We start from the raw sequence: 144,179 nt of genomic DNA, 5'->3' as shown, positions 1-144,179 counted from the left end.
ATAAACAACGCACCCTTTCCTCTTTGTCTTTTATTTCCTTCATTTCCTTATTTTTCAATTCCAATGCTTTTTGATATATCATTTTACGCTGCTCTTTTTCTGCTATGGCTTCTTCTTTCCTCACTTTCTCTTGCACTTCTTTCTCCCACATTCGTACACAATCAAACATATCTTGTCGACTCCTACGTTTAAATAAAACACTGCTCTACATACGTAATCTTTTTAAAGTCAAATGACCCATTCACAGGCCATCGTAAATCAGGATCCTTTTTCGTATATTTGTTCCACAGTGTACTATACATTATGGAAGAAATACCGTATTTAATGTACACATGCCTATTATGTGTCCCCTCTGGGGGAGCCGGCTGACTTCTTTCTAAATCCATTTTGGTACCTCCAAGACGGCAACACAGCCTATGGAGTGTGCCAAATTTTTGTAAAATATTATATTCCTAAAATATTCAAAAGTAGAGAAAAAGCTCCAGATTACCTGCCTTTATTTTCTGCAAAAAATAATTCAAACAAACAAAACCAGAATCTAGGCCAAGCAAATCAAGAGTGCCGCTTCAGCGACCTTACCAAACAAGAGTCTCCAACTTCCAACTGCCAATCTCCTGGTCGACCTAATGGTCACTGCAAATACTTGCGCCAAAGGAAACCTCAGTCGGGAACGGCCACCACCTGGCGGGTCAGATCAAGAAAACCTGAAAAATCACTTTGGCTGCAAAGACAAGGGTCTCCACATGCAGGACGTCTCCTCAGTAGAATTCCAATCTTCTGTCAATACCACTCCTTTGGGCAGCCGCGTCTCCGATGAATACCCATGTTGGGCACCAAACTGTGGAAATGTTCTTTTTAATGAGCACACCAGTGCAGGGCTCACCCTTCTCTGTCCACGGGTCCTTAGACTAACAAAATAGAGATTGAAAGTGAAGCTGGAATTCAAAATAACAAGTTTATCCACTCATGATTTTTCTGCACTGGTAAGCATGTAGTTACATATAGAAGGTACACGCAAACACAGGAATAACTACCGACAAACATGGGCAGATGGAGATCACTAAGCCAGCAAAGTCGGAGGGGGAACAGAACTCAAGTTTCAAGTTTATTTTATTTTGTGTGATTAATTAAAATCTTACAAAAAAAATAGCTAATATATCATCAAAGTTAAAAAAAAAGTTATAAAACAATCAATCATTTAGGTTTATATCCAAAAACATGATTATATAAAATACATATTAGCACAATCCAATAGGAAATCAAATAAAAACCTCCAACTTTTTCCCTACAGTACATAGAAATTTCACAAATGCAGAATTCATTAATAAGTCTTCAGAATTTAAACATGCTATCAGGGCTTGCCTACATGTCCTCACTCCACGGTTATTGAACAGTCTCTTAAGTGTAAGTTTTCTTTCACATTCCAGTTCCGGGCAAAGACACAATAAATGTATAATGTTTTCTTGTCCGCATTTACAGAGCCTGCATAATTTGTCATTTTCTGTTCTCTTCCATGGTGGTAAGTGACATAATCCTGGCAAACAACCAAATCTAGCATTGATAAAGATGTGTTTATTTTTCTTAGACCATGATGTTTCCAGTTATTCTTGCACCTTTTTTCTTTTAAAGCCATTTATAATTGGCCATGCATGATTTCTTTTTACAAGCATATCTTTATCCTTTATCAAGGAGAGATGATTAGTAAGTTTATTAATTGTTTTTTTAAACTTTTCTGTGCGATTGTGGTGTTCCAAATCGATGTTATGCCGAATTCTTCTATCGCTGTGTTTAGATAGGACCAGACATGTAATTTTCTGTTATATTTTACTTCTTGCCACAATAGCCGAGACATTTGGTTATCTTGATCATTTTTTATTCTATTCCATACTTTAAGTGCTTGCCCTTTCCATGCATGTAGGTGATTTATTAGCCCAAATTCCAACCTCACCTGTACTTGTGAGGCATTCTTTGGCAGGGAGAATAACATTTTGTAAGTTTTAGCCACCGCACTATTAATGATCTCTGCATCCTTACCGTTTATTGCCTCGCTACCATACGTTAAAGTTGGTAGTAATTTTGCAGCAATTACTTTTAAAAAAGGGCGATAAAACAAATCACTTATATTTTTCTGAATAGTCCTAAATGCCGCAGCAAGGGTATTTGCTTTCCTTGTGATATCCAATTTTTGTGGAAGGAAGTTTCCATTGGGCCCGATTCACAGAATGAACTTAAGACTCAATCCTAAACTTACTAGTATTTTGGTATTCACAGAATGCACTTACTACTTTTGACATTCACAGAATGAACTTACTACTTTTGGTATTCACAGAAGTTAGGATTTTGTCTTAAGTTTGTCTTAAGACAGACTTAAGACAGACTTAAGTTAGCTTAGTATTTTGGTATTCACAGAATGCACTTACTACTTTTGACATTCACAGAATGAACTTACTACTTTTGGTATTCACGGAAGTTAGGATTTTGTCTTAAGTTTGTCTTAAGACAGACTTAAGACAGACTTAAGTTAGCTTAAGTCTGTCTTAAGTCTGTCTTAAGACAAACTTAAGACAAAATCCTAACTTCTGTGAATACCAAAAGTAGTAAGTTCATTCTGTGAATGCCAAAAGTAGTAAGTGCATTCTGTGAATACCAAAATAGTAGTAAGTTTAGGATTGAGTCTTAAGTTCATTCTGTGAATCGGGCCCTGTGTCATTAAAAATAACACCAAGATATTTATAGGAAACAACTTGTTCTAATTCATTGTCTTCCAAGAACAATTTATATTTATGTTTAAGTTGCGTGTTCTTTGTAATAATCATTACATTGCTCTTGGCTTCGTTTATTACCATGCCATTTGCCTTTGAATATTTTAAGACGCCGTCGATTAGTCGTTGCAATCCAATTTTGGTATGACTTAAGAGTATAACATCATCAGCATACAACAAGTTTGATATCTGTTTGTCTGCTAACTTTGGAGGATGTGCATTGATTTAATTCAAAACGGTAGAAAGATCAGCTAAAAATAAATTACAAAGTAAGGGGGCCAGGACGCATCCTTGCTTAAGTCCGCTAGACGTGGGGATTTTGTCTGTTATTGTGTGTCCATCGCCAATCCTCACCCTGACCCAGGTATCGGAGTGCAAAAGCTTAATCATTTTTAACAATGTGTCCGAAATTCTTTGTTTTTTAGTTTTACCCACAAAGGTTGTCTGTCATCACAATCAAAAGCAGATTTAAAATCAACAAAACAAAAATATAAAGGTTGTTTTGCTAAAATTGCCTTATCAATTAGTACAGATAATATTAGTATATTTGTAGATGTTCCAAGACCCTTAATGAAGCCTGTATGATTAGGGGGCAGTACCTGCTTCTCCTTTGCCCAATCAGTTAAAGTCATTAATAGGATCCCAGCAAATAGTTTTGCATCAGTATCTTGAAGGGTAATTAAATGATGGTTTTCCGGCAATTGCAAATCCCCTTTCTTAAAGATAGGAGAAATTAATGAGCCTCTCCATGATTTCAGAATTAATCCACTCTGAACCACTTCATTAAAGACATCAGTTAGATAGACAGAACTGCTTACAGTAGCAAAGAGTGATCGACAGTTACATCTTTAGCCAGGTGCATTCTAGCAGCTACAGGCCTTTTCTCATACATTGCTTTGGCTCAGCACAGGAGTTAACTAAAGCTGATGACACAAGCAGAATAGAAAGGCAAGCAACCGTGAAGAAGGAAGAATTACATAGCTGACAAAAAACGGATGCCACAAACAAGATGGCTTCATCTCATGCTAACGCCAATTATTTTCGATTTCCACAGGTCATCAGTGATGTCATTTGAGATGTCATCAGTGATCTCATGAGTGATGTCACTGACCATGTCATGAGTGATGTAATATGTGACGTCATCTGCAGTGCATTGCGGGCGCGCAAGTTATAGTTAGCTGAACTAACTATAACGGTGGAATTTCAATGGTTTTGTACAAGTAAAATGTCCAACTAACTATAACGCCCCTGAAACCTATGTTTTTTTCAGTGAATTTCTAAGGTTTTTTAAATGCTAATTTCTAAATATAACGATCCTGAAACCTATGGTTTTTTCAGTGAACTTCAAAGGTATTTTGAATGCTAATTTGCAACTATAACGTGCCTGAAACCTATGGTTTTTTCAGTTAATGTCAAAGGTTTTTAAAATGCTAGTTTTCAACTATGCCTACAGAGGTAGGACATGTGAAGAAATAAGAAAAAACATACAGAAAGAAGATAAATAAATGCAGAAAGAAGCAACAGAAGTCCTCAAAGACGAAGAAAAGTGCAGGAAGAAGGAAGACGTGCAGAAAGAACAAACAGAGAAGCAGAAAGAGGCCTTGTTGCAAAATCATCCTGTACCCTCAACTATATAAGATGGGTATTGGTGGTAAATGACTCTGACTAGCCTGTCGTAGAGCCAGTGCTATGCTAAAAGACACTTAGAATACAGTTAAAACACCTACATACACTAGGGAACATTATGCGTTGGGGTACTCCAGTGATTACCATGACCTCCTCTTTAAGACCCTAGTACATAATAGGGCAGGGGTATTAAAACTACCTTTTAAAACGCGCCACAGGGCACGTTTTCACACTGGTGAAGGGAGGGGGGCTGAGCTGACTTGTGCAAACACACCCTGTGGCCGTTTTAATTTGGGGGATCCTGAGTGTCCCTTGGGTCCAACTAGTCTACCAGGTATCTCCAGTTAGCGCCACAGAGCTGCGTTGCACAGAGGTGTAAAAAGGGGCATGGCCTGGACCACCTCTCTGCAACGAAGCACAGTGGCGCTTACACCTCTCTGCAAGGGTGCTTACTGGAAGCACCTAGTGGGCTAGTTGGTCCCCAGGGGCCCTCCTGATTGAAGGGGAATTATTTCCCCAACTTAAAACGCGCCACAGGGCATGTTTGTACACGTCACCTCAGGCCCCATCCCCTCCCTTCCCACTCTGTAAACGCACCCTGTGGGCATTTTAAGTTGGGAGATTAAGTCCCCTTGAATCCTGAGGGTCCCTAGGGTCAAACTAGCCCACTAGGTACCTCCAATAAGCACCCTTGCAGAGAGGTGTAAAAAGGGACACTGCCTGGACCACTCCTCTGCAACGCAGTGCAATGGCGCTTACTGGAAGCACCTGGTGGGCTAGTCAGCCCCCAGGGGCTCTCAGGATTGATGGGGAATTATTTCCCCAACTTAAAATACGTCACCTCAGGTCCCGTCCCCTCCCTTCACTAATGTGTAAACGAGCCCTCTTGCCGTTTTAATTTGGGAGATTAAGTCCCCTTGAATCCTGAGGGTCCCTAGGGTCAAACTAGCGCACTAGGTACCTCCAGTAAGCGCCACAGAGCTGCGTTGCAGAGAGGTGTAAAAAGGGGCGTGGCCTTTGAACACCTCTCTGCAACACAGTTCCCTGGTGCAAACTGGAGGTACCTGGAGGACTATTTGGCCCTCAGGGACCCTCACTATTGAAGGAGAATTAATTCCCCAACTCACAACTCGCCAGGGGGCGCATTTGCACAATGGTGAAGGAAGGTGTGGGGCCTGAGGTGACATGTCTGCAAACACGCCCTGTGGCGCGTTTTAAGTTGGGGAATTCATTCCTCTTCAATCCTGAGGGTCCCTGGGGGCCAACTATCCCACCAGGTACCTCCAGTATGCGCTAGAGAGCTGCGTTGCAGAGAGGTGTTCAGAGGCCACGCCCCCTTTTACGGCACTCTGCAACACAGCTCCGTGGCACTTACTGGAGGTACCTGGTGGGCTAGTTGGCTCCCAGGGACCCTCGGGATTGAAGATGAATTAATTCCCCAACTTAAAACGTACCACAGGGTGTGTTTGCACATATGTCAACTCAGGCCCCGCCGCCTCCCTTCACCACTGTGCAAACGAGCCCTGTGGGGCATTTTAAGTTGGGGGATTGGGGGATTAACTCCCCTTGAATCCTGAGAGTCCCTGGGGTGCAACCAGCCCACCTGGTACTTCCATTAAGCGCCACAGAGCTGCGTTGCAGAGAGGTGTAAAAAGGGGCGTGGCCTCAGAACACGTGTCTGCAACGCAGCTTCCTGGAGCATACTGGAGGTTCCTGGTGGGCTAGTTGGCCCCCAGGTACCTCCCAGTATTCAAGGGGAATTAGTTCCCTAACTGCAAACGCGCCAGAGTGCTGCAAGGAGGGGGCGTGGCCTCCGGCGCGATGCCGGTCTATTTTTTTTTTAACAAGGTTCGTCTTGTTCCCGGAAGTGATCTAAAGTCTTGGGGTCTGGGTCCCCATATTTATACTCATTTTCCCTTTGTTCTCTGAAGGCGGGGAGGCCTTTGCTTAGTCCAAACCGGTTCTGGTCAGTCCTGGAGCACTTTATTGACAAGACTCCTTCTTTCCTTTCACAGTGTAGGCCAGGGACATCAGACACACCACAGGAGGTGGAGCCAGCATTGTGGAGGAAAGTCACAGCCCTGTTTACATCCCAGGTGCAACTCCTCCCACCCATCTACATGCAGATCTCTCTATTCAGCCCTGTGCTGACTGACTCTGTCTCCTGGAATCCCCAGCCCCTGTCACTCAAACTCCAGACAAGGAATACACAACCTAACAGAGGCAGGCTTGGATAGTTAGGCAAGAAAATACCTACTTTCTAAAAGTGGTATTTTCAAACACAGAATGTTAAAATCAACTTCACTAAAAGATGTATTTTATCATTCTAAGTTCAGGCATACTAAACTCAAATTTCTACCTAGTTCCCTGAGTCAGTTGGGTTTATAAGATGTAATAATCAAACTGCCCATTCTGGCCTATGGGGAACAGGTAGCCTTGCAATACTGAAAACGAAAATGGCTGTAATTTACTATTAGGACATGCCACACACATCAGGGCATGTCCTACCTTACACTTACAATGCACCCTGCTTTTGGGCCTACCTTAGGGGAGTCTGATATGAAGAAAAGGGAAGGTTAAGGGCAGTGGTTCCCAAACTTTTTTGACCCGTGGCTCCCTTGACCTAATTGGCAGTTGGCCGTGGCTCCCCACCATTTTTTTACCCGCGCACCGGGGTGCCTCGGTGCACCCTTTGGGAACCACTGGTCTACATGAAGAATCAAGTCTAGACGTGATGAAGGATTCAGAGAGTAGCCATCACTGTCATAAAACTTTATTTGCAATCACAAAGATCTTATAAAGTACATCTCAATGCATTAAGCACTCCCACTAAAAGTAACCAGGCTAGAGAAAGGCTCAAGGAGCTCTGTGGCATTACAAGAAGTTTACATGAGGAAGTTTACGTGAGGTGGGCTCTGATCATGGGCATCCGCAGAAATGTTTTCGTGGGGGGGCACATTTTTTACTTCATCACCATCCCCCTTGCACCCTTTAACCCTCTGCCTTACACCCTTCTCCCCCTCCACCTTGCACCCTTCTCCCCCTCCCCCTTGTACCCTACTCCACCTCCGCCTTGCACCCTTTTCTGCCTTGCACCCTTCTCCCCTCTGTCTTGCACCCTTCCCCCCTCTGCCGTGCACCCTTCTCCCCTCTGCCTTGCACCCTTCTCCCCTCTGCCTTGCACCATTCTCCCCACTGCCTTGCACCCTTCTTTTCTCTGCCTTGCACCCTTCTCCTCTCTGCCTTGCACCCTTCTCCCCTCTGCCTTGCACCCTTCTCCCCTCTGCCTTGCACCCTTCTCCCCTCTGCCTTGCGCCCTTCTGCCCTCTGCCTTGCACCCTACTGCCCTCTGCCTTGCACCCTTCTGCCCTCTGCCTTGCACCCTTCTGCCCTCTGCCTTGCACCCTTCTGCCCTCTGCCTTGCACCCTTCTGCCCTCTGCCTTGCACCCTTCTCCTCTCTGCTTTGCACCCTTCTCTACCTTGCATCCTTCTCCCCTCTGACTTGAACCCTTTTCCCCTCTGCCTTGCACCCTTCTCGGCCACCCCCTTGCACCCTTCCCACCCAATGGAGGGGGCTGCCACCTGGAACAATGGCACCATTTCAAAAGCATGATGGACTCCCCGTGCCTAAAAATGAATGTGTCCGTCTGTAACGCAACTGGTGCTAATGTAAAGCGCTCTGATGCCTTCGGGTGGAGTTTGCGCCATATAAAATTGCAAAAATATACTTGGTAGGGGGGCCTTGTGCTGCTTTTGGGGAGCATTGAAACAGATGACGTAGTCAAATTACAAAGAGCACGGCGCAAGAGGCTTTTCACATCACCATAAATTCATAAACAGCCTCTGAAGACGTATAACCAGTAGGCGCTTTATACAGCGCTATATATGAAGCTGTGTGTGGTCCGCGGTGCGCAGTGTGCCTACATGAAACAGTGGAGATTTGGAGGGATTTATGAGACCAGATTGAGGCCCTCGCCCAGGACCATATATGTAGGACGACGAGGCCACACAAGGGATTCACAGGAGGATTTCCTCAAGGGAGCAGAGCAGGAACACAAAACTGAAAGACAACACACCACACCCTCCAACATGCAGCAGTCACGAGTGACGACCCATCAACGAGGAGTGAGGCAAAGACAGAAGCTGGCAGAGTGCGGCTGCATCAGGGCATAAGGCGCCCACCCAACGCTCTCCACCAGGCCCCTGAACCTGCACCCACCCAGCGCTCTGCACCAGGCCCCTGACCCTGCACCCACCCTGCACCCACCCACCCAACGCTCTCCACCAGGCCTCTCACCCTGCACGCACCCAATGCTCTCCACCAGGCCCCTGACCCTGCACCCACCCAACGCTCTCCACCAGGCCCCTGACCCTGCACCCACCCAACGCTCTCCACCAGGCCCCTGACCCTGCACCCACCCTGCACCCACCCACCCAAAGCTCTCCACCAGGCCCCCCACCCTGCACCCACCCACCCAACGCTCTCCACCAGGCCCCTGACCCCACACCCACCCGCTTAATGCTCTCCACCAGACCCCTGACCCTGCACTCACCCTACGCTCTCCACCAGGCCCGTAACCCTGCCCCTACCCACCCAACGCTCTCCACCAGGACCCTGACCATGCTCCCACCCAATACATCAAATACAACAGCAAGTCTCCAAAATAAATATCCAAAGCGATTAAGTTGAATGCACATAGCCGGAAAAAAAATGAAATACGTCCAATAATAACCTTACTAAACTTACTAGTCACTTACTAGTTAGAGTCCAGTTTCAAACAAGTTGCCACACAGAGTTAATCAGATAACAGTTAGTTCATTCAAAGAAATAATAATTCTCAACTCAGAATCTGAAGTATGATTCTGCACTGTAGGATGAAGCACCCAGGTCCCACATAGACATAATTGAATTGATGAGCATAACCATGAATTACCATGGAGTGGAGACTGACGCTATTGCAGCAACAATACATTCTATTTTACTGCTTAACACATGGCCCCATGCTCCTCCTACTGCATTCTTTAAGCATAAGGCGTCAGGTTTAATTTTGCCTCATGTTCTGATATGGCAAAAAATTAAAAAAGTGCAGTGCTGTAATGAAAACACTTACGGCTATTTCGCCTAGCAATAAAAACAGGTAATATTGTGTTAGGTTCCATGAACACTTAAACCATTATTTACAATACCTGCAACGGTCCCAGGCAAATACGAACTGCTAGAGAAAACATTAGTGCTTGTTCTATTTAAGGAATGACATATGCGTACCAACAAAATTAGGTTTGAAGAAGTTTACAGAAAATGATTAACTATTATAGTGAAGTTGTACTCAGCAGGAGTTCTGAGCTGAAAATCTCAAGTCATTTGCACAAAAGCTGACATTTCTTTTTTTATTTCCATGTTACTAGGAGGCCCGAAGAGCACCAGTCATGTTACACAAGGATACATTCATTTATTCTGTTTTGGTAGGCGCTGGGAGATTGGTGATTTGCCCAGAATGACACAGGATTCTGAGCTGACGTCAAAGGTCGAACCCGGTTCCCCAGCTCCAAAATTGTCAGCTCGCAGTTTCACTGCATTTTGAGGATAATTATATTTTTTTTCTCAGACCCACATCCTGCGCAGTGGCGCGGCGCCCCTGGCTTCCCTTCACGGCGCACCAGGGCGCCGCGGCGCACACTTTGGGAACCACAGGTTTAGGGACTGGCAGGCAGGTGGGTGCACTTACCAAGTCGACATGGCAGTACGAAACTACACACAGGCTCTGCAATGGCAGGCCTGAGACACACTTTACAAGCTGCTTCTGTGGGTGGCACAACCAGTGCTGCAAGCCCACTAGCAGCATTTCATCTACAAGCCCGTGGCACACATGGTGCACTGTACTAGGGTCTGACAAGTAAATCAAATAACCCAATCATGCAGTCACTAATCAATACATCAATTTAACATAGGGAGCACTCGCACTGTGGCACTGAATAGCAGTGCCACAGTGCCCAAAGCATCTAACCAGCAAAACAGATCATGCTCACGCCAATGATACCAGGTCTAACACTCCTTCTGAACTCCTGTTTGGTGTGAGAATGTGGGTATCTTACCTCGATAGGCCGCTCGCAGAGAGGTCCTGCCACCATTCTCCCTTCACCGACGCTACAGGAGTAGCCAACCTGCCTTTTTGTCCTGCCAGGAGGCCAGCGCGCAGAGGAGCCGACCAGCGAGGCCGCAGCGGAGGTGAGAGGCGCGGCCCCGGGACTGCGAGGACCAGCAATCAACACCATCAGCTGGTCCTCTTCCCGCGTGAGCCGCGCCCCCTCCCAGTGCCACGCCCCCTTTCACCAAACAAGTACTTTAGTGACTCCATTAACGCGCACCGCGGGACGCGCGCGGGTCGCAGCCCGGGGCTAAGCCCGGGCAAAGGGCGGGCCCTCTGTGGCCCTCCGAGGACCGAGGAGCCGGGCCGGGGCCATATCCCTTTCCATCACCGTCCCTCGTCAGATATTAGTATAAAAAACCTGTGAGTTGGAAACTACTGCTCATATTTTACTTTTGTTTTTTATTTGAGTCTGGAAGTATCATCCATTATGCCCTCCAAATTGGTAACTATGGACAACTTTTTAATTAAAAAGGTTGCACAAATTAACAGCAACAGAAGGGCGTCTCTGGGGTTGGAGCATTCTCCTACAATTATACAGGAGCTTCCATTTACTGTTACAGACACACCTTTGCCAGAGGAGCCCCCTCCCCCCGCCCCGGTAGGCAAAGTAACTACCGTAGTCGCCATGGTCCATGCGGGTCAGCACGATGTGTATTCTAACGTCCAAGCACTCGTGGGGACAGGTATAGGCTCTTCTGAAATATATGAGCCTGCAAAGGAACCCCCTAGAAGATTTAAGAAAGCCCGAGTGAGACGCAGGGGGAAGCAAAGGAAAATCAGCCATAATATTACACAAGGAGGGGGGGGTGAGTTTGGATCTTCATTACAAGTTACAGAAACGAGATCAGCTAAATTAGGAGAAATAGGGGATGCCATCACGCCCAAATGCCCTAGTGATTCTTTGCTTCTTATCGATTTATCACACTCAGGGGTCACAGATAATATTGAAAGCACTTCTGATGACCCCACCATGATAAGTAAGCATCCCTTGTCTAGTACACCTGCTAGTTCATCCATATTGGACCTACTTACTGGGAATGATAGTGTTAGGCTATCGGGCTCCCCAAAACTCCCTATTGAGCCATCGCCCAAGTCTCCTACATCCCCCCTTACTACGAGAAATAGCAAAAAAAGGGGGGGCGAGCCATTGGGAAATCGAGCACATAAAATAAGGAAAGGGGTTGTTCACTCCCCCCAGTCACAAACTGGCCAAACCCAAGTATGTGAGGCGGCTATGATGGCCAAAATTGTAGAACTTATCAGGGGTGTGACGCAACCAATCCTAGATAAGACTATCATGATCTGTGCACATCTAGATCAAATAGAGAAGAAGGTTGAACAGAATTCCCTCCTCTTATCTGACCTGGTAAAGGGGCTAGAAACATCGAAGACGAACTCTTTATTAAGAGCCAACCCACCGGTAAAAGCCATAGTAACAGCTCCCCCTCCAACATTAGTACCTATAACACCAGCATCAATAACACCGGTTCCCGTACAAAAACAGAAATCTGTGCAAGAGGGGGTAAGATCGGGTAGCCCTGCGATTAAGTTAATAACTCCAACCCTACAAATGGCCATACCCCAACTGGCGGCTCCTGTAACTAAGGAGCAAACACCTAAACCAGGGGGAATTCAAATTCAAAACCAAGGTGGTAGTAAGGACTTATTAACGACCAAGTCAAGTAAAGGGAAGGTTTTGGCCATTGCTCCCGAAAAAACTGGTCGTGTCATAGACTTAACCCCTGACTCTGCCCCTTATGTCATTGTAATGGCAGGGGTCCCAGAACTGCCAGCAGGTAAAAGGGAAGACCATGGAGCACTACGGAACAAGGTTGTCTTTTGGCTCCGTGATAATAGACCGTTACCTGCATCAATAAACGGTGAAATTTTAAGTTTAAGGCGTGCTAACTGGGTGGGAGCTAGGCCAAAGGACAGAAATGGCGATGTTATAATCATCAATTTTAAGGATCACAGGGCCGTGAGGCATATTGGGGATTGGTTCGATGCTAAAAGCAGTAACTCCATTTCTACACATCTCCTTTCCTATTTCTATACTTATGCACCCCCACAAAGTTTTAATAACTGGGGCAGGGACAGGCAGCTTATTAAGAAGCCAGTCCACCAACGTCGGGGGTTTGGAAATGTAAGACCATGGGATAGGGTAGGGCCTGGGGGAGTACCGCCTGCGCTGGGTAACTCTGGTTACGCAAGTGGTCAAGGCCCCTCTTTTTATACTCAGAGGCCGGAGGACTTTTATCTCAGAAATGAGCATCAGGTCTATCAATACCCCCCTCTCAGTAATCATTACCCACCATACTTGGGACCTAACCATACCCAAGGTAGACCATGGAACAATATAGGATTGCTTCCACATATGTATAATTTACCGATCCAAAACCGCTTCCAGGTCTTCTCCGGTCTGGATGGGGTAGATTGACAGCAAGTCCAGATTCCCATAGAAACTGTGGTGGGGAAAAACGCCTCTCCCCCAGTTTCTCAAGTTCTAACTAGGGGTGGGGTTCTCTCTAATAGCACTGAGTCCCCCATTGAGACATCTCAAGAACCCCCCACATTAGTTCCTCAAGTTCTTACTAGGGGTGGGGTTCTCTCTAATAGCATTGAGCCCCCCATTGAGCCATCTCTAGAACCCCCCACATTAAATAAGACCTTCACTCTTGATAGGCTGACACCTTGTGACAGTGATTTTTTGGAGCAGATGCAATCTATCGCAGGTGACAATAATGGGAGTAGAGAAAAGATAGGAAATGGCTCGATACAGGTGAAGAGTGACTTTTGTGCACTGCTTTTCTGGAATGTAGCTGGGTTGAGGCAAAAAATCATTAACCCAGCTTGGGAGTCTGTAATAAGCGGCCAGGATATAGTGGCCCTGCAAGAAACATGGATCCAGGACCCAATCCACGTAAATGGGTATAGAACCTTCTTCACCCCAGCAGTTGGAGGCCATTTTGGAAGGGCAAAGGGTGGTTTGACTACTTTTGTCTCAAATCAACTTAAAATTAAACAGGTTACATGTCATTTACATTCTAATTACTTCCAGCTCATAATTCTAAGAGATCTTAAAGGAGCAAAGGTGATCATTATTAATTTCTATAATAATGTCCCGAGGGAAGAAATTGTGGTTGCGATGAAGCAGCTCAAGGAGGAAGTTCAGTTAGAGGTAGATAAAAACGACAGAGAAGTAGTAATTTTATGGGGGGGGGGGGGGGGGGTTTAACTGTTCACTTTGTACCAAAGGGAGTCAGGGCCTATGCGGCTTAATGACAGAGAGAGATACGTACCTGACTCACTTTGAGCACACTTTGATGGGGGACTTGTTGAACGAATTACTATTCATGTTTGACTTGGGGTTTGCTAATGAGACAGCGCTAAAACCCACACCCTTTGTCCCGAACTTTGTTGGTAGAGGTTTGGCGTCAACCATTGACTTTATTATCTCCTCCAGCAATTTTAAGCATAGAGTTGTATCCCATTGCCTATAAGTGACCATCTCCCCCAATGCCTTAAAGTAGTAGACTTATTCCCAGACCCATCTTCGGCCGCGCCTCTCGCTGAGGCAGCGGTTGACGTGGTTCTTGGGAGACAAAATGGGTACACACTTAATTGGAGCAAAGTAATCCCCGCAACATTCTTCAAGGAACTCTGGGAGGCGTGCTCTACTAGCTTTATGACCTGTTTGGGAGATAATTCTAGTAGTGATCAGATAATTGAGCACTTTGGTATTATAGCTACAAACATAAAAAGTAGCTTAAGGGTGGAGTCAAAACGTAGAGGTAATGGATCCAAGAGTTTGTTTGACAACGCATGTACCAGGGCGCTGAAAAATTTAAAACATGCAGTGCACAGGAGTCCCAGGGACACAGGTGAAATAAGAGCATGTAGGTCTGCATATATCCAGGCCCTTAAAGTAAGGAAAACTGTGTTAAACAAGGAGGTAATAGACTCCCTTTGCGAGGCTTCAAAAACAAAAAATTCCGCCGCATTTTGGAAAGTAATTAACACCCCTTTCCCTTACGAAACCCATACGGCGCGAATTGAGATCGCAATAAATGAGGATAATTGGGTGGATCATTTTTCCAATCTTTACAAGGCTCAGAATGATACCCGTAGTGGAGGTCCTCAGACCAGCTTGGACTTACAACCAGGTCCTAATTTGGTTGTAACACTTGATGAGGTATTGCTCGCCTTAAGAGCTACCAAAGGAGTAAAGGCAGCTGGGCCTGACGGGATCCCTGCGGACCTATTCAAAGTTAACACTGAAATCTGGGGCCCGATGTTGGTACAACTTTTTAATGCGGCTTTATCGAGGGGCTTAAAAGATTCTTGGTTCACCTCTGTCATCGTCCCTATTTATAAGAAGGGGGACAGAAACAGCTGTGCCTGCTACAGGCCAATCTCCCTCCTCGATTCTTCAATAAAAATCTTGGGTCGAATAGTGTTGGCAAGACTCCAAAGCTGGGCGGAGGAAAATGAAGTCATGAGCGACTTGCAATTTGGTTTCCAAAAAGGGATTGGCACAATCGAGCAAGGCCTAAATTTAATGTTATTGCAACATAAATATATAAGGATTAAGTCGGAACGCTTGTATTTTACCTTTGTGGACCTTTCGTCAGCGTTCGACTGCGTGTCACACGCCAAATTGTGGGCAATAATGAAAAGTTTGGGAGTGGACAACACCATCATCTGTTTCCTGAGGGAACTTTATAGTGGAGCCACAGCTTCTGTTCGCTACGGTAGGGGGGGCGAATGCTCCAGACAATTCAGTGTGGGTCGTGGAGTGCGCCAAGGTTGTGTACTAGCACCTTTTCTTTTCCTCCTCTACATTAATGGGCTTGAGCATCATCTGCTGCAGGAGTGCAGAGATATGCCCAGGGTGGGGAGGAGGGCAATCCCTGCGCTCATGTATGCGGATGATGCCGTGCTTATGGCACGTACCACTCAGGCTCTGCAAAAACTAGTAGTAAGTTTTGAGAATTTCATGCTGAATCTAGACCTGCTAGTAAACTGTAGTAAAACTTTTACTATGAACTGTGGCCCAAAATCAGGTAAACCGATGAAACAGATGTTTTTAAATAATGTTCCATTAGATAACACTCCTACTTTTTCCTATTTGGGCATTTTATTCCATGAGTCAGGTTCTTGGACAAGCGCAATTAAGGCCAGAACACTTTTATTTATGAAAACGATCATGGCTCTAACGAATTTTGTTAGAAAATTGGGCAGGAAGCCGATAAAAGAAATGTTAACCATATATAAAGCAACATGCTTATCTGTGGCTATGTATGGCTCAGGCTTGTGGGGGTACGCAAATGTTGATCCAATCCAGGTGGTGGAAAACAAATTTATGAGGGAAGTCCTTGCAGTTCCACAGTGCGTTGCCACATTTAACTGTCACGCTGAACTTGCTCAACCCTACATAACAGACATTATTAAAATTCAACCTATCCTGTTGTGGCATAGGGTATGGACCACAAATGAATGCGTTATGAATCGGGCCTTATTACAGGATACCCTCACCCTGGATCACGTGGAAAGATCAAAATGGCTGGGATACGTTAAGTGCTTCCTGACTGAGATTGGGTGCTATTCCTATTACTCGGATCCATCTACAATGGATAGCATCTCAAGGAGTACATTGAAAACCCTCTGCCTGGACCATCTTGAGGATAAGAGGAGGAGAGCTGAAACCCTGAAACAGTCAGTACATTCCCACCTCCTTACTCTATGTGAGACTAAGTCTGTACAGCCATACCTATCCCTGCCCATGATAAACTATGATCGCTTTCTTTTAACTCGTTTTAGATTTTGCATTTTCTTTAGATTGGTGTCCTTCCCCAGAATGAATTCATGGATACGTATACTGCCCACTTGTCCGTGTGATGGCATTTCACATCAATCGGATATCCATATCCTTTTCTTTTGCAGATTTTATAGTGCCTCTCGTAGAAAAATTATCGTCCCTTTTTTAAAAGAAATGAATTTAACCAGATGCCGCCCAGCTTTTTTAGAAGTCCAGAGAATGGATACGGTTTTAACAGTAACAGTGGTTTTAAATTTTTTGAAAAGTGTTTCTAAATTCCGGAAACAAATGGTAGTGGAAATGGTGTAAACCTTTTCCTACCGATTAACTGCCTATTGATCCCCCTCACTGAACTTACATCAAGAGCTGTAATTATTGTAATTTGTTTTATGTTTGTTACTTTTATGGTTACTTGTTTTTAACCGAATAAAGTTCTTTTTGACTTTGACCTCGATAATGTCAGCACAGTGGCGGCAGAAATACAGTTTGACATCAATTAATATTTGCCTGTTTTACAGGAACTCAATGAATTTCGGGGCGCACAAAGCAACCTCCAAGTAAAATGCACCACCAATGGAGAAGTGAAGGTCGTACCGGCAAGAACAGCCTGGGTCCCGAAGATTGGGGACCTGGCCAGAGAAAAAATTGTGGACGAAAAAAGAAATTGGGCAATTTTAAAGAGCGCCTGTACCTGTCCTGGCTGTTGAAGGTACTAGAACTGTACTTCGTCCGCCCCTTGTTGGTCACAGAGACAAAGGCTTGTCTCCATTGATCTGATCAAACCACACTATGTGGCTGATTCTCAACAGTAGGCCGCATGGGATCCTGGGAAGCCACCGCACTTCTCTCGCTACTGTTCAGGAAGTTCAGATGGAAGATTTGATAACTACAAAAGAGTCCCCTTTCCAAAGAGAAGCTGTAAACAACAATGATGTATTACTCCTTCCTTTTGAAATAACAACCACTGTACAATCAACAAGTATAAAAACTCAAATTTTGATTTGAAAAATTCACGACGTCTATGTTGTGTGGTTGGTAGTGGAGTTGATGCGGGTGGTGATGGCTGCTTTCTTGTCTTCTTTTATGTCCCAGGGGTAGTTGCTGAGGGCTGTTTTGTGAGCTGCTCTGTCGGCGAAGTTTTTGGTGGCGTGCCATCATTTCTCCAGTTGGTGGCATTTGCGCTTGTTGGTCTTGAGTTCTGGAGTTAACCAGCTGGCCTATTTGCGGCTCTTGTTGTTTTTTGTACCTTTCAGTGGGGCAACTCCGTCGGCACACTTGGAGTTCCAGGCGGTGAAGTTCTGGACAGCATGATTGAGATCTGTTGAGTCCTTGGGTTGGAAGGTGGTGAGGGTCTGTTTCCACTGAGTTTCAGTGACCTTGCTTCAGCTGTGGTGGGAGGAAATGTGCTGCCTGGTGGTGGTGTGCTGGGCTTCAGTGATGGTGAAGTGTATGATGGTGTGGCGATTCTGCCCCTGGAGGTGAAGATAGGGTAGAGTGTGTGTCCGGATTTGTGCATGGGTTCAGTAACACTGATGTTATTCAGGTTCTCAAGGAGGGAAGTGGAGTTGGTGTCGTTGGGATCGTCGATGTGGAAGTTGAGGTCACCGAGGAGGACGTAGTGGTGTGAATCAATTGCTAGGGGTGTGATGAGTTTGGAGATGGTGTTGTAGAATATTTCTCTGGCTCCTGGTGGTCTGTAGGCGAAGGTGCCTCTTATCGTGGTCTTCGGGTCAGTTTCTAGTAGGAAGTTGGGGTGTTCCATGAGAGGCATGGGGTCGTCATTGGTGATAGTGCATCTGATGGCTTCCTTAAAGATGATGGCGATGCCTCCGCCTTGTTTCTTGGCGCTGTCACAGTGTATTATCTTGAAGCCTTCGGGAGTGGCGGTGGTGATGTTAAGGTTCGAGGACGAGTTGAGCCATGTTTCGTGATGAAGGCATTGTCCGTGGAGAAAGAGGTGGTTGTTTCCCAGATTTCTATGGCATGTTTGCAGAGTGAGTGTGCTTTGAGCAAGATACAGTGGAGCGGTTACAGGGTGTTTTTGGTCTTGTGGACACATTTACCTGTGGAATTTTCTTAATTTTCCTCACACATCCATGAAGCTGATTGTTCAATGGCCTTAGCATCAAGTGTGGGGTCTCTTATGGCCCACAACTTCTCTTGGATATACTTACTGTCGGTATTCCCCATTAACTGGTCAGGAATCATCTAATCTGCAAACATACCAAAGTTATACGTGGTGGACAATCACATAATGCTATTCTGAATTCATCAAAGGATTCCTCTTCTTTTCGCTTTCTAGTGTGAAATGATACCGTTCAAGTGTGATACTTAAATTAGTTTGAAACCTTCTATCAAGCCTCAATAATGCCCCTTGAAAGTCATCATATTCCTCATCATCTTCAGGTGCTTCAACCTTTGGTAAGGCCTGAAAATGTCTGGACACTAGACAAGGTATTAGAATGCCCTATCTCAGCTCTACAATCATTTTATTAGCATCAATCGCTATCAAGTACTTAGGAATTCCTCTTTCGATTATTTCCATGCAACTGGGGGCTCTCCATTATTTTGTAAGAACTTTAATGGAGGATCAAACTGCATGCTGACACAGTTTAACCAACTAGATTCAAATGTATAGTGAAAATTAGGAGTATTTGCTATACCCACATATTCGAGGACACTAGGGCAGAGAGAATGGTGCACCAGCAGAGAGTGTATAAAGAAAGGTTAAAGAAAGTGCTAACAAGCTCCGTTTACTCACAGATGTGAAGGGCTAACAGAGTAGAGTGAGTGACACATGAAGAAAAACTGAAGTAACATTTCACTCCATCAACTTTAGCTGCACATGACTAGCTCCCCCTTGGAAGGTCTGTCAGAGCAATCATGTCAGAAAATTGACAGCTAACAATGGTACACTGTTTATTCAGGGCATGTCAGGTTCAGAGAAGACTGTTGCAAAAGGCTCACCACTCGCGCTCCGTTCATAAGGCCGAGGCAACTGCTGCAATTACTTGGGAGGTGTGGTGGCAGTTTCAGTAAGGGCAGAGTCTTGTCACAGGATTGGCTTGCTGAAGGCGACTCACCAGTTCATCGTCGGTCAATGGACGATGTCGCTTCAGCATGGAGGCTCGCTGAAGGAAAGCCTAAGACCACTTTGATGAGTGCATAAGCAGACCTGCCAATTAAATAACAAGCATTTACAATGCAATGGTTTCGCCTTTGGAAAAGTTAGAGCTATTGGCATTGTAAATGACAAAATTTGTATTTATGTGTTGGTTTTGTCATTTACATTGCCATTAGCTTAATCTCTCGCAATGTGAGACCTATTGTACCCTATGGACGAGCTCAGCAGACAGCAATTACTACCACACACACACACCTAGAGCCACACACACACACACACACCCCCACCCAGAGCCCCCCCACACACACACACCCAGAGCCCCACACACACACCCACCCAGAGCCCCACACACACACACCCACCCAGAGCCCCACACACACACACCCACCCAGAGCCCCAAACACACACACCCACCCAGGGCCCCACACACACCCACCCAGAGCCCCACACACACACACACCCACCCAGAGCCCCACACACACACCCACCCAGAGCCCCACACACACACACACACCCAGAGCCACACACACCCACCCAGAGCCACACACCCAGAGCCCAAACACACACGCCAGGCGAAACCTAAAAAGTATAACAAATGAAAATGCAGAAGGAATAGGCAATATACAAAATGTACAACCTCTTTTTACAAACTACTGTAGCAGAACCACAACAGTGCTAACCTGGACATTACAAAAAAAGTGCAGTCTATTCTACGGACTGAAAATCACTTTAGATGCTTTCGACTGTCTCATGGAAAGAATATAAGAAGTGTGTACACAAAATCACAAATTGAAGGAAAGCAACGTTGGGCTGTTCTTTAAAAAAGTATGGGAGGCTCCATGCATGCATCTGTGTTGTCTGCGGCCAATGTGTGTTGTAATAGCAGGGGATCATCGCTAAAAATGTACCCATCACGCCATGAATAGGCCTACAAACTTCTAAAAAACAAGCATTGGAAATGCAATAGGTCTCGCAGCATTAGAGTTAGTGCTTTTAGAATTGTTTATGGGTTTTTTTTTTTAAATCTTTAGCATTTTTGTTTCCTGTAGGCAATGCTAAAGAATTACAAAGAAAAAAAGCCATAAACAAATCTAAAAGCTCTAACTCAAATGCTCCGAGACCTATTGCACTGTGTGAGGGTGAGGGGTTGAGGGTGAGTGAGGGTGAGGGTGAGTGAGGGTGAGTGAGAGTGAGGGTGAGTGAGGGTGAGGGTGGGTGAGGGTGGGTGAGGGTGAGTGAGGGTGAGTGAGTGAGGGTGAGTGAGGGGTTGAGGGTGAGTGAGAGTGAGGGTGAGTGAGGGTGAGTGAGAGTGAGGGTGAGTGAGGGTGAGTGAGGGTGAGGGTGAGTGAGGGTGAGTGTGAGTTAGGGCAATGCAATAGGTCTCGCATTAGGAAAGTTTGAGCTATTGGTCTTGTAAATGACAATTTTTTTATTTATGTGTTGTTTTTGAAAATAGCTAAATTATTAGCTTTGTCATTTACAATGCCAATAGTTATAACTTTCGCAAATGTGACACCTATAGAATTTGTAATGCAACATGTTTTGTATTTACGTGACTTAGATGTATTGATATTACAAATAACGATGGCTTTTAATTTTTTTAATAATTAATACTTAAATAAAAGTCATTGTAATTTATAATGGCAATAGCTTAAACTTTTGTAAATAACATTTGTGAAGATTATGCTCAGTGTATTTTATTGTGACGAAAATCCAAGAACATATGTCAAATATTAACATCTTTTTGTTACATTTGTAATAAAGCTTGAAACATTGAGATAACATATTTGAACCAGTTGTTGTTGAATGGTTGAACAGATTGATGCTGTGGTGGAGCTCAGTGATGTTGTGGTGCCACAGAGTGATGCTGTGTTGGTGCTGAGTGATGCTGTATGCTATGCTATGTTTTGTTTTGCTATCCTATGTTTTGTTTTGTTATGCTATGCTATGCTGTTTTGTTATTCTATGCTATGTTTTGTTATGCTATGCTATGTTTTGCTATGCTATGCTATGTTATGCTATGCTATGTTTTGTTATGCAATGCTATGCTTTGTTATGCTATGCTATGTTTTGCTCTGCTATGCTTTGTTATGCTATGCTATGCTTTGTTGTGTTTTATTATGCTATGCTTTGTTTTGCTATGCTATGTTTTGTTATGCTATGCTATGTTTTGTTGTGTTGGTATGCTATGCTGTGTTTTGCTATGCTATTATGTTTTGTTATGTTTTGTTCAGCCATGCTATGTTTTGTTTTGTTAAGCTATGCTGTTTTGTTGTGTTTTGTTATGCTATGTTTTGTTATGTTATGCTATGTTTTGTTATGCTATGCTATGTTTTGTTTTGCTATCCGAAGCTTTGTTTTGTTATGCTATGCTATGTTTAGTTTTGCTATCCTATGCTTTGTTTTGTTACGCTATGCTATGTTTTGTTATGCTATGTTTTGTTGTGTTTTGCTAGGCTATGCTTTGTTATGCTATGCTATGTTTTGTTATGCTATGCTATGTTTTGCTCTGCTATGCTTTGTTCTGCTATGCTTTGTTATGCTATGTTTTGTTATGCTATGCTATCTATGCTTTGTTGTGTTTTATGATGCTATGCTTTGTTTTGTTATGCTATGTTTTGTTATGCTATGCTATGTTTTGCTGTGTTTGGTATGCTATGCTGTGTTTTGCTATGCTATTATATGTTTTGTTATGTTTTGTTAAGCCATGCTATGTTTTGTTGTGTTTTGTTATGCTATGCTATGTTTTGTTGTGTTTTGCTAGGCTATGCTTTGTTATGAGATGTTTTGTTATGCTATGCTTTGTTATGCTCTGCTTTGTTTTGGTATGCTATGCTTTGTTATGCTATGCTTTGTTATGCTATGTTTTGTTATGCTATGTTTTGTTATGCTATTCTAAGCTTTGTTTTGTTATGCTATGCTGTGTTTTGTTATGCTATGCTATGCTTTGTTGTGTTTTGTTATGCTATGCTATGTTTTGTTATGTATGCTATGGTTTGTTGTGTTTTTCTATGTTTTGTTTTGCTATGTTTTGTTATGCTATGCTTTGTTATGGTATGCTTTGTTATGCTATGCTTTGTTGTGTTTTGCTATGTTTTGTTTTGCTATGCTATGCTTTGTTATACTATTCTATGTTTTGTTTTGCTATGCTTTGTTTTGTTATGCTATGTTTTGTTATGCTATGGTATGTTGTGTTGTGTTTTGTTATGCTATGCTTTGTTATGCTATGCTATGTTTTCCTATCATATGCTTTGTTTTGTTATGCTATGCTATGTTTTGTTATGCTATGCTGGTGAGGGTGAGTGAGGGTGGGTGAGTGAGGGTGGGTGAGTGAGGGTGGGTGAGGGTGGGTGGGTGAGTGAGTGAGGGTGAGTGTTAGAGCAAGGGTGAGGGTGAAAGGGTTGTGAGTTTGTGTATCCTATGCTTTTTTTGCTATACCATGCTATGTTTTGTTATGCTATGCTGATGAGGGTGTATGAGGGTGAGTGAGTGAGGGTGAGAGGGTGAGTGAGGGTGTGTGAGGGGGTGTGAGGGTGAGGGCGCCATGGGGCCAAACGGGGAACGCTGTGATTTGCAAACCTAGACCTAATAGCAAATGTTCACATTAAGTATACATTGAGTGGCAGACAACATCCATCGTACTCTAAGCCTTGCTAGTTTGCTTGGCAGCCTCTAGCAGATACATCTAAACACTTGTAGTAGGGAGGCTCAGCTCTTCCCTCCCCACAGTCACCGTGTGTGGGCAGGCGAGCCATTCCAGGTGCTCTTCAAACAGCTATAACATTGCTATCGTCTTCAATGAGCACGATTACTCAATGTCCTCACAGAACAACAAAGCCCCTAACAGGAAAGGTCTACACCACGGAAGAAATAAGTAATATTGCCTTAAGTAAAACAAAAACTAGCCATTGACTAGCAGTAGGAAATGCGAAGGAATCCGGCGCGTGACTTCTATGTGCAGTGTTTGCTAACAGAGCACGGCAGAGGCAGGGGCAAGCGAAAACTCCATTTCCTATTCTAAAACAAGTTTTCGTGTCAGGAAAAATAAACCGAGAACACAATGCGTTCTTCCCCGTGGAGGAGTTAAAATATTTCACTGCACCACTTGGAGTTACATACGCATTATATAGATCCATGTATGCACTTACCGGTCTCAGAGGAGCCTCTCTCAAACGTGAATGCAAAGAACGCTGGGAGAAGCAGTGTGAGAACAGTGGGCCCTTACATGAAAAAAAATTTGCAAACATTTCTTTTTAAAAAATTTACACCTTTAATTAACAAAATATGGGTTTAGGAAAATAAAAAGTCAAGAAAAGGCGGGTTTAGTATAATAGGGCTGCCTTAAGACGAACGTCACGGATGCATTGTTTGTGTCCATTAGTACGTGGCTCAGAATGGGCCCAGAGAGCTGCTCTGTGTGTACTCTCCCATCTGATCTTCATTAACTGTGGTAAACACTGTAGTGAGGTCAACCCTTCCCCTACCCACACAAAACGAGGCACTACAAGCTGCAGAGCCTGCAGCCTGTCCTTGGCATGTTTCAGAGAGAGACATACATGATGCCAGGAGAACCAGCACGGAGTGGCATTGGGCCCCAAACCTGAAGAGCTCCAAATATTCCCACGCTATCTTACTCTCTTGAAGGGGAACAAATGGCAGAAAGAGGGCCCTGGGGCCCCGCAGAACAGGAAGCACACAATCCAGGCATCGGGCACCTTCTGGGGATATGTAAATGGATTATGCAAAGGCACGGGATGACTTCCTCTCAAACGGGCAATTGATTAGCACGTCCACTCTAATCTGCAGCACCGAGGCCAGTCCCAAACACAGCGCAGCGGCGGCTGCATTTCAGACAAACATCATTATTTTTAATGCGCACACTGGTAAAAACTGCATGGGACAAAGTGAACAGCAGAAAGAGCATCAGATGAGAAAACCTGCCCGCAAACTAAAACTATGCCGTGCACTTTTAGCCAACGCACTTAAAATGCATGAAGGCAACTCTTCTGAAACAAGCTGGAGGAGCGGCGGCAGTTCAGCCGAACTACATAAAATGTGCTTCTGTCATACCAGAGAGTGCTCGGAGTCTAAACAGGCCGGGGCAGGAATTCCTGGAGTCAAATAATTTGAATGTTTACAGCGTGACAGAAAAGAGCTGCATGCGCCATTGTTGACTGGCCGCCGTGTTAAAAGTGAAAGCGGGTGCCGCGCTGAAACCTAAGCGGCGCCCGGGATAGGGAGGGGGCGGGCGCCCTTGTTGACTGCTATTAATGTAAAAGGGTGCATTTTCGTAGGTCTGCGCGTAATTTAAATTAAAAAAATAACCAACAGGCAAGCATAGGGTCAGATTGACAACATGCAATATTATCAAGTGTCAGAAAGACAGCTATTTCAAAAGAAAGAAAACAAGCTGGGAGGGGGGCGGGGGGATGACTTCCTCTCAAACGGGCAATTGATTAGCACGTCCACTCTAATCTGCAGCACCGAGGCCAGTCCCAAACACAGCGCAGCGGCGGCTGCATTTCAGACAAACATCATTATTTTTAATGCGCACACTGGTAAAAACTGCATGGGACAAAGTGAACAGCAGAAAGAGCATCAGATGAGAAAACCTGCCCGCAAACTAAAACTATGCCGTGCACTTTTAGCCAACGCACTTAAAATGCATGAAGGCAACTCTTCTGAAACAAGCTGGAGGAGCGGCGGCAGTTCAGCCGAACTACATAAAATGTGCTTCTGTCATACCAGAGAGTGCTCGGAGTCTAAACAGGCCGGGGCAGGAATTCCTGGAGTCAAATAATTTGAATGTTTACAGCGTGACAGAAAAGAGCTGCATGCGCCATTGTTGACTGGCCGCCGTGTTAAAAGTGAAAGCGGGTGCCGCGCTGAAACCTAAGCGGCGCCCGGGATAGGGAGGGGGCGGGCGCCCTTGTTGACTGCTATTAATGTAAAAGGGTGCATTTTCGTAGGTCTGCGCGTAATTTAAATTAAAAAAATAACCAACAGGCAAGCATAGGGTCAGATTGACAACATGCAATATTATCAAGTGTCAGAAAGACAGCTATTTCAAAAGAAAGAAAACAAGCTGGGAGGGGGGCGGGGGGAACGTCGAGGGCAGGCAGGATGACTCAGGGGAGGGGGCGGAGCGGGGCAGAGCGGCATGTGGGTGTGAAGAAGCCGGGCCTTTGAAGTGAAGCTAAGCTTCACTTCAAAGGTGTCGGAGGAATGCGGGCGGCTGTGCACGCGCTTTTAAGCTCAATGCACATGCGCATTGAGCTTAAAAGTCACGGGCACTGCAAGGAATCGCCACGATTCCTTGCAAGTTAGATAAAGAGTCGATGAGCCCCTATAGTCTCGCTTGCTCGATGCGCATGCGCATCGACAGGCGAGACCTAAAAATAAAAACGGCCCTTATACTGATCTGTCAGACCAGCCAATCGGGCCAGTCCGATCCTGGTGGTCTGTGTACAAGGATTGAGACTGGGCCATGTGGTCAGGTGGCACTTGAACCTGGAGCCTCTGTCTGCAGGGTCACTGTTCTACCCGGGCCCCTGGCTTGATGGAGGCATCATGGGCGGTGGGGCTTCCGAAATGGCAATCCATGAAATGGAAAGAAGGGCTGGCAGACTGTCAACAAGGGTGTGTGGGCAGTGATGTAGAAAGAGTTTCATGGGCACTAGTTTAAGGAAGAAAATGGGCCCCCTCACATACATTTGTAATAAAACATTGGCACTAATGGAGGTGAAGTTGACCACTCATGCCCACGGGTCCTGGCGTAAATAAGCCCCTGCTGGTGTGCTCGGCTGCTCTGATGTGCACCCTTCCTGAACCGTGCGCTATTGGATACTATTTGCAGGAGCCCCTTCGTATTGGCTGGTGGTCAGCTAATCAGCCGTGCCGAACTGAATCTAGGCACTGCTCGGCGAGGGAGGGAGACCAGCCAGGCAGAAAGATGCTATTGCGTCTGAGCGTCTTGTGAGCACCATCACTGTACCAAGCGAGGACCACCGGAAGAGATGCCCAGTGCCCCTTCGTCAACGGGTCTCACGCTTGCAACTGCAGCTCTGTGGGGCTGATGGTAGCCAGCAACTGCCACAACAGACACCAAGTCAAACAACTCCCTTTCTTCCCTGCTTCCCACTTCAATGCGAAGTGGACGCATTTGCTACCTTTTCATTGGAGTAGGACGGGCCCACGGACAGCGGAAGGGGGGCGGGTGAACGGGCTCACGGACATGAGGCATTTCGTACTAGACATCAAGAGAGGGGTTTATTATTCTAACATCCTAAAAAGTCCTAAAAGTATTGAGGGCAAGAAAATGCAAGAATAACAGCACAGTAACTCAAAAGGGAACTATTTTCTACCACTTCTCTAAAGCTTCCTTTGGGGATACTCTTTTTAAGTCCTAATAGGTTGAGGCAATTGGCCCAGTATGTTTGGAATGCATAATTTGTCATGGATTGATGTATATAGTAGAACCTGCCATTCTACATCATTCTATGTCTAATGTCCAATTATGTAACACAATTAGAACATTTGCCATTCAATGTGCTACAATCCATTGAAACTCCTAAAATCCCTAAAAACTGTATTAAACACTGTTATGTTAAAGGTAATTTTTCATACCCAGCGTGCTTTAAAATGTTTTCCTGCCACAAGTAGTCCAGAAGAATACCACTCCCCCCCTCCCCGTATTCTAGGTTGTCACACTACAGGAGTAAGCCCCACTGCTTGAAGTTTTAGCCCCTCCCCAAAGTTAGTCTAGTTGTGCTCCCGAGTTCGCTGCAAAAAATAAAAATAAATAAAAAAAGGGGGTGCAGAATGAAGGTTGCAGCTGTGGAGGCCGTGGTTTTGGCTTCGATTTACACAGCTCACTAATCCCAGATAGCCGGCACCCCGGCTCTGTATCCACCTGGCGGTCCACCGGATCACATATCCACCCCTCCCCTTAACACACGCTTCTGAGGTCTGCCAGAGCCTTGTGGTAACAAGACCTGCTTTGGTAATGTTTAATCCAGGAAGGCAGCTGGATGAAACCCTCTCGCCACACTTGAGGCTCCCTCGCCCCTAATCACCGCACACCCAGTGCCATACCTCACCGCTTCATGTGGTAACGGGACACTCCATGCCAAGTAGGTCGGGGGGGCACACGGACAGCGGGAGGGGGGCGGGCAGGCACACGGACAGCGGGAGGGGGAGGGAACGGCAAGAAAGGCACTCACCTTGACTTCCTCCGGCGGCGGAATGACCAAATGAAACCTCGACGTCGGAAAAATACACGAGTTCAGGGTTTATGCTGCACAGACCTCTTGTGTATGGGTTAATAAACTGTAATGTTGTCCATATATAATGAGAACTCTGGACACCAGGACGGCTCCACGTGGCAAGTGACGTGCCTCTTAATTCACTATTGGTGTTGTTGTCAGGGTGCGAGGAGGCATGGATATTTCTACGCTCATTTTTGGAAACAATCGTTATTTAAATAAAATTCTTCATAATGCACTTATCTATTCTGATGTTCTAAGGTGTTACGTCTCTGCCTGTCAATGAAATACACTTTTCGAATTTTGGAGAAACCTTGTCATAATTTTACACATTTGTTGCTAAATGTGTTGAAAAACGAATGTTATCCTTAAGTTACGTTTGCAGGACAACGTATTTGCTTCTTTTCTAGTTAGCCTGTAAATAAGCGCTTTTCCGTTTATGTGACATATTCTTGAATGTTAGTGCCTTCAGCAGTAAGCAGCAGCCCAGTGCAGTCATCCAGCTGGGGCTCGTGTAAAGGCCAGGAGCGCCCCCTGCAGCCCGCAGGACGTACTGTGAGAACCTGCACAACGTAGCATTCTTGCCAACAAGACACGCTGCACTTCAACATGCATCGGAGCACTTCAAACAGAAGACACTCCACAGGCATCCTACACGCACGCACACACGCACCCTACACAATGTACACGAGACATGTAGGCGGCTGTCGCAGCGCTACAGACAGTAAACACCCAAACATGCCTCACAGAAGATCCCAACGCAAACCTTTCCGCAAGGCGCTGTGGAGAGGTAACAAGGTGCAGGGACAGCACAGCTGACACAGAGCAGCTCTAAACCCCCCTGCGCAGCTCTGACACCCCCTGCGCAGCTCTGACACCCCCTGAGCAGCTCTGTCACCCCCTGCCGAGAGCAGCTCCGCCCTCTCTCCTCTTTGTATTGTAAGTTCATATATATAGCGCTTAGACTCCCTGACGAGGTTTTGAAGCGCTTTATGCCGAGCAGCACTTTGCTCTTAAACTCAAGTGTACTGGTTAGTGCAGTTGTCATGTTGTTTTGTTCTTGATACAGGCCCCGTGCTAAGGAACCGCCCCATGCAGCTGTTCGTGTTTCTTTGGGGGAGTCAGGTGTGCTCAGAAGTGGGGGTTGTGAAAGTTCATGAAACGGTAGGTGGGATTAATGTGAGGTTGGAGGAGGCGCTACCCTCAGACCTCAGGGTGTGGGTTCAAAGAAGGAGAGCTCGTGGCCTGTGAAAGGGGAGAGGGCCCTCTGGAGAAGAGCAAACAGGAACAAGACAGAGAACAAGTGACGGACGCTTTCTATTGCGATGTGGATAATTGGACAGCTCATCAAGGGAAATTATTTACGTACGGACGGGAAGAGAAGTGGGGAAATCGTGTGTGTGTCTAAACGCAAATATAAGCAAGCTCATTACCGATAACAGCAAGAGCAGCAGTGTCAGTGAGCGTACCACAGGAAAAAGAACAAGTGGTGCGGGAACGGGCACACGGAGAGCAGGAGGGGGGGCAGGGGCGGGAACGGGCACACGGAGAGCGGGAGGGGGGGAGCGACCGACGGGAACACTCGACTTTGAGAGAGAGCTTTTGTTTAAAAAAAAAATCGACTTCGCAGTGTAATCCTAACCGAGCCGACCCGATTTTATGCAGTGCATTACGTTACGGGAATGGAGGCTGAAAGCAACTCACCTGGACTTCGGTCGGGCCGCTGAATGGCCAAAACAAACCTCGACGAGCAAAAAAAATAAACCCCGCCCACCGCCGCACTGACGAGACAAAAGGGGCCGGATGAGAAAAATTCTCCAGGAACGCCCACGAGTCGCCTCGCAGGATGACGGACGCCTCTGTTTGCCAATGGCTAGCGTCCATTTATGGAGCTAGCCAATGGGAAACAGAGGCGGGAAGAACATCGATACTGTAACTCAAAAGATTTCGCCCTGGGTGGGGCACTGCAAGCAGTGCCCTCGCCAGGTCGAAACCTAAAAAAATCACATCGTGAGAAGGGCGCGGGGCCTTATAGGGGGCTGGCCTCATGTTGAAAACCACCTAAGAGGCACTTGTGCCCCCACCACCAAACCCTCTCCTAAAAAAAAACCATAAGATTGTTGGGGCTATTGCCGGTGTCCCGGGGTGTTTTCACATCTATTAATAGACGTCGGCAATCCGAAGCCTCTGAAATCGAACTGAAAATCCCTGTTTACTGTGGTTTTCGGGTCGTTTTCCCTGCCATCATGTGATCGGCTCCTCACCAGGTGACCGTGTGAAGGGAGTCGATATTGTGTGTCAACAGTGACATTGAATGAGTTGGCAGGTCTGTGTAAGCTCTTCATAGTTGACAATACTGCACTAATTCCACATAGATCCCATGAGAAGGGACGCAGGTTTGTTCCATTCCTCGTTGCCACAAAGATTGTGTTACAATGCAAGGAGACGCCCCCCAACTGATCGCTCTATGGACTATACCATTCATTAACAAGGTGCTGGATGGAGAGAGAATGGAGAAAACAAGGATAAATAACATGTGGAATACAGTGAATATCAAAACATTGTGGAAAACAAAAACATACGAATAACGGACTGTAGAATTACTAAAATATAACATTGGGCATCATAAAATTCTGAATAACACGCAATTCTGGGTTGGTTCTCTCTTTACTACCATTTTTTTGAATCTGTACAGATGTTATACTCATATTTTCTATATCTGGGATGTTGCAACACTGTTCATTTGGTCACCATTCACATGTACCTAAAACAAGCATTTTTGCTTCGAGAATTGTTTTCAGTTTCTATGGCCATTAGCCTGAAATCGAAGAGCACGTTCATCTTTATAGGAATAGAAAACATACTAAAGTTAAACTGTAGGCAGGAGCCCCTCGCAGCCTTAAATGCATTCCGACATTTTGAGAAAGGGTTTGTAACAGATGCAAGACCACTGAACCCACAAAGTGGTATTCCACGGACAAACTGCTTATAGCTTCATCAAGATTTATCGACTTCATACCCGTTCACATGAACAGCCATCAATCGGCTTCAATAAAAATAATCTTTTTTAATAAGACAAGATAGTTGATATAGGTTAATTTAAATATAAACTAAAATGGAGCTAGCAAGGTTATGAACATTTCTTAAAAATGCAATGCTAGACAGAGTCTACAATCTTGAATGTCCTGTAGTAACCTCTGTACGTTTTGGCATGTCAAGATGGTCATCTGATGTGGCATCCGCAGCAATAAAGTCCGTTTTCTATGTTCATGTTGTGTCCCTAGAAATGCATCATACTCTCTAGCCGTCCGTATCCACGTGTCTTCACCAGCCTCTGCCATAAAAAGTATTCACAGACTTCCGGGTACTGTCGTCGTAAACACACACTAGAACTACAGTTCCCGGCAAGGTAACAGTATTAGGCGCATGCGCAGTACAGCCCTTCCTCCTTTTCCGCTTTCTATTGCATTGTGGGAAGGAGAGTTTATAATATCACACTTGTCATGTAAACAAGGCCTATGAAGCGCTCCTGTGCACCACGGTTCCCAGTGGCCTGTGCGTACGCAGACCCCGGTCGTGCCCTGACGATATGGTGTTGCTGCTGCTGCTGAGAGTCACGTGTGCTGCTGTGTCCGTTGCTCGCTGCTGCGCTCTGGTGCTCTGCTGCTCCTCCTCTGGTCTCCTGTGCGGTCGGAGGCCCCGTCTGCCCCCCACCAGCCCCGCACCCGTATTTGTCTCGGGCGGATGAGACCATGAGCGATAATGATGACATCGAGGTGGAGAGCGATGTGAGTGTGACTCTACTCCGGGGGGCGGGGAGGTGCGAGGGGTCCCCGGGGAGGCGCCCCCTCCCCTATATTTTGTTCCCGGGGCTGCAGCCTGTGACAAACAGTAACGTCTCTGTGTTTCTTCCTGTGTGTTTCTCTCTCCCCTGCAGGAAGAGCCGCAGACCTTCCACTCCGAGGTGCGTCCCTGGCCGTCAAGGCTTTCTTTATTTTGGGGTTTGTCAAGGCCGCGTTTGGGTTAATCCTGGGCAAGTGGTGGATGTCTGAAGGGTCAAGGGATGCACATGATGCCGTTAAGACGGTGGCAATTCATGTGGCTACTGAGGATTATTGAATGAGAGGTGGCCAGTAAGCGTGGGTTTTGTATTATTATTTATGTTGTTGTGAATGTGCGTCACTGAGCCGTCCTTGCACGCTGTGATGCCCTGAAAGCTGATAGAAGATTGTTAGTACCCTGTGGTAAATACATGGAGCTCGTGGGCACCCTAATCCAGTTAGCGTCGCAAAGGGGGGTCTAGTTCATCGTCAGTAAATCATGTCCGCTTTATATGTGAAGGTCCATACATGGGTTTCAGTTGTCGGAAGTGAAAGCAATTCCGCTAAGAGCGTTGCCGATCACTCCATCGTACTTGGGGGCGTTGAGCTATGGGAGGGGAATTGATGGACTTTGAGAGATGATGAACAAAGGCGTTTGTTGAGGCTGTCAGCTAATGCTGTCAACGCTCCGGACGATGGTTGTTTATCCTCAATAACAAAAGTGAGCATTTCGAAACATTCTGACACTCTCAGGGGCGCTGTAGCATCTCTTAAAGGTGGCCTATAATTTGGATTTTAACTCGTTCATTTATATTTGGGGATCGCGTATTTTGGACGTAGCAATTGCAAAGTAATTAATAATGATTAATAAGAGGGGATCCAAATTGGTTTTACATCATACACTATTCATTGATGTGTGGGGTGGCTCATCTGTGTTAAAGGATTAATATGTTAAGGGCACTTGCAATTCTTACCGATCAGGTATAATGTAAAGACATCAGTTAAATGCCCAGGTGTGTGTTCTCGTATAGCGATCACTGTGGACTATTATCTTCTTCTCGAGACTGTCTGGAAGCGTTGTCAATGCAGTGTTAATTTGAATGAGTGCTAAATGGAGTTAGTAAAGATCATCATTTCTATTGTGATCATTGATAAATGTATTCTCTGGGTCGTTTTCCTAGAAACATTTTAGTAGGGTTACATCTCTATATGGGTAGTGCGGGATGGTCTTAATCGATAGTATGGGTATTGAAATCTTACCAGGTTTACTCATTGGAAGTCATCATTGTCAGTCAAAACATTTGCCACGGGTGGGCATCAACAAAATGGGTAGCAGTGAGCCTTTATTCATTTAATGGGCGAGTTGCTGTTACATTTAGATAGTATACATAGACACTGGTTGCTTGAGCCTGGAAATATGCAAGGGATCGATGCTTTTAGCTTCACGAATTAAGGGTGTTGGCGTCATCCGAGTAGGGTGATAGGTCGTCATACACTGTTACCTTGGCTCACTCATTGCATCATTTGGGGGTATTATTTCCTAAACATGGATTACTTAACTCGTAGGTAGTCTATTCCTCAATGGTTGTATGTAGGTGATCGGCAAAGGGAAACTGTTTGGAGGGTCGTAATTTATGACTGCTTAATTATGGATTTGAAACTACTGGTGGACGTTGGTATTTTTCGTTGTTTACATGCAATGCCATGTAAGTGAAAAACATTCAAATGCTCACAAAGGGGTCATTGGTGAAAAATCAGGTAAAGGCTGAGCTGCAGCGTGTTTCTTCAACCTACCACTGGCAGTGTCTCTTTCCTTGAGCTACATTTCCGAACTGATCGGTCTCCTTGCCTTCCATGGATTTCGCTAAGATGCTGGCTGAGAGATTCGAGAAACCCTTAAAATGCAACTAATGGAGAGAAGTTTGAAATAATATTTTGTTTTTTAAACACACAACTCTGAGATTTCTGAAGCCTGCTGTGATTGGGCCGCATGCAGTAAACTGAACAGTGACCTATTCGCTGGTTGTATTTTGACTGTGCTTAATTCGAAGGTCTGGCTTGGCTCTGCCTCGGACCAGGACCATTTGTTAAAGTAATGGAGAAGCGCACGGCCATTAACTTGGTCGAGTTAAAGTTAAGATGGGCAGGCGTGGATTCTGCTATGCCACTTGGGCTTGAATCGAGGTATCACACGTTCTAATGGCGAAGAGTGATGTCTACACCCTGTCAGGGCCTTTGACACATTGAGTCTTAATTACCCCCGAGGGGGCAGTCAATATTTACCAGAGATGTATATGGTTCAGGCAGTGAGTGGCACATTTCTCGGACAGCCGGAGTCACTGCATCTCTGTGGCTTTTATATTCGGGTTCACATTTACGGCTCATTTTGTAGTGGTTTGTGGCCATCTGCGTAGGCATGAGTTTCTTGTGCTCTTTCTTATTTTAAACTGTTTTTCTAGTCTGTACCTTGAAATTTGCTATTTAGCGTCCCCTACATGGATTGTTTACCTGAACAGATTTAATCTAATTACCTAGCGCACTTTTTTACCTTAACCATTTGTTAAAGACACTTCTCTAGGAAATGTCTTCGGCCGATGTCAGTGTTTTGAGGTTAAACGTCCATGCTGAAATGACAGGTCCTGCTCATGATACGACCTCGGTGTGTGTTGGATGCTCCCACGGTGTTTTGCGTGCAGGGGCCTTTCGAAGGACATAAACATCTGCAACGCACGCAGGGTGACCCGAACAAGGTGTTAGATTAGCATATTGTGCGTTTATTTTTTACTACTGCTGGGCCCGTGCGCCTCACCACCCCTCTGCGCAGCTTCGAGGGTGCAGCCTGGAAGCTGCCATATTTAAACAGCTGGTGCTGCCCTCACAAAGGCTCTAGGGGCCAGACAATGCCATCCGAATCCAAGCCATGCTGTTTGTTGCAGTGTGCACACGCCCCTATGTGCAGTTTGTACCCTCGGCGACCCCCTGTTCTTGTTATTGTAGCGAAACATAGATGCCAGAATTGTTGCTCCTTTGATGGTTTATTTTGAATTTGAAACAATGAGTCGAACACAAAACTGATATTAAGAGAACTGGTTAGTGTCCCGGTGGTAGACTTGGGGGTGCAACGTGTACGTCAGTTTCACATGCGGGTGGGGGGCACGCGAGAAGGCGCAATGCCGCACTCGTCCCTTCAAAGCGCTGTAAATAAACGGCATTACTCTTAACCAGTTGTAATGGTCATAAGTTTAGTAACTGTGGAAGGCTGGGTCGACCCTGCCAGAGTTTGAAATCGTGGCCCACAGACGCTTAATTTTACAGCGAAGAGCTCGATTTAGCTCACTGAGCCATCCTGCAGCCCATTGTTTTCCTGCGGTTAACTTTTTCTGCGTTCGCTACTCACCGACTTCCTATTAATTGCTGAAGCTGCATGGAGAAGATAAGAAGTGAATATACATTTACCATTTTAAATCTCTGCCTCTTTTATGTTCCCTCAGTGAGGAATCCTGGGAAAAGGAGTAGCAAAGTGTATGTACCAAAGGGCAAGTAAGGTGTAGCATGCTGCTCCATTATGGATGGATGTGATGGAAAAGTGACCCACCCCCGAGTTTGGTCGTACATGTCTCTCGTCCAATACTACGGAGAGTTCTGTGCTTTTCAGAAGCAGTTTCTATCCTACCTAGGAGTAGGCTTTTGTGTGGTTTGAAAATGAGTTTAGTTTGTGCCTCCACTGGGATCCTGTCTCTTCGTTAGTAACGTGATTTCCTCCCCCGAGGCCTCCTGCCAGACGCACCACAGCTTTTTGTCCCAATTGCGGTGTTACAGATGTGTTTTAGCCATGCCTATAGATTGTGCGTTCGTGTCATCTATTCTGGAATTCATAGTAGTGCCTGTAATCGTAGGTGAATGCACCAAATCAGTAAACTTTTTTTGACGACGGATATGGTACATGTTTTTTAGAGGGGAGCTCTGAACGTCTCATCAAAACACAGCTACAAGTGGCCGGTTTAGAAAATGGTTTCTTTTAGAAACTGTTTTGTGCACAAAATTCCCCTGAAGTTCATGATTCATCATAGGAACACACTTTTTCTCATCTTCCGAGCATGAGGACGGTTTCAATCTTTGGCTCATTCAGTAACAGCCAGCTGATTGCTTCAACAGCCCTTTAGTAGCAGGCAGTTCTAAAGTGAGTGGGCCACCTTATATATTTTTTGTAGCACTTGTGTTTCTGGATTGTCTCCTGACATTGACCATGCAAGGGCACGCTGTTTTTGAAGCGCTGCACGTTTTAAAAGTGTGTGGTATCCATTGTAGCCTGTTTTGTGAAAAAGATGAATAAAACACCATTTCAACAATCTGGTAATGTCACTGAAAGTGACAGGATCCTGCCCCTAGAGCAAGTCCACACAAAATAGTTCTCTTCAGTGCCAGTGACTAGTATGGCAATATGTGCCTTTTGAGACCAAAAACAAATTGTTTTTTATCCAATGTTTTTTTCCGATTGATGAAAGCACTGCACCCCCCTCCCCCCCACCTCGCCCCCAAAAACGTTTTGCAAAAATCCAAGACAAAATGAGCATTAACAGTCAAAAGGCTGGCCAACAATACCTAACACTAAGCATATTAGCTTTGGTAATGCTTGTTAAAAACCATGTTGCAGCAAGTGCCCAGGCCACAAGTTTAGCAATAAACAGGAGTAAACACATAGACCAGGTTGAGATCTGGGGTAAGGAAGTGTAGAAAAACAACAATGTCTCAACCAGTATTATTGAGAGAGCTAATCAGTAAGTATGTACACGACATTACAACAAAAGGGACATGGGGATACTCGTAGTTTGTTTAAATGTGCTCAAGGCATCATATATTTTTGAAAGAGAAAATACAACACTGGTGTGGAAACAATTTGGAACAGTTGTATTGTATTGGCACTGTAAGCAATTATTGCAAGGGCAACCTGAGGACTTTGTGCGCGCAAGTGCTCGTGACACTCAAAGGTGAACGGCGCAGGTGACAAGTGAACAAAACAGCAAGGGCGCAGTGTTAAAAGGTGACTGATATGTACAACGAATTATGGTTCAGAAAAGGTTATTTACATAGATTAATCATCTTCTTTAGACATTTTTTGAAAGAACCATAGTTGAAAAAGGCGCCGAAGATCACGCTGGTATGTTTCGATCCTAGTCTGTTGGGATCATCATCAGGACCAGGTTGCCATTTGATTTGGTGTTTTGGAAGGTAGTGAGGTATTGATGCTGGTAGGGCGGCGAGGCTAGCCCTGTCCCAGAGGCGTGTGTCCCCAAGAAGAGGGATCCGAAGGTGAGGCGCAGAATCACTATGGCACAGGGTTCATGTCTGGGGGCAGAGCCCAGGATTTAAGATTGTTCCAATGGTGGGAATCGGAATAAGGTTGCATCCGGTGTTAAGGAACCCGGAGTGGCGATGGCCCCAGAAAAGAAGCGTGAGCCAGGCGGTCAGTAAGGCTGATGCCTCGGTCGGAGCCCCGATCCACTGTCGATCCACTGAGGCGGGAGGTGGAGGAGCAGGCAAGTGGGTCTGCCCAAAAGAGAGAAGAATCAGTCCGGGCATTGAGTTAAACAATTAGATTAGCATTCCTAGGTCTGAGTATGCGATCTCCACGAGGCTGCCACATTCGTGATTGGCTTTAAGGAATCCACCACAAGTTTAGCTTATTTCATAAAACTCATCACAAACTTCATGCCATTACAGTTGTTCATGCATCTTCCATGTTCTCTACCTCAACACTTCAATAGGCCTGTCGTTTAACATGCTTTATGTTTTGTCTGACACTAGCGGGGCACACAAAGTATTTCCTCATTTGTTTGACAGTGGACTACCATCTATATTCTTGGTTTTAACATTTAGAGCAGTGATGGCAGTGTCCCATATTTTTGGAAACTGTATTTGTGACAAGACCTTTTTTTTATCTGTTATACTGGAGGAAAGGACTACTAACCCACTCATGGAAAAGTATTGCTGACATTCTTGAATCTGGAAAAAGGAGAACTAGATACTGCAGTCGAGATGGAAGAGAGCAAGCTCCCTTTAGGTGTGAGTAGGTAATTTTGCTGGAAGTAGCTGCTGATTAGTGTTCCGGAGTACTTCCATTTGGTAGATGATGGTGATGAAGGGTGGAATTGCAGTCTGTGGTTCAGATTCTGAAGGGTATTTTAGGAAGGCTAGCCTTTTGTCCCTTTTCCTGATCACTGTTCAGAGTGGCTGTTGATAGGTGCAGAAGCTCGCACCTTTTTGTGCGCCTCTGGGTACTTCAAACTGGAGATGACCCTGCCGTGAGTAGCATCACTCCACACAAAGGCTGTGATTGGAAGATAACCTGGAAGGGACACATGAGTGAAGAACCAACCCATACTGGTTTTGAGAGGGCAGATAATCCATGTTCCCTGTTGGCGCTATGTGTAAATGTGGGAGCTCCTTATCCAGTTCTAAGTTCTCTTTGACAAAGGAAGAGGGTGGTACGCTGATTACCCAGTGGACTGTTGGGCAACCAGATCTGATGTCTGCCTGGTAGCGAGCTACCCAAGTATGAGGGACTTAACCTGGAGTCTGATTTTGAAGAAAGATCTGTCTGCCTGTTCTAAAGTACCTGGAGGTTGAACGGCTTGAGAAGAAGAGGGCAGGATAGTACCAACTCTGGAGAATCTGCTTACTACCAGGATGAAAAGAAGTAGCTTACACCAGTACCGGAGAACTGTCCACCCAGAGATGCTTCAAAGCGTGCGAGTTGCATGCTCTCAGATCAAAGTATCAACCTTTGCCTGAGGTGACAGTTTCCAAGTGTGCTTGAACGGATTGTGCTGCTGTGACTCAGAAGGGCAGACTTCGCTGTCCTAAAGTTTGTCAGAGTGGACTCTGCCGCTGTGACCCTGAACATTTGTGGCAAAGGCATACTGCTAATGCGTCAGGAACTGTGGCCAAAGCGGCTTGCCTTATGAAACAAGCTGCTGTTCCACCACCATGAGTGATATCCAAACTGAACCTATGCCCTGGAAAGTGCCTTCGGAGGCCCCATGGCCTCTGAACTCACTTAATTCACCCTGCCGCTAGAAGGCGGCCTTTGAAAGACTTTAGACTGCCAGCCACATTGGAACCTGCCAGCCCGCCAGATTCCGGGTTGGGTCTCCACAGCTGCTGCTTCCACTGATAAGAGTGGGGTGCCCACACACATGCAACCTGCGTTTCATCCTCCCGGAAGAGGACGGAAGCCATTGCAGCATAATATGGGCCCTGACTGCAGTCAGTAAGAGAATAAGAATTGCATTGGTAAGATTAACATACTGGGCCTAAGATTATAGATCTCACAGCACAGACTGAACAAGATGGTTAGCACTGCACTTCTGCCCCAAACCTGTTGTGTGATAAATTACACCTAGTTTACACCTAGAAGGGGGGCCTTAAACACTGTGTACAGTGGCCTGCACCAGTGTAAATTTTATACCTGTATATTGGAGAGTGCATTTCGTTTTTTGCTTGTATTAAAGTGTTTTCTTTTTATGACCGTCAAGCACTTGGTTGGACTATCAGTTGTTGCTCTACTGTGTGGTTGAGGTCTTACCTTGATGCGCCCCACACTACATCCCTGAGAAGCCTGTGATTGCTCGCCATCATTGACGTTTAGAATCCAGTGCGAAAGAGAGATTCTACTTGACCTCGTTTGCACCACCACAGGCAGAGGGATTTTGAGACATCGGAGGCAAACAATACCAGCCCCAACGGCTGAGACCCAGTAGGCCTGTTTGCCCACCTTCCCAAAAACAGGATCTGACAGGTTTAATTAATTTGTACACGTTACTAGGTACCACTAATTTGTAGTAGGAACACCTGTTTTGTGCAGCGTTCTGCAACTGTGGTAATCCGTGAAATACAGGTTAGTGGGATTAGAGACCCTGGTGCCCATGCTGGTATAACTTGACAGGCGCACAGAAAAACTACTGACTGTGTGCCAAAATCGTTCCTGATGACTTACTTGCTTGAGAGGATGTTTAATTTCCTGGGGACTCCTTACCAAGGTCATGCAAACTGTCCCTGCAGCCTACATGCCTTGGTGCAGACATAAACAACAGCTTCAACATGACACACTGCCTAAGTGCCATGCCAAAGCAGCACTGTCTAAGGTATAGGTAAGTCACCCCTCTAGCAGGCCTTACAAGCCCTAAGACAAGGGTGCACTATATCTCAGATGAGGGCAGATCTTCATGAGCAGATATACCCCTACAATATTGAAGTCTAATCTTTAATATTGTAAGTGACAGGGAAGTCCTAGAGAGTGAATTGTGCTGTAACCTCAACAACTCTAGTTCTCCCGCACCAGAATGTCTTCATTGAGTCCATGAGTGTTTGGTACCAAACAACTCTTAAATAAACCCACACTGATGCCAGTGTTGTATTTATTAAAACATGTACTCAGAGGGCACCTGAAAGGTGCCCCCTGAAAAGTTACCAACCCTGGTGTAGTCTCTGACTTGCATTAGGCACCCTGCCGGCACCAACATGTTTCTGGATCCCTGGGTCGAGAGTCCCCGCTCTCTGAGGCCAGAAGCAAAGCCCAGGGTGAGCACAGTGCTCGAGAGGGAAGCTTAAAAGGCCTTGCCACCTTTGTAATGGAACCCCAGCCTCTGCTGTTAGCAGCAGATGGCAGCCCTGGTTAAAATCCCTCATTTTGGCTGGAGAACAGTCGGGAAAACCAAATGACAAGAGGAGGTGTCCACCTTCGACAACTCCACCCCTCAAGTGCTGGAGGCAAAGTGAATCGCATTTTCCAATGGCCACCATCTTGAAGATGATGGGACTTAACCAGTCCGGACTAGGGTAATGCCCACTCCCACAGTACGGTGGCATAATAGAGGGTGTAGAAACCCCAGTTAAGGAACCCATTAGTCCCTACACATCACTCCCCTAAATGTAGTATTTAGGTGGCACCCCCAGACTCAAACTATTTTCCCGATGGCCTCAGAAGAGCCGGACACTACAGCGTCGCACCATCAGAGAAGACTGAATACACAACCTCACTTGGCCCCAGCCCTACTGGCCTGTTTGCAGCCGTTCACGATCCTGCGCCAAAAGATGACCCGTCCTGTAGCCCAGCAACATCCAAAACCTTGGGAGGACTTCCTGCCTTCGACAAAGATCCGAATCTCCAGAGAACAGTGGACCTGTCCGGAAGAAACCAACTTTAAAGAAGAAAGACCTCTGCCCTGCGGAACCGCAAAATCACCGCCGGACCCACCTCTGAACCCACAGCCCTGGTCCAAGTGGCCCACCGGTCCTGTGAACGTTCCCCCAACTCTTCTAAGCAAGTGTCCCTACCTCAACACCTGCAGACTCAACTCGAAGACTCGTCTTGACCACAACCTGCCTGGTAAGACGCCTAAGGACAGCCCTGCACCCGAAGCCCTTGACCAACGGTGTCTCTACGTCCACTAGCATCTCTACTTACCAAGGCAGTTGTGGGTTTTCTTTGTCCGGCCTCCTGCCCTGAGCCTTCAGACTTTTTTTGCAAAACTGATCTCCCCCATTGACTTGTATTGGACGCCTGCTGCTATGTTGGGGCTCTGCACCCTGCCGTCCATGTGCTGCTGAGGGTGTAGGATTGGTGCTGCCTTGTGGCCCCCGTGCTTACTTACTTTAGACTTAGACTGGGATGCCAAACTGCTTTGCTCACCTGTGAGCAGCATCTTTGATTACCCCCTTACTCCATTGGATAACATTGGCGCCGGATCCTGAGTTTGAACCCTGCCGCCCCTGTGCCGCTGGAGGTGCAGATTTGCTACTTACTGAACCTTGACTGGTGCCGATTCTTCATCCTGAAAACCAGGACTGTATGTTGTGTACACACCTGCAAAACCACAATCTTATTTTCCTCCCATAAATTAACATTGCTGAACCGAAAATTGCGCTGTACACTTTTTAAAGTGAAAAGTATTTTTATTGAATAACATACCTAACTTTTTAACGTGCATCTTGGTCTTAGAATATATCTTGAGGGGGGGGAGGTAGGCAGCAATGTCCGTTAGGAGGTAGTCGGCAGAAGGGATTGGACAGCCACTCTAATATCTCCCACAGGATGCAGATCAGAAACCGACTGAGGGAAAAATGTGGTCACACCACAGGGGTCTACAGGGCCTTCCGGCACCAGCCCAGTTCTGTGAAGCACGGGGTAGAGTGTCAGGCAGTCACTTGACCCACTTCTGATTGCTTTCCGAAGCGTTCCTCCTGCCCTAGTCAGACACTCACCACTCACGCCCGGCAATACTATATGGTGACAGTGTCTTTGGGGTTGGCCCGATGCACTGGCGGCCAAGTAAAAGAACAGTCGACTAGAGAATGAAGCGGGCGGGGCGCTCTCGAAAGGAGGAGGCACCCAGCCCGCTACATGTTGATCAGTCGTATCCAGGCACAACATCTGGTGTGCGATGGTATGGGTCGTACTGGAAAGTTCAGGTCACGCGCAATTATGAGTTGCATTTCCGTACCTACCTGGAAATGAGGCACCACATTTGTTGCATGTCGAGATTGGCTACACCAAACCACTCTGGTCACACACAACGAAGAGTTGAAAATTCCGTACCTCCCTGGAAATGAGGCGTAATGTGTGGTGCATGATGAGATGAGTCTCACCTGACCGTTAGGGTCACACACACAGGCGCAAGTTCAGCAATGCCTCACGAGATAGAACAAGGCACTACTGCGGTTACGTCCCAGCCTCCGAGGGTCGTAACCTGTGAATCTGACACTGCATGCAATGACCACGCAGTCAGCATGTTGCACAAGAGTGATGCAGCATGATCGACGCAGGCCACTCAGTGTCTCGCAACTGGTGAACCCGCTTTCTACCGAGACGCTTATGCATGCCACGGTCCCCATGATGCAGGGGCCACACCTTTGTCCTGGCCCAACTTCCGAGCTCCTCACAAGGCAATCCAGTCTCCAGGCTCAATTCTTAGTTCCACCCACACGCCGCGCTCGCAACCAGTTGGGATCCAGCTGACGATGTGGGCACTTAAGAGGACACTGCTCTTCAGGTGTCACAGGTAGACAGTGTGGGTCCCTGGTAAGAGATCTTTAATGTCCCTGAGACCTCCAAAAGAACAGAGGGCATGATCACCAAGCTCTTGTAGAGCACACTTAAGGGTGCTACACAGCAGCAGGTAGTCTGCCTAGACGAGCCACTATTCAGAAAGGGCACGCGGTGCTTTTCAATGGCAGTACTCCTTGTGCACAACAGATTCGGCTGCAGTGTGACCCACGCAGTTCCAGGTTCTCCGGTTCCTCGTCCCCACAAGCGCATCTCACCCTTTCCTGAAGTGTCTCCCTTTGAACCACAGATGTCTCTCCTAAATGTCAGTCCTGTCTGCCATGTAGTCATAGAAGGCAGATGAATCTTTTTCTTTAGAAGGGTCATGATCTGGCTCCAGAGCTCAAGTGTCGCAACCACTTTCTCTAGTCTCTCCAGCCGGCTTGCAAATGGCAGAGGTCTGTTCCAGTTGTATGCCTAGTGTGTTATGGCTGTCACTGGGTAATGCCCAGATGTGCTCTCCCAACATTCAGGCTGAACTGGAGCCAAGCACTAAGGCACACAGAGTTTTAGAGCACAGAAAGGCCCACTTTCTAGTAGTAACCTTTTTACATGAATTACGACGAAGCCACCTTGATCACTGGCAAGGGGTTGTCGCTGCGAATGCATCGATGAGAAACATCATGAGGCTGCTTCTCTGCAATCCACTATTGCAGCCTGAAGGGATTTTAACCATTTCCCCGCGTTAGCCTACAGGAAGAGCAAACCTTCTATGTAGTGAAAACACACATGGGTATTCCTCACTACCTGGGCAGTGTACACACCTGTGTACCTGCCCTGCCTTTCACCTATCACCCGCTTCCCCCACTCAAGACATGCCCTCGAGGTACTCGGGTGGAAGTGACCGGTTCTCTCGGGATGGCTAGTGACTTGAACAGGCCAGTCTGAGTAAAGGTGCAATTTAGCCTGCAATGGCAGGCTGGATACGTATTTATGAGAACCATCGGTGCCAGGGCGCACACCAGCCTGCAAAGGCAGGCTGGACACGTTTAGCAACCCCAGGCAAGCAACTCTTCCTAACGGGTGTAGGAAGGGTGCACACACTTCCGCACACCATTTACAATTGGAAAGTGCCCCACGCCCTAACGAGAATCCGCAAAACCCGGGAGGCGAAAGCTAAACGTTTGGGAAAACGATACATGAAGGGTTCAGGTCTAAAGCAGGTGATGGTTTAGAGATATGTTTGGTCTCAGTAGGGAGCCTACAGTACTGTCATATATCTAGCACTAGGAATTCATTGCCAATCGGGGACTGGGAACACTGTATTGGTCTGTCTGGATGGGGAAGTGAGGGTTATTCGCATAGATCTTTCATTGTCTTCTTACATTTTTATCTATTCGGTGCTAGTCCCAGATGGTCCACATCTCCAAGTGTACTGGAAGTGTATGCCACAGTCTGCTTGGTTGCTAGAGTAAGTTCGAGGCAGTACACTTGATTTGGTGATGGTAGCCAAAGAACCTAGGACACAGTTCTGAACAGGCCAATTGGTCAAACTCAGTTGGTTAGACCTTTTATTCAGGGATGGGTTGGTGCTTGACAAACACAATTGGGGCTGTTGACTTATAATCTGGGCATCAATGTTCACACACTGAAGTCTTGGGTTACAGGAGTGAGTAGCGAAGGTAGCAGCCAGCACACGCAGCAGTTCATATAGATTTGCGCACTGCTGCACTATCAAGAAAACTGTTTTTGGTCTGTTAACAGAAAGCCCTAGTGTATCCCGCAAACGTCATAATAAAAAGTGTACATGTGTTCATACAGTGACTTTCCGCCCTTCCTCCACTGGGCGATTCGAGTGCCATTCAGATGTGCTTCAATCCACCATGGCATACTACATGGAGGAAAAAGCCAGCCATTGCCCACTTCACCCATTGGCTATTCTGCTCTGTGAGTAATCACATATGCGCAGCCAGCTGGAAAAGAGTGTACCACAGTGCCAGGAGTGGGCTGCTAGGCCACTTCTTTTTATATATCATATTTTAACTGATTTATTTTGCACACTACATATGTTTGCAAACACATTTAAAAAAAAAAGCTTTGGATGTATTTGTCAAGGTCTGAGCTGTTGGTCTTGGGAGTTCTTTTCTCCGTGGGTAGATTTGGTGAGCGGTCGCGCCTGTCCCTTTGCTATTCTTGGAGTTTGGCTTGGCAGTAGTATCTGCCCTCTGGTCTTCGCAGCAGCACTTGCAACAGCAGGCTTCAGCCTTGCAGTGTATTCCGATAGGGTCTCAGCTCGGAAAGCAGTCTGCCTCCTCCGCTAGATGTGCAAGTGCAGGAGATCTACAGAGCTGCTTGCGGTGGAAGGATTGCATCGAATTCCAGGCTCTCTGTGCCAGATTTTATGCAGAGACAGTGGTGTTTAAGGCCAGACTAAACGATCACTCTGATGCAAAGTTGCATAACTACTTTTGGAGCGACTCAGTAAGTAACGAGTGCTTTATTCTGCTGTGGCTGTGCAGCACGATGAAAACCAGCATCCTAAAGCATGTGCAGCCATTCTGGTTCCCTTGTTGATGGGGGCATTGCATGATGTCCTGTGGGCATGTGCATCTGACTCGGCCAATCTGTGGTATTTGCTGGGCTCTGCTGTCCTGGCAAGAGCTGGATACAGAGGATTTTCAAGCAGCCCATCTCCCTTATGAAGGGGTTTGCCGTTACCATTGGACACCGTCCTTTATTGTGTCTTTAGGTTACAGGCTGACCTGATGTACACCGAGCCCTCTCCCTGCTGCATAGAAGCAGGTGTGAATTCAAAATGACACTCCTCACCTGGCTTGCAGTGGCTGAATCAGGGATGCAGTACTGGGGAACATGCACAAATGCCGTTATCAGAATACGGTTCTTTATAATCTTAAGGCTACATACACACCATGCGTACCCTGTAAAGTTAGGGACAATGTGTGTTAGGTGTTCGAGTAGTGCTTCGACACATAAGCACTACTCAAACACCTGACACACTCCGCAGAATCAGAGTACCACGCAGCCATGGTAGGCTGCACAGACTTATCATGTAGAGCCAGCACTGCACAGCCTAGACCCTGGGGTACCGATAAATAGGCCTCTGCCGTGGTTCTTCGTGACTATAGATCAACTGTCACCAACTTGTATCATGAGCTGGCCATTGCGAAGTAGTCCGCCATGGTAAACAAGGTCGGCTTTGGGTGGACCCACCCCACAGCCCAGGGCAGCCTGGAATTCTGCTTGGAAGCACCATATAATCATGTAGATGGCCTGCCATGGAATCTGGACACGGACCACCTGCACAAGAAGACATAACCTTGTTGCCAAAATAAGAAGTATGCGAGCCGGCGATATACTGCTACTTCGCCTGGGACTTTTCCCCTTTACAGGAGTTCTCTTTGAAATCTAAAATGTGTACATTTGCAGGACAGCTACCAGCATTGTTTGTGAATAACCCTCCCCCGCCTCCAAAGTCGAGAATCCAATCCAGACATAGCATGAAATTATCGGGTGCACTTAAATTTTTTGCCAACTCTGCTTGTAGTTTGTATTGGGCCTTTGTGTCCTATGAGAAACCATTGGCTTCAATGCTTTGACACTCGGAGCTCAGCAAGGAAGTAAAGCATCGATTCTTCAACCCAGGTCACAGCGCGTATTCTGGTGATAAGCAATATATGCTGTAGACACTGTATAGCCTCTCTGACAGCATCCTTTCAGGAAGAAATGGGAAGATGTGGAGCCCTAGGTAAAGTGTGTCCTGGATGGATAGAGTTCCATAATAATGGGCGCCATTATGGGCACCATGGTTGCCCAACTGGCATCCATGATTTTCAGGCTATCTCCTGATTCTGAATGAGGACTTCTACTATGGGTTTACATGTACATTTATTTTGTGTAGATATCCTACAGATCTGACTCGGACCTACCGTGCATGTCCCCTTTTTACGCTTTTCTTGTGACAAGCTTTAGCATGGCTTCGGCTTTACCTATGTCCGATTTTTATTTGTGCACAGAACATCTTTTATCTCACTTAGTTTAATGATGGGCTGAGCAGTTTCAAGATGGGCAGAGTTCTGTAAATTGGTCGGAATTCTCATTCCGTCTGAATCACTTGCGTAGTAATAAGTTTTGGCCCTTCTGCCATAAGTTGTCTCACCCTCTTGAGGTAGGCCGCTTTCCTGAATGTAGCTGCCGAGCGAATCCACCATTGGGGTAATCCGAGTTATCTTTTGTTTTTTTAATGGGTGTTCTTTTAGTTATAAGATGCATAATTTCTAACTTGAAATGTTTAGGCAGTGCAGTAAAGATTCTGCTCTCCGGGCCCTGCTGATCAGCCATCTTATGCCAAAGTGCGGTTACAGGTGGAATACAGAACGGGCCTCTAGCATGACTGCCATGTGTGTTGTGATAAGGAACAACTTGTGCAAACCTTCGAAATAACCTGTGCCATGAAGCTAAGTATGGCCGGGATATGGTTTGAATCTAGTGTATGAGTTGCAAAAACGTTGGGGAGTGTCTTCCAAACAAATACTGCCAAGTAAAATATGATCAACGCCCACTGCTCTTTACGTTTACTCCGGTTTAATAGTTTTAGGATTTAAAAAAATGGGGCAGGATGGGCGGGGGTGATTTCAAAGTGTGAATTGCTGTCTGACCCGTTTTCTTGTACACTGTTTCTGAAGGCATCAATGCTGTTCTGAAGTGACCGCCCATGGGAAGACTCGCACATAAATACTTGCTTAGGTTTGATTGAAAGAAATGTGACCGACATTGCTCCCACCAATGTTTCCATCCTTCATTCTATACGTTGTTGTAAGATTTATGTCCATAAATGTCCGCTACGCACATCACAGGACATGGGCCTCGTGGCCTTTGAAAGCTTGAAAGCTTCCATGTCAGTGTTTGTATCAAAGGTCTGAAAATAAACTGGTAAAACGTCTATTTTGTACATGGAATAAGGCTTCATTCAGTGTGTTAGCACTCTGTTCGCCCCCTGTGCCTCCGTTAGGGCACTACCTTCTCTGTTCAAGATGCGAAATTATGGCTTTGCCTGCCTGCAGAGCCGAGAGCCTCGGAGAATCACTTGGAGTTAACAAAATGATGAATAGTCAGCTATTCCCAATCAATCAGAGTATCTGTGTGATCTTGCTCAGAAGGATGAATGCCAATACAGGCTCAGGCCTTGATGCCCACAAACCGATGCACTGCACTACGACCCAGTAATGATCAAGAGAATCAAATATTCCATATGCTTCCACTGGAGTGAATGCATGGAATGGCTTCCTTCATAGTGCACAGCTAATGCCATCAACCAACACTAGCTACTGTCCTTTGGGCCTGGAGTACTGTGCTGCCAGCCACAAATCGCTTCATCTCCTCTCCAAGGGTTCGAAGCGCTATTACATACTTAAAAACACAATCCTGTTCCTCCCATACATACTATGCTTAGCCGAGTTGAGGGCATTTTGTATGGCAAACCATACTCCATGCTGCATTGGGTCTATCCCCGCTCCTCTCTCCCCCCCCCACCCCCCCACACGAATGTACATGCTGCACCTAACCAGACCCTTCCATCCTACAAATGAGGAGGGGGGGGGGGTCACCTTTCATTGATTCATTTGGTTCATGTTGGGAGGGGGTGGGCAAGTGGCAATCCTTTAAAATCCAGAGCTACTTTGTCATATTTTATTATGTAAGAAGGTGGATGTACATGATGGCCAGTAGTAAGAAGAACTTGTAGAAATTCCACTGAGTATAGTTGCAATGACCCCTCCTCGAAGAGGGCATGCTTGAAGTAAAATTGTTGTATTTTGGCATGTGGAGGCCTTCTGATCACATACACCCCACTAGGAGATCCAGATATGCCCTTGCCTATCTGTGAGCCCAGCATTAGAGAAAGGGCAGCCATGTTGAGTAAGGAATGTCTACAGGCATGGCTGAATACATACCTGCCTCAGGGTTGTGGTGATCACGGCCACAGCCTTCTATAGGCCCTTAAGTGGTCACTCTAATGCTGAGCGTACATAAGTGACTGTCCCTCTGCTGGATGCTAGCTTCAAGCGCGTTGGAAATGCTTGGTGGCAAGCAACGCTGGCTATGGTTTTCTAGCCTTCGAGAATGCTCCTGGTGTGGACTCATATACTGACTATTTGATAATCACCCTTACAAACCCCAGCTTTTGTGTTGCGCAGTTGAAGTGATTCACCCTGCGCTAATGCGTATCACCCAGCGTGTTTCAAGACATACTTGGCATCCATTGGGAATCTTTAGGGTAATGTGAAAAGCAAACACCCTTTGACTTGTTGCCAGGAGACTGAACTCCTACTTGCTAGACTACATCCGACCTTTCCCGGGCAGGCCTTGTTTTTAGATGTGCCAAGTGAATTGCACTGTCTGCTGTCTTCAAGCAGCTTCCATTCATGCTGCTTCTCAGAAAGACCCCACCTGCCACCATAGATAGCCCCATAGACCAGTGCATGCTCCGAAGTGTTCTGCTCTGTTGCTTTGAAGGCAAACAACCCGACTCTGTATGGAGGGACGGTGAACCTAGGACAGCGCTTATCAGATGTACTTGGAGCTGGCCTGCCGGTGACATTGATTCACACCCGGAACTTGCAGCGAGAGGGAGGACGTCGCCCACTGAAGGATGGGCACACATTGCACCAAGGGAGGAGATTCCACAAACCGGTTGATCAGTGCGTCATCGCAGTGTTCATGGGTGAAACTGGCAGTTTCCTTCCTGCCTTTTAAAAAGCAAGCAAAACCGGCCTCGGTTACGTCAGTTTGGAGCAAGCTTCCTGCATTGCTTTGATCGGAACACTCTTTTCCACTTCTTTAAAGATGTTCATATATTTTGTTAGAGGATGCTAGCGAGGCGAGTGTGTGTATATATGTTTCTGTGTCTGTCTGTGTGTGTCTGTCTGTCTGTCTGTGTGTGTGTGTGTGTGTGTCTGTCTGTGTGTGTGTGTCTGTGTGTGTGTGTGTGTCTGTCTGTGTGTGTGTCTGTCTGTGTGTGTGTGTGTGTCTGTCTGTGTGTGTGTGTCTGTGTGTGTGTCTGTGTGTGTGTCTGTGTGTGTGCATATAGATATATATCACGACGTAGTTTTTGGCAAAACCAAGCCACTTCTACGGCGGGCAACACGGCAGGGGTGCCACTCCCAAAATTTCCCACCAACAACTCCAGTCACACGAGAAATAAACGCACTGGATACCGTGGCCTCAATTCTTCAAACGGTATTTATTTCAACAACGGGTAAACCCTATATATATATATATATATATATATATATATATATATATATATGAATCACAACAACCAGCTCCCACAGAGGCATCCACGGAAGAAGGCACGGACTCGAGGCAGTCAGGATACAGCATCAGTTTTATTAGATCAGGTCATCCTCAATCTCAAGATAACAGAGAGACGCGTTTCGGCTTACTAGAAGCCTTTATCAATCTCTATATATATATATATATATATACGCGAGCACACAATGTCTAATTTTTTTAGTGTCAACTGTATTTATCGCACTCTTGCATCGGTGACTCTTAGAACAAATTGAGGAAGCAAACCAGATCTGAGTTGGCAGAATCCTGGACCTAGGTGCTAACAATAAGCAGTTTAACTTAGTTTGGAATTATGAAGCAATCCGGGCTTGCTGTATTCGTGTGCTATAGTGTGTGCAAGACCCTATCAAGGTGGAACCAGGTAATGTGTTTCTCGAGAAGCATCCAGGGGTGTCTGTTGTCCGGTTCAAATTGACCTAAGTTAGTCTGAAATGTTTTCAGATCAGAATGTCTCCTGAAACCCTCGCGCCCGCTGCAGCCTAGCCCAAGAACTCAAACCTGCTCCCCTATTGCAAAATCAAGCTGGCCTGCCATTTTGAGGCATCATCGTGTGCGCATGGTCGTGGTACATTGACACCCTTGAGTGTCCTTCATGCATTCCTTTCAATCTGATGGACGTGACCAGCTCCAAGGAAGTTATATCCTCATAACAGAAATGTTAAAACGTTTTATCTACGTGAATCTCCTTTACGCAGCGTCTCTGGTATGGATAGTGCCTTTTGGACAAGTAAGTGGTTGAGTAGTCCTTGCTTCAGCCAGTGAAAGAACAGCCTGGTCTGTTCAGCCCTTTCCGGGGTTCTCTAGTAATGAACTGTTTGGTAAGATGTCTTTACTTCCTAAATTGCATTTGAGTGCAGTGTGCTGAAACTGGGCACAGCTGATCGGTTTCCCTTTGAAATCTATTGAACTGCATTTCTCGGTGCGGTGGCCACTGGGGTTGACACGATCACAATTGAGGGTGGCAGCTTCACCAGGGCAGTTTGGAAATCAATACCCTCAGCAGTTGGGCCACCCAAAAAGTGGTTGGTAAACACATGCCCCACCACCAGTTGAGGCCTCAAGTTTTGGACTTGCGTCATCTAAGTTTGGAGTGTTCATTGAATGCTTCCCTATTTATTGGTATCCTCTTGCTATTCGCAAGGAAGTTTGAAAACGAATTACTAGATAGGGCTACTGACCTGTTTTGCCCTTTTTCTGCCCTTGAATTGCCACCCGAGCTGTATGGAAGGGCTCCGTGGTTTTAGATACTGGATAGTGAAATGTGTGGTGATTGCATGGCTTTAGCTCGGATCCTAGTAAGCCACTGAGTCTTCCATCCTTCCAAGGTCGGTAAATTGAGTTCCATTCAATACATGTTGCTCAGAAATTGCAGGAGTGTGGTAGGAAACACAAGATAACAATTTGCTTTTATCATTGATACTGCGAGTGAGTGACCTTCTGATATTCGTAGGACCAGTGCTAACCACAGCTAGAGGCAGAGAAACTTCTTGTTCAATAGACGAGATTGGCCCTAATTTACTTGTAAACTTCCATGCACTGAAAGCGCCAGCCCGGTGTATCCGTTTTAGGAGCGAAATCGGTCGCATGAAGTTAGTTGTTTAGACGAACTATAAGATTACAACCCCCCCTCGCCCCCCCCCCCCCCCACACGCACGCGCGCGCTATCTGGAGATTTTTCTGTAGCCAAAGGCCCTTCCTGCTCCAAGTAGCAGTTGACCTGGTTTTGCAGCCTTTCATTTCTTTAGTACATTTTAATCTTTTTCTTCCCTCATTCCTTTAGCTTTGTGTGCTCTGCTATTTTCAGCTTCCTTAACGACTTTTCTTTCTGCATTTGGAGGGAGCTCTGGGCTAATACCTAAGCTGCCAGATCCCTAGGCGAGCTTAAATCCTTGTGTAACGTTTTTCCTTTCTAGGGCCTTTTTAGGTGTGGTTTTATAGATCAGTGCTACCCAAGCCAACCTTTCTGCGATATATAAATGTGCATTATAAAGCCTGCTTGTTTATCATATTTATGTTGTTGCATTTCCTTCTGGTTCTTCTGTAACCTGGTTGTCCAGTCCCCATGGATGTGTGGTTCCTTGTTGACTTGGTTCACGGTGGTCTGTAGTCCTTGTGTTTTTCAGTGATGTTACACTTTGTCAGTTACAAAGCCACATAACTGTGTTGCTCGTATCCGTTTAGTATAAATTAACGATGGTTCTGTTGAAGTGTGTTTGAATAGTGTGAAACTTGGTGTGTGCTGATCCGTAAAGCTTTTCAACTATACAGCTTTGGTACCATATTAAGAGTGAAGGTGTGCTGTGCCTGACATGTTCTGCTAAAAGGTCTAAGGAAAGTGCGGTCGAGGTTGCAAAGCTTTGATAAGTTTAAAGTATCCAGGGTGTTGTGTAGCATCAGGTTGTCTTGCAGCACTTATGTAGTGCTTGTTACACCTATGTGGGATTTGGAATCGCTTTCCACAAGCTTGTCCACTAGTTTCAAGGCAGATTCAGTATGGTAGCACTTTGTCTAGTCTCTTTCTTGTATGTCACCTGATCTCCTATGGGCAGCCTGTAACCAGTATAGCTGGGGATTCACTTGCAATGTCCTTCACTGGTTCTCTTCTGAACTTTCCAATCAACACCAGCTGGTTATCATGGGAAACTCTAGGTGACAAAAGGTCTCTATCATGTGTGCAGTCTCCCTGGTCAACTTCAGCTTGAGCATGAAGCCGCTTGGTACTCTTCTTACATATAACCTCATCGAGAGTCACCAATATGCTGATGATGCACAACAGTACTTGAAATCTACTCTGCTCCAGACATCCAACACCTCAAACACTATTGCATATTGTCAAACGCCTTCCTTGAAACTCAACCGAACCAACATCAAACAAGATAACTGTTCAAGCCTGGCTCATTGAGATGAACCTTGATTGCTTTGTACTCCAACTCTCACTACATGGCCAATTACTTGGATTCACCCTGGACACCAGCCTCACCCTCACAGAACTCCAAACCAAAAAAACAGTACGGCCTGCTACTAGGTCTCTCTTTTGAAGAAAAAAAAACGTTTCTTCTATAATACAATTTCAGAATTGTAATTCAAGCAATTGTACTGACCCATCTGGATGGTGGTAATGCCCTACTCCTGGCACCCCACACACCATTATGGCACCCTTTACGGGCTTCCTACTTGCCTCCGAATACCTCCTACAGTGCTTGAAGAAATGCGATCACATCACTTCATCTTGATGAATTCCATTGACTCCCCTTGCCAGCCTGCACAGCCTTCAAAACCAGCTGCTTCATTTACATACAACGTACATGGCTTAGCGCTATGGTGTTGTGTGAAAGATTGTGTAAGTCCATCTGGGATTTGCTTTTGTGTTTGTAGACTTGTCGAATGAATTGTCGGCATCTGTGCCACATCACTTGTTACTATTTTCTAGCACATGTTTTTAATTTCTTACCGGTTTGTGCGTGACTACATAGCACAGACACAGCCAACGGTACAATCTCCAGTCAGGCCAGCCATAGTTTGGTCATGTTTAAATGCTTTGCAAAAGTGGCACTCTGCACATGCCATGGTACGCCAAAAAATAGGTAGATACTTCCCTGACACAACAAGACTAATGATGGAACTCCACAACACAAACCTAGTGTGGTATGCAACTCCATTGGATACCCCAGTCAGGCCGCACCATCTTCAAACCTAGCTGCTTCATTTACCAAGCCATCACAGCCAGCATCCTGCGTAACTTGCAGACAAGCTCACCAGCTCTGGTGGTTCTTTGCACAGCCTCAGCATGGACAAACTTCAGACTAAGAAGTGTTAAAAAAGAAAAACAAGACATCCATGCATCCAGGATCTGTAGCAGCCCCATACTAATCATTACTGCCCCACCTTGGTTCAAGTTTAGGAAAGAGTTAGTCTCTCCGCTCTAAAGAACATTACATCACAATGTATTAACTGTCTGCAACTCTGCATCCTCTACTACAGACCATAAGCTTGCCTTTGGTTTACTCCTCCGTACAAGCCCGAAGCTTTGTTTTCATCCAGAGACACTTGCTGTGTTGTGTGTCGATTAGGTAGTAACCGTTGCCTGCCATACTTACATTTCCTCACATACGTTTTTCACTTTGATTTTTAGCAGGCAATGGCATTTCAGTGTGAGCAAACATTTACACTTTAACAAAAGGCACTAATCGTTGGGCCTAAGGAAGATCATCTTGTTGCTTTTGGTTTTGCCAGGACATTAGTATGGCACGAATTTGGTGGAAAACGTATTTTTGAGTCCTGGCTCTGCTTGGTCTTTACATCAGTCGTCTGTTATGAAATTAACAAATTTAAACTTAGCTATTGGTGCTAGACGAGGTATGGAATCCTGACATGTATTTACTGCACCATTTGGATGTAATTGACATATGCAGTACTCCCCATGGTCGTTTTTGAGTCGGTCACTGATTGTGTGCAAAACATAGCTGTGCCAGACCACACAGTATGTATAAGAGGTAAGTAGGACAGCCTGTGTACTCTTTTATGTGGCACTATCCACATAGCGGCAGATGCAAAGCAATTGTGCACATCTGCAGTGCTATTTTATTTTAATTGCCCTTATCTAGGAATTTGTTTGTTTATATATGTAATTCAGTGTTACAGAGCATTGTGGCTTGCTGCATCTAATGCATGGTTACCAGCTAGGGCTGCTCTCTAAATGGGAGTGGATAGTGAATAAACTAAGAAATGGGGAGCTCGTGATCCAGTGAGTGGCTAAAGGAACTGTAAATGGAAGAGATGTAATCTAAAACCATACATATATGAAAGGACCTGACAGTCCTGCCGGGAAGTAAGCTGTGAACTGTACATGCTTTGATAACTGAATGCTCAGAAGAGACCAACTCTGCATATGTTTTGCGGGTCTAGAACCCAAATTAACCCAACATTGGCCTGCATAATCTGATATAGACCAGCCGCACCAAAACAGCACCACAAACGGAGGCATAGATGGTAAAGGAGTGTTTTAACATATGCCTCACCACCCTCTGTACAGCTGGGGCACCCATGTAGAAAACAATGAGTAATTTGTCAGACTAATACATTTGTGATTATGGTCCTCAAGTTTACGTATGTATTCATCTGCCTTACATTCATGCAGTGACACAAATTCATGCTGTCCTCACTAATCACACCCAAGAAGTCAACCACACATGTCCACTGATCATCTGCCTTCGCCAATGCATGTATCTGCTCATTTCCGTACATTCATCCAATGTATTTATCCTAGTCCTTTCAACCAGAGACAGTCTTGTATTTGATGGTATATACATTCTGGATGATGGATGTTATTATTGGCATTTGGCACTGGTCCTCCCAGACCTGTAAACAATCTTCAGTTTCGTTGACCAAGTCTTCTTGCTGTAACAGACTGGATACAGAAGCATGGTTCAGGTCTTCTCTCCAAACTTTCTTACACCATTCAGTTCCAGGCTTCAGTGGGACGTCACGCAGGGATCTATTCCTTCCTAGTGGGACGTCACGCAGGGATCTATTCCTTCCCATTTATCATTTGCATCTAAATACCTCTGGCCTTCCTGTTACAGAAAGTGGAGGTCCGATTCTACACAGGAAGTGCACACAGTTTGCTTACTAACTATGATTCATAGCACTGACCGTCTGCAGAGCAGTTCCGGTTAGGCTCTTGAAGTTATTGAGTGTAAATCGAATTTCTGTTATTGAAGCCAACTAACACCGAACTTTTGTTGACCAAGAGAAACGCACCACCTATTGAACTCATCTTTCTGACCTACAACGAAGGACCCTGATAGCTTCCCCCTATAAGGCAGTTAAACATGTTGGGCTGACTTTCGTTGATTGTCCTTTGAAAATCAAGTTTCAAGCGGTTCCTCCACATTTTTCTGCCATTTGAGGCTGCTCCTTGGGAGCCTGACTTGCCTTCAATCCTGCCTATGTTATTACTGTGGTCCATTCTTTTATCCAACCTCAGTATAATTATGTCAATAATATGGCCTCTGCTGCTAAGTTGGTAGTTCGTTTTCAACAAGTACTAAATTCCTTTTCTAGGTTGTTCGGAGGTCTTTGTATCTATACTAATGTATATTCTAGTTTCCCAAGCCTCCACTGGGCATTTCCCGCAAGGCTATCTTTACAAACTCTCCTCTGTTCTTTGCAGCTAAATTTAAAAGACTGTCTCTGCTGGGTGCTCAGTTCCAACATTAGGGTATTTGGTTGTTCCATCTTACTCCCGGGCACTCTCCGCTGCAGCTACTAAATTGTGGAATTCACTTCCTTCCATCCATGCCTTAAGCATTCCCCCCCCCCCCCCCCGCAGCACAAATACCTGTTGTTGCAGCCATTAGGGGTGGCTGCCTCATGCTCATGTTATGAATCCTCTTTTAGCACCAAGAAGCGTCAGCGTTACCTTGCGTTACAAATATAAACAAGCTGCACACTGTCCTTATGGGGTGAGATCAGTATTGGTCTGAGAGAGAGAAGAGCAAAACGGATAACCGAGGAAGGCAACCAGGGGAACCTACCCCTCTACTCGCTTTCCTACTCAGCCAGAAGTGAATTCGTTCATCCCACCCATGAAGCATCTGTATGCATGCATTCATGCACCAAGACCCATGCAAGCATTCATCAGTTCACCTGCTCACACCAATGCTTCATGAACTTGTCTGTCCATGCCTCATCATCCACCTATGCCCCCACCACCATCTATACATCTTTTCCATCATCTATAGACATTCACTGTCGCTTGCGTTGAGAGCTTGTGTACCATTTTATCCCACAGAATGGTTAGACTTTGCCAGTGCAGCTGGTTTGGTGTCTAGCATTCAGCACCATTATGCTTTATCTTGTTTTTTTCTGAGTCACCATTACACCCTGAGCCCTGGCTCCCTGAAACGGAGCATAGTCAACCTAAGCGGTCCAGAAGATGACGTTCATCTGCCCACTGCAATCCTTGAGCTAGCCATGTTGTAACGCCCATTTCTACCTGTCCATGCGCTCTCTTCTCCTTCCACTCTCACTAGTCATCCCCACCTGTGTTAACCCACCCTGCATCTAGTATTCACCTGCTCCCATGCTTAAATCAGACTATGCACAGGGCGTCATGTGTCCATGCTTGCATGCTCCTTCGTCCATCTGGCGAACTTTGCACATATCCGTCTGCTTGTGTGCACCTGGGCGATTGTGTGTGTGCGCACCTGAAGTATATTGCTTCGTGTCTACAGATTTGCCTTTCTACTATACGCCTACACACACTGTGGATATACCAGGCCTGGTAACACTGGCGGTTCTCCTGCTCTGTTGGGTGATTTTTGATAAAAGGTAGGCAGCATATCTGAAGTGGCCTTGTCTGCTCGTGGCCTTTGGTCTGTTTCGGCTTCCTCTCAGATCCTGTCATCTTGCTGCTTTCTGGTCTGCGGGCAGCATCCTCCATTGATTGTTAGCAGGAAAATGAGGCCAACTGGGAGGTGGAGCCGCTGCGTTCTTTTAATCTTCTGAATGAAATTCCTTTAAATCTGCTGCGGGTGCCGTGAGCTGGAAATGCCTGTTCTTGCTGTGACTCGCCTGCCTTGTCGTGATGAAGGAACCCCGTGTATGGGTCCGAAGTCATGTGAAAGGACGACCCTTTGAGTCGCAGTTCATTTGTGTGCCCTAATCAAATGGGTGGATTCTGTGTAAAGAGCAGGTTATTACAGCTTTATTTCTATGTTCCAAAACCACTGCAAAGAACACAAGACGAGTCAAACAAGCAGTGAGTACTTTGGGGCTGACCTCTGTCAATCGGAGATGGTTCCAGCTTGTTGGTTGCACTCCGCAGGAGGCACTGCCTCCTCAACATTGGATCGAAGCTGGCAATGAAACTAGACTGTATTTCTAGTGCTGAAGTGATACATCGTGCTATTCTGAACAGGTCACCGGTGCCATCTTGAAATTGGGCCCAGACCTTCCATGAGAGCTCATGTTAATTGCAGATGATGTAGCGTGAGTTGTTCTCACCACCAGTTAGTCGTTCACGTGCATAAGCAGAGACCCCTTCACTAGCACACCATCAGTGCTACGAAGAGCCAGCATTTTCAGTTGTCCTGAACTTGCAGGTGCATGCTGTAGAGAAGTCTAAGCTAATAACCGCTCTGTTCTAAAGTTAGCTGTAACTCATACAAAGGATTTACTTGGATGGTCTGTGTGACAGGTAATCCAGTTTAAGGTACCGAGGGACTTGGATATGGGTCGCTACACAGCACCAGCCAAGCCAGAAGAGCTGCACTGTGTGCATTTACAACGAGAAAAGAGGGTTACTCGGAGAAGTCTCAGTTACCATCTGGCAACACGTGCGAGGCAGAGACGTTTGTCCGATGAATAAAATGACGCAAAATGGGCAGGAATGGAGGTTGGCGCCATGAGCAGTAGCCATGCAATCTTTACAAAGGCAGTATATTTAAAACTGTGGAAAAATGATTCCCACTTTTGTCATTACTTTTTTTTCCATTTATTTGAGGTGGCACCCCGCTTCAAAGAATCCTAGATATTTGCATCCATCTTGAATCTTGGCTTCCACTGTAAAGACATGCACTTAATAAATGTGCGATCAGGTTCTGCAGGCTGGAACTTAACTGAAAGGGAATCTTCCAGAGGCCACAGCATTAAGTGATAAAAGCCTCAAGAGGCGGCTTTCGAAACAGTGGCAATGAACGGAATAAAATGAACGATTATTTCATTACAAGAAGTGTGCCCAATTGATTTTTTTCTGCTGGATGTCATACACGTATACACACACCATAGCTATCTATCTCTCTCTCTCTCTCTAGATAGATATTACAACACATCCAAATGAAAAACGCACGCTCAGAGTATTATGCAGTAGTTTATTTGATCCAGTAACGCATTTCGACCGCGAACGTATGTATGTGTACATGTATGTGTGCCTAGATGTGTATGTATATATATGTATTTTCCCAAACCACATAATACTGCGATGGCATGTGTATATAAAATGATGTTCCTGTACTACCCACTTAACCCAGCACTCCTGTGGTACTTTTCGTCCCTCAGGAACTTTGCTGGTGCCTTTAAATCACTAACAACTTAGTAATTGACCAAAGCAATCATCCATCGAGAGAACTGAGGGAGTCATTACCCTACCTAGGGAGTGCTGCCGAAAAAGTATTTACCTGTACTTGGGGCATGCTGGCAGAGCGGTCTTTGCCTGTGTCAAGGTTGTACTTTTGGAGTACCCTTTCATTGTTGAGCGCCTGCTGCCTGAGGAATCTTTGCCCTTGTTTAGGGACTGCTGATTGAGCAGTCTTGGCCCGTGTTACTGTTGTGCTGGTAGAGTACCCTTTCCATTGTTGGGGGCCTGCTGGCAGACCAGCCTTTGCTCCTGTTGGGGGCCTGCTGGCAGACCAGCCTTTGCTCCTGTTGGGGGCCTGCTGGCAGACCAGCCTTTGCTCCTGTTGGGGGCCTGCTGGCAGAGCAGCCTTTGCTCCTGTTGGGGGCCTGCTGGCAGAGCAGCCTTTGCTCCTGTTGGGGGCCTGCTGGCAGACCAGCCTTTGCTCCTGTTGGGGGCCTGCTGGCAGACCAGCCTTTGCTCCTGTTGGGGGCCAGCTGGCAGACCAGCCTGTGCTCCTGTTGGGGGCCAGCTGGCAGACCAACCTGTGCTCCTGTTGGGGGCCAGCTGGCAGACCAGCCTGTGCTCCTGTTGGGGGCCAGCTGGCAGACCAGCCTGTGCTCCTGTTGGGGGCCAGCTGGCAGACCAGCCTGTGCTCCTGTTGGGGGCCAGCTGGCAGACCAGCCTGTGCTCCTGTTGGGTGGCCTGCTGGCGAGGCAGTTGTTGCTTGCTTCTGTTGGGGGCCTGCTGGAGGGCCGCCTTTGCTCCTTTTGGGGTCCTGCTGGCGGAGCAGTCTGCCCGTGTTGGGGTTCCTGCTGGCGGAGCAGTCTGCCCATGTTGGGGTTCCTGCTGGCGGAGCAGTCTGCCCATGTTGGGGTTCCTGCTGGCGGAGCAGTCTGCCCGTGTTTGGGTCCTGCAGGCGGAGTAGTCTGCCCGTATTGGGGTCCTGCTGGCGGAGCAGGGGTCCTGCTGGCGGAGCAGTCTGGCCGTGTTTGGGTCCTGCTGGCGGAGCAGTCTGGCCATGTTTGGGTCCTGCTGGCGGAGCAGTCTGGCCATGTTTGGGTCCTGCTGGCGGAGCAGTCTGCCCCATTAATCAAGTGCCGTTGGAGCAGACATTCCCCTATTTTGACACTGCCGTAGTTGTAGTCATACTTATAGGGGCATGCTTCTAAGGGAGTTGTTGGGCCCCAGATGGTGCAGTGTGGCCGAGCAGTCTTTGCCCTTCCTGTTGACAGTGCTTCGGGCATGGAGCTGGGGTGGTAGTGATCCCTCCTATGGGTCTGCCTCTGCTGCAGCAGATTACTGTCTGCATGTAGCTGAAACAGGCCTCACCACTGGGGACTTTTCCGTCACACTTGTCCAGTAACAGATATGTGACTTTTGAGCAAGATGGGTTGGTTGATACATTAGGGTACTATACTATAGTACTTGCAACTGAATCTTGTGTCTTTGAGATGTGAATCCGCCACCCTTAACTGAGTCTCTGGTACCGCCGGTGGAAGTATGGGAGGTTGGTCTTGAATTTCTTGTTCTCACATTTCCTTAGAATTATGCTGCAGAGCTCGCCCGTCCCTACATGCCCTTGCCTTGCATAGTTTGCCTCTGTGGGATTCTAAACTGGGTCACACTTGATAATCTACATGTGTTAATGTAGCGTATGTACTTGGTGTCCTATTGTATCAATCTTTATGACATTAAATTCAGTAGACCTTTGGATATGATCAATGCATTGATTTCTCTGCCCGAATGTTACTTTGGGTGCTTTCTGTTGTTTCTGAGTATTTTAGCCAGTTAATATTCAGTGAGCGCTTGCAGCAGCAGGACCTGTTGGGCTTGGCATCAGAGCAGGTGTGCCATCTGCTGCCGGGACACTCAATTCTGGAGTTTATTATTGTGGAGTTTAGTTGACCGATCTGATATCAATACATTGTCTTGCTGGAAGGACCTCTTTCCAACGTTGTTTGTTGTTGATGCTTTATTAATGTCTTTCATCAGGGTGTTTTCATAGTGAAGTATTAGAACAGCCAAATCTATATGGCCTGGTGACCTCTAGATGAGAGCAGGGAAGAATACAAGCAACCCTAGACTTGTGTTAGTCTCCTAGTCATAATATATGCCCAGACTTGTCCTTTAAGTAGTGTATTCTTCTTTTTTTTTTTTTTTTTTTGTGGTGGGTGGGCTGTGAGGTGCTGGTCGTGTGAAGACGTGTCGGCTTGGACTCTTACCAACTGTCTGTTCCCTTACCTATCGAGCATTTTCTTCCACCTGTTTCTTGGATGGTTGTTCAGACGCTAGTGTTGTATGTTTATGAAGGCAGCTTGTTGCTGGAGTAATGATGTACTCTGCTCCTCTCAAGGTTCGTGCTACATTCTGCTGCTTTTCTGATAAAGTTGCACAAGTCCATTTGTATACTGAGCTCCTGTTTAAGGCCCTATGTTGGCTGCTTTTGGAAACGCACATTGGGCTCATGGTGGGGTGCCCAATCATGTAAGAGTTGTTCACCACCAACATGGTCTTGTATTGTATTGTAGATGAACTTTTATAGCGCAGACTGTCACCCCAAGGGTATCCAGGTGCTGCGAGGTACCATATTGTCAATGTACGTATAGGCGATCTACCCCAGAGAACAGATTGTGAGACTCGTCTTACGCCTCCCTCGGCAATAACCAAGTCTTTAGCCTCTTGTGGCAAAAGGGACCCATTTTGGGGGGGTCCTGTTCGACTTGCAGTGAGTCAGGCGCATTGAAAGGCTGCAGGAAGACACAAGGCCATTCATCCTAGCGCAAGCATAAAGGAAATCTAGATTTTTCGAAACCACTGTTGCCTCAGAGGAGAAATAGGGCTGGGTAGAATTAGTCACATGTTCGGATCTGCTGATCATGCTACTAACTTTATTTGGGCTAAAAGCTCCAGCTGGCGAATTTACACAGGCTGTCTGTGCTACTTAAACGATGTAAATATTGCTAAATATGGTTCAGCACTTTTTCTACTGGCCAAAAACTGAATAGTATATCACACTCCCCCCCCCCCCCCCCCCCCATTGTACCAGCAGAGGCATATTTTTAAATAAGGTTCTTTTATAACCGCCTGTAATAATGCTTGCTCTGACAGTTGACATGTTGTAGCCCGGAGAAAACTATTGTATATATGGTTGACCTTTTTTACCTGCTCTTTAGTAGTTCAAATAAATAAGTGAAACATAGTTATACAGGCAAGAATGCAGGAATCGTTCATTGTTGCTGTACAAAATTAAAAACTGAAAAATGGAGTATTGCCTCCCCAAAGCGGCTGCAGTGTGTAGACCTGAAACGGGATGTTAAATTGGGAGTAACCGATAGGAAGACTCCTTTTGTTGGCAATAACTGCTGTTATTTGCCTGGTGGGTGAGCCTTCTGAGGCGGCCCTCGGTCACCTCCGTTGAGCTCTTGACTTTCTTCCTGTGCCCGCTTCCACGCGCCTCCAACCCTTTCACGGGGGAGCGCGAGGAAGGAGCATGTGTTGGCACGTGCTCAAAGGGTTGCAGCGCTTCCGGGTCACATGGTATTGACCTGGTGAGGGAGACACGTGCTGCAGCACGAGGAAGGGGACTGTGTTGGCTGGGCCGGACACTTCGGGTGGGGAGGACACACTGGTCAGCTGCGAATACGGTGTGAGTGGTTCACGGAGGAGCAGCAGCAGGCCATGGAGGCTCAGTGGGGTAAACGTGGAGTGCTGCTAAATACCCTGTTGCCATTAGCAAATGGCAGTTACTGTGGTTGAACTGTTCCTGCATGGGAGTGTAATTCCTCATTCTGTCCCCAGCTAAAGACCGCACTTCAAGTAGTGCCTCACCTGAATCAGAACAACGCTCCTTCTGTCTGGAAACACGTAGCAGTGCACACATGCAGCGCTCATTCATTGAACTGTATGTATGTGTGTGTTGTGTATGGAGGAAGTGAGGCTGGTGCATAAGATGTGTACCTTTACGTAAGGCATCGGACATGCTTTCATTTAGTCCATTTGAAAAAAAGAATTTGCTGATCTTTGACACTGCCATTTAACTCTTGACATGTGATCAAATTTTAGAGATGGTCACTTTCACGTTGACAGTTTCCCCACTGGCTAGGTTGATTGTCTCTCCTCCATTTATCAGTATTAGCGCAGGGAGATGATTGGAAATATTGCAAAAGAGTGCAGCGTTGTAACCCTTTCCATAGTTTTGTAATCCATTCTAGTTGTGGACGTTGGGCTTTTAAAATGTCAAGACCTGCAAAACGTCGTTCGGTCTATGTAGCTATTGAGTGACCGGTGTGAATCTAAACATCTGGAAACCATTGCTTTCTCCGGAGCCAGTAAGCAGAGAACTTTTGGAAGCCTCGTCTGGACACGCTGTATTGTGGCCTGGCAGTACACAGCTGGAAGGGGCTCGTTTTTTGTACAGATTTGTTTGGGCGAATTACTTCAAGACTGGGAACAATTTTCCACGGTAAAGAAATGGACACGGTCTATAGCACTCAGGGGAGCTCTAATAATGACCGTATTAATCACGTGGAACATTGTGTCTGGGTGTTTTAATAGCAGTTATTAACAAGTGTAACGACCTAGAGAGGATAAACGCAGCATGTTCCCTTCCTTTCCTTGAGGGTTGAATAAACTGCGGCCGCAGTATGGTAAGCCTGCTGACCAGGGAGTCCTTCTTTTGACAGCAAGTACTCGTATACACAGGCAGCACCTTGTTCTGGTCCAGTATTCACGGTTACGTAGATCAGGTTGTCCCTTGCAGAGAGTTTTACTCTCTCTTACTTCACCCACTGCACTTCGTAAGAGTACCTGTTTGAGTGGCCTACTACCAATTTGATCGTCCAATATATCTGCTGACGGTTCAAGCTAACAGGTGGAGGGTTAAGTGGGTCTTCCTGCACTTACTTACCTGTTTGTTTTTGCGCCTAGAAGGGTCTTGAACCAGGGCCACTGCTATTTTCTACTTCACCCTTACTCCCACCTCTCCACACCCATTTAAGGCTAGCCACAACTTCCCTCCACGCGATACCGCCAGTGTCTGTCCCTATTGCACATACTCCTTTTGGTCATGTGTCTACTGCCCAGTAATCCGCCGGCCCATTAACGGTTCTAGTGGTCGCTACGTCCCCATTACTTCTGCATGGACACGGCAGCTCTATTACTGCGATGTTAAATATTTAAATTAGGCTATAGCCATCCCCCCCATTTTATTGACCCTATTCGCCTGCAGCTACGATATCCTTGTATTCAGTCTGTCGGAACAGTCCACTCTAGAATCCTTAGACCCACTATCCTTTGATGGTTCCATCTCTGCTTCTGGGTGTACCCGTAACTAACTACAGTGGTTTCCATGAGTAGTTAGGGGTTGTGGAATTATTGCTTCTGGGGGAAACCATATGAACATTACAACTTTCCAAAATTCTGATAGGTGGCCTAACATTGCTTCCTGGAGTCATGCTTCTGGGCAACGTACACCTAGTATCAACTGGTGGCCTAACAGAGATTTCAAAGTTTGTACCTATTATGCTCCTGGTACCAAACTCTCATTGTGTTTCCCTCTGTTTATACATATATATACCTTTGGAACCTGTGCCTAAGAAAATTTAGATAATTTGCAGGCATCTAGAGTTCATTAGGACAGTACAGGCCTGGCTGTTTCCAAAATGATTCATCTCACTCAGACTACAAGTCTTACTGGTTTGTGTATACTACCTGCAAAGCTGTCCCTCATGTTCCCAAAGCATGCCACGCTCCTGCATGCCTCCGTGATTAGTCTGGAGTACATTCTCTGACTCACTTATGCTAAAATATACTACTTATTGGTAACGCCTCAACAAACACACTTTCAAAACATCCACAAGAAACTGCATACCTACTTGTTCGACCAAGTAGAACACTTTTGCGACACGAGATGGAGTAGGAAAATGCTGTAGCTGCCCTGCACTAATAGAGGATCGTAGGAGGCTGCTAATGTCGGACTTTAATAGGCAAATTATATGAACATGCCGACAAGCAGTCATAGCCAGTTTACAAGGAGAAAGCTTGCAATTGACGGGTAGACTTCTGAAGTTTATAGAAATAGTGGAGAAGAAATTGCTTAACTGTGGACAATAAGGATGGTTTTACTTATACTTGGTTTTATACATTGAAAAGTTTATTTTAATTATGTGGTCTTAATAATGTATGAAATGTAAGAAGAATTGTATAATGTTGTTTTAATTGTAAGTTTTTAGTAACGGAACCATACATTTTTCATTCATTCGAGTAGGAAAATGCTTCAGGAATACTCCGTGTTCATTATTCAGCCTGGGAAAGATGAAATGCAGAGTCATAGCTACTGGATTTCCAGTCTGCATATTACCACTGCAGCGGGAGCACAGCCCACTAAGCTGTTAGGATCAGGGATTGCTGGGTGGAAGGTGAAGCACATCCTTTCATCATTGCATGGTTAATATGGCATCTAGTTGAGCAAAAGTTATGAGGTGGTACAAATGACATAATTTTGAGAGCAACCAGTTTAAACCCTTTTTAGGTCTTGGCTACCAGACGGCACGTGTGTTGTCTGTTGCAAGACAATTGTGAGCTTACACTGGGCTTATAGCCCACCCATGGCTTACCATTGGTGGCTTTCTTGTCGCTTTCCCTTGCTTCCCATTTGCTAGATTGTGTGTTTTTTCCTTGTTTTAATCCCTCCCATGGAGAAAAACTGCATTACTTGTGTTTTTCCTCCGCTCACTTGTATGGAACCATTTTTTTTCTTTGTTTAAGCACTCCGCGAGAGAGCGTGTTCCTATTGTCTCCCTTGTGTACTTCTGTTCCCACCTTCACTGCGCCTTCCTCACTCATCCATGTGGTTCTCCCCTTCACCCAGGCTTTAATTTTTTTTTGTCCATGTGCTTCTTCCCGCCAGCTCTACATTACTCTTTTGCCCGTCCCAATCGCACCCTCCATGTTGCTTCCCCTCCCACGCTTGATCCTTCATTGTTGCTTCCGCCCGCACCCAGTGTTTCAGCCCCACACCAGTGCCCCCATTTTGCACCAATGCTTTATTCAACAATAATTGGAAACTAAAAATTTTAAAGTAGCTGCGCCACTTGCAGGCATTTTCTTTATTCCTTTCTCTTTTTTTAAATATAATTCTTTAGCCTTGTGGCATTGCATCGGAGCTGCTGCTAAACATGACTAAGACCATTGGCAAAGCCAATAGGTTCCAAAGGTGAGACCAGTTGGCTTTTCCCACGCTAGTTTTTGGGTTTCGCCTGCCGAAAGGCTGCGCTCTGCGCAGGTTTTCAGCGCAGGTGAAATCCTTTGTTGACTATAAGGAGTTCGGGAACGTCCCCCGGCTCTCATTGGCTAGCTCCATAAATGGAGGCTAGCCATTGAGTGCCGGATCTGTCCGTCAAGGCCGGACCAGATTCGGGGGCGTTCCCGAGATTTTTTCCCTGGGCGGAGTTACGTTTTTTCCGTTCCCTCCCCTTTCACTGAAAGTGATTTCAGATGCGCTGTCCATTCCCGCCCCCTCTGCTGCTGTCCTGCCTTGTGTCCCTCCTCCCGCCGTCCCCCCTCCCCCCTCCTCGCTGTCCTGTTATGGCCCGATCGAGTGGCCACCTTGATTGTTAACTAACTGAAGAGCCGGTGCCCACCCGGCATTGCCCCGTGTTCTCACCGCTGCGGCCCGGGGGGCCTGAAAGTGATCAGAAGCTGAAGCGAGAGAAACGAAGGGGCCGCGACCTGATTGGTCCTCTGACAGGAGGCGCGCTCTGATTGGCCGTTTGCAGTAGGCCTGTCCCGAGTGCCGCGCTCTGATTCGATGCCTTGCCCGCAGAAGCTGGGCATGTATGGAGGCTCGACGCAGGAGCCGCGACCGGATTGGGCCGCAGCAGTGGAGCCGCCCCAGCGAGGATCCGGAAGCCGAGTCAGCCGTTCGACCCCGTCCTCGCCGAGGGAATCTCCGAAGTGCCGGGTAATCACCGCCGGGTCCGGGGAGAAGAGGAGGAAGAGTGATGGCAGCTGGACTGCAGGGCCCCCGTGAGCGGAGGGAGCCCTGCAGCGAGAGGAGCGGCCTTCAGAAGCGAGCGGAGGGGGCGCGAAGCACATTGCCGGTTCCTGCCCCCCCTCCCCCCCCGTGAGGCTCCCCGACTGGAGGGAGAGCCCCGAGTGAAGAGAGAGCCGCCGGCCGGTGAGTGAGCCGACGAAAGGGAGGGGCGCCGGGACACATTGCCGGTGTCCGCCCCTCCCCCGCAGTAGCGCGAGCTCGCGTTCCTTGGGTGTGTGAAGCCACGAGGGCTTCAAGGGCGGCCCCGGTTGGCAGTGGGTCGCCCCAACGTGCACAGAGCCCGGAGAGGCTCCCCGCCCCATTTTTTTGTATTTAGAGCCCTGAGAGGCTCTGGGGGGCATTTGGTGAAGTAAATGGAGAGTCAGGGCGGCCCCGGATGGCAGTGGGTCGCCCCAACGCTGAAGAGAGCCTGTTGAGGCTCAGAGGGGCCATTTTTCAGGAGGTCGAGCCCCAGAGGGGGGCTCCAACGACCCCATATTTATAGCTGGTGAATGCTTTTCCCTCGCAGCTGAGGTAAGGGGAAAAATGCTTTTATATATATGTATGTTGTGTGCGTGCTGGCAGTTTTAAGTGTGTTTATGTAAGAGTGTAAATGAGTAGGCAGAGTGTGTCTTTGTATATGTATAAATATGTATGTGTAAGTGAAGGTCAAGTGGAATGTAAAGGCACTTCCGCTACCCCAGGCATTTTGGTGAATTGACCTTGGAGCCGCATCTTAAGCGGACTGCAGGCCACAGGGACTAGGGTGACGCAAGCAATGCTGGAGAGCGGTCAGCAACCCGGAGAGTGACGTCAGCAGAACGCAATCCACCCAACGAGTCCCCATCATGGGGTGTGCCCTTACTTGACCCATCAGGCGTAGATAAACGTGCGAGTGTGTGCTCTGAGACCCCTGTGTATGGTGAGGTGAGCTGGGCGCCTCGCGTCCTTTTGACCTTTCTTCTTTCTTACTCCTGGCCTCTTTCATCCCTTCCCTTTTATTTCTGCCCTCTCTCTTGCTCTCCCACTCTTTTCTGCCCTCCCACTACTTCTTACACTTTCTCATTCCTACACTACCTCTGTATCCTGTCCTCTCCTCTTTGCATATGCCCTCTCAACATGCGCTATCACTGCACACAGCCTCTCTACACACGGCCTCTCTGCACATGCCTCTCTCCATATGATCTCTCTGCACAGGTCCATGTGTAGAGAGGGCAAGTGAAGAGAAGGCATGAGTAAAGAGGGCGTGTGCAGAGAGGGTGTTTTCCGGACAGGGCAAGTACAGAGAGATCAAGTGCAAATAGTGCATGTTTAAAAGGGCATGTGTAGAGGCTATAAGTTGACCAGTGCTTATGATGAGAAAGCGAGTGCAGGTGACAACAAATCTGCAAACTCCAATGGTGTTCCTTATGTGATGAGAACACATCTGCAAACTGCTATGGTGTTGCTTTCCTGAGGCACTGTCAACTTTTTCACACATTTTTTCCTCTTTCTGTCTACATTACTACACTAATACCTGCCCCCTCTCTCCCTTCTACCCTCTCTCTTTCTTGCCCTACATCCTTCCTTCTCACTCCCTCCCTTTCCCTCTCTCCCACTCTCCCTTTCCACCTCTCTTCTGATCTCTTTCACTTTACTGTCCTCAATCTCTTTTATCTCTCTCCTTTGTTTCAATCTCACTTCCTTTCGCCCTCCCTCTACATCTCTCACACTCCTGCCTTTCACTCTCCATCTACATCTTCTCTACACTTTCTATCCCGCACTCCTTATCTTTTCTTTCAACACTCTCTCGCTTCTGCCCTCCTTCCTGCTCTATTCTTTCCTGACCTCCCTATCTCTTCTGCCTTCTCTCACTCTATTACCTCTGCCCTTCTCTCTACTGTTATCCCTCTCTCTCTTCTGCCTTCTTAGTCTCTACTGCCCTCCCTTTCCACCTCTCTCTTCTGCTCTCTTTCACCTTCTTGTCCTCCATCTCTCTCCTCCTTCTCCTTCCCGCACTCCCTCTAACCTGCTGCCCTCTCCTTTCTGCCTTTCTCACACCCTCCTACCTTCCCTCATGCCCTCACACTCCTTTATGCCCTTTCTCTCTCTCTTCTGCCTCTATTCCTTCCTTCCTGCCCTCCCTCTCTATCCTGCCCTCGCTTCCTTTTGACCTTTCTTCTTTCTTACTCCTGGCCTCTTTCATCCCTTCCCTTTTATTTCTGCCCTCTCTCTTGCTCTCCCACTCTTTTCTGCCCTCCCACTACTACTTGCACTTTCTTATTATATACAATGCCAATAACTCTAACTTTTCCAAAGGCGAAACCATTGCATTGTAAATGCTTGTTTTCTATGCTTGAGACGAGTGCATGTACTAGTGGATAGTAGAGGTCTTATTTAAAGTAGTTTTCAAGGTTCGTTGAAAACGGTAGGATGAAGCATGTTTATCAGATATTACTGTACCTAAATCTGCATTCTCCTACTGAACCAGAAAAGTTGTCCCTTTCTGTGTCACTAAGATATTATCATCAGTCTGTTCTTGGGTCTCGCCAGCACACAGACTTAAGCTGTTTTTGTTGATGACCTACCTTTTGTGGACAAAACCAAAACTAAGTGACCTTTGTGTCAGCTCATTGCTTACCATTGGTTGTCATTATTGTCATTCTAATGTACTCGCTTCTCATTTGTTGACTCTCCTTCCTGTTCTTCTGTTTGTCGTCCCGCCTCCCCCCAATAGCACAGCTCATCAGCCTCTTCTTGTTGGATGACTTGTCACCGTTACTCACATTAAGGGAACATCGTTTTTCTTTTCAACATTCAAATGAAGTGTTTTCTTGTTCTCTCCTTTGTACTGCTTTCCTCTTCAAATGCCCACATCGTCTGTGTTAACATATACCCCACTACTACCCTTCTTCCCCTACAAACAACCAATCCCCCAACATGTACCATTGCTTCCACTACGCCCAATGCCCTCCCCCCACCTTTCCAGTATTTTTGTCTTTCAGTTTCCTTCTCCCCTCCCTGTTGCGCCCCGCCCCTCCTATCTTTACATGCTTTCTTTTTTTTTTTAACATGAATTATTTAAATACGTTTTAGTGTTTGGCAGGGCCTGCAGGTGTTTGCTATTTGACCATTATTTTTCGTGTGTGTAAGATTGACTCCGTTCCGCTGCATCAGCACAGAAGCTTATTTTTAAACATCAGAGTGAGACTCTATAACGACTGTACGAGGTGCTTCCAGGACATCATGCGCTAAATGAAAACGTGCCCTGCAGAAACAACAATTTAAGGAACTACAGCAAGAGTTAAAAAAAAAATTGAAAATGGGGGCTAGGGCAAGAGTGAACATGACGGGTATATCTACAATTGCACAAGTATAGTTGTTTAGGATAACTTGCCTTTCTGCTTGGAGAGAAGGAAGCAAACTGTGTATTGGTGTAACCAAGATGCCCTGTTACCAGTGTTCTCGCAGACCAATGCATGGGCATGTTTCAAAATACAAATCGTGGTGTGATGCCCGTAAAGACAGCTGCCGGAAGTTGCTAGACTTTCCAGTAGGTGTTCTAGCATCCGTGCCCCCGTCTGCCTAGCAACAAATAAAATGGGGAAGTGGGCAAGAATTGGAACAGAAGAGAAGGAAGGAACTAGTGTCGGAGGGCATTTCGTGATTTTTGTAGTATGAAAAGAAAAGCATTTTCAAATTAGTGCGTGACCTGATCGGCGAGTTACTATCCATTAGTTGATGTAAACCTATATTTTCTGAACAATTTGTGAAATGCGCCCAGCTTCCATTTTGTTTAGAATCCGGAATAAAATGTAGGTAATACGGTCTGGATTGGTTGTAAACTGAACGGCGAAATCTCTTCCCCCCCCCCCCCGTGAGTTTGGTTCCCCCAGTTTTCCTTCAGTTTCCTTTTACGAGAAAGTGCCTACTTTGCATCGAATATTTTATGACCCTGCAGCAGTGCCTGTCGAGCAACTTTATTTTATTGTGCAAAACCAAGCCTCAAGCCAGTTTACCGCTCGCAGGCGGGCGACATTGTCTTACAAATCTTCGCATTATGATTTCATGGATATCAAACACAAGTTATACTCCTTGTTACTTATAAGGGGGGAGGGAGTCTTTACCCCATTCCTCATGCTCTGCAGATTCAGATTTCATCTGGTCCCTGCGCATGTCAGCTTAGCCTGGATTTTTGGGATGCTAATGCTGAGGCTGCATTATTGGGCTTCCTTTTTTCTCACCCCTGCCACCTGACATCACAGAGCGTAAGGAGTACCAAACATTCCCCTTTGGGAGTTCCGCTTTTTCTTATGCTCTTCTACCCACTAGGCTCCTGCGACTTAGAACCTAGCTCTGTTTTCTGCTTTGTAAGGTGGGTATCCAAAATGTCCTCTGCGGTGGTAGCAGTGTGCAGGAACCCCTGCTCCACCTCGTTGGGGGCGACTCACGTTGGAGCCCTCTACATCTTACCCCTTTCCCCAGCCCCCCATAACTGACTTTCGCATCCTTCCGCAACTGCCCTCCCCACCTTTCTCAGGCTTTGTCTTAACGCCTTTTACCTGTGCCCTCTACATATCTATTCTTGCTGGCTCCTGGGAAGAATGGGGTTTTTCTGTGCTGAAGTGTCACTTTGCATGTCCTTCTGCACTGTTGATCTTGGACCCTCAACTAGGTTATGGCTATGGCCCCTTAAGGCCTTATCTGCCAGGTGGGGCTATACATGCTCTTGTGCAGTGTAGCCTGCCATCAGGTGGCGGTGGGGCAGTGTAGGTTCTGCAGCACCATGCGAGTTGTGAACATTATCTCCATCCACTGGTAAGAATCAGACTGTAGGATGCCACCGAGCTGAGCATAGGACTTGGCCACACCCACAATCTGTGTTGCCTCCCATGACTTCGGAGCTTGTGGTGCAGGGCCTTCTCCTATGGGCTCATGATGCACTGCATGACTTGGCCACGTACCCAACTTTCAGTGACTATTGCAATGTAACAAACCACGGCCTAGCATCTCTATAGTGTTTGCATTGTGAATGGGCTCGATGTGTGATGTTGGTGCTGTCAAGTGCTGCCACAAGAAACCCACCCACAGCTGTAGATGTCCAGATATCTTGTGGGTGGTCTTCCATTAGATTCCTGATAACTCTCTACCTTTTCTTCATTCCGGACTTTTTAGAGCAGGTCATGAGTTTGTTGGGCTTCATCTAAAGCCAGTTTTGATTTTCTTTAAATCGAGACTTGCAGAGACTTAAGTCCTCTCCAGGCAAAGCTACCATCTCCTGTCAGCCAAGGTAATTTCTGAGGTCGTGCATAAGCAATATTTTTTTTCTCTGACTTGAATATTTCCACGAAGTTGTACCTCACCACATGTGCTTTTTATTTATTTTTCTTTCCGTTTTTTCCTAAATGTTCGCTGCAGACCTCTCTAACTTTCTCAGTTGCCTGCTAGTAGACTACTGTGTCCTACAGGCGCTGCATTGGTGGTATTATATTGTTTTAGATCCTCAAAATAGTTTCCAGTCGACACAGTATTGATAGTTGTCTTCACGTTTAATGATCATTCCTTCTGCAAGTATAATAAGTAAAATTCATCTTGTAATGTTTCGAGAAGCTCCTTTATGCTGTTGTGTGTACTCTGATACTGCCTTGAGACCTTGTTCTGGTTTGGTTCACTCATCTCGGTCTGCTAATCCTTAGCAGAGGAAGTTAAAAATCATCACAATGTCTCATGTCATAATTAGTGGGGCTGATAAAGCCTGAGGCAGCAGCACGCAGTGGAGAGAGGAGTGTGGCAGTTCCCCTGGTTATTGTGTGGTAGACACTACCTCTTGGGCGCCCTTCAATCCATAGCATGCTGTGCTGCAGAGTGATGTTTAGAATTACATTGTCCGCATTTATATCTGATTTATTATTGAAATTTGGTATGCTTACGACCAACACCGACCACAGTCCAACAACATGTTAGCAAATCGTAAAGCAATAAATCAATTCACATAATATGTATAGTTAGCACCTGTTGCAAGTCAATCACAAGCATGTATATCTGCAGGGATTGAAGTGCCTCGCCATAGGTATTGGAGTAAGCCACTACGTCCAGTATTCATGCAGATTGTCCATCTGTGTCCAGACCAGCCACATAGTCTCGGAGCGGCCCTCAGTTTATTTGTCTTGATGTAGATGGCAGGGTGTCAATTTCGCTAGTTTACTACACATCAACATGTCTTTAGCTGACTCTTGAAATCTTGCCTTCCTTTGTCATTTCCACCCTGTATCGACCTGTAGGGTTGCTAAGGCCACCAGTGTCCTACAACCCAGCATGGCCACCATGGGTTGATATTGGAATCACTTTATCTGTTATGCCCAGTGCTTGTACCACCTGTAACCAAAATGTATGTACTGCCTAGCAATCCCACATCAGATGCAGATAATCCATGCTTGAAGGCGTAGCAGCGACGGCAGCTGGGTTAGTTGACATGCTGTGATTGACCATGCTTTTCTGTATGTAATATGCCTTTTAGAGATATTGGTAGTGCCTTAGTCTTTTTCCCCATTGGAGGACTCCTCCTTAGTATCTGCACTGCAGAAAGTCCAATGTTCATCTGATTTCGGTACCCAAATCTGTTGATCTTTCCCTCCTGAAAACTTTGATTAATGCCCTGTCCGGAGTTGACCCACCCTCCCAAGCCGCACCTGCTTCATCTGTGGTTTGCTGCTTCTCTACCTCATGCACCTGATCCATGTTAGCCTCTCCTCCCAGGGAGTACATGTACAAGATGGTAAGGTTAAAGACACTTTCTGTGGTGTCTTTCTGCTAGTTTGTGAAGTGACTTACGGCCATGACTCCTTTCTCTCGCCTAGTTGTTGTTGTTACTTCTTGTAGTATTCAGCAGTAGCTCATCTGTGCACCAATGGAGTTGGTGTGCCGTTCATGATGATTCCTGATTTCTTAACTGTGTCTCTAGGTGGATGGTCCTATCTCTACTTGGTCGACCCTTTATACTTGTGTTGGATTTCTGTGATGGTATAAACATGTGATACATTCCACATTAAACGAGTAGTGCTTATATGTGCGAGGTACATCTGTTCTCGCACTGCTACACCACATTGTCTTTGAACCTCGCCCATCTCATGTATCGTACTCTCATAGGCCAAACTGCAGCTAACACTTTTTCCTCTGTGAACGCTGAAAGGTGCCCAAGAATGTGATAGAAATCTTCACATCGTTGTTATAGGAGTGAAGCATTTTTATTGGTGGGGTGACGAAAGCAACACTGTGGAATGGAAGGTGGCATCAGGAACACGGAGATAGGGCAAGTTAGGGCAACACAGGACCATAGCAGTGGGAGGGCAGACTGGGAGCAAGCACACGAATTGCAGAGGGCGGAGAGGCAAGCTGACGTATAATGGAGGGTGGCAGGGGCTGGGGCAAGCGAAAATTGAAGGAGGGAGGTGGGTTGGGAGCAAGCAACAATTGAATGTTGGGACAGTTTGGAGCAAGCAATAACAGCGACAACAATGGAGGAGGGTGGTGGTGGCGGCAAGCAACACCGACGAGGGAGGGAGGACTTTAAAGCAACACTGACAAGGGAGGGAGGAACATTGAGGGGTGAGAGGTACACGAGGGAGCTAGCTAAAAAGGACACCCTTTGGTATAGTACTAAAACACAAAGTAAATCGTAGCGCCTAAAAAGCGAGCAATGAAAAGACACAAGCAATGTATCCTTGACCCAGGAAAGGGGCAAACCCACAATGAGCATGTGGATGGGAAAGGGAGGGAGATGTGTGTTGGTATTATCCATGATGGAGTCTAGGCTATAGCCTCCTTTTGTGGACACTAGAGTTTCCCAATAATTTCTTATGCAGAAGGGTAATCTCCAGTTTTATTTGCTTGTCTGAAAAATTCAAATATTGGGTTAATAGCCTCAGGATAAAGGTGGCTTCCAGGGAAATGGAACTTTATATAATGCCCTGTTCTCTTGGATGATGGCGTCAGTAATTGAGTGTGTAGTTGCAGAGCTGATGCTGCTAAACTCCTAACACTACCTGTGCTTTCTAGAATTTCCAGTTTTTGTATTCGAGCGAGCAGCAGCAATTAGCCTTGAGCAAAGAAATCCCATGTTTTACAAATGAAGAAACCGAGGCACCCTTGAAATGTATTTATTAAGGAAGTTTGTAGAGAAGCGGCCCACAAACACCTGGTTTCAAAGTCATCCAGCTGACCACTAGGCCATGTCTCGTAGCACTCGAGGTCTTGTTGGCATCCAGCGGTATACCATGACATCAGTTGCCATCTGATTGTACATCAGGTAGCCTCAAAGAGAAGATTTGCTGGGTTATTCCTCGGTCTAATGGTTGTTCTTTTTTGTGCCATGGTGTCCCTTGGCATATGCCATCTTCCTTTTCTCTGTAATAATTTGCAGAATATTGCTGGTTACTTCTGCTGCCTCGGTCACATGCCCCATCTGCTGGAGCTCATCTCCCTCTACAGGAGGCTCGTGGGATCCAATTAGTAGTTAGTTGTACATGTTGTTCTCCTGCAGTGCTTGTTATGTCATTGGTGGGCCTTTTGGACACGTGAAATCATGAGGCCTGGGTTTTTGTCATGCTCTAGCATGGATATTTTTGTTGCTGTTTAATTAAATTTTACTTGTTAGACATTTCCCCTTTCGTCAAATTCTTTGCTGTACTTATGAGTATAATGTAATTTGACAGCACAACAACTCTGTACCTATTGTCAACCAATTCTTTAAAATATGCGAAGTCGTTCAGGGCTTTAAGCGGCCCGGGGTCCCTCTGGGTCTCAGACGCAGTAGTAATTAAAAACGGACATTGAAACGAATTCCTATCCGATCCTATATTCATGTCTTTAACTTTAATGGCAAAATCATTGTCGTTTTCTGAACAATTAACTTAAAAAACGTGAAGGTGAGCCATGTCAGCGATTTAGTTCCTGTTGAGATGTCACATGCTTTACTTAATCTTGCATTCCCTAAGAGGTTTAGCTATTTCCGTGATGTTGCGGGTCTGTATTTTTTGTGTAGCAGATTACTCTTCTGTAGTAGGTACTTGGAACCGAGTCATCTCCAGGTGTTTATTCCGGGCCACGATTGAGCGTTCAGAGTTAAGGCAGTGCTAGTTTCCCACAGTTGGCTAAAACGTGCTTTGAATGGTCATTCCATCCTAGGAGGTGTGTAATTTAATAAAATATCTACTTGTCCATGGGGCAGGTTCCTTCAGAAATCTACTTGTCCTGTAAGAAAATCCACATGTCCCTTTGGTGCGATGTAGTGCTTCGACAAATTATGGCAGCAATCTCATTATATAAGAGCTCTGATATAGCCTCTCTGATTATGCCAGGGCTCATACCATAGTAGTGTTTGAATACTTGCAATCCCCTTATGTTGCCACGTTTCCGCAAATCGACAAACTGGGGCGGAAGGTACTGGTAAGCAATAGTTCCATGGTTAGAGTGCCCTTTCGAGTCTGTGCAAACCTATTAACGTGCGTGTTTTAAGGGTTTTCAACAACTCTTGTCAAATTTTTTCCCTTACTGAGAAATGTTGGAAATTTACTCCTGACTATGGCAGACTTCCAGAGTTGGGAAAAACGTGGTTGGAAGGAAAGTGAACTTGCAAAGACACAGATTTTCGCACGAGCAAATCTACACATGCATATTTGCTGGTGCTAAATTGCAGTTCACAAATACTTTCTAGGAGTACTATTTCTTGTTCTACCTTTGGTAATTCTTAGGAATTTATGAAAGCCATATAGCTGCACTTAAAGTAAGGCCATACTCACAATAACATTCCTTCATCAATCATTAAGGGGTAGATCCAACCCCACATCTAGTCAGTCATTCAGTCTTCCACTTGGTAACATGTTTTGCTTGTGCCGTACACTGCACTGATGTAAACTGTTTTTGTTCTTTAAATAGCTCTAAAATCTTAAAACCCCTTTTTGCCTTAAAATGTTCCTTTTTAAGATGGTTGGACACCCCCAGCTCAATTTACAAACTCCGCTCTATGAATAGCCTTGTCATTTGGTTTTGCCATGTACTACTCTGCTCCATCACGTTATATTTAGGAATGCTCTGTTTCTTTTATTCCAGGCTGACAAACGGGCACACCACAATGCACTGGAACGTAAGCGCAGGGACCACATCAAAGACAGCTTTCACAGTTTACGCGACTCCGTCCCTTCCCTTCAAGGAGAGAAGGTTAGTGCATCGGTTAGTGAAAACTCCTTTATTTACCTTTTCTCTTTATTCAATTGTCATTTTTGTTGTGTTGTATGATGTCCCACTTACAAGCCATTGTAAAGTGCTTGTGCGCATGTGAAACGTGTTGTGAATGGTTGCTGGTGTGCTGGAATCAGATGTTTAACCATGACGTTTTGTTTTAGGTCGATACAAATGCCAGTCAAGCGAGGCTCACATATGAGTTATTTCAGCCATTGACGATCCCTTCTTCTCCCCAGTTGGGAAACTTTCTGCATTGTAATGATGATTCTATGATTTTTAATCCTCCGCAAATGAGGGTTACAACTTTAATCCTGATTAGAACTCATTCATGTCAATGAGTCTGAATCACAGTAGGTGCCATCTGTCCTTGTGCAGAATTTGCCGTGTAGCGTTGTCAAAGAAGCATTGTTTGAAGTAAAGTGAGCAATTTGCCCTTGTGGCTACACATGGCTGTTCTTCTCAGGCACTGCACCCTTCTCCACCAATGCCTATGATGCCCCAACAGAGTTCTGAAATTCCCGCCTGCATTTGCTTTGCCGGGGCAGGAGGATGACATCACCCAGCAGGTTGGCTGCTCTGGACCAGTCCATATTGCACAGTGTAGGCAGCACATTCAGTTCACAGTCCGCAAATCATTTCTGTGTTGAGTAACACAAGTCTGCTGTTCCAGGCACAAGACCATACCGTAGTCTGGCGGAGCAAGGACACTTCTAGGACTTAATGGCCTTGTTCGAGTGAACGATGCATGGGATTCTCCTGACACCTGGTTTCTAGAACAGCTGTAGGTCACTAGTCCTGTGGCACCATATATCCACAAATAGAAGCGATGGGTCAAATTAAAAAAAATCCAAATTTCCCAGTATACCCTGGTGCAGTATACTAAAAGAAGATCTTGAGAGAGGAGTATAGTCTTGCACAGAGAAACACCGCACCTGCTAACCTCCAGGCAGTCCGAGCAGTAAATTATTTATGCTGGCTACAGAAGTATAATGGCGAACAGTATTAGTTAAAATGATGCAAAATGCAATCTTCAGTAAAGACCTTTTAAAAACAACTAGCTGTTGTGACCGGAGTTTGCAAAATGGTTCCTGTGAAGCTAATGGCAAGAGTTGTTAAATGAGGGAGCACTAGATGCAGCAAAATATATCCTAGAAGTACCTAAATATAGCCTCACCTTGAAATGAAGAGGTGCATCTTAATACTTGTTAGGATCAAATAATATAGGTTTCCTTGGAATCAGCCACTCCACCAGAATAGAAGCCTGCCCGTACAATCAATTTCTTGGTCTCTTTGACCTGGTGTGACTTTCCCGTTTTGTGAGCCAGTGCCGGCCCAGACATCTGCCACCTGTGTAGATTCAAGGCATGTATGCAAGCCCTCTGATAGTTTCTCTGCACCTTGCTTGCGTGCGTGAGCTTGTTGATTGTCACTTAGGCGGGGCAGAGCCCTGGAGCAGTCATGTTATCGATTTCATCACTTGTCGTAATGTCAACAGACCACGGTGTATGTTATAAAAAATGCAGAGGTGAAGGGTGGTTGAAAAGTGATAGTTGCCACCTGACTACTTTGGACGAAACTGAAAGCCAGTGTGCTCATTGCGAGACATTCCTCGCCTGTTCTTGACACTCATATTTCTGTATCTTATTGTTGTGCTGCTTGCGGTTTGTGTGAAGCCAACAGCAAAGCTAGGTTTGGTTTGAAGAGGCTAGACGGGTGAGGGTATTGCTTTTGACATTTCTGCCATATTTAACTGAAGACCTGTTTCTTCCCAATGCTACCTCCCTACAGTGCCCGAGATGTGAAGCTCTCACCCAGCACTGACGGGGATTCCAGGACGAAATGGAGGCAGCCGGAACATGCAGGGGCGCTCGCGTCCCAGTGTCCCTCCCTCGTGTCCGGCAGTCCTCTGTGCGGTGGATCTTGGATGGGACTGTTTCTTCTGGCGATTGTATTTTCTCTTTACTTTGTTGTGGTTATAGAATGCTATGCACTCCGGATTAAATCCCATTACTGTAGACGACTTTGGGGAGTGGGTGGAGGATTGTGTTTGTATTCCTTTGCTGCTAGATCATTTTCTTATGACCTCCTGTAAGGCCTAATGTAAAGTCTTTCTTACAGCATAAATGGACTAGGTTCACGTGTGTTCCCTTTACCTTGCTCACATAGGCATCCAGCAAAAAAATCCACAATTTTTGTGCCTTACATGTTTAATGTAAATGCTTACGTTTTGCTATACATTTTGTTTGCTTTTCTATTTTGGTGCTATTAAACCTACAGGTAAAGTATTCAATGACTTATATTTGGTATGGCCTGCCCCATGTCTTGTGAGCTTGAGATGCAGATGTACCAAATTTTCAGCTTTAGAAGGTGATGTTGCCAGCCATGTAGCAAACAAAATATGGCGCATTACAAGAGAAGCAAGCCACAAGCTGCTAGCTTTGGATGAGCAAATGTGGGAAAAATACTCTAAATGAAGTTAAATTAAATGTATGAGGTTAAAACAGGAAGGTGAGAGTATCCATTGCCACGTATTTTTTAAGAGCATAATAAACATGCACAAGTGTGCTGAACATCTTTGATTTCGCACACAGGTTAAGGAACCAATTTGTCTGGGGAAAAAGACACACGTGTTTTTCTCTTTCTCTGTTATTATCTGCATTCCTGGTTGTAAGAAGACTTGTCCTTTAGTTTCTACAAAATGCACCCTTTACCAGGCGTGTATTTTGAGGTGCTACTTTAAAACTTGTTTTAGGGTTTAATTGAGGGTGTGCAAACCTGCAAGGGTGTGTAGATTTGCAAGAATTTTGACTGGACAAAACATGACCAATCGGTGCTTTCCAGGAAGGCTTGATCTGAAAGTTTTTATCTGCCATTAAATCCTCCCCTCCAATAGGTAGCAATTAGGATTTTATTTTACAAGATTTTTCTACCTAAAACCATTATAAATTACCATGCAGGACATATGTCTGTACTTCCAAGTGCTAAGACTTGTATTTGTACAGTACTCTATGCCAACCTAAAGTTGGTTCAAAAGGCCGGAAGGGAGAGCTAGAAAGGAGGGCCCAAGATGGTAAAGGAGGCTACAAGATAAGGCTTTGTGGGGTGGAGTGACCGTCTCCAAGATCCTAATAACTGACTGTACATTAAGGAGACCGTTCTTGCTGCACTGGTTGATGCCCAATTGAGTTCTGACCGAGTCGAATCAATGACATATTTTCAGCATTACCGTTGACTTTGAAATTGATTACCATTAAGATTCGATCTTTGGCAATTTATTGTACATGGATATGCTGAAATTCAAGATCGCATCCTCCTGATTTTAGGGTGACAGGACAGCATTAGGCAAACAGGCCATTAAGTTGAGGACTACGAAAGAAAATCCTCCTGGTTTTGAATTAAACAGCTGAGTCTGTAGTAGTGCTTGCAACAGGAGATCAACAGATGCTCAGCTTGAGGAAACTGATGCAAAGGCATAAGCTTTGTGTGGTGTTCAGCTTCAGAGTTTGAGGAAGTTGCTACAGAACAAATCTACAGTCCAAAGTGATAACTGATGAACACCTCAAGGAACCAACTAATTGCATCTGAGTCCTGGTTCAAGGTATGGTATTTGAGATAAAACATCCAGAAAATCAGTAAGGTGGTATCCATAGTGAAACTTGTCTTCCCTATACCAGTTTCTCTTCGTGATCTCAACAGACCTTCAGATCAGGAGGTTAAAAAAAAAGTGCAGTATGGATGCAGAAGATGTACAAGTCTTAGACATAAAAGGGGGGTGATTGGTACGCTAGATGGTAAAACACCCGCTATGTGGGGTGAGAAGGGAAGAAGACCCTTTTCTTTATATAACCCTCACTCACTCTTATAGTGACATGCTTCATCATCGCGTTCACCCCCACTCCTAAAGGTGGGGGTGTGCTTAACCATATTTCAGGGATCACTTATGAAGACTGGGTCTGTGGGGGCGTAACCTTAAAGATAAAATTCCTCTCCCACTGAAAAAATATCCTTTATCGGGTGGGTGGGAGGGAAGGTTAAAAAAAAGAATATAGAGCTATGAGGATGTAATGGTCCTATGACCCTAAAGCACCATCGGTACTTTTGCAGTGGGGGGGAATTCTATCTTTAAGGTTACGCCTTCAGAGGCAAATTTAGCCTGGGTATTACTTGCTGTTTATTGTTGTTTTTTATCCATGTGTGGTACATTTATTACTGTTGGTTACTGTTACTGCCTATCATTGAAGTCCGTAGAAACCAAAGGTTTGTTATTGAATGCCCTGATGTAATATGTGCTCTTATCTTTTCTGTATCATGGCAGCCAATGAGAATTTTGTACAGTACAGTATCTTTGTGCAGGAGCTCACCACCATATTAAATGGGGATGGTTGATCTGGCTGGCATGCTTAGGCAAGGACCAACGTTTTTCCTTCAGTGGTTTTTGTGATGGTATTGTTCTGGAGCCCTGTTCACATAATTCAGAAACCTCAATGTTCACTCGCAAAGCAAACCTCTGCATTCTGCTCTTACGGTTGCGGAACGTTCACTCACCCCACAATCCCTACTTTGTATCTAGCAGTGGTTAATTCACAATAGGGAGGTGACCAAGTGAGAGGCTGACTCCCGAAGATAAGGACCCAGATTTTATCACGGTTTCACTTCAGACAGCTCAGTGTAATCCATATGGCCACAGAGAACACACAGGAATGTCTGTAAGACAGGTCATGTTCCAAAGAAAGAAATGAGCAGAAAGCTGATCGGGTGATGGACATACATGCAGGAGCCAGCCCACGGCTTTCTGCTGCACTCCTCCGTTGAGCAGTTATAATTGAAGCCAGACCTCAGAATACACCACAGGGAGATTACCCCACTGGATATTTTTAGGTGCTTTGTCTAAAGATAGCTTTAACAGTAAACCTACATCTTATTTTTTTCATTTTGGTGACTTAATAGCCACAATGAAAGCTTGGATTTAAAATTAGACTACAATTTAACTTTTTGTTTTGATTGTCAAACTGTTCTCTTTTTACTCCATTAGAAATTATTTTTAGCTTCTAATTTTCCAGAGTAAGGAATACAATACACAGGCCTGTCTATAGCTGTGGTGCAGCATGAAAACGCAGAGAAATGCCAGTGAACAGGGTGGTTAGTGGTTGATTGTTATCCGTTGATTTGGGACTCCTCCGTCTTTACCTTGTCCGACATGTACGGAAATCTACCCATAAGCGATTTAAACCGGTTTTAACTGAATCCAGTTTTGGCCCAATTGTACCTCGCGGGTCCTGGATTGCTGGCATTCCTCTCAGAGTTCGGCCGTGGGAGGAGTGTCTTGCCCGCTGCCCCTTTCCATATTTCGGGTGGCTCCGTCAGAGGCAGCCATCACTCCAGCGTATTTATCGAGATTGTCTGTGTCTGTTTGGACCCTCGTTTTTGTTTTTTTACCATGTCCCTGCCGCTTAGCATCGTGTCACCACTTTCCACCTCTCAGTCCACTGTGCACTTGCTCAGTGTCTCGTGGAAGCCTAAGCCCGGAGTTCCCGCCACATGGTGAGGCACACGCAGTCGCTTCCCACAGATGTATTTCACTTCTGCGTTGCAACTAGAATGTCACAGGTTTTTAACATACCCGTACTCCGCAAGAGCCACCTGTAGGGGACCTTCATGGACTGCGTTTACCTTCTTCTCTCGAAGGTGAGAGCTCAAACAGTCGAAATTGTACTGGGCTGTTACTGTCTGCATGGTCTCTCGGGGTCTAAGTGGTAATGTCTCACGGTGCACTGGGAGGGGCGGGAGCTGTCGAGAACACAGACAATTTTCACACAGTTATGGCTGACTAAACCCTTGTGTTGTTCTCTCCCCCCTTCTTCTCCCCCCCCCCCCCCCCCCCCCAACTGGAAACAGGCCACCGTGCAAATTCCTTCGGCTGCCGATTTACTCACAAATTTGGATATTTTTAACCTTTAAGAGACTTTCTAATCCTACAGTTATTATTAATGCCCTGTTAATTCGTTTCACGCATTGTTTTGCATTTCTGAAAATGTTTTAACGTGTTCCTTTATCCTTTGCAGAAGTAATTCATTTTCATTTCTTCTCTCTCGCTTTCCACTTTTGAAATGCAAGACCTGTGCCCAAAAAGAATTTGGCTACTGTTTCAGTCTAGTTTAATTTTGTCTCGACAGGCTTCCCGTGCCCAAATCTTGGACAAAGCCACAGAGTATATTCAGTACATGCGAAGGAAAAACCACACTCACCAGCAAGATATTGATGACCTGAAGAGACAAAATGCACTATTGGAGCAGCAAGGTGAGCATTCATGGACCCGTCATTTTGATCTCAGGGAATCTTCTTAGAGGTGCATCACAAACTCGCTGCCACGTTCATTCGAGGGACGGATAATTCTGGTTCCCTATCCAAAGGGCTCTGTAACTTTTATTGTGAATATTCCACTTTTTGATGGGTAACTCAAACAGATCTTATGCCGGCATAATCCTGTTGTCTCCATTGTCACCACTGTGCATAACCAATCTGTGTTTCCCATGTGATCAGTGTCTTTAAGGTGGAAATTACTTTGACTTTGTGTACCCATTTTGGTTTTTACAAAAGTAAACCGTTTCTTGTTCAGAACTCTGTGTGGTCTTTAGCTGGCCATCCCTATGTTTTATTTACCGTTTGATTTGCCTTTTGCTATCTAGACTTTCGGCCCATAACCCGGAATTACATTTTGCATTTTGAAAACCTTTTGCGCAGATCACGTTTGGAATTGAAGCGCCTTTTTCCTCTGGCATTTCATCTTTTTCATGCTACCTATCTATGCATACAACTTGTAGAATGCAACCTACTAGTAAAGCAACAGAATACTGTAAGAAAAGAAGCAAGATCATAGCATCTCAGAAGAATGACTGGAAGCAAGTTATAAGATTGGTACAGAGGGCGAGACCGTAGGAGGGTGTGAGTTCTCTTTAGAGCAGGGCTTGTAGCTGGGAGGTAACAGATATGGTAGGGTTTGTAGCCCTAGTTCTTTATCTCCCTCTCTAAGTGCAGGATGGAGGGAATCTGCCAAATGTCTGTGAGGCTAGCATAAAGGAAAATAAAGTAACCGGTGAAGGCCAGCGATCTTCTTATTGCTTTACCTGATCTCAGACAACACAATCCGCCTGCGAGTGTTTGACGACCTACTGAAGATGCTGAACGTTCACACTATCTGTATGGTGCAGTGCTCGAGTTTGCTGGCTTGGAGGTAGGATGGCAGGCTTTGAGGTGATGCAGGCAGTCAAAGGGAGGTAGTGAAACTTAGTAAGTGTGGGGATGATCCTGTCATGCTTCCGATGAGTTTCAATCTGAGGGATGCTTTGCCAGCCACTCGTGCTTCAAAAACGCCAACCAATAGGGCATTACCTATTTCGAGATGGAAGAAAATGAGAGAATTGACCCCCACTTGTGAAGTTCTGGGACCAAGGCATTTACTTCATGGACCAAGGAGATTTGATGTTTGGTGATTTTCATATTATTTAAGCAGAGGCTAGTGCATAGGTAGTCATCCACGGATTGGGTGCTGTTGACACTTTGTTGCGTTGATCTGCAGAGGTATGTCAGTGCAAGCTTCTTTACTATTGCTATCTATGAGCACAGATTTCCTATGCCTTGTCTGTGAGGTGCAGTTTAAATCTCCCTGGCATACACTGCCACTCAGAGCAAAAGAGGTGGATGGAGATGTTTTCATCAGTCTGGACTGCAGGTAAGTGATCTAGGCATATTTCATAATGTATAGTTTATGTGCCATTACAATCTAGCATAATATGCATATCATTCTTGGCTCTGTTCCAATCAGCAAACCAGCCCAGACAGAGGAACGGCTCCAGCATGATGAGTGATCTGAGTCCTGTTCCTGGGACAGGGTGTTGTCTGTGTCTAGCCTCTCAGATAGGCTTGTACCAGAGTGTGTGCAGTTTGAGAGGACCGGGTAGAGCGACTCTGGAGGTAGCATGTCATCTTAGAAAACTGGATCCCAAACATTCTTGGCAGCAGCTGACAACATCCAGGTGATGTGTGAAAATTTGCTGAGAGTTGGATAGGGCAGGGTGGGGGATTGTGCTGGTAGATTGAGGGAGGAGCAAAAAAGACTCATTTAAAAACCTACACCAAGAGCAGAGACAATTTGGACTGCAAGAGTAATGTGCGTGAAGTGTAAACTATTTACCTCACAGTACAGCAACGGGTTGATTACTGGTCGGTTGTACTTTTCTACGGTCACAATATATACCGTCTGATGGTGAATTGCTCACCGTTTTACTGCAGCTTTGACCTGATCGTTTTCCAACCATGTAGGACTCCCTTGCAATTACAGAATTTAAAGCAGACCAGGAAGGCGCAGGATGCATCTCTTTCTAGACGTTTTATGGTCCTAGTGGTTGAATTAAAGTGGATAATTCGGATTAGGCTAAGAAAGATCAAGCTGATTGGCTAAATACCTAGTGCTAGTAAATACTGCACTTCTTGGTTTATTGGTAGTACATGTTGGTTCGGCCTGTTTTAACTTACTATGTTCACCCACCATTGATAAGTTCTGTATAGAAAAGTTGGCATGTAAGAATTAATGTGGGTGCTCTTTAACATGAGAACTTACTTGGTGCTATTAGTTTTGGATTGTTTCAGCAAATTATTAAAGTTGGATGGTGTAAAGAATTATTTTTGCCTAATTGAAGAGAATATATTTTGAAAGTGTAACATGAACGACAATGTATGGATTTGCTTTACCTGGATATATTTCACTTATAACCCACCCCCCAACTATTTATCTGTAGATATACTTCATATCATATACAGGCATTCATTGCATTGCACATAGCCAGTTTTGTGGCTCCGGTCCCAGGAAGGTGTGGAGTGAGCTCCTCCCAACACTTTTCCTGCCAACATATTCCCAGCATTCACCGTGAAGTGACAGCAAGGAGTTCTTGTACACCCCCTCCTCTTACACACCACCATAAAGGGAAGTATATTGTAGGAAGGAGCGAGTACACAGTGAATGGTGTGGGGTTTACCCTTGCACCCTTTTCATATGATGAAATAACCCCAAAACATGCGAAAGGCAGTTGATTCAAGTTGTTTTTCCCAGTTTGACTTTTAGAAAAAAAATCACCTTCCTTTACTATTGCACAAAACCCACCGAAGCACTGACAAAATTAGACTTAAATGTAAATTTTAGTAAGTAGTTTGGGAATTACTTGTGTAACTAATATGAATTTTGGGTCTGCAGAAGCCAGCTGCTTTTCAATCCTATAAAAATGTGCTTTTCATGCTGATCATATTCAACCTCCGCAAAGGTCTCTATGTTGAGGATGGGGAGGGCACAAGTCGGACTCCCTAAATCTTAGTTACCAGTAAAGTGAATTCTTGTGGTGCAAAAAAGGGGGCTGTGGTTCCCTACCGCAATATTCGAAGTTTGTTAATGCTATTTTGCATATGAAAATTCATATTAATAAAAATAAGTATTTTCACTTAAAGCCTCCCTCTGATCAGGCAACTGTTTAAGTACCTTGTTTGTAGGACATCGTTGCTCAAGTCCTTCATCTGGACTTGTCACCGATACTGTTCCAGTTTAACCATTAGAATATACATTTTATAGCTATTGCGTAAAATAATTTTCAATTCCATTAAGGACAAAAAGGCGACGATTATGCCAATCTTACTTTACTGCAAAAAAACACAGCAGCCAATTAAAATACAATGTTTCAGTGCAAACTAAAGCTTCATCTCCCATGATCACATCTTACAGTTAAAAATTGTAGTTTTATCCTGCCTGTAATTGCATTTTTTATCACCTGTGTTGTGTTTTAAATGTGTGGTTTTCCCTGCCCATGATTGCCTTCATTTAGTGTGTTGAATTGTGGGATTTGCAGTCCAACCTCTGTAGTTTGTCCATCTAATTCCTTGGTGACAAATCTGTTTTTCCCTCCAAATTTCTCCTTTGCTCTGTGCTTAGGCCTGTGTGCTCAAACAATGCACCCCCCGCCACCATTTTGTGTTCACAATCCAGTGAGGCCAGCCCCCCTGCCCCCCCCCCCTCCCTAGCTACAGGGATTTTCTACATCAGAGGGTGCTTCTGTGAGCTGTATTTACTGGGGCCTGTGCACTTCGTTTTTTGGCCAGCAGGGGGAGTAAAGCTTTATTCAAACAGTATTGTTAGATTTCGAGTTAGTGAAGCCTTTACCTGCTGAAGTCCAAAGTTGTGGATTGAGCCTGTCTGTCTCCTAGGAGATTCTGAACAGGAGCAAGCAGCTGCCCAAACCCCACCCCCAGTCCAGCAGACCATTGGCTATTCAGCTACCAGGCAAGTCTGAGCCCTCCTCTCACACCTGCCCAGGCCCCTGAAGGCCTTGCTGGGTGCACCCCAAATCATTCTCCTCCATCTTGTGAGTTGCAGCCCACATGTGCCCCAGATTGCTTTGAGCAGAGTCCAGGAAGTGGTAAGGAGACAGGCTAGTGCTGTCTCTTCCCAAGACAAAAAGTTGTTAAACGATTTTCACTTTCTGTGTTTACTGTCTATGCCTGTGGTTGTTACAGTTAAAAATTGTAGTTTTATCCTGCCTGTAATTGCATTTTTTTATCACCTGTGTTGTGTTTTAAATGTGTGGTTTTCCCTGCCTGTAATTGCCTTCATTTAGTGTGTTGAATTGTGGGATTTGCAGTCCCACCTCTGTAGTTTGTCCATCTAATTCCTTGGTGACAAATCTGTTTTTCCCTCCAAATTTCTCCTTTGCTCTGTGCTTAGGCCTGTGTGCTCAAACAGTGCACCCCCCGCCACCATTTTGTGTTCACAAGCCAGTGAGGCCAGCCCCCCTGCCCCCCTCCTCCCTAGCTACAAGGATTTTCTACATCAGAGGGTGCTTCTGTGAGCTGTATTTACTGGGGCCTGTGCACTTCGTTTTTTGGCCAGCAGGGGGAGTAAAGCTTTATTCAAACAGTATTGTTAGATTTCGAGTTAGTGAAGCCTTTACCTGCTGAAGTCCAAAGGTGTGGATTGAGCCTGTCTGTCTCCTAGGAGATTCTGAACAGGAGCAAGCAGCTTCCAACTCCCTGGCCAGCAAACCTTGTCTGAGGTTGCTAGGACCTTATATGGTGTGCTGGTGGTTGGCACATGTGTACACTGATTGGTGGTTGTATCTGGTGTTTCTATTGGGTTAGGGTTAATGTCCTCATTGGTTGGGTATTTGAGGGTTCTGACTGGTTTCTCGGTCTGTGATTCATTCATTGCAGGGTTGGGACTAGGGCTAGGGTTCGGATTTCTATAGGAAGTAGGGACTAGGGCTTCCTATGTTATTGGTTGTTGGGAGTAGGGTGGGACTAGGGCTAGGGTTAGACCTTCAACTGGAAGTAGCTATTTAGTGCTTCTGGTGTGATTGGTTGTTGGACCAGGTGTCGGACTAAGAGTAGGGTTAGGCTTGCTATTGGAAGTAGGGACTAGGGCTACCTGTACCATTGGCTGCTTGGACTTGGATTGGGACTAGTGGTAGGGCTAGGGCCTTTACTGGACGTAGAGATCAGGGTTTTTGAACTGATTGGGTGCTTGGACTAGGGTTAAGATTGGCTGCAAGGTCCTGGTCTCCTATTGGTTCTAGAAGTTAGGGCTAATGTTGTGATTGGATAATGTTAGGGCTAGGGTTCCCATTGGCTGAAGGGGTCACCTGATTACTAGGGCTACAAAAAAGGCCAGGCTTAGGGCGTCTCTGCCCGGGCGTCGAGGCTAAGGGTGGAGAGGACAAGGGTAGTTGCCTGTAAGGGTGGAGAGGACAGGGGTTGTTGCCTGTAAGGGTGGAGAGGACAAGGGTAGTTGCCTGTTTGGGCCTGTTCGAGACTGATCTGGACTAGGGACAGAAATGCTGCCCTTTTTCTCATTAAAAAAAAAAAAAAACCTTCACTCTTTTATCCCTCCACTATCCTTTTTTTCTATAAAAATTAACAGACCAACATGTTCACTTCTCAAATTCCATGTTCCATATTCAACTATACTAATATACTGCCCCAATAACTGAATAACATATCTACTACTCAAATTACTTCATATTTATACTATACTAATTTTTAACCCTAATCCTTTATGGGTTCCGGAGTGGCGTGCTACTCGCCAAAAAGCGCTTCAACACCCATCAGGGGTAACAAGTGCTATTATGAATGCAAATCTTTCTTCTCCTTTTATCCATCCGCTATCCTTCTCACTCCAAGTAACAGACTAATATACACCACTGAAATTACCTCATATTTCATCTATCCTTCTGCTATAATTCCAAATCCAAATAACTGACTAACCTATCCACCACTTAAAATGTACTTGCATGTTTCACTATACTAATTCAACACTAATCCTCTGTGGGTCCCGGAGTAGCGTGCTACCCGCCGAAAAAGCGCTTCGACGCCTCGTCAGGGGTAGAAAGCGCTATATAAATGCAATTACAATACAATACAATACATCATGTATCAATTGGGTCCTCTTGAGGCCTATAACAACTTCTGTCCCCATTGTCCTTTCTTTGCGAGAGTCCAAGCAGAATTGTACTAGGACTTTCTTAACCAAGCTTATGTGGAACTTCCCAATAATGTCTATCCTTTGGCCGTTCTCCTTTAGATGGCAGAAGGTTTTCAATCACTTGTGGCGAGAACAGAACTTCGACTGTCCTTAGTGTCAGCCAGAACCTCGTCCGGAATTGCAGTGTTCAACCTTGCTTAACTAAATGAACCTGCCAACAAAAGACAATATGTAATAACCTCATAACATACCCTAACAGAAAGCAGGGCGGGCCTTCTCGTACAACAGCAGTATCTATAATCTTAATAAATAATCAGTATAATACAGAAATTAGAAACCTACGGGTGAAATAATCCTTGCCTTTGCGTTCTTAATAGAATAGAAAATTCCTTGATGCAATGGCTATAAAATGTTAGTCTATTTCTGGACCGGAGGCTTCGGATTCTGGAAGCGAACCAAAATATTGGATTCTAAATCTGAGTCTGGCGCGACATCTCCAGCAAGAAAGCTAACTAAGGCTGGGCATTTCGAACGTATACAAGGATATATCACTTAAACGTGTATTGAAACATCTTAGTGGAAAATAGACCATTTCAGTTCCTCTTAAGATCATCAGACAATCCAGTATCTTTTCAGTACGTTCTCCAATCTATAACCAGTGATATTAGTGAATAATGTCTTATTTGCCAACAGAATCTTTTAACTCCCCTCTGTACCACCTCCAACCCACCCTCTTCCGTGTCAGTCGACACTATTCCCTACTAAAATTGTACATGTTACTCCTCTTGTGTGATCTTGTGCCTCACCGGTCTGGTAATTGTCGCTATCTTATTGTCTATGCGGGGTTGGCTGTGATGGAGCCGGCGAGAAAGGGAGGTGCGCGGTTTAAAGGGGTGTAGGTGTGCGGTCTCATGTCTGCCAGACCAGCGCGCACTGAGTGCCCCTCAGCCCCGCATCTCGGCACAAGTGGATTTTGTAACCAGGTCTTTCCCAGGAGTGCGCCCTGGGCCCTGCTCCCAGCCCGACCAGTGGCCCAGGCCCCCAGACCTTTTTCCTCCGCAAGCCTGAATGAGAAGACTCGGCACGGACTATTGCGGAACTGAACGCTGATGAGCCGGGGGGCAAAGCGGCCTGCGGCATCCTTATTACCGGCTCTCGCCGACACCTCCCTGGAGGTAAATCCGCAGTGTTTGCCCAAGTCCCGGCCACTCAGCTGACTGAAGGTCTCCACGGAGACTCGAGGACAAGCCTGGGCGAGCGCACTCCCTCAAACCGAAAGTGAAGGTGCGATGCAAGGGCACGGCCGCGGCTCAGCGGTGCTTTAACTGGAAACCGCTTCCACCAATGTATGAAGCCAGTCAGAAACTGAAGCAAGTTTGTTTTAGTTCCTTTTCTTCTCTTTTATTCTCGCTGAGACCGCGATATATTAGTCCATCTCAGAATGTACTGGGGCCAGAGTCGTAGCTCCAAGGGGGTCACCAGTTTGTGGTGTTACACCCCTGCTGAAACATTTACTCTGTTGTAAATAACTTGAGTACAAATGCTTTCTGTCGGGTATCGTGCGGTCTGTTGGATTTCACCTGGAACTTTTGCATGCTCAAAGTAACACAAACACACTCTTGTATGTCTTGAGTACATAGTGCGCCCCTAACAATCCGCACTCCTCTTTCCACTGTCCCTTAAGCCCCCCTCTAGTCCTCCTTCTCGTGTGTTGTAACAAGCTGGCCCACCGTGATTATTGGGAAATCTGAAGCTCACCCCCTAGTCATACAGACGCCCCTGCATTTTGCATTTACCGTGTGTGTGCATTTGCATTGCTCATGCCTATTCTGTGACAAAAACATTTGCCCACCTGCGCGCCATGTACTTTTCTTTCGAGCGGAGGTTGCAGGGCTCCGTGTGCATTTGGTAAATGCTTTGCACAGATGCATGCTCCGGTCCTTGGCTCGGAACTAGGCTGTCACGTTTTATGAATGGATGTTTCCAGTACCAAGCCAAAAGGGGGTGCTGCAGGAGCAGTGCTGGCTGGTGCTACAGCTCAAATCACCTTAGGGTATTTTTTACATCATCTGTGGTTATTCAAGTTTTGCCAACTATGTCTGAGATACATCTACAGTTCTCTGGGTGCATTGGTACGGACTCTGGACACCCAACTCAACTCCACTGTCATCAGGCAGGACAGTCCCTCCGTTTGGACAAGTCTGGGCAGGTGTTAAGCTCCTTCTTCTCTTATACTGAAAGTGAAAATGCTGGTTCAAAGTTTGTTTCGGCTTCCACAAAGTCACGAGTCGGATGACTCATCGGCATTGACACGTAGGCTTTGAATATTGTTTTGTGTTTTACGGTTTCTGGGCGTATCATGAGCTCTATTTGTTTAGCGACTTTGGAAATTACATTTTTGTTAGGTACTTTTAGAGGCACTGGCACAAATTCTAGCAGTAGCTGGTGACTAAATCTTTGTATTTATGCAGACGGCTTCAGCTCTCTGTCGAAAGGCATATCTTGTTCAATACCAGTCTTGCGAGTGGACTTTTGGTCAGCCCATTGTTTATCATTGATTAGCTTACTTGCCAGTCTCATTTGCTTGCTTCTTAATCGTTTGCTTTCTTTTCGCTGGCTTGGTTTGTCCCTCCCCTGAAGTACAGCAATTCTACAATGTTTTGTAATGGATACTTGGAATTCTCCCACTGCTTGAAGGATAACTTTTTTTCTTTTTCTTTCTGCACTCTGTGGCAGTAAATGTGTTTTTCCTCTCGATTGTGTGTGCTTGTCCTTTTAAATGTCTTCATCTTCATATGCTCTCACCACCCTGTTCTTCTGTTGTGTTTTGCAGCACCCCCCATTCATGACTGAGGAGTCTCTCACCCTTCACTGGTCATACATTGCTACAGACACCCCATACCCACCCTCTCCACACACACACTAGTGTACACATGTGATTCATCTATTTTTCCATGTATGTGTGCGCTAGCAGTAGTGGTTGCGAGCCTGAAAATACCTGCCACACACATCTACCCTAACTTAGACGACTGGCTAATCAAGACCGCCACAGTCCGTCAATGCCAAAACGACCTGGTAATGGTGGTTTTACTTTCATACACAGAGGAGTTTTCAGTGACTTGGGAGAAAATCCTCTCGTAATTCCACCTTTCTGGGATAGACCTGAACCCAGCTACGTCAGTGGCACAACTCACTTCAGAGTGTACAAGCAATGCTAAACCAGATTTGCTTTTACCAGACCTCTCAAGCCCTGACAGTGAGGTTAATGAGACGATGGGAGGTGTTAGTATCCTTTATTCACGTCCTTCCAAACAAAAGGAAACGCACAAGGCTGATTCAGGAGTGGTTAAATAACTAACGGTCACACGCCATGAGAAATTGGAGGGATCTAGTGGTTGGAACATCCAAGGTCATCCGGGAAATCTGGTGATTGAATTCAGACAACATGCTTAAAAGGAAGACCGTTCTAGGCATCCTTTCCGCGGGCCATTGTAAGATGCCCCATGTATAGGATGGAGAGCACACAAGCACTCTCAAAACTAGGGAACTATGGTTCACAAAAGAATCCAACATGGCAGTTACAAGCTATCTGGAGATGGGCTATTTGAAGGAACATCACTCTCGTAGCAAACCATGTCCCAGGAGTAGAAAAAACAGACCAACAAGCTACACTCAAGGAACTAAAATTATAGCAGACACATTCTTCGATTACTGGTGAATACAACAAATCTTTTCATAACGGTAAAAAATGCAAAATGCTAGTCCTTTGCATCCAGGCACTATCACCCTCAATCTATGCGGGATTGGCTGTTGATAAGCTGGTGTGGGAGGCTATTTGCATATGCCTTTTCCTTGGTACCTCTTGTTCCAGCGATTCTGGAGAAATTCAAAGCATCCATCATATTGATCATAATGGCTTCCAAGAGGGTCCGCCATCTTTGGGTCTCACACCTAGTGAAAATGTTGAAGCAAAAGAATAGAAAAATTCCCCTGCAAAAGGACATTTTAATGATTCAGCAGGGGAGAATGTTTAACCCGAACTAAGGGTAATGTCAACTGATAGCTTGCTTCCTGAGAAACCAAAGTTTCAGCATTTACACTCGCCTAAGAAAAAACGACACCATCAAAGAGGCATGTAGTCCTTCCCCTAGAAAATGCTATGCCCCCAAATAGAAGAGTAATCTAGTGTGCCAAATGAACAGGCTCCATGAGAACATTCATCAGGATACAGATAGTTAGGTACTTCACTCATTTAACTAAATGTTAGCTTTTGTACGCCTCACTAAGGGTGCACTTATCAGCTATTTCAGCTTGTTCGAGAGGGCTACATTTTAGGCATATATTATACTCCAGGATTCAAGGGAGGGAGCAAAAAGGCTCTTCGGTACATAAGCAAATACCTCCTTAGTGGAACCTAAATCTATTATTGGCAAGATTAATGAAGACCCCATTTGAACCCATGGATAAGGCCGCACTTTAACCTCCCATTAAAGACTGATTTAGTGGCCACCACAAAGAAGAGTAATTGAGATGCATGTCACGGTGCAAGTGCTATATTTAAGGATAAGGTGATCATGAGAACACACCCATACGTCTTGACAAAGGTAGCATTGCCTTTTCGCATCAATCAATGCATAACTTTACAGACAATTTTTATTTAAGAGGCCATCCAATGCAGCTGAAAGATCCATACACATTCTTTGTATTACATGCAGGTTACTCATAACATCAGGGACATCAAACCGTTCTTTGTAGGACACTCAATGCAAGCCTTGGGTACAGCTGTAACTAAATATTGCTAGATGGCTAGTACAGACAATTGAACGGTTATTCACAGGCCGACAAAACGCTAGTAAGCAGCTGATGAGCACATTCAACAAAGGGCTACAATAGCATTTATAACCAACATTTTAATTTCAGTCTTCAAATACAAATCTTATGTATTCCTATGGTGCAAAGAGGCAAATCCTACTCCTTTTGGGCGCCTAGCCTTTGGAACTCTTTACCGGAACATCTGCAGGCAGTCCCTACGGAATCTGCCTCTTGGTCTCACCTGAAGCCACATTTGTTCGGAGAGATGTAACGAGTCTTCCTCTGTTTCAAACTCAACATAGCGTCGGCACGCTTCCTTGGTAGCAGCTGTACGCACTTTGCAAATTACCTTTCATTCATGCATGCATTTGTACCATCAGCAGGGCAGCCACATGCTCCTCAGAACACTTTCATCAAACACTAATTTGTTGACTTGCAGTCACGGAAAGAGGTTGCAGTGGGCCAAGCAGTACTAAGAAATCTATTTGCTTCCACTTAAATAACCCTTTTAACAAATACTACAACGTAGACCGTGCAAAGCATGAACATCTATTTGAGATTTCAAGTTGAAAAAGAAATCCGTTTTTAAGCGTGACTTTTTTCTGCATCCACATGCTGTGCATCATTCTGCCATCTAGTGGTTAGGTCTGGAATTGCCTTTTTATCCCTTTTTTGGGGCATTAAGTAATCAACCATTTCATGTGTCCCTCTTTGGATGGCATCAAACATACGCCTTGGAAGCCTTGCAGCGTGGCTGCTTTTTTTCTGCTACTGGGTCTGTAAGCACAGCTCGGAGTTCCGGAGACATTGATTTGACAGTTTTTGGATGAAAGAACCGAAAAATACTGGAGCATCACAGAAATCAACAGAATAGTAAAATGACATCGAGACAGACAAAGAACTGAAGAACACCGAAGTTGGAACTTTTTCCATATGCGGACCTCAGCCTCATGAGTCTGAGAATGAACAGTGGGTACAGAGCATGCCCCTGTGGATTCTGCTTGAAATGCCACCACAAGTTTGCTCACACACAACATGGAAGTGTAAAACACCCTAGTTAAACGGGCAATGCTGGGGTGGGAGTGTTCAGACGGAGTCATGTTTCCTCCTTGATAATGGAACACCTAGTTCTTCCCTATGCTGCCCAGTGTGAGACCAAGAGGGTAGAGGCTCTCAGGAAGGTAGCCAGCTACCTTCAAGGCACTGATGCCCATGGTGGAGAGAAAGTATAAACCACTCCTCCAAGGATTCAACCTACACCGAGGGCAGCATGAAGGCTGATTTCATTATAGTCCAGCATGAAAAAAAAAGCCAAAACTCTGGCTGCCATGGGGTCTCCACTTGGCATGGACAATAAGTAACTGGATATGGTGGGGTGCAAGCTGGAAAGCCTCCGCTCAATGGCTCTTTGCCAGTTCATACCGTGCTGCTGGACAGGTATGGACATAAACAGTGGGAAGAAATTGAGGACTTGATGTAACAACTAACAGAACAGTACAAAAAGAAGGCGTAGGTGATAATGAATGAAGGTATGACCATTGCCAACACACCTGAAGTCCGTATTAGACTCAGACATAGCTAGCAAGCAAATGTGCTCTGGAACAACCCTAAGAGTACGCCTGGGCAAGGGTATCTGGCTTCATGCAGCAAGTGCAAGCAACTGCAATAAACAAGTCCTTTGTTGGGGGCAGCCTCTTCGGAAACGCAGTGGATGAATTGCTGCAGAGAATAAAATGATACATGACTGCAAAAGTAATGGGCGCTTTTGCAGTTCAGAGGCCTATTTCAAGGACTATCCACGCCAAGGAAAGAATACCAACAAGGGGAGGGGTCTGACCCAACCACACCTCATGCCAACTATTCACCCCAGTTCGGCACACAAAGCACCACAGGGCAGTGACAGTGCCCCCACTACAATGCAGCCCTTTCGAGGGAGAGCCAGAGGGAGAGCAGCGAACAAGTGACTTGTCAGTGTAGCTCCACCCCCCATCCACCCCTCCAAAAAAAGAAAAGTAGGGGGTAGGATAGGAGGCTTTTTCCAAGAGTGGAAGACCATCTCCTCCAACAAGTGAATCTTAAACATTACCGAACACGGCTATTGTATAGAACTGCCATGTAACCAATGATCAGATCAGAAACCGGACGCAAAGAACTGGTATGTCCACAACAACGGGTCACATAGTTCTTAAAAAAGGCCATACCGTTGTCGACGAGAAAAGAACCAGGAAGTCTATTCGGTTTACTTTCTGATGCCAAAAGTGCACTAGCCCCTTAGGCCAATCTTAGATCTATGAGTACTACACAAGTTCAGCAAGGCACACAAGTTCACAATAACAGTACAGTAGGGCATGCCATGTCGGCTTAAAAGATACTATATAGCAACAAAAGACCCCATACATGCATATATCGATGGCAATATGTTCTGATAGTTGTTGTAGACAAGCCTTCCTTTTGGGATAAAATCTATACCAAGGGCTTTCACAAAAATCCTTGTTGTAGTGGCAGCACTCCAGAGGAGATGGGGGGGGGGGGGGGGGGGAGGGAATCCATGTATACCCATGCTTGGATGATTGTTCTGTTTTTTTAGATGAAAGTTCCAATGCAGCATAGATACAGTGATAGACATTCCATAGGCTGCAACAAGAGAAACAGTCTCCGGTCACATAGACCGGGATAATACTTTTGTTTGAAGTGAGACTAAAATCCAGGAAAATCATATCCTTCTCAGTGGCAAAGAGGGTCCACAGATTGACAGAGCAAGTTTGCCTTTACCAGAAAGATGAACCATTGACAGTGGAAAAGCTAATGGACATGATGACATCTTGCATACCTTAATACTCTATACCAGACTTCGCACCAGACCACCCTAGGGGTTGGTGCAGCAGCAATGAGTGCAGGCACCCAAGAGTTGGGATGATCTAGCAGATGTCACTGAGAAAGTACACAAAGAGATCAAGTGGTGAAGCATACACATCACAGAGAATCGCCTTTCAGACAAACTACTCACGCTGAGGTAATAAAAAGGGACATAATTCCAAACTTTTGGGGAGCCCGCCTGGGGAAGCTCAACATCAGGGGCCAATGGGACCCAGGCGAGACGGTGAAACACAAACGTGTTAGTACAGAATATATTCTTATCCGTAGAACCCTTCCAGACACCTATCGGGGGGAGAGACAGTTACAATCTAGAAAGAAAACTGAGGGAAAATGTCACACGTGGTGTTGAAATTAGCACAGCGTCTAAGGAGATGGGCCACTCCAAGAAAGATAACACTAGTATCAATACATCTACCAGGAGTGCAGAACGCAGAAGTGGACAGGCAAAGCAGACACACGCCTCTCACGTGTGGGAACTAAAACAACAAATAGTGGAGAAATTCTTTCAAGAGTGGAGAATACCATATCTAGGTCTCATGCAGCTCAGCACAAAAAGCCATCGTTTAGCATCAAGATACTTACAGCACTCGTCTCAAGGCAGTGATGAGCGGGGAAATTTGTACCGGTTTTTCCCCCCAATCTTCTAATACCCCTAGTACTAGAGAGATGAAAGCAACCACCCATGAGACTAATCCTGATAGCACCCCAATGGGTCAGACAAACTTAGTTGTCTGAGCTGATGGATATGGCACCGGACAGGGATAAGGGACTGCCTGATCAGGAATTTTTTTACAACAGAGAATGGTGAGGTGTACCTCCCTAGAACCAGCCACCCTATGCAGAGCTGCTTGGCTCATAAACTAGAGTTTCTTGGAGGTCCTAAAAGAGGCCAGAAGGCTTAGCTGAAGGAATTGTTGGAAAGGTTCATACAATGATTTAACAGGAACGGACTTGGGGAAAGCTGGACACAAAACACTGCTATCAAGTATCTCACCCACTAGGCGAGAGACTTTCCGACACCTCACTTAAGGTACAATTGTCAGCCATAGTGGTGTGCACACTGCGTCCAAGGAGGTTTTTACGGTACACCAGTCATAAAGACTTTCCTGAAGGGAGCTAAGAGACCACCAAGGTCTGCCCACACAGCAATGTGGAATCTAAACCTAGTGCTGATACAGCTTATGAAACCACATTTTGAGCCCATGTATTATGCTACTGTTCAGTCCTCAAGACTTTCTTCTTAGTCACCAATACGTCTTTATGAAGAATTAGTGAACTGCAGGCACTCGCATTAGAACCTTACCTCCAAATGCAGAAAGATAATGGGAATGAGAAGATGCCTATAGTTTCTTGCTCAGGTAATTGCACACTTTCACGTCAACAAGGACATGCAGTGAAAGTGTGATTTTTGTGCAGACTCCTCACTTTTAGAATATCCTGGGCACCATAATTGATCTTGAATATTCTCCTAGCAACAACTTCTTTGTGCTGACAAGTGGCATCTAGTAGTTCAGCGGTGATCATGTGCTGCTCTGCAAGTGACCAAATGGGCCGTATAAAAACGGCATTCCTGCAAGATGATCCCTGCAACTTTCTTTCAGCACCCTTCGATGTGGATCCAACACACTACTCCAAAAGGAAGTAAGATATTTTTAGACCACATGCTAGGTAGAATGTCTCGCCCCAAAGACAACAGGATTTTGGTGCCTTGGCTCTAGTCACAACTTGAAGTGTTTCCTACATCCAAAGGCGATCAGAGTAGGAAACAAAACTCTACATCACTAAGCTTACGAAGAGGTTGTATTCAAAACTGTGATCTAGCTCCAAATTGCAGGGCATCCCAGTCACGATACTGTTCTTGTTTGAAATCTGGAGGTAAGTAGTAAATGTGCCATGTGTCCATCTACCCTCTTCTTGCCACTCAAATATCTAAAATTGAGTGAGAAGCGAAGACCAACGATTTGAATGTGTTCCTGTACCACAGTTGGACCCAGTGAACCCCAAATTCCCTGGGAAGTTTTCAACTCTATAACAAATAACTGCCTTAAAGGAATTCATGCTCCGGATCTTTCAAATGCTGCTGGCACCCTCCAATGCACCATAAGGCTCCATGTAGCCACAGGGGCCTCCTGCTGGACCTCTGCCAGAGGGCCCTCGCCGTGTGCGGGCTTTCCCCTTAGGACCCAGTCTGGGCCCATATTGACACTGTCCAGGCCTCCACTTAAGCTTTAGGGTCCATGCCAGTCCCTTATGACGGTACTGCTGCCAGATATCATTCAGACACTGGTCTCTTTCCAGATTCGAAGTTGGCCTACCTCAGGCCTGTGGTCTGCTGTTCGAGGTCATTCAACCAACTACTCCAGCATTACAATCGGCCCAAATCCCTATTTGACTCCAATTCTGACATTGTCCAGGGTGCAAACAACTATCCCCCCAACACTTTTGACAACAAGGAGGTGGTGTTCCTTTTAGCCAGGTACACTCACGCTTTGTAGGAAAGCGGCATTCTGTCTTTAGTCATTCAGAGACCGCTCACGGTCTTGCTTTGGCCAGCAAGATCTTGCTGGGCGCCCCTGAAGACCTTGGGGTGTCTTTTGCTCAAATGACTCCGGATGGGCAGGATGTAGCAAAATATGCATTGCACACTGGCTTGGACACTATTAATTGCATTGCATTGTTCTTCGCACCAGCGTAGTGTTTAAACAGTATGCAAAGATGTGCAGATGGATTTTTTGGTAACATCCAGTCATCCATCCATTTGACGGATCCAGAATTTTTGTAGCTACGCTGATTTGGCTTTTAAACTATTTAAAAATAGTTGCACCACATCACCATCTGTGAAGTAGCTGCCAGCATGTCAATTTTTCCATTAGTAGAGAAAATTTAGGGGGGTTTCCAGAGGCCCAGCTTACTTGCAGAATCAACTGCCCTAGCTGGTGCAGCAACACAGCCCAACCTTTTCAAGGTGGAGGACTTGGAGGTAGTGAATCTCGTTGACACCAGCAGGGATCTATTGCTTCTTCCCCTGCAGCAGCTGCACCTAAGCCACTTTGATGTAACCCTTTTCAACCCCAGCCAGCTGGTAAAGTAGGTAAGTTAGGATAATTGTGTCCCTGGCTAGAAATCCATTGCATTAGACCAATGGGTTTTGTATATCGTTCAAATGGGCTATACTATGCCTATCATATCTTCCATGCCTCATATTCCCTCCACGCAAGGTCTAATTTTGACTAACCACGGCTCAGTTTTTATGCAGCAAGTCAACCTCCGGCTGTCACAGGGTGCAATCAAACGATTGTTTGACTCGGAGTGGGGATGGATGCTGCTCTTGCTGCTCCCACTTGCTCGAAGGATAGAAGCCTCCAGCCTAAACTGAATTAACACCTTTCTGACAAAAGACGATTTCAAAATGCTTATTCTGGCGAAAGTCCTCTGTATGGTGTCCTTGGACTTGGAGGACAAGTCTTTTCATACGCCTGTCCTGAAGTCCCGCAGATGCCACCTGCAGTTAACCGTGAGGGTCAAACACTTCAAATTTTCCGTACTGCCCATCTGCTTTACCTCGGCCCCACAGGTGTTTATGAAAATATAGGCAGTGGTAGCTGCTCATCTTTGTTGTTCAGAGATGCTTGTATTCCTGTATCTCACTGATTGGCTGCTCAAGTTGGGCTCACTGCAGTCGGAGACCAACATCTGACTGCCACTCTCCTTATCCTACTTGAGCCCTACACAGAGATTTCCTTTCAATGAGGCCGTCCTGGATTTGCTGACATTTAGTCTTTTCACTGGAACATTGCAGATATGATCGCAGTGTTTTAGGCTCAGTCCTGGGTCTCAGCGAGGATTGTTCTGAGGCTTTTTGGGATCCTAGCCATTTGCATCCTCCTTGCCGCAGATGCTCGATCACATATTTGGCCCTTTTTGAGGATTCTTGGATATCACTGGGCCCAGCACCAGTGCCCCCTCCCAGATTCTATCCCGATCTCTTGTGAGATGATCTGGATATTTTAACTGACCGGCAGAAGGCCACTCTTCCCTCTCCCACCAGACATAATGATTGTGATAGATGTGCGACTACTGGCGTGAGGTGGTCATCTGGGAAAGAATGAAGAATAAGGCCTCCGGTCTCCAGCAGAGACCCAGCACCATGTCTCTTTTAGAGCTTCAGGCAGTCGACTGGCTTTAAAAGCTTTCCTGACGACCAATGGGCGGGGGACTGGTGCCAGTCTTCACAGGCAACACTATCGCTCTGTAGTAATCTACAAGCAGATCGGGGTCCTGGATCCTGTGCCAGGAGGCCTTGCAACTTTGAAGATGGCTTGATCTGTAGCGGACAATTCTGGTGGCCAACCACTTGGCAGTCCCTGATCATTGTACACGAAGAGCCGAGCAGGCTTCGTCTGTCTGACTATTAATTGCATCGCCATCCACAGATGTGGCTTGTCATCTTCTGATGTTGAGGCCTGTCCTGCATAGATCTGTTCGCCACCATCAAGAATAAAACATTTACTCATTCTGTTTGTGATTGTGAGCATGCATACACAAGACTCATTTCCCTATTACCCCTCCTGCCTTGTTCTTAGAAAATCAGGGCAGACAAAGCTGAAGCCTTCTTGATCGCCCTGGACTGGGTCACAAGAATGTGGCACTCACATTTCTTGAGCCTGAATATCTGTCATTGATCTTGGTACCTCTTTGGGACAGCTTCCAGCCTCAGCAACCAGACAGCGTCCTGCAACTGAATCTCTGCTCACCACACCTCCATGCATACAAATTGAATAGTGACACCTGAAATCCTTTGTTTTTCCCCGCTAAGGTAGTAGATGTCTTTCCTGTAGCCAGACATCCTTCAATAAAGTCTATTTCTGCTGAGCAGTCGGAATAGTTTATGGTCAGATATGGCATCTGCCATCTCGGCCCTCAGCAGGCTAATCTTTCTGATGTACTGCTTTTTTATGTTTGCTTTTCAAGTCATTTGTTTCTTGAAGGCCTGACTCGCATCTTTGCTCTAGTCTCTTGTCATGCCACAGTATGACCTTAATTTGGTCCTCCTAGACATCATAATCACACAATTTGAGCCAATGCATAGTGATTCCATTCAGCCCCTGACTAAACTATCTTTCTCACCACAATCGCTACTGCACATCATGTGAGTGAACTGCAGACATGGTCTGTGCAACCTTCGTTCAACATTTTCCTTTCAGGCAAACTGGTGCTGAGAACTCAGGCATCCATCCATCCTCCTAAAAGTGCTCTTTCATGTTGTACATTTGATTACCTTACTGGCTGCCTTCGCTTCGCTACAAACTTCAAAAGAAAAAGCTTCATATGCTTGATCAAAGGAAGTCCTGAGCTTTTATATTGACCGTACAAGGAACCACCTCATAGACCATCTGCTCTTTGTTGGTTTTTCTGAGGCCAAGAAAGGTAGAGCGGTGCGTAAGACGAGTATTGTCCAAATGGATAGTTCTTTATATGTTGAGTCTGAAAATATGAATTTTATACCTTTGTAATTTATGTATCTAATTGATTTTGTACTTTTTATTGTGGCTTTTATGGTTTACTTGATGTAAAACCAAATAAAGTTTAATATGATGAGTCTTCCAGAAAAGAGTCCCTTGAAAGCCACTGGGTCATTCCACCAGGAATAAAGCTGTAACACCTGCTCTGGCAGTGGTAGTGTCTGTCCTTTCTATTTACCAGGCTGCAACATACGCATCTGTGCATACGTTCACAAAACACTTGGACAGCCATGTACACAGAGAGGGCCTTTTGACCCACTCTGTCCAGCAAGACTTTTTGCACTCTTCAGACTCTTCGTCTTTAGGCGTTACTGCTATGTTATCAGATACATCCATCAGAGGACAAGCTTCCATAAGTAACTTTTTCTGGCAGATACCCTGTCTAACAGCACATTCTGTGGGGATGATATCAACACAACATAATAAGGTCCCAAGTGAGATTTTGGCACTTGGTTACCTGCAGTCTGTTTATAATCCTCTACATCGGAGGGTACGCGAAAGAAGAAAGTTTAAGGAGTGGAAATTGTGGAAGCATGGTACCACTGGGAGGCCCTGCTTTGTCACTTACAAGGTGGTAAGAGATCACTATGGAGTTACATGGCACCACCTGTTATTTCATAGGAGTCATTGCTGGGAGAATTTTCCGGATATAGACTGGCGCCTGGGATAATCCCAAACTTGAGGAATTCGTTGCTGGAGCATCTCATAGAGGGTTTTTGAAGGTAAGTAACTTGTGAACAAAATATTCTGCCGGTCATCTTTTTTCTTTGTCTGAAATAAACATTTTTCAATACTCTAATGTGGATAACCACCTCTTGTTCTTTTTTCCAGTACGTGCACTGGAGAAAGCGAGGTCGAGTGCTCAGATTCAGGCCAATTATTCGTCCACTGAAAATAGCCTGTACACCAACGCAAAGGGCAGCACCATCTCTGCCTTTGATGGGGGTTCAGACTCCAGTTCCGAATCTGACTCTGAAGAACCCCAAAGCAGAAAGAAGCTCCGAATTGATGCCAGCTGAACATGGCGTGGCAATGAAGCGACTGAATGGGCCCAGGGTCTTTTTCTGTTTTTCTGTTTGTGTATCCCCCATCCCTTTCCCAGCTGTAAAGGACTTTTCCCCCCCCTTTTTAGTAGAGACTTTGGACTGCATCTCTTATTTTTTTTTTTCTCCCCCATGTTCTCTTCTCATCCACCTGTGTTCATTTTTAAGGAATATTTCCCAACTCGGCAGCTTTTGTACCAAGAACTAAACTAGTTGCCTCTGAATGAGCACAGATGTTAGCACATTGCCTTATCGGCCCACAAAGCCCATATCAATCGCTAGTATCTAGGTGCTCCATCTCTTTCCAGAGGAGGAACTTCACAGCCAAGGTATTTGTGAATTTGTGAGCAGGTAGGCTTTTAGAAGACTTGTTTTAAACATAAACCTGCTTTTTTATTTTATTATTTTTTTTTATTTATGACAACTACACGTTGGGGGAAGGTGGTTGGCAGGGCGGATGGCAAGACTGATTTCAGCAAATGTATTTTTCAATCCTTCTGTTCACTAAAAGCACTAACGTTTGGAAAATGGCAACAAAAAAATCAGTTTTTAAAGGCTATAAAATGGATTGGAGGTGAGAAATCCAAGTTCGCTTCATGCCCGTTCTCAACTGGGGTGAAGTTTTTATTTATTTTGGAGATATCTGCTGTCGCCTACGGACCATCTAGGAGGGATTCTGGCTCGTGCGCGGAGGGCTGTATTTTTGTATCTTGCGATGAGTGATAATGTTTTGATATTTATGTCCTGCTACTGAAATCTAAACTCCACAAACTCACTCGGCCGATGATGTAGGCATGTAATCCTGTACAGATTCATAAGGTTATGATCAAATATCCTTTTGTGTATTTCTAAAAGATATAGCCAGCCTGACTTTTGTATGTTCGTACACCAAGAGCAGTGTATTTGGTACTGATTGCCGAGTAGTGCCAGTCTCGTGTAGCATGTGTGGATTCACTTAGTGCAAGCAGCTTTGTCCATGGCGCTACAGAGAAACATCCTGCAAGAAATCAAAAAGCTACTTGGTATTGGAACCAGACATTGTATTTTGTGGGTGCAGGGGTGGGGGTCTTGTATGTGTCCCTTTGTCATTTTTTTCTCCTTCCATTTATTGGCATTTAATGAACTAGTGTACACAATGTAGATTTGTCTTTGTTAATGTTAAATTCCATTCCATGGAAATGAAAAGTATGTTGTGCATACTGCCCAAGAATTGTCTTGCAAGTTTAGGCTTGCCTTTACTATAAGACTATAAATAAAAAATATTTTATCCTTGTAAGTTTGTCAATTTGTTAATTATTCTGTTATAATTGTTATGTTTCTCAAGTGATTTCATCAGTGCCTAAACCAGCAATGGCATGGTGTTTGTTCCTTGACTTTAGGAATAACAAATTGTTGGTGAAAGGTGTGATATATCTATTTAAAATAAAACTACAACCTAAAATTAATACTTTCCCAAAGTTGTTCAGCTAATATATTTTGATTTGTAGTCCTGTTAATTACAGATACTATTCAGCATGGCACTGTTAGGTTTGGATGCTGTACTTTCTCACTGTAATGCTTTTACAGTTTGCATCCAGTTTGAATGTATTCTAGGTTTACATACTTTGCATTATTCCTCCATTTTGCCTATGTATCTTGTAAAACATGTAGAAAATCTTTACCTCCACCATAAGCAGTGTAGTATGTTTAAAAAAAAAAAAAAGCATGTCTGCATGATACCCCCCTTTCCATTTAATTTTTTAAAATATTGTTTACTATAATGTGCTGAGATATTTACAGTCTGAGCACTAGGATGCTGCTAAACATCTTCAGTGCTTGCGCTCGAACAAAGTCAGTCAAGCTTTTTGTAATTATTACTCTCCTTTCCAGACAAGGTAAAGGCACTTTAAAACAACTTCTCAGTAAGCCACGGACTTTCAGACTACTGCGAAGGGTGCTCAATACGGGGACCCAAGCCATACCTTCCCCCTGCATCACCTGGGTCTGGCCTACTGTAGATCTCACAGGCAATCTAATAAACTCTCAGCTACTCTGGGCAATAATCCTGTGACATTGTCCACCATTTCTCCACTTTCCCCAGCACAATTCTCGACCCTTCTCAGTCAGATAAAATCAGGTTCCACCCTTGATACCTGCCCCCTAAAATTCTACAAGTACCTGAAATTATCTCTGTGCTCCTTAGGGACATTTTTTTAATTGGATGTTTAGCGCAGGCTACTTCCCTATTAAGTTGAAGCTAGCTTCTGTCCTTTCTCTTCTCAAGAAGCCTAATCTTGATGATGTGGACCCAAACAACTACCGCCCAACTTCACGCCTACCATTACCTTAAAAAATTGTTGTAAACGCCATGCTCTCTGAATTGACATCCGTTATTAAGAATCATGGTCTTCTTGATCCCACTCAATTCGGCTTCAGAAGCCATCACAGCATGGAACACACCCTAATCACCGCTTCAGAGCAAATTAGACAAACTTACACAGGAGGCAATACTGCCCTTGTCCTTTTAGACTATGGCAACATTCAACACAGTCAATCACAATATGCTCCTAGATCATCTTATCTCCATCGGTATCGGGGGGCCAAACACTTACTCGTCTTAAGTCTTTTCTCACCTACCGAGTACAGTTCGCACATAGGGATCCATTCACCTCCCTTCACTTTACCTTGTGGCATTCCCCAGGGCTCTTCATTGGGCTCTTCATTGAGCCCTACCCTATTTCATATGTGTTACTCAACTAGCCTAACTGATCGGTTCCTTTGGTTACTTGGTGGTATCTTAGGCCCACAACACCCAAATCATATCGGTTGCTAGTGATCCAGCAGAGACAGACGCCCGCTTTTTCCAGGTTAGAAAATGGATGTCTCCTAACTTTCTGAAAATTAACTCCAGTAAAAAGGAGGTCCTGCTGTTTGGAAGTAACGCTTCCTTTTGGTCGCCAACATGGTGGCTGCAGGAACTTGCCTCTCTCCCTAACCCAGTTACGAAGGTCAAAAACATAAGGGTGGTTTTTGACCGATATCTTTTGAGGGCCGCGTTAACAGTTACCTAAGCTTCCCTCTATACTGTGATGCTTCTTTGGAAAGCCATTCCCTTCATTCTGTTGGACTTGAAGAAAACTGTGATCTACTCTATTCCTATCTAAAATCGTCTACTGTAACGCCATATTTGTTCATATTTAGAAAAGAGGTCTCGACATAATTCAGATCCTACAAAATGCCGCTACCTGCCTACTCTTCGGAATTCTCAAACGTGAGCCTGTTTCCTCCGTACTTATCCATCTTCATTAGCTTCCCGTCAAGAAGCACATAGATTTCAAGGCCCTTTGCATTGCCTTTAGGTACTCCACGGTATAGACCCTCGACTACCTCTGGCAAAGCTTTCAATTGTTATACTCCTTTGAGACCGCTCCGATCTGCAGTGGCCTACAATCTTGTAGTTTTAACATTTTTTAAATCTTTCTGGGGTGGGAGGAGCTTTGTCGCTGGCACAACCAAACTACGGAACTCCTTCCCCCTTGAATTGAAAATAAGATCAAACCTGTTAGCGTTCAAAAAACCCCTAAAAAATGGCTGTTCAGTCAACAGTTTAATCTGATAGGCAACTAGCCGCAGATTCCTTAACTTAGAATATCCCCCCAGGCGCCAGACTGGATCCGGAAAGTCCTTTTTTCCCAGCAGTACCAATGCACGCCGGGAGGTGCGTCTCCCGGCTCATTCCTGACGTCCACGGAAGTAACGTCAATGGCGCCGTATAAGCCCCTCCCAGCGTGCTCCACCCCTGATGTTTCCTGGGTGTGAGTTCTTACTCCCATTATGGCACAGGTGCTTCTTTAGGTAACATTACTGTGCGTGTATTCTTCTCGACGTTCTCCATTTTGGTAGACGGTGTCTGTCTTTAGCGGTGTAGGCTTTTGGCGCCAAGCTTCTGTCTGTGCCTTCTTTCTATCCTTTAAGGGCAGTCTTTTGCTCTGTTTCCACTGTCTCACGGGAGATCAGGATTCTTCCCCATTGGGGACCTGTTATTTTTTTCTGCATTCTTAACTTATGCAACACACGGGTGCCCTGGTGCTGCTTGCATTACTCTCCTATTTAAGATTTAGTCACTGCACGTACGTTTGTCCACATTCTTATCTCGTGTGTGTATATCAGGGATTCTACACGCCACTGGGGTGCTCGTATACCAAGTCTTTTTTTGCCTTAGTGTCAGACATTCTTGCTTAGTCTTTCCTTTGGGATAGTGGAGAAGTGTGGCTCACTGGTTAGAGGAGGCAGACCTGGAAGCAGAGGTCAGCCCGGGACCAGGGTTCAATTCCCGGCTTGGCGGGGTCTTGAGTCCTAAAATGTCCATGGACTCGACAATTCTCGCTCCGGTGCCTACTCGATTCACGGGTTCACACTCTGCGACTCTGGGCAATAGCTTGCTTAATCTCCACAACGGCCCCTCGCGGCGGGATGCCTGGCTTTCACCTCGCGGATACCCTGCCGGGGTTATCTCACAGGGGCATACCAGGACGGGTTCCCTAAGCAAGCGCTTAGAAACCGCTTGGTGATTTGCGCTATATAAATTCCTGTACATTTACATTTACATAGTGTCCTCTGTGAGTTCATAGCCTTGCAGGTTATCCACTCAGAGTGGTGCCTTTTAATTATTTGTGGGCTGCATGCCTACCTCCTGAGCTTTTTGCTCAAATGGTGGCTCCTCTGTCTCTGTTGGCACTAGGCTCTGGGCTCGGCCCTGCCACTATTGTCACATGTCCTAGGCAGTACACATTAAGGTGTTTTTTCTTCCACCCACAGGCCTCATGCTGCGGCTCTGGTTCTTGGGTGGGCAGTCCTCCGACTGTCCTGTTTATTGTGGCTTCCACTGTGGTGTGTGTTCAGGTGGTATGCTCTACCGTTGTCATGTTTTGACCCTTGGTACTTTGTTCCTCTTGGGTTCTAGAGACCGATGCCTGGATCCTTCTTTGAAGGTCTCGCTGCATTGTTCCTTACGTTGGCACAGAACTTTCTAGTTCTATTTTCCTTTCGTCTGTGTCTGGGCGAGAGAGGTCTCACGCCACCCCTCGTCGGATTTGGTGTCTTTACCATCCCTTGTTCATGCTCCTTAAGGTGGGTCATGGGTCTGATGCCTTTTGTCCTGGCATTGCGGTTTCCACCGTTTTTCGTCAGCCTCTTGACGAATATGTTGTCATGGAACTTGGTGGTTGTTTCACAGACCCTCCTATGGGGTATGGCTTTGGTATCTATTCTAAGTTAAGGAATCTGCGGCTAGATGTCTCTATCAGATGGAAGAGTTACTTACCTTCGGTAATGATATATCTGGTAGAAACAGTCTAGCCACAGATTCCTTAACGCCCGCCTATCCTCCCCTCTCTGTGAAGACCTTTTCATATGGTGTCTTTCCACCTAGCCTCCTTCTTTCTGGTGGCTTTGGTTTCCTGAGGTGTGCTCTCGCACTTCACTCTGGGGTAGGGTAGGGTATGGTAGGGTGTGGTGTTCTACGTGGGGCCCTTAAAACTCCCCTCCGTCCTAGTGTTTGGTTGGTTGTGTGCTCTCACACCTTCCTTTGGCAGCTTTCGAGCCCTTTGGCTCTCCACTCCGTCCACGTTTTAAGGTGGTTCAGGTCTATACTTTTTACTACCTTCTCATGTTTTTCTCCTGTGCTACTCATGCGTGGAGGTATTCTGTTTTTAAATCCCTCCCACCGCCCACATCTACGCCGCCTCCTTTCTCTGGCAGTCGGCTGGGTTGGGTTCTCTTGGTGCTACAGTTCTTCAATCTCTGGAGTGAGGGGTCATTCACTTCTAGTCCCTTGTCTTGCAAAATGTAGTTTCAATATTGTGGTTCTTTTAATTTCCCTTCTGTGGTGACAAGCTGTGCCTCGCTTGTCATATCTTTTGTGCCACTGTCGTTGCCCCCTCGAGGGGGGGCATGGTGTGGCAATTTATTTATTATTTTATTTTAGAAGTTTGTAAAGCGCTCAGCTACCCCCTACGGGGGTGTCCCGGCGCTGAAGACATACAACAGCCAGAGAGGTTCAGTGACGACCAGGGGGATTGAGAATGGGCTAGATCAGGGAAAAGAGCCAGGTCTTAAGTTTCCTTCGAAACAGAGGCTCTGATGTCAAAAATCTAAGTTCCGACGATAGTAGGTTCCAAAGTTTGGAAGTGGCCACAGCAAAGGCCCTACCTCCCGTACGTGCAAGACGAAATCGAGGGCAAAACATTAAGCGAAGGTGATTAGATCTAAGATTCCGCGTTGCTTGTGTGATCTTCAGTCTGTGCCTCAAGTAAGCAGGGCCTCGTCCATTAAGAGCCCTAAAGGCAAGGGTCAGGGCCTTTAATTGAATGCGGAATCGCACTGGAAGCCAGTGCAGTTTGGCCAGATAAGGTGAAATAGAGTGGCGGTATGGAATGTTGCAAATCAGCCTGGCCGCTGAGTTCTGCACTGTCTGCAAACGATTAATGAGGTACGCCGGGGCTCCAACATACAGACTGTTTGCGTAGTCGAAATGGGACGTTATTAGGGCATGGACTACTGTCCTGCGGGAATCAAGTGGTAGGAAAGGGATGATTTTTTTGATCATTCAAAGCTTTCCGAAACAGGACGCCGAAACTTTATTGATTTGAGTTTTGCAGGAGAGAGCTGTGTCAAATTGGAAGCCCAAATTACGTGCAGCTTGGACGGGTGCCGGGGGAGGATTGAGTTCAGCCGGCCACCAGAGGTTAGCGGAAATGGGAGATTTCTGATTAAAAAATAAGACCTCCGTCTTATCCCTGTTCAATTTTAGGGCGTTTGAGGACATCCAAGAGGCGATGTTCATCAGGCAATGGCGAAAATTTGCCAGAGAGCTTTCAGAGTGGTCTTTAAAAGAAAACACAAGCTGAGTGTCATCAGCGTAAAAGATTACTCTGAGGCCCCATGATTCCACCGCTTTCGCCAAAGGCATCAGGTACACATTGAACAAAAGGGGGCTGAGAGCAGATCCCTGCGGAACTCCCATGTCAACGGTTTCTTGGTGGAGAAAAAAGATCCTAGCATCACTTGCTGAGATCGATCCGTCAGAAATGATTTGACCCAGGCCAGCGGGGTCCCACCAACTCCCACCTCCTGGAGACGCGTGAGCAAAATTTCATGGGAGATGGTATTGAATGCTGCGGATAGGTCTAGGAGGACCAACATGGCCTCCTCCCCTGTCCACGCACTCGCGAATTGACTCGGACACTTCTAGTATAGCTGATTCAGTACTGAAGTCTGGCCTGAATCCTGACTGGGTGTCATGAAGCAGCATGTTAGATTCTAAATATTCGGACAGTTGTTCTTGTACCGCCTTCTCCAACACTTTTGCTGGCTTGGGAAGGAGTGAGATCAGCCGGTAGTTGCTGAAACACAATGGATCAACACCAGTTTTTTTTAGAATTTGAAGCAGCAACGCGTGTTTCCATGAAGAGGGGGAAAAAGCCCGATTGCAGGGAGGAGTTCCATATTTCTAGCAGGGAATTAATCACTAACTGGGCTATATAGTTAAGAATCTGTGCTGGGGATGGATCAAGCGGAGATCCTGATTTGCATTTTAGGAATAAAGTCAAGGCATAATCTTTAGTCAGCGGTTTAAAAGAAGTAAATACTTCGGCACAGTTGGTGTCAAGACCTGGAGTTACTGCTATAAGGTTCTGATGAATTGTTGCCGTAATATTAGCGATTTTTTTCATAAAAGAAATCAGATAGGCCTTCACTAAGCAATTGGCTGGGAGTGACGGGGCAGGACAGGGCAGTGGGATTAGCGAACTCTTTAACAATGTTAAAGAGGGTCTTGGTGGAGTTTTTCGCACTAATAATTGTTTCTGCAAAGTGCTGTTTCATGGTGTTGCGTTTGAGTTTATGAAACTCTTTAAGGGCCAATCTATAGAGGGATTTGGCTGCCGGATCATAAGTCCGGCGCCATGAACGCTCCAGTTTTTTGCATCTGCTTCTATTTTCCCTTAGTTCCTGAGTGAACCAGGGGGCTGAAGGTTTGGATCTAAGGGAGGTGAGGTTCTGCAAAGGCGCGATTTGCTCAATGGCAGCAGAAAGATCTTTATTAAATGTGGAGACAGCTACATTAAGATCGGCAGAAAATGAATCTGATCTACTCCTATACGTTTGCTCCAGGGCGATGCATGTAACCTTGTGCCATTTTCTGCCCTGTTCTCTAATGGTGAATTCCCTCTTGGGCGGCCGGGGTAAAGACACTTCGAACGGGATCAAGTAGTGATCAGACCAAGTAAGAGGTATGGAAGGGAGAATCTTAAGGTCCGTCCAATTGGAGAAAATCAGATCAAGGGTGTGTCCTGCAGAATGTGTAGGGCCACTAACCCCTTGAGTCGGATTCAAGCTTTGCATGGAATCTAAGAGATTATCAGCACGAGCACTGTCACTTACATCCACATGGTGATTAAAATCCCCTAGTACCGTGAAATGAGGGTGTTTGAGAGACAGATCTGCAATAGCCACCAACAATGCAGTAACGGCGGGCTGGGGGTACTCGGGGGGGGGGGGGGGGGGGGGGTCGCGGGGTCTGTATACCAGGACACCCGAAAAGATGGACGTGTGGGCATCTGAGATGGAAAAATATAGTGCCTCTATGGGCCCTAGATTCAGGATTTTCCTGGACGTGATCGTTAAGTGAGTTTGTAAAATGACCGCAATTCCGCCACCGGACTTCGTGCCTTCACGGCTTATACCTGTGAGGCGGTAGCCCGGGGGCAAGGCAAGGGTAATGTCTGGGTTGGAAGAGTCCTTGATCCAAGTCTCTGTGAGAAAAAGTAAATCCCAGGACATTGATGAAAGCAACAGCCATATGTCACTAGAGTGGCATGGCAAAGAGCGACAATTCAATAGGCCCGCCGTATAGGTTCGTATTGGAGTGGTATGGGCTTTTGCTGGAGAATGGGAGCATTTTTTATAAGTAGTAAAGAGAAAGGAGCAGTTGTTACATTTAAAATGGGGGGGGCTAGACAATGCGAGATTGCACCGTGCCAGAGGAATGCAGATTTCCTCGTTCAAGGCCAAGAGCTGGGATCTAGACCAGACATGCCTCTGTGCGGATTGGAGACCGGCAGCATGACTGGCCCTAGGCACGGAGCTGGCGCAGATGGGCTCGCCTTTGGCGCGCCCACTGCGCTTCCGATGCCAAGGAACCATTTATGCCTGTGGGGGGGGCCCTTTGCTTGCAGCAAGTACTCTGTGGGCTCCCTTCAGGCCCTCCGGGTACTGGGTGCTTTTTCAATGATTTTATTCTTTTTTTACAACCTACTGTCCCTGTGCTATCGCAGTTTTTTGCACGGCTCCGCGTTGTGGCACGGAAAACTTTCCAGTAGAAAACTGACGTCAGCAAGCCGGAAGGGGCTTATGTGGCTCCATTGACGTCACTTCCATGGACGACATCAGGACTGAGCCGGGCGACGCCACCTCCCGGTGTGCAGAGGTATTGCTGGGAAAAGGGATTTTTCCGGATCCAGTCTGGCGTCTGGGGGAATATTCTAAGTTAAGGAATGTGCGGCTAGACTGTGTCTCTACCAGATATATCGTTAACGAAGGGAAGTAACTCTTCCTTCTGCTTCCTAGTTTCCAGTAGGCTACCCTTTTCTGAGTCTAGTGCCTAGACACCGCTTTGTGTTCGAGCGCTTTATGCATTTTATTTTCATTTCAGCAGCATGTGTAGCCATGGTCGTGCCTAGTATTTAACTGGCATGTCTTGCTCCATTTGCTTTTGTATAAAATGCCTAATTGCACTTCTTGGCTTTGGAATAAACTAAACTCTCTTCGCTTCATTAATCTTGGTATTAAAAGTAATTTGGCTTAAACAACGCAAAGATGATTATTCAAAAGTATATTTCTGATTGCCCCTGGCAGCTCCTAGACTGTTCTGCCTGCCTCTCATCTTCTGCTGTTTCTGAAGTTCAATTTCACATTGGATAGCTCTGCCCAAGAAATAGTCATGAATGACCGTTAAGTCTCTTTGTGGAGGACGTGCGCTCTCTGATGCAGGAGCACTGTTGAGCAGTACATCAAGACATTGGAAATGTTATTACAGAACTTTGTGGTCCTGGGAAGCAGCACTATGCTCTTACTCGGTTGTGAATGAGGAGGTAAAGTTGAGACGGTTGACTTGAAAAGGCATACAAAGCCTCTTGGGATGGACCATTCGCATTATCAAGATAGAACACAAAGTGTGGACCTTTGAGCTAGGCTTTTTTAAGGTCAACCTAGAGGTTGTACTTGAACCTAAGATTGTTGTGTGTCATGGTCAGCGACTGGATTATTGCCTTGCTCTCGATTCTGTTAAGTGCTCTGATACCTTCGGGTCTAGCTAGTGCTATATAAAACCTATAAATAAAGGGAAAGAACCATAAGCAGAGGGCAAATATGATTAGGTTTTCCAATTGATGGGGAGAGGGAGTTCTACTCTTCAGTAGGTTGGAGAACTTCCACCTGCTGAGTTAGCCTTCCACCATTTTGAAGAACATGACCAGTAGGCACTGATTTTTTGCTGGGCCCTAGTTGAAGAGTGGTTGACGCTGTGTCCCGCTTACATTTCTGCCTAGATCGCATACAAGCTGTCCAGAAAGTTTGAGAGCTTAAGGAGTGAGATAAAGATATTCCACTTTCTCTAAAGCTTGGACTTGAAAATGTTTGACCTTGTAAGCACCAGAGCAAGGTTCCAAGTCTATGCATCAAACCTTTACCGCTACAAGCAAAATTTCCTGGTTCCAGATCATGCATCTGTAAGTCGCATGTCCTTGCGATTGATCACGAAAAGCAAAAAGATATCATTTTGCAGTTGAGACCAGCCCTAAAATATACAAAGCTGTCCTCAATTATCCTGATGCAACCTACATTAGGATGATTAGTTAAACAGCCAGGAAAGGTAGCCACAGATCACAGCCATAAGAAAGAACACTAATATCTTGACCGTATCTGGCTTCTTTGTCAAACATTAGTACCTATGCTTCCAGCAGTTTTAGAGCAGCCAGTTAAGATACCAACGTTTTTTGTCAGCATGGATCGTTTTAGTGGTTGGATCCGAAATCATGTCTTGGTAATCTTTGAGAGTCGTTGACCACAATTTGGTGGGAAGTCTATCCCCTGTGTGATGCCAGATGTGCCTTGGAGGTTACTGTGGATTGTCTCCATATTCAGATTCTTATTAACTGTTTGTCTGGTTGCAGGAAAGAGGCTCCTCATGTTTTCTATAAAAAAAAAACTGGAAAATGTTTTTTTCTACAAGAAACGCCGAAGATCACCAGGACACATTAAATGCCTGAAAGATGGAGAAGTGGAGCCTACTCAGTCCAACGAAGGACACCTGCTAGTGAGCATCACTTGGTCGAAGAATGCAGAGGCATGCAGAACAACCCCTTTAAGTTCCTGCCAACTGCTACCACAAGTCCGTACTGATAGACCCCCAGGAGGTGGTCCACTCCCAAAGGACCACAGAGCCGAAGACTATGTGCCCTGTGCAGAAATAGTCGCAACGACACTGAAGCGAGACTCAAACAATATCTGGCTCACCACACCATGGCCGATGCGACGAGAAAACAAGTCCCTGAAAGATATAGGCCTTTCCAGGTGAAGATTGTTTAAGAGGATGAACCGGAAGTCCAGCAGAATGTCCTAAATGTTGAAAGGGTGGAGGCCGCGAGGAAAGCAGAGAGAAATTCAGAGAAGAAAAGGCAAAAGTTAACAATGGCGTTGAAGGACACAGACTCTTGATCCCCAAAGGCTACCTTGGCAACATCTGTCCTGGCCAAAGGACCATGATTGAGTACAATCTTCTAACCAACCCTCTACATCTGCAGGCTAAAGAGAAGGGCCGAAGGACAGGGAGCTAAAGTCCAAAGAAATGCTGACCTTGAAAAGGAAGGTTTATTCAACTGCTGAAACCAAAAGATCGCACAAGGCAGAGCAGAAGAAATACCGGTTCGAGGCAGAAATGGTGGCTCTAATGCAAAGAAAGGAGTTTGAGTCCTGAAATGGGTTCCACATACCACCAAAACCCTCATAGCTGAGAGGGACTGGAGACGACCAACCAGGCATCGAGACACCCTCGATGCCAGAGTCACATGAGGAAGAGCCGGTGGAATTCTTCGACTAAGATAAATCAGAATCTTGACTACAAATCCCTCAAAGAGGGCGTCCCCACTAGAGGATCTGTCCATGTTCAATGAGCTCATCGAGGGCAGCAGATACATATGGAGTCCAGCTTGAAGAAGAGGGGGAGGACTATTGCTTCCTTCTCAACACTCATGCCATCACAGAAGTCAAACCTGTATCTGCCTACGCTCCCCAGCATCCTGGACCACGGTAAGGAAGCGTTTGGATAGCCAGCCATAGTAAGAGCTGTAGCCCCTTGATTTGAGAAGTACACTCGCCACAAAACCCTCAATACAGCAAGGGAAATTGTATTGTAATTGTATTTATATAGCGCTTACTACCCCATACGAGGCGCCAAAGTGTTTTTTCGGCGAGTAGCACGCTACTCCAGGACCCATAAAGGATTAGTGGTGAATTAGTATAGTGAAATATGAAAGTAATTTTAGGGGTGGATACTAGACAGTAGTTTGTATTGAGAAGGATAGTGGCGGAATAGAAGAGAGGAAAAAGGTTGCATTTATATAGTGCTTGCTACCCCTAATGAGGTGTTGAAGCGCTTTTTTCCAGCAAGTAGCACGCTACTCTTGAACCCATAAAGGATTAGTGGTTAATTAGTATAGTGTAATATGAAATTTGAGAAGTGGACATGTTAGTCTGTTATTTTGATTGAAATGCATAGTGTAGGGATAGAATACTGAAGGATTTAGACTTTTTTGGGCGGTCATAGCAGTAGTGGGAGGCTTAGGATGAGTAAAAAGGGATGTGGAGGGAAACCGTTCGAGGAAAGCATTTAGAAAGGCTTGTTTTAGGGATCAGTATAGTAAAAGGGGTGTCTGATGGTGCAAGGAGGGGTAGAGTAGGGTAGAATCTAGAAAGGGCTATTTAGGGCATAGTGGTATGGGGTTTCAGATGAATGAGGAGTGGATATAGAGGATATATTGATAGAGGTATAGGGTGAGAAATAAGGTAGTGCATTGGAAAGAGTAGTAGGAAGGTTTGAGATGAGTCCGAGTTGAGGTAGAAGATATATTGAGAGAGGTATAGGGTGAGAAATAGGGTAGTGCTTTGGATATGCTGAATTAGAAGAAAGTACATGGAAAGTTTATAGATGCATAAAGGAAGTAAGTATATGTAGATTATAGATATTGATAGAAGTATTGGGTAGTGCATTGAATATGTGTTTTGGGGGGGGGGAGTAATAAATATATAGATCCAAGTACATGGAAGGTATGTAGATGCATAAAGGAAGTAACTGTAAGTAGATTGAAGATGCATTCGATAAACACTGATTTTCAAGTATTGTACTTAATTTTTTTTAAACATAATTATTCTACATATTTATACGAAGCAATACACATATATAGGTACGTATCTATAGTATAAATAAATGCTTATATACAGAGGGATATGCTGTATATTTCTGTTTGCGTATGGTGCTTATGTGGTGAAGAGGCAATTCTTGAGTAGTTGTCTGAAGATAAGGTGGTTGTCAGTGGATCTTATGGTGAGGGGTAAAGAGTTCCATATTTTGGCTGCTTGAACAGAGAAGGATGTGCCACCCATGGTTTTTTTTCTTGTATCTTGGGATTTTGAGGCGAGGTGCCACTCTAGAGCCTAGGTTCCTATGAAATATGCCTGTGGATACCATCATTGTGGCAACAGTCAGGAAGAGAAACAATGAATCCACATCAACTGGGCCATCTTCTGAAAAAGAACTAAAAGATCGATCTGGTGGGAAGGAAAATAAAAAGGGGGAGTGGCTACGCATTGGAGAATTGTCAATTCTAACACACTCCCAACTGTTGCTTATTCCACCAGTAGTAGGAGGCAGTGGAGAGTCTCATGCTGCTCCTCCCAGAGGAGTTTGAAAAGGGAACCAAGGATTTTGGAGGGTAAGAACATCGCCAAATCCTGCCACTAATCACCGTTGGACATGGCAGATGCTGCCAGTAGGCAGGTGTGCACAAGCCCTACTCTCAGAAGGCATGCCTGCCTGGCTAAGAGTTTAACGATCTAAAGCGAGATACAGGCATCAGCGATCAACATGCTTTTGACTGGAGAAGACCTTTGGAACAGCTATTGAAGAGGCACTACGGCACATAAAAATGGACAATGAAGCTGAAAAACAGTGGGAGCATTGCAATTCTGGAGATCCTTTAGGAGAGGAGGAATGCCCACCAAGATACCAGGCCGGGGGAGGGGGGAGATTCCCACCAGCCCCACAGCAACACTAACAGCAAGGGATTCAGCAAGCAAGTCGTTCACCAGCCCTCACAACAGTGGCAGCACCCAGCGAGACAGCCTTTTTTGTGCAAAACAGTGTGGGAGAGGCCAGCCTGCAAGGGGGAAGGGGCCAGCAAACAAGTGACTATGCCCACAACATACCACATAACACCAGTAGGGACAGCATAGTAGGATTCCTCCAAGAGTGGCGGTCCGTCACCTAAGACAACTGGATATTAAAGCAATGCTGCTGCACATCTCTCAAGACACCACTGCCTGTTCGCTGAAAGATAAGACCATTGATGGAACATGAAATCTTTCAACTGCAGCGAGATGTCAAACAGGGCATCAAAAAAGAGACCTAAAGCGTCCTTCCACAAAGGAGACAGCCTATTGCCCAAGAAAGACCAAACACTGAGACAATACTAGACCACTCATATCTAATCAAGTTCATACGAATACAACACTTCTAGATGACACTACAAGAGGTAAATCCGCTCCAAGGAGGATAGATGGTCCGTTGATATACTTCCATAAAAAAGTTGTTGGCCAGAGATTTTCATTTTTGATTTGTGCTTTTGTATCATTAGAGAAGTAATTTAGACATTGCTAATCCGAGCCAAATTTTTCTGGATGACATTTTTTTTAAATGGAGAATGCATTGAAGTGAGAACCAGAGCAAGTAGTGAGGATTAGGTCATGCACTTGGTCTGTCAATAATGGAGAAAATGAGGGGAAGGATGAGAGGCAAGCAGTAGAAGAACTCTGCAATAAGTTCTGAGATGACTCCAGCCCTGAAGCCGCCATCTTAGTATGTAGCTAGCTGAAATCTCACCCCCTCCACACACACAAGCTCGAGAAAGTATTGAAAATGTCAAACTTTTTCTTGGACGGCTAAGGCGGAATTGTTGCAGAGAAACGGACTACTTTCAGCTTTCTTTTGGTCACAAAAGTTGACCAGTTTTGTGATCGTGGTATACAATTCTTTGCTAGAGCAAATTAAGTTTTAAAGCCACTCTGGAGTGCTGTCTACAGATTCACACCCTGTGAGACCAGAGAAATAATGGTCAACATTGATGAACTGTATTGGTCCGTAACAATGAAGTAAAGAATTTTCTAGTGAGAATATATAATGACAGTTTTTTTGTCAGTCTAACAAAAAGAATGAGCCACTTATTGTGTTCTCAGCTGACTTGAATCCTGAAGTTGTTGGTGCCAAAATAAGATCACAGGATGCAGTAAAATCCGCAGGAGCCATTTTAAGAAACGTCCGGAAAGATGTAAATTTTGGACTTTTATCAATTTTGTGTTGCCCGAGAGCTCTGTAATTCGTGGTAGTCAACATGAACGCCTTATGTTGACTTTTTTGCATCATTGTTTAATATCAGCAGCGCAAAACTGTTACAAACTAAAGTTCTTGAGTTCAGAACAGAAGCCAACAACATTGATAATGGCTTTGAAGATGTAAGTGAAGCAGTGGCAAACAATCCCAAGAACCGACAGGCTTATTCTGTGCAAATGTACTGTCTTTTCCAAAGTATATTTTATGAATTACATCATGGTAAAAAGAAATCTCTGCTACACGACTGCCTGCGCAATCTATGACAAGTGCTAACGTAGAGAGCTAACCACTACAATGAAAAGGATTGGTGTATTAACAAATTATAATGACAATTTGGGGTTTGAAGACTATTTCTTTGTCTGGAACATCCAGCACTCATGATACTGCCATGGTGCTTTTTTAAGACTGAACCAATGAAGTAGCTGTTGGAAAACAAGCTGTGTCTGCTGTCTGTTTAAACAAACGAAGCTGCAAACTTATAACCCAACTGCCTTGCCAACGTATGTAAAATCGCCACAAGCCATCAACACCTTCCAGTCTACCAGAAAGTTTCAAAGTGGCTGAGGACATGCATCTTCTACCTGATGCTGCAGTCTGGAAAACTGATTTAACTGAATCTATCATACTGCTTATTCGATGCGGACTGAAGGATGTAGCAAAGCCAGTTTGTAGGAAGCTGGCTATGTGCACACTATACCTCTTCTTGGTATAGTATATAGAGTCTAGGGAGTCCCCAAAGGTATAGCAGAGGATAAAGTAGATAATGCCTTACTATCAATTTAGTGGTAGCTGGGTTGAACGGTTAGGCTTATCAGAGGGTAGTGTGAATGTATTTGGTGTACATACTGATACAAGGCTGGAACACACACTCAATGACTATCTCCAGGCCAATGTTTGTAAACATATTACTTTAGTTACTTTGATTTTTAGTAACCCAGTTGCAGGTAAGTAGACTTTTTAATTATGCAATACTTTAAAGTTAAAACTGGCAAAAGGTTTGTATAGCATCAAACAATAATTTACAGGTGCATGAAATACTTTTAAATGTAGAAAAAGATACTTTGTGTTCAGAATCAACACTTCGTACAATACAGAGAGAGACCTATGCAATCCTATGGGAGGAAAGTCAGGTGAGTTAGTTACAGATAAATAAACGATTTTCAGATTCAGTCTCTGGGAGTTTTGGTCAATACTGGGCAAGGGTCAGTCCAAGGTAGGTGGCACCACTAGCGGCACTCAGACTGCCGGGTGCAGAGGTCACTAGGCCCCAATTATATCCTATGGAGGGTGGGGGCACCGGTTGCAGGTAAGTATCTGCAGGTTCAGGAAACAGACCCTGGGGGTTGGGGTCCATACTGGAGGGGCCAACGAATAGCTCCAAAATTGCATCACCCGCGTCACAGGGGCGGCTGGGTGCAGAGTGCAAATGAGGTGTCTGGTGCACTGTGGAAAGCAGTGGAGATCCTTTGGTTGGAGAAAACGGCTGCTGGCTCTGATCAGAAGACTGGCTGAAGGAATCCAATGACTGGAGAGGTGAGTTGGATAGTCGGGGAGATGCCAGGATACCATTGGTTGGGCACTCCTATGCCTGGGAGTTGCAGGTGCAGAGGTGTCTGGTTTCTCTCACCGGATCCGGTTAGGGGTAGAGCCTTCAGGTTGAGGCTGCAGGCGTAAAGAAGAAGTTCCAAAGGGGTCTTACAATGCTGCGTCCCAGGTCAGAATCACCAGGGAGACATCAGTGGGCCACCTGGACTCTGGCCGTGGACAACTGCCATGTACTGAAAATGGCTTCACTTAGTGTCCAAGAATGGACTCAGACACTGTAGGGGCATATTGCTCATGCAGTTATCCCCTCACTTGTGGTATAGTGCACCCTGCATTAGGGCTGTAAAGCCCACCAGAGGGGTGTCTTACCTATGCCACAGGCTGTGGTGTTGTAGACATGGCACCCAGGAAGGTGAGCCATGTCTACATTTAGTTTAGCCACACCACAATGGCAGTGTGTATGTGTTAAGTGTGGGGTCCTTTAGGGTGGCACAATACATGTTGCAGCCCTAAGGGACCCTCTGGTCCCAAGGCCCTTGTTACCACTGGTACCTATTACAAGGGACTTATAAGTGGCCCACAGGTGTACCAATTGCGGAGCAATGGTACAGTTTTGGAAAAGAACACCAGTGCTGGGGCCTGGCTAGCCGGGTCCCAGCACATAGTCAGTCAACTTAGCATTTGGAATCTGGCAAAAAGGGGGTAACCATGCAAAACGGGCCCTTCCCTACACAGTTCGTCCTTGGGTTGGAAGTCATGCGCTGATCTCTCGGAATACCATCCCCCTGAAGAAGGTTTGGTTTTTATCAGCAATACCGTCTCCAGTCGCAAACTACGCAGTTAGAAGGTGGTTCTGGTACTATGGGCCACCAGGATTTTTTTTGCTTTTTGAGCACCTAATTGTTGAGCTTTTACTGTGGGGGAGCCTCATTAGCTGGGACTCGCCCACAGTGAACTCGGGATGTAAGAGACTGCATGGGGATTTTACTGGTGTCCCCCTGGCTTGTCCAGGCCACTGCACAGCAGCTGGAGTCAGGGACACTGCGCTGGTTACATGCAGACATGTGTACATGGGTGTGCACACATGTAGAGGCTACGAAGGGGTGATTCCTAGCGTGCGCAGTCAACGAGCAGCTACATTGTAGTGTAGTTCCTATATTCCCAATGGGCTCTGCGCATTGGAATAATATATCCTATAGATATGACATAGGACTTAGGTCAGTAGGCCTCTCTCGAATATACTAAACTTAATCGTGAGTGCCAGCTAGCTCAGAGGTCACTAGAAACTTTCTCGAATTCACAAGAAGGGATTAGTTTCTGACAACCGCATAAACATGACCACCTTGTTTTCCTAGGACTGGAAAATATCTTCAATGTCGTAGAAACAATAGATAAGTATTTCACTCAGCCAAATGTGCATGCTTCGTTTCTACAGAGTTGCAGAGAAAAAGTGAGACAGGCGTTTTCAATAAAAGATTTATTGAACAGTTTTCTTTCTCATGCAAGAGAGGTGAACTGCTACAATCATTAGAATGCAAAGTATAATGTGTACAGCGAGAATAATATTATAAAATAATACTGTGATAGTATTGTATGGTTTCTAAGCCATATAAAAAAAATACATACATAAATAACACAGGCTAAAATACTCAACTGGTGCTTCTAAAATACGTTACCCCAATGTACCTAACCTAGGTCTTGTATGAGGGAAGAAGTAAGTATGGTCTTTAGCATAGGTTTAGTTTTTTCCAAGAATCTACCAAAGGTTTCTCTAGGTTCTAATCGGCTCCATACCTTAGAATGAAGAAGGTCTGGTATCCCTGTCTCAGGACTCGATTTCCCAACACCCCGCAAGGGGAGTCAGAAACACTGGAGATGGATATCTCAGCAGAGGAGGGCAGCTTCCTGATCAATGTGTCAGCTGGCGAGTCGACTTCCTTTGGCACTTGCTATAGCGAGCTGCGTCGGGCAAGAAGGTCGTCTAACTGCTCCGAAGCACCGTGCTTTGCCATGGCAAGTGAAGGTATATTTATACCTTGAAGGTGTTTAGGAATGCCATGTTTGACGTAAAGTCGGACATATGAACGTCATGAATGAACCCCTACGGAATAGATGTTCATTGTAAAACTGAGTTCATAGAGAAAATAATATTCAAGCAAGGGGAAGTCCCTAACGGCTTAAGCTGGTTTTCCAAAAAATCGTTGTGACGTTTGGTGAACAGATGGAAGTAGCCATGCCTGTATTTGGGTTGCATGGGCAATGCCTAATTAAGGGCTTGATTTATATGCCTATATAAGGGCAACGTGAATTGTACCTATATAAGGGCAAGAATCTGGAAAATCCATTTGCAATCTAAAACGCCATACAACACCTTCTCCTCTTTCTTATGTACAACATTACTAAGTTCTAAACACGTTATACATAGCTAAACGTGTTAAACCCCACCCAAAACACACAAAAATGCAATGGTACTGGTTGTACACAAAAGAGCATTTGTGCTGTTCGCATTTAAGCAATGTTTCATTATAAGCATATAGTTGACATTTGTAAAAATGCTGTCTGAATGAATCATGAAAATATATTTATGAAATGGCTCGTAAATACAGAAAAAGGTCCGAAACCGTTCATGTTACAATACATAAAACTGTTATGTGGACAATGTCGAATATGGTCTCTGGAAGTTCTTCAAAGAATTCTAGTTCTCTATGAATAGTTCTACCTGTAGCAGATTACTTTGTGCCAAAAAATGAAAAATAAAACTTTGGAAAAAGAAAAAGTTAATCATAGAAAAAAAGAGTTCCAAAGTTAGAACTTTGTTTTGAAAAAGTGAAGGTCGAATTCAGAGTCTCTCAGAACACTGTGTGCCAAATCAAAAGTCAGTGTTATTGTTGGGAGAAAACATCAAATCTTCTAAGTCTGTAAAAAAGTCGTTTACCAGTGTAGGTGAGAGTTGGATTACCTTCTTAAGAAGATCAACCGCACATCGATGTGAAGCATCGCCGCCAGCATTGGTCGCATTAGCAATGTTTGTAGTGGATGATACCTGTGTGCCTGTTTCCTCTCGTACCTCACCATCAGCATTTTGCGTTTGTGTGATCTCAATGAATGCGGTCATCAGAATTGGTAGCTGCTGGGGACATACAGTGCATGGGCCGTTACTGGTTCAAGCAAAGTATCAACATCCGTTGGCGTGACTGATGGAAGTGTCAGACATGTGTCTAGCACGCATTCTTCTCCGCATAGCAGGCAGCGTAGAACAGGTAAGATGCAATCTTTCCAAATTGGTCTGAATGACATAAACCATATTATTTAATTCTCTTAAACGAGTTAATCTCAAAATTTGGACGATGCGCTCACGACACTTCCTAGCCAGTAGAGTTGTCTCCATTGAGAACTGGTTGTCGCTTGTGGATTGACTTGCCTTATCGCAGCAGTAAGAGCAAAAATAGTATCCCTACAGCAAGTCACAAAATGAGAGGCAATCCGCCAAACATAGAGTGCACGAAGTTGGGAAATATTCCTAGGACTTCTTCAAAAGGTGCTAACAGTCCAGAAAATACTGTCTTAAATACATGTACAATACCGCTCGTATCAGACATGTTTAAGATACAACTTAACATTTCTGAGCAATGTATAGGGCAATTTGTAGTTAAGAGGGCATGTATCTCTGCAGAAGGCCTTGCGACTTGCAGATCATAGGTCTCTTTGGCCGAGGGCAGTGGCACAGTTTTCTGTAAAAGAATGGCTTTCATTCTGCTTAAAGTATCAATTCGTATGGCACTCTTTCCAGTTTTTCAATGCTCAGCACCGTATAGTCTGCTCCCCTCTGACCCAGTTTGATCTGTTTACCAGTGAGATTGAATTCTGAAAACAGAGACGTAGTATTGATTAAACGACAAGGCACATAGCCTGAATGAAGGTTTTGTAACATCCAGCCTAGTAGCATGATAGAACGTATATAGAAATCAATGAAGTCTTGTGGACAGCTCTTGTAGATGGTATTTTATTCATTAGGTTACAGCCTAGTAAGTTCCAATGTAAGCCTTAATATAAGCCACACCAGGAGCAGCCTCCTGGCTGCTCAGCCCATCTTCTCCAACTGCTCCCCCTTCAAGTACACATAACATTCCAAATGACATATAGCTAGAGCATCAGGGCAAGGGAGATGCATTACATACGAAGCAGATTACTACACATCTTCCCCCTTTATAATATTTAACAAAATGAAATCGTATACACATATATAACTATAGGAAGAGAAGATAAACATTCCAGAAGTAAACGTGAAAGAACACCATAATAACATGAGCCAAACTCTCCTTATGTAATAATAATAATAATGTAAAAGTAATGTAATAATGAGAAAATAGTAATGTAAGTAATAAAATAGCCTTCCCTATGTAATAACGATGCAATAGTAATAATGTAAGTAAATAAATAGCCTTCCCTATGTAATAATAACGATGCAATAGGAATAATGTAAGTAATAAACAGTAAGACAGCCTTCTCTATGTAATAATAATAATAATTACATAGTAAATGTAGTAATATAAGTAATAAAGTAGTAATATAGAAGTCATAAACTTAAACAAATGGCTGGACCAGGGAATACCATACGGCCTCTACTGCACACTCTATAAAATACCGTCCACTCGCCAAGAACACCCTCTACTGATTACTATTGCAGGACCAGGGAAATTTACATATCCTCTAATGCACATACCATATTGATCTGTCTGCATACTATTGCAGGACCCACACACATTAATACACAGTAGCCTCCCAATAAGAGAACACATACCTCCTCGTAAAGGAGGAATCCACCTCCCTATAAACCTCCACACACAGTAATCTCCCAAGGGGGAATCCACCTCCCTATAAACCACACACTCGCAGTAACCTCCCAGATAATTGTAAAGGGGAAATCCACCTCCCTATAAACCACACACTCTCAGTAACCTCCCAAATAGTTGTAAAAGGGAAATCCACCTCCCTATAAACCACACACTCGCAGTAACCTCCCAAATAATTGTAAAGGGGGAATCCACCTCCCTATAAACCACACATTCGCAGTAACCTCACAGACAATTGTAAAGGGGGAATCCACCTCCCTATAAACCACACACTCGCAGTAACCTCCCAAATAATTGTAAAGGGGAGATCCACCTCCCTATAAACCACACACTAGCAGTAACCTCCCAAATAATTGTAAAGGGGGGATCCACCTCCCTATAATAATACTGTAAAATGCAGATGTACATAACATTGGCAAATATCACCAAATTCAATGCTGCGTCACTAAGTGACTTAGCCGTCATCACATGCACCACAACAAACAAGTGAGTGACTTAATACTTAACAATCATCTCACACAGTACAGTTCTGGGTTTCTTATTTCCATTGACCCACACTCTAACTCTTTATAGCAATATTTCATTACTGTTCCAGTTCTGAATCCACCTTTCTCTCTGAGTGAACAAGTTAATTCATTTTCTTGGTGCAATTGCGCTCCATAGCCAGAAGATGGCGCTGTTACACTAGTTCTAAATTTTCCAAAGCTACATTCTCGGTAATCTGTAGTTTTCAATTAGTGTAAATGACAGTACCTGTGACGATCTTCAGGCAGCAATGCTCATGGCAACCCTCACATTAAAATCATCTTTATCACCAGTACTTGACTCACGAAATTAAATCTGATGGCAATCCAGGTCAGCTACAGAGCACAGAGACACAACAACAAACTGGGGCTTTCTTGCAATTCCATTTCATTACCATGGAGACACCAGTCGTGGTTGGCAAACACTGCACAGTTACAATAGACTGTGCAAAGGTCTGTAGACTACATTCTAAAGTTTTCTCCACATTTGTTCTCTGTTATGTTATGTTATTGCTTTTTATTGTGCGCTCAGCTACTCCAGCTAAGGAGCGTCCTGTCACATTTTTAACAGCTGGGCTGGATGATTCTTTAAAGGCATGTGATCAAAATCTGCAATCATTGCTCACAGTTGAAACTGTAAATTCTTGTTGACTGCATTTTTCTCCACATTTGTTCTGTCATATTTTTAACAGCGGGGCTTGATGATTCTTTAAAAGCATGTGATCAAAATCTGCCCCCAATTATTTTCTACCATGTGCAGCCACTTCTCATCGGGACACACTGGAGCCTTGAACATTCAACATTCAATTGATGTTGTTGTGTGCCCCCGACATCACTACATCACAGTCAATTTCAACACATTGAGGTTGATTTAGCACATACCTCTTCATTGGGCTTCACAGTTTTAAAACAGGACTGCAGATACACTTTACAGTTTCATACACAGGTGGATCTGGCACCTAAAATTATTTAGGGTGACCATTATCAGGATCACTGGTGGGGCGGGTGCCAGAAAGCTTAAATAGTTCAATGTCTTTAGTAATATTGGTAAATTTAAATTGTCGCCAATGTAGAAATCAATAAAGTCTTGTGGACAGCTCTTGTAGATGGTATTTTATTCATTAGGTTACAGCTTAGTAAATTCCAATGTAAGCATTAATATAAGCCCCACCAGGAGCAGCCTCCTAGCTGCTCAGCCCATCTTCTCCAACTGCTCCCTCTTCAAGTACAAACATCATAACATTCCAAATGACATCATTTAGCTAGAGCATCAGGCAGAGAAACAGGACAAGGGAGATGCATTACATACGAAGCAGATTACTACACAGTAATTGCGACTGACCATGTTGCAACATGACCAAGTCCTGTTCCATGATGTCTATGGCAGAGGATACTATGCTGTCCAAAGAATATATCCTGAACGACAGAGTTGTTAACCCATTGTCAACCACAGAGCGTTTTCTCTAAATGAATACAATACATTTTTCGTATTCTTTCTGCAGTCTCTGCTTGCGTAATCTTCCATGCTTCATTATAAGCAGCATAGATACTGGCATATATAAACCTTTTATGACGCGGTTTTCTTGGTCCTAGCAAGAATTCCCTCAGATCAGCTCCATCTTTAAGTAAAGATAAGTGTTGTTTTACATCCTTGATTGTAGATATATGCTACCATTCGAGGCACAGTTCCCCTACACTGTATGTAGTTACTATTCCTGGATGCTGTTTCTGAACATATCTTGGATCTGGCCTAGCGAATGTGAACCCCTGTGTTTTGTTCAGGAATCTATCTTGACAGTTGTTTGTGTCTGTGGGCCAGATCAACCATTTTTTCCAATCTGAATCGGTTCTGTTGTGATGCAAAATAGTATGTATGTCGACCTCCCCCACTGAAGTGTTACTAACGGGTGTAGGTATGGATGGATTGTTCATGTCTTTGATCTTGGCTAACTCAAGACAAGACGTCTGTTGGACAGTGTCATTCAAAAACATAATTTGCTCAGGTATGATACAGGCTCTAAACAAAGCTTCTTCACCCTGCACCTGCCAATCTTTTGTGCCCCAGACAGTTTTTGTCTCACAACTTTTGACTTTCCAAAAGTCGAAACCTGTGGATTCTTCAAAGGTGATGAGTCTCTCAGTTAGAACCTCTTGGATAGTAGCCAGTTTAGGGTATCTGCTACTTGGTCGGAGTTCACTTGGCCTACTGCTTATGATCGGCCACATGATGTGGTTTGACCGGGTCGATTGACACAAACCTGTTCTCCTTTTTACCAGCAAGGGGCGGCAGTAATACTGTTCTTGTTCGTGGATTGCTAGGACAGGTAGTGGTGGTCTGTAAGAAGGCCCAAATTCCTTCTTGTCCGCGATCTTCACTCTGACTAGATCCCCAAGCTTATGAATCCAGACAGGCCTTGCTGGGACGGTCGGTTTCTCTTCAGTGGTGGTTGGCTTCAGGAACACGTTACTTTGTTTCGTTCTTAGTTCATTTAAGTCCTGTAAAACAGCCAAACGGTCTTTGATATCAAAGGGTTTTTGGTCTACCACTGAAGTCTCGACAATTGAGATCTGATACTAACATTCTGGTCCCAAAAAGGACTTCATATGGAGTGAGACCCCCTAGAGAACTTCTTGGCAGATTGTTACGACTACGTTGGACACTTATTAGATGTTTGACTCACCCGTCACCCGAGCCTAATACCCTAGCTGTTATATATTGCTTTATGTCCCTGTGTTTAATCTCCACAACTGAATTTCCCTCAGGATGGAATGGACTAGAGTACCGTAATGCAACGCCCAATTTGGCCATGGCCTCCTTGTAAGCTCGAGAGCTAAACGCAGGACCCTGGTCAGAATGTAGCGTGCCGACTGCGTATGTGCCAATAAAGACACTCAAATCTTTATAACAGTTCCAGCGTCAGCTGAGCGCTGAGGCCACCTCCAAATGAATCTTGAACACGAATCCACTGCAACCATGATATATTTATAGTTCCCATCCCTCTGTAAGGGACCGCAGTGGTCTAGGTAAACGCAAGGTAATGGTTTATCTGAAATTAACAGGGGCGTCTGCGCAGGCTGTTTCACTGTAGAGACTTTCATCTTTTGGCATATTTCACATTCCAAAACATAGTTTCTGGACTGTTTCCTCATGCACGGCCACCAGTATCCCTGTTTTAATAATGATACTGTGGCAGAAACACCTGCATGTGCAGAGGCAAGCCCTTCATGTGCTGCTAAGATTAGTCCATGGATTCGAGCAAACGGAACATTGTTCATATCCGTTATATAAGAGTATTTGAGTGGAAAGCCTTTTGGTAATGTTTTACCACTATATTTGCTTGAAGCATTGACATCTTGCATTATTTCGCTGTCTATTTCCATTTTTGAACGAGTGATTGCAGCTACGGAAGCCATTTGCACAGCTGCCTTCGCGGCTTCATCAGCCAATGAATTTCCTGCAAAGTGAACGCCATCACGTTGATGACTCAGTGTATGTATCACATGAATGTTTTGTAGTTCCTGTCGTAACTGAACTACTTGTTCCAAAAGCAGTTCATGCTTGATTGTGCCACCTTTTTCATCTTTGTAACCGTTTTGAATCTAGTTCTGCAAGTATTCATTGTAAGATTGAACACAATAATACGAATCGCACACTGAGTGTGGGGAATTTGCCATCCGTATTCTCAAGCGCCATCTTGAATGCTTGTAGTTCAGCTCGCTGAGCTGTACGATCTCCTAGAGATCGTGTTTTAGTGACCATTGTTCGGAATTTGCCATATTGCCAATGACCTTTAACGATCGTGCCTGGCGCACTATAGGCTTGTTTACCCTCGTAGCGGGTTGAGCTGATCTGTCAGTATAAATTATACATTCAAATTGCTCTAGAGGCAGAATTTCAGTAGTCAAAGGACATTCTTGTCGTATTGTAGAAATGCTTGTGTTTTCAAATATGGGTCAAAAACATATTCAACGTCTGTTGCAGCAAGAGAATTAACCCATTGTATCCATCTCGGATGTAAAGCTTTTGCATTTGGAATGCTTGCTTTCGTCACTGCCTCTAAGGCAGGTACAGGTGTAAAGACCATAATACGTTTACCCTGTGCGAGGGCTCTTTTGCGACTGCAGTTTGAACCACTGTCAGAATTTTTTCTGTTGAAGTGAATTTCATTTCTGCTTGTGTATACAAGTGTGATTTGTAAGCTATTGGTACTTTTTCACCTTCGTTAAAAGTTAAGTACGTAAATCCGCACTGTCCTGGAATGATCCGGATCACGAAGTTGCATACGTTTACGCGTGTTTGTAAATGTTTTGTTGCTAACATGTCTGTTTGCAATGAACACAAAATTTCTGTGTGTTTTGTGTCCAATTAACTGTTTTAAAATCAGGTTTGATTATTTCGTAGAGAGGTTTAACCCTTTCTGCGTAGTTTAGAATGTATGTTCTTCCGAAATTCTGGAAATCTCGAATCGACTACGTTTTCCAGTGATTTTAGCGTTTGGAGCACATTTCTCTAGAAAGTTTGCTGCCAGGTTTTTACCTTCACTTGATAACTCATATCCTAGAAATAGGACGTTGAGGTGTGCAATTCTTGTTTTTTTTTTTTATTGAATTTGTACCCTTCTGAGGCGAATCCAAGTATAATGGTGTGCACCCTATTCAAGTGCCTATACAAGTCATCGTCTGTCAGATAGATGTCATCCACATATGATAAGGCTTTGCCATCATACGTTTGTAGTAACTCTGTTACTCTCGCTGAAAATAACCCCAGACTATTCTTGAATCCCTGAGGGAAACAACGGAAGTGAAGCTGTGTCCCCAGAATTGAGAAAGCGGTCAAATATCTACTTTCTGGTGCAATGTTTTGGGAACGTGCCCATCTCCCTCCCAATCGGCCAGAAATCTCGGCGTTATGTTTGATACATCCCTGTCCATGACTCTACAGGTCAATCGAACTGTGGCCACTTGCTGGGGAGTTATTAAGATTCTGAAAAAAATCTTGCACTATCTTTCTCCTCAAGCACGTAACCAGATAGTGGTCGCGTTAGTGGGTTCCAGGTTGGATTACTGCAACGCTCTGTATGCAGATGTCAACAAGGGACTCACGCAGCGCCTTCAGGTTGTTCAGAACGCTGCCGCCCGCTTTGTTTTAGCCCTACCCAATGCATCCTCTGCCACGATGGCCAGAAAAAGCCTCCATTGGCTTCCGATACAACAAAGGATCTCTTTTAAGATCTTGTGCTTGGCTTTTAGAGCTCTTTCGGATGATTCTTCAAGCCCCCTGGGCTCCTTGCTAACTCGTCATATACCCTGTAGAACCCTTAGATCATCGGAACTTGATTTGTTGGTGGTTCCTAGAATTAGGAAGGTCCGCTGGGGCAGTAGAGCATTCTCTAGTGTGGCCCCGACACTGTGGAATTCTCTCCCACTGAAGATTAAAGCCCAACCATCCTTGTTGCTTTTTAAAAAAGCGCTCAAAACTTGGCTGTTCATCAAGGCCTACTTGTAATAACGCATACTTGCCCTCGCTAGATTTTTGATTAGGCGCCTTGATGCCCCTGCGGCTTAGTAGTGCGATACAAATTTATATAATAATAATAATAATAATAATAATAATGTTTTGACAGAAAAAAAGTTAGAAATATCTAATGTGGTTTTATATTTTTAGCACAATGTTATTCATTAATGCTGCACTGTGTGATTTTGTACGGCAAAGGTTTTGCAACAAGAGTTTAGATGTCTGTAATCCAGAACTAGACTATATGTATTGTCTGGTTTGGAGACAGGAAACAAAGGAGTGTTCATTGATGAGGGGCAGGTTTCAATCCCCCCTGGTATTCAAGTTGATCTAATATCTCCCTGGCCTGTTTTTTCGCTTCTTGCTTAACTGGGTACAGCCTTTGTGCAGTTGGTTGATTTTCCAACTAGATTTTATGGTGAGGAGAATCCTCATCCCATCCGACATCTGCCCATTTCCTAGCATAGGTATATTTTAAATGAATTGGAATGTGGTTGGAGGAGGCTGGCATAATGATGTCTTCGCCATGTGGGCACTCCCTGACAAATTGTGGTGGCCAGTCTTGTTCAGCTAGAAGAATGTCATAACCCTTAGAAAGTCGCTCCCAAAAGAGTGGTCTCCCTTTACTTGGTATGTCCCCCTCCATCCGGAAGTGTTATTTCATATAACTTATGTGGACAACTAACCCTGGTATCTGAAGTTTCAACTTGAATGAATTGATTCAAGTCAACTGTCTCCAGATGAGCCTTCTTGCGAGCTATGGTGACTTCTGCTGCGCTATCCAACACTGTCTGAGCCCATTCCCCGTTCTTGAGTTGTGTCCTCAAGATCATCGGCATGTCAGATTTTTAGACCTGCTACCTTCTTTTTGGTGAATTGAGGTTTCTTGTTTTTCTGAATGTGTTGATAGTCTTTGGACTTCATGCGTTCTTCCTTGTTTTCTGACCGTCCTCTTCTTTAGGATTTCTGTGACGAAGTCTGAAAGGTCCGAGAGGAACGTGTATCAGTATCTTGATATCTATCAGGTTTTCTCAAATCAACCCTATTCCTGAGGTTATACCTCCTTTCAGAGGGCTCCTTTTGATGAGACCTACCTCAGGATTGAGAACGCTTCTCTTTAGAAGTTTGTTTGCTGTTTTCCCACTTCTTTTTAGGAGTAGGAGTGTTTTAGTAAAGACCTTTTCAGGACTTTCAGACAGTTGGAGTTTAACTGGTTTCCCACCCAAGCTGTCTCTGCCTAATTCTTCATAGGATTTTTAAATTATTCTGGCCAGTTCTTGTGGTTGCTCTGTTACATCAAGTTTTCTTAACTTTTGGCGGATCCCCACAGATTCTGCTTCACCTTTAATATTAGCTAATATTATTGTTGAGACCTGTTTGAAATCTCCCAGTAATTTCATACCTAGATTTAAAGCAGGCTCTGCCCCGTATTCCTTTTGAATTTGTTTCAGGACGTCTGGTATTAACGCCATAGACTGAACACCATGTGTTTTAGTGTAAATTGCTGCAAAGGCTATACCCCCAAGTGTTGCAGTCCTCTAGATGTGGTGCGATCCCCATTGGTAAAGAGATTGTTAAAATTCTGTGTTTCTCATGAGGGGTAGTATTAGGAAATTCTGCCTCAATTTGAGTAATTATTTTAGCTATCCAGAATGTAATTTGTTCCCGTTTTGCGGGTAATTTACCAACGACCGAATGTAAAGTCTGTGGTGTAATTTTATTTGTGTTCCCCTGGTAGGGGGGTTGCTGTTGAATCATTATTGCTGGTTGGACTGTAAGAGTCCACATGACATTGAACCAATTACCTATAGATTTTGATTTGCTCTTTGAGTTGAGCTCATAGTTCCACATCTGTCATTTTATTAATTTCAGGATGTGGAGTATAGCTGGCTAAAACTGGTCATGTTGCTCCTGGTCTACCCAGTGGACCGAGCCTGGTAGTGTGATCTATATCTTTTGGGCGCCTTTAAACCAGAGCGCATGCTCCTGGTAAGTTAGTGGTATTTCAATATCCTCAAAAGGAATGAATTCTGTTGGTGGTTCATCTTCTTTGTAGAAGTGAAACAAATGTTTTACTGGATTTACTTCAGGGAAGATTATCCATGAATAGAATACCTCTGTCTGATGATATTCATGTGCCTCTATCACAAAAACAACCCTACCACCTCTCGATGTTAGGCCATTTTTTATAAGTTTTATAGTGATGACTTTCCTTAAAGTTGTAGGAAGGCTTATAGCATCAGCGTCGGTTTCTCGGAAACATGAATAGCTAAGAGCTACATCGGCTGGATCAGCCGCAGCTCCACTGGCCCTGGGAAGTACTTTGTCGGCCATTTTGTTGACTGAAAGTTTGCAAAGCAAGATAAGATGCACAATATTTTGGAACACTGTATCCTTCAACGTTGAACAAACCAAAAACTAATACATAGGATTTTCGTCCTACTCGGCTATGGCGGATATTATCCCATTACCCACTCCAAACGTCTATTGGAGTATTACGGAAAAAGGGGTCTCTGAGAAAAGCACGACTGAGTTGCTTTAGTATCTAGCGTTAAATTAGTGCCTTACCAAACGTTGGGCGTCATGTAGTGTAGTTCCTATATTCCCAATAGGCTCTGCGCATTGGAATAATATATCCTGTAGATATGATGTACGACTTAGGTCAGTAGGTCTCTATCGAATATACTAAACTTAATTGTGAGTGCCAGCTGGCTCAGAGGTCAGCAGAGACTTTCTCGAATTCACAAGAAGGGATTAGTTTCTGACAACCGCATAAACATGACAACTTTGTTTCCCTAGGACTGGAAAATATCTTCAGAGTTGTAGAAACCATAGATAAGTATTTCACTCCGTCAATCGTGCATGCTTCGTTTCTACAGAGTTGCAGAGAAAAAGTGAGACAGGTGTTTTCAATAAAAGGTTTATTGAACAGTCTTCTTTCTCATGCAAGAGAGGTGACCTGCTACAATCGCTAGACAGAATGCAAAGTATAATGCGTACAGCGAGAATAGTATTATAAAATAATACTGTAATAGCATTGTATGATTTCTAAGCCATATAATAATACATACATAAATAACACAGGCTAAAATACTCAACTGGTGCTTCTAAAATACGCCTACCCTAATGTACCTAACCTAGGTCTAGTACGAGGGAAGAAGTAAGTATGGTCTTTAGCATAGGTTTAGTTTTTGCCAAGAATCTACCAAAGGTTTCTCTAGGTTCTAATCAGCTCCATACCTTAGAATGAAGGAGGTCTGGTATCTCTGTCTCGGGACTCGATTTCCCAACACTCCGCAAGGGGAGTCAGAAACACTGGAGCTGGATTTCTCAGCAGAGGAGGGCAGCTTCCTGATCAGTGTGCCAGCTGGGGAGTCGGCTTCCTTCGGCACTTGCTGTAGCGAGCTGTATCGGGCAAGTAGGTGGTCGAACTGCTCCGAACCACCGTTCTTTGCCATAGCAAGTGAAGGTGTTTAGGAATGCCATGTTTAACGTAAAGTCGGGCATATGAACGTCATGAATGAACCCCTAAGGAATAGATGTTCATTGTAAAACTGAGTTCTTGGAGAAATCAATATTCAAGCAAGGGGAGGTCCCTAATGGCTTAAGCTGGTTTTCCAAGAAATTATTGTTACGTTTGGGGAACGGATGGAAGTAGCCATGCCTGTATTTGGGTTGCATGGGCTATGCCTAAAAAAAGGCTTGATTTCTATGCCTATATAAGGGCACCGTGAATTGTACCTATATAAGGGCATGAATCGGGAAAATCCATTTGGAATCTAAAACGCCATACAACAACATAGTGAATGGTGTGGCAGGACCTATGCAGAATTGGGTGGTGACATGGAATAGGCTTTATACACTGGGAAGGAACATGCCAGGGAAAGTCAGTGTGTTTTACTATTTTTAACTTCATTGTTCCCCTATGGGGATGTGGAGCCCATGGGCTAGATTAACTTTCATAAGGCCTACAGATTCCAGACATGCACTAAAGTGGGACCAGGCCCCTGCAACGAAGCGGTGCGAAGCGCCAGAACGAAGATCGCAGCTCTCTCTGGCACAGCGGGAGAGCCGCTGCTATGATATTCAAAGAAATCAGACAAAGCGCCCCACAATGCCTTGCAAGGCATATGGAAATGGATCGTTCTTGGTGCCTAGTGGTCCCAGAGGAGGGGGTCACCCTCATAGGTGTGCAAAGGTGCTGGGGGAGCTGCGGGAGAAGTGCAGTCTCTTCCCCCCCCCCCTTCCCCCCCAGCACGAAGAGCAGTCCCTCCCTAAGTCACATGGGGACTTAAAAAGAATAACCCCTCAAGGGCTCAGCCGGCCTGTTAACTTCTCTTGGGCTGGAACTTTAGTTCTAGAGCTGGAGGAGGGTTGAGAAGTGCATCATGGAGTGAAGGGCTGAGATTGGGATGTCTGGAAAAGGGCAATCCCAGGAGGTGAAGAGGTGCAATTGCACCAGAAATGCTTTTACTAATGTTACTTTTTTTAGAGGGACTGAAAATCACATGTGTAATGTGAAGTACTGGTGTAAGGTGATGTCATAAGCAAAGTGGGGTTAAGTTGTCAGACATTCCTGCTAGGGTGTCTGGCTGTATAGGCGTAATCCTGTGATTTCATCTGTGATTCCTTTAGGGGCTGTAATTGCAAAGCATTCTAATGATACCCAAATGTGTTCTGTCATTCTAAAGTGTGCTTAAACATGTATTCTTGTTGCTGCTGTTAGGTGAGGAACAACACAGACTGTTAGCCCTTAAGATGTAGAGGTACATACTTTATGGGTCAGTAGGAGATGCTCAGTCAGGGTCATGTGTCACCAACGCAGGTGTACCCATTTATAATGCTTTTTGAGGTAATGCACTTACTGCATTGGGGGCAAGAGGATGTGCATACATGCGAGTGGTGGTACTAGATACCCCCACCCCCCTTGCAGGAGGGGTGGAGGTGTTACGCAATGTCACAAAGTAATTCCAACAGCTTATGTATATTTGTAAATTGGTGCATAGTATTGAGTAGTGTGTGTGTGTTTAATAAATGTACTCTTACTTTTATAAAGCAAAGTACAGACTGGACAATCAATTATTGAGTGGAGTTCTGCGCACCTGCAAATGGCGATTACCAGCCCACACCACCTCCCTTGAGTAAGCCTCAGACTGCTCTGCAACGCTACCCTCTGAGAGTCAGGGGCTACAATTGGGCGTCTTCGGTTCCCAGTGAAGGACAAATGTAGTCATGTTATTTGTGCAGGCCTCATAGATGCTGCCTCATTTTCCAACAAGAGCCCTAAAAAATAATTGCCAAAGTGTACGTGCTCCACTTAGAGCAGCCTATCCTGCCAATTTTCTGCGCGGAAGGTGTTTTCCATATTGTAGCTGACTTTTTTTTATGAGTAATCCAATAGAATTTGATGATCTTTATCCAATGGTAGCTGTTTTCCACATTGCAAACGTGTTGCAGTGTGCAGGAAGTTTTCTCAGTGGATGTGGCATAGACAATGCACTTATTGAGGCTGACATCTTTGGAAGCAAAATTGTCCAGTCAGTATTGAGTGATACTCATTATGTTTGTTTGTTAGAAGGTATGTTTGCATTGGAATGCTTCTAGAACAAGAATGAGATATTAGGTTTTGCATATCTTACCTCAGAAGTGAACAAGGCACAGGGTGCACTTCATTCAAAAGACCGAATTTCAAACCTAGGCAATGTTCAATACACTTAGTTCAAAATCTGAAAACCAAGCTTATTGAGTTTGTCAAAGAATGTGAAGAAACATAGAAACTTTAAAAGTACTGGGGAAATGATTTACATATGATACCTCTAGTGAAAACCTTGGTGCATGCTGATCGAGGAGGTGATTGGGAGCTGCACGTCTGCAATCTGAGATTGTCCGACTACAAAGGGTTCAGAATGCAGCGGCTCGAGCTCTACTTGGCCTGCTGAGGAGGTGTCCTACCTCTAATGCTATCCGTCGCCTACAATGGTTACATGTGGCCAAGAGTTTAGAGTTCAAGGCCCTTTACATTACTTTTAAAATTCTTAATTTTGCATCTCCATCTATTCTGGCCAACTTGCACACTTTCTACATCCACTCCCGCCAACTTTGTTCTATGAGACCGAATCGAGTGGTTGTTTCTTATTGTGAGGAGGGCTTGTGCTGGAGGGTGTTCCTTCTGTATTTTGGCCTCAACTCTGGAATGCACTCCCAACTGCTATCCGCAGCATACAGTTATATCTGTCTTTCCGTAAATCTGTGAAAACATTCCTCTTTCCTCTGCTATGAGCTTTTTGTTACTACAAGCTATGCAGTTTTCTGTTTTCAGCGCCAGGATGCCCCTTCAATGGGGCAGACGTGCGCTTTATAAGTCACCATAACCTAACGTGAAGACTGGAGTCACGGATTACTGTGTTTTGCAAATTTGATTGCATAAACGACCTGAGATATGGGTCCTGGTATTTGGAAAGAGTAAAGAAGCTAGAGGTGGAAAAACCATACCTCTTCAGAAAATTTATCCAAAGACATTTTGTGGCGAAAGACAGAGAGGGAAGGTTCAATCCTGTGGCTCCTGATATGAAACTGGAACAGACTATCCAAGTTCAAGTTCAGGGATTTATATAGCGCACTACTCACCCAGAGGGTCTCAAGGCGCTTGGGAAGGGGGGTTCAATTTTTGTCGAATAGCCAGGTTTTGAGTTCTTTCCTGAAGGAGATGTGGTTTTGAGTAAGGCGGAGGTGAGTGGGGAGTGAGTTCCAGGTCCTGGCCGCCAGGAAGGAGAAGGATCTGCCACCCATGGTGGATCTACGGATGCGTGGGACTGCGGCGAGGGCTTGATTGGACGATCTAAGTTGGCGGGTGGGTGTGTAGAAGGACAGTCGAGTGCTGAGGCATTCGGGTCCAAGTTTGTATAGGGCCTTGTGTGCGTGGGTGAGAAGACGGAATGTAATTCTCTTGTCGACTGGAAGCCAGTGGAGGTCTTTTAGGTGTCCTGTGATGTGATCTTGGCGAGAGATGTCCAATATGAGTCTCGCTGATGAGTTTTGGATGCGTTGGAGTTTTTTCTGTAATTTTGCTGTGATTCCGGCGTATAGTGTGTTGCCATAATCCAGTCGACTTGTGACCAGTGTGGGGGAGACAGTCTTTCTTGTTTCGAGGGGGATCCAGCGGAAGATCTTTTTGAGAATACGAAGTACGTTGAAGCAGGAGGATGAGACTGCGTTGACTTGTCTGGACATCGAGAGAGAGGAGTCTAGGATGAAGCCCAGGTTGCGTGCGTGGTCTGTGGGTGTGGGTGCTGTGCCCAGAGCGGAGGGCCACCAAGAGTCGTCCCAGGCAGAGGGGGAGGATCCTAGGATGAGCATCTCCGTTTTGTCTGAGTTGAGTTTTAGGCGGCTATGTTTCATCCATTCGGCTACTTCTTTCATGCCTTCGTGAAGGTTGGTTTTGGCGGTGTTAGGGTCTTTGGTGAGGGAAAGGATTAACTGGGTGTCGTCGGTGTAAGAAATGATGTTAAGGTTGTGTTGACGCGCGATGGAGGCGAGTGGGCTCATGTAAACGTTGAAGAGGGTGGGACTGAGTGATGATCCTTGTGGTACTCCACAGATGACTTCAGTGGCCTTTGAGTTGAATGGGGGAAGTCGGACTCTTTGAGTTCTCCCGGTGAGGAATGAGATGATCCAGTCCAAGGCTTTTCCTTGTACGCCGATGTTGCTGAGGCGTTGTATAAGGGTGCTTTGGCAGACTGTGTCGAAAGCGGCCGAGAGGTCGAGTAGAATGAGGGCCACTGTTTCACCGTTGTCCAGTAGTGTTCGGATGTCGTCTGTTGCTGCAATGAGGGCGGTTTCGGTGCTGTGTTTGGCCCGAAATCTGGACTGAAAGGGATCGAGGGAGTTGTTGGATTCAAGGAAGGCGGCGAGCTGGCTGACGGCTTTCTCAATGACTTTGGCGGGGAAGGGGAGGAGGGATATGGGTCGGTAGTTTTTAAGTTCAGAGGGGTCTGCTGTGGGTTTCTTCAAGAGGGCGCTGAGTTTGGCGTGTTTCCAGCTTTCTGGGAAGGTGGCAGAGTTGAACGAGTAGTTGATGACATCACGGAGATGGGGTGCGATGATGGAGTCAGCTTTGTTGAAGATGTGGTGGGGGCAGGGGTCGGTTGGCGAGCCGGAGTGGATTGAGTTCATTAGGCGGATAGTGTCTTCAGTGGTGATTGGGTTCCAGGCGCTGAGGTTTGTTAGTTGGCGGTGTGGGATCTGAGGGGGGTGGGGAGGGTTGTTCGCAGGGAGTGTTCTCGAAGCTGTTGTGAATGTCGGCAATTTTGTTGTTGAAGAAGGAGGATAACGCATCGCAGAGGTCTTGGTAGGGAGTGATGTCGTTAGAAGCTGCGGCGGGGTTGGTGAATTCTTTGACGATGTTGAAAAGTTCCTTGCTGTTGTGGGCGTTGTTGTCGAGGCGATCCTTGAAAGCTGATTTCTTGGTGGATCGAATCAGTTGGTGGTGTTTGCGGGTGGCCGCCTTGAGGGTGGCCATGTTGTCGGTGGTTGGGTTTTTTTCTCCATGTTTTCTCTAGGGTGCGGCATAGCTTCTTGGATTTTTTAAGGTCATCATTGAACCAGGGAGCCTTTTTGCTGCCTGAAGTGATCTGGTGCTTTTTCAGGGGTGCTAATTCGTCGGCGCTGTGGGTGATCCATTGCTTGAGTTTGGTGGCCGCTTGGTTTGGGTCCAATGAGAGGGTGGGAGGGTTTTGGTTGAGTGATGTGAGGAGTTGGTCGGAGGTGATTTTGTTCCAGTTTCTCCGAGGAATAGGTTGTGGGCGGTTGTGGGTCAAGGTGGTTTTGTAGCTGAAGTGTACACAGCTGTGGTCCGTCCAATGGAGAGCTGTGGTGCGTTCGAAGAAAATGTACTTGCTGGAGGTGAAGATGGGGTCCAGCGTGTGCCCGGCTACATGGGTGGGGGTGTCCACAAGTTGTTTGAGTCCGAGATTGGCCAGGTTGTCCAAAAGGGAGTTGGTGTTGCTGTCGTGTTTGTTTTCAAGGTGGAAGTTGAGGTCTCCTAATAGAATGTAGTTCTCGGAGGCGAGGGCATGCGGGCTGACGAAGTCAGTGATGTCCTCGCTGAATTGAGTGCGTGTTCCTGGAGGCCTGTAGATGAGGGTGCCTCTAAGTGTGGTCCTAGGGTCGGTGTGGATCTGGAAGTGAAGATGTTCGGCGGTTGCAAGGTTATCGTCGATGCTGGTTGTGATTTTGATGGTGTTCCTGTGGATGATGGCGATGCCTCCTCCTGTTTGGTTGGTGCGGTCTTTACGGGTGATCTTGTAAGCGTCCGGTATGGCTATAGCGATGTCGGGTGCTGATGATGTGTTCTCCCATGTTTCAGTGAGGAAGGCGATGTCCGGTGACGCAGTGTCGAGTAGGTCCCAGAGTTCAGTTGCGTGTCTGTGGACTGAGCGGGTGTTCAGCAGGATGCACTTTAGGTGGTTAGAGTCAGAACTATGTTTGGGGGAAGTGGATTTGGTGAGGGTCCTGGTGCAGGCGAACTTGCAGGTGAGACAGGCGAATGGGCCGTGGGTACGTCCTGGGGTGGCTTCGCAGCATTGTGGTGTGCGTCCGGGGTTGAGGGCGAGGAGAGATGCGGCATCATATGTGAGTCTAGTGGGCTGGGAACGGCGGGGGCCAGGAGGTCTGGCGCTGGGTGCGGTCCAGGCGCGGACGAGCGCAGACGGGCTTACCTTTGGCGCACCTTCGGCGCGTGAACGCTGCGCGTAGGTTCATCTGTCTTATGTGGAGAGTGGAGGGGGGTGGAGCGTGGGAGGGTCAGCTGGGAGGCGGGATCGAGGTGGAGGGAGGGTCTGAGACAACAAACAAAATGGCAGCAACAATAACAAATGTTGCAAGGCCGGGGGCGATTGGGGCACAAAGCACTTTCAGTAATGGAGCGCTATGGGGGTGACTTTAAGCAGCAGTGGCTAGCGGTAGGAAGCGCTGTGGGAAAGTTAAAGCGCTACGATATTTGGCTGCTGACGACAATAAATGCACACAGCAGCAAGAAATATACAAGCAAGTAGTCGAGACAAAGTGCACTCGGCAGTAATTATTTTACAATAGGTACAATGCCCAAGCAGTGCGCGACTTAACAGCAGTATGCACCTCGCAATGGAAATCTAACACTGATACAATGCCCAAGCAGTGCGAGAATACAAAGCAGTGGCTAGCGGATGGAAGCGCACTTGTGAGGATTAAAGCGCTACGATACCAATCGAGGAGGAGGTGAGGGGAGCGGCCGCTTCTGCCGAGGACAGGGCGGGATCCAGAGATCACAGAAAAGCTCCAAGGGAATTGTTGGTCAGACAGGTAAAAGTGAATATGTTGCTCAATAGCAGGTAGTTTACCGTGAAGTCCTTTCTATTTCCAATGTTTTCCGAGAGATGACAAATTAAAAATGAATGGACCATCATGAAACTGTTACGCACCACAAACTTGTGGGAAAGAAATGGGAACATTTTAATAAACATGTTGACAGCCTTCTTCATTTAATGCAGAAGCAAGGAAACCCCCTTTGAAATGACTGAACCTGTGTGACTCCCCAATTTTCTGACCAAACAATATGTGGATAACGATGTAAAGACACGCCTACGATATGTCCTGGGACATCGAAACTGTATACAGAACTAAAGCAGGAGAGATATGTATTGAAAGAGAAAAAGCTGTGACCTAATCACTAAAGCTAAACTTCCAAGCTTTAATTGCCGTAGTGCGAGTTTCATCCAACCAGCCACTCCAAAACGGGTTACAAAAAACTTTTGCAAGCACATAGAGAGATAGATGTAGCAAAAGGTAGGGGTGACATTTTGTCGCATGATCTTCCAACAAACATTATTTGATGGAGATGCTGCAACCAAACGAACACGTTACTTACCTTCAGTAACTGTATCTGTAAGAGATGTATGTTAGCTATAGATTTCTTACCTTTAGAATTACCCCCAGGCATCAGACTGGATCCAGAGAATTTTTCTTAGTACCCCTGCCAAACAGTGGGTGGCGTCTGTCGACTTCGCATCTGACGTTGTGGTTACCGGGATGACATTGCGGTATCTACTTAGACGCCGCTCATGCGTGCTGATGTCAGTTCTGACATGACTTTACATGCCAGAAACGCAGAACCATGAAAGACACTGACCACTGGTGCATCACAACTAGGTCCGTGCAAGGGAGTCCCTATCCCTAGAAGTTCATTCGCCGAGGAGGGGTCGGGCGGTAAGGAATCTATAACTAACATATGTCTCTTACAGATACATTGTTACCGAAGGTAAAAAACGTGTTCATCTGAAAGAGACAGTTAGTTATAGATTCCTTACCTTTAGAATAGATACCCCAGCAACACCACACCAGAAAGTCCTGGAGGACTGAACAGGCAAAATAGCCGTCCTGGAGGACTTGGCTGTCCAGGCAGTAATGTCTGGTGAACGTGTGCAAGGATGTTCATGTGGCTGCCTGACGGATATCGTTGTTGTTGTTGTATAAGCTTTATTCGAAACAATTTTCATAAAAGCACATGACATTTAAAACAGTTACACAATAATACATAATAACAGTAAAAAGACTTTAAACTTACAATGCAGCTCATACAATGTTGCATACAAAAACCATTGATAAAATATATTACATTAACCGTTGTTAAAAGAAATCCCTAATTACATAATTTTCCCCAGTGCCCGTCGTCTAATTGCCCAGGCCCAGCCTAGATATTTGGCCACCCCTATGACTATCGAATCCTGGGTAGTTGTACATAAGATTCTTAAAGCCACAGTACTATCGCGTGTCCCCAGGTTTTTGCATACCGGCGTAAGCCATTTAGCCCTTGGTTTAATATAGGCTTGACATACGAATAGGAAGTGGCCTATGCTCTCTTCGGCATTTTCACATGCAGGGCATAAGTTGTTGG

General features: G+C 45.3%; 1 protein-coding gene across 3 annotated transcripts; it reads left to right on the top strand.

Annotated features, from left to right (window-relative positions):
- Positions 1-31,309: 31,309 nt before the first annotated feature.
- On the top strand, positions 31,310-105,389 carry MAX (MYC associated transcriptional regulator X). 3 transcript variants are annotated; one of them, XM_078659520.1, is made up of 5 exons: positions 31,310-31,532; positions 31,682-31,708; positions 77,214-77,333; positions 83,519-83,642; positions 103,902-105,389. In XM_078659520.1, the coding sequence occupies exons 1-5, from the start codon at positions 31,497-31,499 to the stop codon at positions 104,087-104,089; spliced, it is 495 nt and encodes a 164-aa protein (XP_078515646.1). In that variant the 5' UTR covers positions 31,310-31,496; the 3' UTR covers positions 104,090-105,389. The 3 variants fall into 3 exon arrangements, with proteins under 3 accessions (XP_078515646.1, XP_078515648.1, XP_078515647.1); XM_078659521.1 differs by having other exon boundaries at positions 31,349-31,532; positions 77,214-77,321; XM_078659522.1 differs by lacking the exon at positions 31,682-31,708 and having other exon boundaries at positions 31,323-31,532.
- The last annotated feature ends 38,790 nt before the right edge of the window (positions 105,390-144,179 follow it).

This window comes from Lissotriton helveticus, chromosome 9 (assembly GCF_964261635.1).
Source record: "Lissotriton helveticus chromosome 9, aLisHel1.1, whole genome shotgun sequence".
Taxonomy (NCBI): Eukaryota; Metazoa; Chordata; class Amphibia; order Caudata; family Salamandridae; genus Lissotriton; species Lissotriton helveticus.
This window is presented reverse-complemented; position numbering and strand designations above follow the sequence as displayed.

Coding starts and splice junctions, on each gene's coding strand:
- MAX (XM_078659520.1), top strand. CDS start 31,497: ATGAGCGATAATGATGACATCGAGGTGGAGAGCGAT. Junction 31,709..77,213: donor CGCAGACCTTCCACTCCGAG/GTGCGTCCCTGG, acceptor CTTTTATTCCAG/GCTGACAAACGGGCACACCA. Junction 77,334..83,518: donor GAGAGAAGGTTAGTGCATCG/GTTAGTGAAAAC, acceptor TTGTCTCGACAG/GCTTCCCGTGCCCAAATCTT.